The sequence below is a fragment of the Podarcis cretensis genome, assembly GCF_951804945.1.
Source record: "Podarcis cretensis genome assembly, chromosome: 4".
NCBI lineage: Eukaryota > Metazoa > Chordata > Lepidosauria > Squamata > Lacertidae > Podarcis > Podarcis cretensis.
In genome coordinates, this window is record NC_137173.1 from 44,601,885 (window position 1) to 44,746,063 (window position 144,179).

The following is a 144,179-nucleotide window of genomic DNA, read 5'->3' on the forward strand; positions in this document are numbered from 1 at the left end:
GTTGGCTAAGAGGTTACATTGCATTTCTCAGGGTGATATGGTTACTAATTTGAAAGACACTTAAGGACTGATCTTCTGAACTGGTAAAATAAATGTTTTGGTCTGGCATAAATGTTCTGGTTTAGCCACAGCAGTTGAGGCAGTGTGATGTTGTGACCTATCATGTCCTGGTGTTCTCCATTGTCACAAGTGAGTAATATCGAGTGATCAATGAATTGAAGCTGCTGGTGGATAGCTGTGTTGGCTAGGGTTGTGCAAGGAAACATCATTTGTCTCCCCACTAATTTTAATTTCAAAAGTGTGTTCATTTTGATTTACACTTTGTTCAATTGCATTAGTTCCTTAGTTGGTTCCCCCCCCCCCAGGAAGATCCAGCCAGTTTTTCTGCTCCTGTAACCCTGATATCATATTGGGTTGCATCCTACATTGCACAGAAGGCAGCTTGCACAATGTCTCTTTCCTTTCTTCCCAGCAGTCCTCTGTACCCCCAAGCCAGAGGGAATTAGAAAAATTATACCTTAATTAGTTCAACATCAAGATTTCACAGTGTCACTTCCCTAAAAATTAATGAACCAATGGGTGAATGTTCCTATCCCAACTTTCTTTTGCTCAAATTCCCACTCCTTTCTGATGTTAAAATGACAAATGGGGATTTGTTTTCAATTTGTTTTTAAAACAAATTCAGGCGCTGACTATCACCCTGTTTAATGAGCAATTTCCTATGTTGTCCATTGGCACCAGCATAATGTCATGTATAACAAGCTTAACCTAACTTTGTGTCAGTTTGTAGCCATGGACTCTATATTATAAAGAAAGTCAACTTTCTTTAATATGTTTAAACAAGTGAAGCTGTTAAGATGAATTAAGACTTGGCATGACCAAACTCACAAACCAGTATGTATCTCATATTATAAAGTTATATGATATGAAATAAATGCACTATTTCAAAGCAACTGATGAAATAAAACATTCATTCTTTAAAATGTGTGTTGCAAATGTGGGTTTGACATTGTGTTCACTTCCGTTGTCAAGTTTGTTGATTTTTCTGCAACATTGTGATTCTGGGGAGAAGGGGGGGGGGGACATACTAGTCTAATGTGTTTGATCTGTACAAGTGCATAACTGAATTTTAATGATGAATTATCATACCTGCTTACCAGCAGGTAAATGAGACCACAATGCAGATTTCTTTCTTTTTGCCTAAAATAATCTTCTCTGCTGGGCGGAGTTCATTATTGCCAGGTAATTTAATATATTGAGATGAGGAGGAGGGGGGGGGTTATGTTTACATGTAGGAAATATATTCATTAACCCCTCTATAATTGCCAACACTGCTTTGAAGTTGTAAACATAAATATACCATTTGGATTTCTGCATGTGGCTGATTCAAGCACACCTTGTCTCTCTTCTAATAAGCAGGAATACATTCCTAAAGCAAATTGTTCTCACTATTAAATCGTGTGTTGACTACGTGCTGCCTCCCACAGTCACTGACATATCAGTTGCTGACCTTTCTTCTTACAGCTCTGTCCTTTTACAACCCCCCCCCCCCACATTTAACAGCTGTGGAAACAAACAGCACATATTTGGCAAAAGTAAGAGCCAGATGCCAAAGTCTGAAATGCTTTTTTCCAGCAGCAGCAGCAACAGCATCTGGGTCTGTTGCTAACTCTTCAGTGTCATCTCAGTTGGCTCCTTGACTACTTCCTTTCTGGCTGGCAACAGAGATGCATCTGGACTTGTTTTTAGGGCCATGCAGCTGCTATGGGGCTGTCTTGGCTCTTTCTCCCTCATAGCCACCATTCTTCTCCAATTTTTATTATTTATTATTTTTATGCTATTTTATTTTGAAAAAAGGTCTTTGCAAATAATAAAATGTGTTGTTAGGCCAAATTTACCATTTGCTTATTTAAAGGTAAAACAGACTGACCATACTGGGTTATCATATGTCACCTTACTAAGCCAACGTAGGGATGAGGAAGAAATTCAATTTTGTTTGTATTTTAAAGAGGAACCACTAAATTCATACTGCTGAAACTAATACACAGTCTGAAACACAGCTAACTTTTGAAAGCTAAACCAAGCATAGGAAATGTATTCTATGTGAGGAAACTGATTGCAAAAATGTGTATATAATTCAAAACTGCATATATAATTTGTTTGGAGAAATCAGCACTAAAACAATGATGAAGAGTGTGTGGCAGAGTCACCGGACCAGTGATTTACGGAGTGTCACACCACTCGCAAGGCAGAAGACAGGGGAGCGGGCAGCCCAAGGAGGAGGAAGGTATGCAGGACGTAGTGGAAGAAGAAGGATGGTTGAGGCGAGGGATGGGTCAGTAGATTCCCCACATTTCCCCACCCACTGTCTCCTAGAACCAGGAGGGGCTTTAAAAGGGAAAAGGAGTGACAGCTTCTGTGCAGGAGAAGTTTCAGGTTGCGTTCATGCAACCCTTCAGAGGAGGGTATACAGTCATACCTCATGTTACGTTTGCTTCAGGTTACGTGTTTTCGGGTTGTGGACCGCAGGAAACCTGGAAGTGCTGGAACGGGTTACTTCCAGGTTCCATCGATTGTGCATGCACAGAAGCGCCAAATCGCACCGGCGCCTGCGCAGACGCGGCACTTCAGCTTGCGAACGCTGAGGGTTGTGGACGTGCCTCCGTCACGGATTACGTCCACAACCCAAGGTTCCACTGGATAAGCCAGAAGAGGGGAGGGCCCCACTGTTGCTGCAACTGATCCATATGGCTCAGACCTGTGGACCACGCGTGTGTATCCGGAACATTGTGGGGGCTGCTGAAATCGTTTCTCTTGTCAACAAAGATTTAACCATCTGATGTGTGCTTCTTTATCTGGGACAGGCCATGGCGGTGTGGGTGTGTGTGTGTGTGTGTGTGTGTAAGAAATTGCTGCAGAAATGTGGAAAACTGAATTTAAGATTGAAGAAAATAAGAAACGGAGGGAAGTCAAAGTTGTCATATTCCTTCACCCCTATGATATACATAAGCCTTTTTGCTTGCACATGTAGTCCCCTTCAGGGTTATTAACCATGGTTTCAACCTGGAAAGTTATGGCTGCCACTTTGTATGTTGGCCTGAAATATGAGCTGGTCTGGAAGCCCTGCTTGCAGCATATTGATGGTCAAGATGACCCCTGCCTAATTAGTAGCAGCTGTAGTGCTGAATTCATGTCTGTTTGAGGGAGCTGTTGGACCTTTGCTGTAAGTTTGCACCCTTCTTTAATGAATTGTTAGACCTGATCACTCTGGTCTGGTGGTTTGGGCATATTTCCTTGGAATTCTCTAGAATTCCTGCATATCTAAACTCCCCTGAGCTCTGGCTCTGCAGGGTGTTTCACTTTGGAAAAAGTCAGGCTCGTAAACCAACTTCAAGCAGTTCTGAGCAAAGGGGATTTATGGTAAATTAGAGACTTCCTAGTATAAACTCAGCAGACATAAATAGAAGTGTGGACGAGCAAAAAGCTTGTACGTATCATGGCTTATTAAGATATGATCATCTGAACTAGGCCAAGGTGGCTTGTTTCTTGGACATTTTTTTGGTTAAAGTATTTCTCAGTGGAGGTAGATGCACTCTGGATGATTTCCAAAACCTGGAAACAACTGATTTATTAAACACAAAACAGAAATCATGAAGTGTCTGCAATGAAACACCAGGACTACAGCAATTATAAAAATACAATTCCACAAAAAACTAAAAGCCAGACAGATTCAATTAAAAAGGAGGGGAAAGGAAAAGGAAAATTAAAAACATGCAGTGGAATTTATTAGCATCATCACATTTAATGAATTGCTTATAGACTTCCATAGACTGTGCCTAATCAGTTACAAAACCAAATGGGATCTTTGTTTTCTCTTTTAAAAGAGGTCAGTCTGAAATCAAGAGTTGGAAGAGAACTACATGCAGACTTAGAGGGTTGTATGTAGAGATAAAGAAATTAATAGTATCTGCATATGAAGCAGACTTCACTTTCTCCATGGGATAATGGGATATTTGACCATCTTCCTTATTATGCTGATCAAATATGCTTCATATGTAGGGATACTGGGTTGGCTCCAGACTTAATCATGCTTAGAATAGTCCAACTGGAATCAATGGGATATAAGTTGGTAATGAAATCCCATTGATTTCAGTGGGTCTACTTGAAGAATGACTAAATCTGCAATCCTAACCCCTATTATCTGTGAGTAAGCACCACTGGAGTCAATAAGGCTTAGTTCCAAGTTGACATAGTGAGGATTGTGCTGTAACTAAGTAATCCAAAACTCATGGTGGGCAACAGTGGGGCTTAACAGAGTGGTGGAGTGACCACCACATCTGAAGCCCTACATCTGAAGATGTGGGAGGCAGGAAGATCCTGCGCCCCACTTTGGCACCTCAAGGCAGGTGCAGTAGAGAGGGCTGGATAGGTCTTGTTGAGTAGTTGGACTGGCTTACAGGATCCATGAATTACCCAGTTCCACCCTCACTGCCTTGTTTCGAGGGCATATACCGACTCCTTCTGCCTGCCCATGGTTTAGGCAAAGGTGGTAAGCAGCTCCATGCTGGGGACAGCTGGGCAGAGGACCTCTGCCTCATCAAAACCCTCTCCAGCATGACTGATCAGGGGGTTGGATTGCTATGCTCTCTAGATTCCACCCATTATAAAACTATTCGTTCACGGATCTCGACCTCACAAGTCAAACTGGTGCTCATGCCGAGCCTGTTCTGAGCTCCCACTAATCTCTCCAGCACATGCAGACAGACACATACCTAGGCTGCCTTGCATCCCTTGTGCCCTTGCTAAAGGAGCCTGCATACCTCACCCAACCACCCAGAGCAGTGGAGGAGCAGCCTAGGGAGCATGAAGATGGGCAGGCAGGCTCCTAACCATTCTGAGCCAGAGCGGAGAGACACAATTTTTGCACACATACACACATGGGTGTCTACCCTTGGTGGGGGCTAACCTGGCCAAACCCTAGGTATGCCCCTGTATGCAAACGCATATTGTTCTTTTTGCACTCTGTTCCTTTAAAGAGCATTAAAGGGAGGAAAGTCAGCTCTCCATCCTATATTCCTATATTGTGGGCAGTTCTTTGACATTCTCATCCAAGATGGTACTTCTCCAACTTCCTTTGTCAAACCATCATGTTAAGCTGTTCAAACTTTCTTTGGAGTATGGCCAGGGTTTTTTTGCTTGAGAAAAACGCTGCTTCTTTCTGTCCTGTGAAAAGCATCAGTTTAATAAATACTCCATTAAAATTGATTAAATGATACAACACTTTATGGCATGCTGGAAAGCTTACAAGCAGGTACTAAAGCTATGCATAAATTTTCTTAACAATATCTACATCTTATAGAACAACAAGGGATATTAACTTCCCTTGTATTTCTATTTGTCAGAGGTAAACAATAGCAGCTAGAGCCAGTCACCAATACTGTCGCAATATATCCCATATTATTAAATCCATTCTTATTAGTAGTTTTACTGGCCTATTATTTCAAAGCTCAAGGTTGGAGCTGTTTAAACACCTGATGCTAACAGGATAAAAACCAGACAGAGTTATAGAAATATATTCAAATCCCCTATGGTTTGCAATAGCTTTTCTTTAGCTGTTGTTCAATGTGCACAGTGGGGTGGTGGTGGATGTTTAATAATATATAGATAGATCAATATTCTCTTCTGCCCAGTTTAATGGGGGGGCTCATTACAAAATGGCATTAAACTATTTGTTATTTTTAAAAAGAAAACTTTTGTGCTTTGGGCATCCCTAATTTTGCAGCTGATTATTCATGGCTACTTGAAACCCATTTAGTTCAGCATAGATGCACAAATGTACACTTGCCTGGGGATCAGCTCCATTTAACTCAATGGGGTTGCTGCTGAGTAGAGATGAATAGGATCACTCTGTTAAGTTGCATTCTTCATATACTTTGCATGGGAGTAGGCCTCTTCAACTCAGTGGAATTTACTTCTGAGTAAACAGGTTTAAGGTTGGGCCACTGGAAGCAATATGGTGACAGCTGGCAGTGTTTGCAAACCAGTGAGAGAGGCCTGTGCTAGAGCTGGCAGAAGGCAAGACAAACTTCAAGAGGCACAGCAGTCAGTCTGACAGACTGCTGTGCAGTCTGCTGTCAATCATAGCTTCTGCTGCCTCTAGCACAGAACTCTGAATTCAGCTACCAGTGTCTGCAGGTGGAAGAAAGGGATGTTGGTTAGTGGCCTAACTACTCTTTATGTTAATGACATGGCTAGTAATATGGTTTTAATAAAGTAAGTGCCAGGCATGGCGGGGGTGGTGGTGGTGGATGTTGACTATCTTCAGGAAAACATTTGAAGGAGTCTCCCCTTCTCACTCCAGACTGCACAGAGCAATTTGTATTGAAATAAGGCCTTCCTTTGGAACCAATTGAGTTTTCTGGCTGCTAATTGCCACAGGATTGCAGGGATTCTTTTCTTCTTCTTCCTTTTAACCAATATCACATATGAGGAAGAAATGCTCAAATCCCCCTTTTGCATGCACTCAGTTCCTGAGTCCCCTCCTTCCTCTGAAGCTGCTATGTTGTGTATGTGTTTAGTATCACTATCATAACCTGCCCTTCAGAACCTACATCACATAAAACATAACTAAATATAACGATAGCAATATAAAATGCCATATTGACAAGTTGCGACATCCACAACGTACTGAGAAGGTGGGGTTTTCTTGTTTTGTTTTGTTTTGCTTTTAAATTGATTGGTTCAAAAGCCTCAGCCCTTCCAAAAGTCTGGGTAATAGGTATGCCTTCAGGTGCTGCTGAAAGGGGAACAATGTTGGTGCTCAGAGGGAAGGTCTTTTCAGAGGCAGGGAGCTGCCACCTAGAAGGCCCGCAAAGTGCCATTCCACCCCCATGCTCCCAAGTGGCATAATCACCAGTAGGTTTTAATTCATAGGCAGTGAATTTGGAAGGAGACATTCCTTCAGATCTATGGATTCCTATTTGTTTAGGGCTTTACATGTCAACATAAACACTTTGAATTGGACTCTGAAGTGGACTGGCTACTAGTGCAGGCCACTTTTTGTAGGCAGCACCCACCAGACCAGCCACTGCAATTTGCAGCCATTGCAACTTTTGGACTGTCTTCCAGGACCTTCCTGAGTAGAGCACATTGTAGCTTGGAGTTTACCAAAGCATGGATTAGGGCTTGTCCACACTTCCACCAGGACACTTGCTTTCTAGGTACAGGTCTGAGCAGTTTTCCCTTTACCCCATCATTTCCCCCTAGAAAACCCGCTCTTCAGTGCAAAATCAGAACAAACAGCAATCCACAGAAAACCTATTTGCTGTTAGTTCTGATTCAGCACTCAACTGTGGGGTTTTCTGAGGGGAAGCAGAGTGTGGATCTGCCCTTACTGTGGCCAGGCTTCCCTATCCAAGAATGACTGTAGCTGGCAACAATGTATTTGCACTCTGCCTTGGAATCTAGTGCTCATTTAGCATCATTATGTAAGCCCTTAAAAGGTCTTTTGGCATCTCAGGTGAGGTGAACATGATGTATTTGGCAACAGACTAGGCTTTTTCCTTAGGCTGGCAACCTGGGTGCTGGAGCACACTTGATTCCTGACAGTCTAGCCCTCTCTGTACTAAAGTTCAGCACTGGCATCCTTCTGTGACTCTCTGCTTATCCTCCAGTTAAGGACTACGGATATGATAGCATCCTTCTCCAAGCTGGTGTATGGGCTATAGGTTAGGCCCATGGAAACAAACCTTACATAACCTTTCTGATACCTATGCTAGATCAGCTGTCCCTGTGACATTCCACCACAAAAGTGATACAGAAAAGGAAGGTGGCAAGTGAAGACAGAAAATGTTGTACCTCTTACCAATAGCAAACTTTACCTGAGAGCAAACACCACTGAACAGAATGGGACCAACTTCTGAGTAGATGTGCATAGAGTTATGCTGTAAGCCTAAGAGGTACTTAATATGTTTGCTGTGGACACCCAAGTTTAAGTTTTCCCAAATAAATATTGGAAAAGTTTCTGAAAGTCATTCAAACAGATAAGTAAACAACAACAAAATGATCAGCTCTTGTAGTATATAACTTATAGGTTACCATACCCACAATTGCACACTGAGAAAGTTTGCGATTGGCTTTTTATGGGGCAGGGCAGAGTTTTAACAGCTAAACAGAGAAAAAAGTATAATAATAAAGACCACAATTACCGTATTTTTCGCTCTATAACACGCACCTGACCATAACACGCACATCGTTTTTAGAGGAGGAAAACAAGGGAAAAAACATTCTGAATGAAACAGTGGATGTATCATTTTTGTGCTTCATGCTGTGGCCACAGACATGTGATCTGATGGTGAATTTGGGGTGACCCAATGCAAAAATCCTGAGAATCCCTGTGGATCCATGCTTTGTAACCATGTTTTTGCACCATTGCTGCCCCAGGCAACAGTGGGTGCGTGATTTTTGGGGGGCAGGCTGTAGCCATGGACATGCTATGTGCTCTGATGGTGAATTTGGGCTGACCCAATGCAAAGATCCTAAGGATCCATGTGGATCCATGTTTTGTAACCACGTTTTTGCACCATTGCAGCCCCAGGCAACAGTGGGTGCGTGATTTTTGGGGGGCAGGCTGTAACCATGGACATGCTATGTGATCTGATGGTGAATTTGGGCTGACCCAATGCAAAGATCCTGAGGATCCATGTAGATCCATGCTTTTTAACCACGTTTTTGCACAATTGCAGCCCCAGGCAACAGTGGGTGCGTGATTTTTGGAGGGCAGGCTGTAGCCATGGACATGCTATGTGATCTGATGGTGAATTTGGGCTGACCCAATGCAAAGATCCTTAGGATCCATGTGGATCCATGCTTTTTAGCCACATTTTTGCACCATTGCAGCCCCAGGCAACAGTGGGTGCGTGATTTTTGGGGGGGGGGGCAGGCTGTAGCCATGGACATGCTATGTGATCTGATGGTGAATTTGGGCTGACCCAATGCAAAGATCCTGAGGATCCATGTGGATCCATGCTTTTTAACCACATTTTAAGTGGGGAGGGAAGGGAAAACACAGAAGGGACAAGGAGGAGGAGAGGGGTGTGCAGAGAAGCAGCTGGCTAAGAATGCAGGAGAGGGGTATAGGGAGGAAAGGAAGGCAAAAGTTTTCCCTCACCTACCCACCCAAGCCAGCCAGCTCGCGCGCTCTCTCTCTCTCTCTCCCTCTTGCATGTTTTCAGCTTTCCCCTCTGCTTGCCTGGAGGGGAGGGGCTTTCCCTGCTCTTTGTTCTGTTTGAGCAAACACAGCAAGGAAACAGAGGTGGGTGGGCAGTAAGACCCTGAGGCAGAATGCCGGAAAGCAGCCGCTTCCTCTTTCAGGTTTCCCTTCTAGGAGTCGCGAGATTTGATTTTTGCCTGCTTTTTTTTTGCCTCCCCTTGCACTATTTGGCTCCAGGGACCACACATTCGCTCAATAACACACACAGACATTTCTCCTTCCTTTTTAGGAGAAAAAATCTGCGTGTTATAGAAGGAAAAATACGGTACATAAATTATTAGAACGTGATGAAACTGAATATTTGCAGCTAGTAATGATATAGCTATCTTAAAATAGAAGTAATTCAAATTTGCAGATTAAATGGTTAAGAAACAAACACTAAGGAACACAAACAAGCTGAGCAGATGGGGAGGATGTGAAGCCAATCATATTTAAGTAGCTGAGACCAATTAGAAAGGTATCAGTGAAAGTGTAAAACTGCAGCCCTAAAATGGAAAGCAAAAATTCAAATACAATGTCATGGTTGACAGCATCTAAGGCCTATAGAATGTCAAGAAGCAGCGAGAGTGTAATGTTACATCCTTAATAAGCAATTTATTAGCAATTCAGGCCAGGAGTATTCTGGTTTGGAAACCAGATTGAAATCTATGTGGAATGGAAAACAGTTGGACATTCCCATTAATTTCTGCAGATACCACATGCTCAGGTAGCTTCTGCACAAATAATAATTGGCAACAGACTACAAATGATGCATCATTACATCCTTAGGTTTTAGAAAAGTAAAGTGACATTATGCACTTAAAGTCAAACGATACCTGGAGGACAGGGAATATTCAAATCAATTCATATACTGACTACACCACAGTAACTTAAAAGTGAACATCAGTCTGTAGACCAATCATACATAATACTGAATAATTTTGTAAAATAAAAAGGGAGAAGAATCCTGAAACACTAAGCACAACTGTTACTGTTATTTTTAGCTATCCAAGGGCAATTGCAAACAGGCAAGAATGTTTGATGCAGGTAATACATAAGCAACACAGGACTCAACATTTAATGAAATTATTCCTGTTACGGCAGGAACTGGGAGCCTTTTTAAACCTGTGGATTGCATTCCCACATAGGGAATCTTGTGGGGGTCACATGCCAGTAGTGAGTAAGGTGAGGGGCAAAAGTGGATGGAGCAATGGAGGCAACTCTTACCTTACATTCCAGTCACGTAGCCATTAGAAATTTTGTGTTGCCCAACTCTAGCTTGGAGTCAGACACTGGCTCCTTCAGAGTGAAATGGCAGTCTGCTGACAGCATGGCTGGGGGACCTGCATCTCTCCATCATCAATGACCATTGGCCATGCTGGCTGATAGAAATTGTAATCGGACAGCTTCTTGAGGGCCCCATGTAGACTGTCCCTGATCTAGCATATAATGAGGAATAAGTTGGAACCCGTGTCCCTGGCATAGTAAGGGAGATGTTAAGAGATTTTATTTTAACCAAATGGAAGAACATTTGATTCACAATCTCCCCTCTGTAGCCTGAATTGGAACAGTCAATAAAGACTATCTCTTGTGATGCTTGGATGGCCAGATCCATGTTTGTTCCATGTTTTATGGAGCCCTTAAACCATAGGAAACACAGCAAGAGACATCATAGTCAAAGAGAGTCCTGCCTCATCATATATCTGAGAAATCTGTTGAGGCAATTCTGCTTTATAACACAGCAAGATTAAGCCTTAGCCATCCAATGTATCAAGAAAAATGAGAGCAAATGATGCTCCCATTTGTTTTCCCATTGCCATTTTCATGTCTCTTCACAGATTGACCTCCTAGTTTAAGGCCCATCATTTGAATGTATTCCTGCATCCCTTTGACTCAGGTCTCTGCTTGACTTTCAAGTACCTGAAATTCCCCATTAGCTTTCTTCTGGCAAAGAACTCATGTGCTCCATTGAGCTATATCTGTTGTTGTTTCTGCTGCTGCTCACACCGGTTCTCAAGACTTCTCAAGACCAAGAAAACAAGGCTATACAGATACAAGCATCCTCAATTTCAGTGGCTGAAATTGCTTCGGGGGCATAGAACAAATCTAATCCCCATAGCAATACTGCACGCAGGTCTGCCTCTTCTATGTGGGTACCTTTCTTTTTTTCTAATGTAAGTGAATGGCTGCGATTCACTAGGAAAAAGTAAAGGACTGTACTTGAGGACACAGTTACAGCGAAGGAAGAAACTTCATTCTAATAGTGGGTGATCCAGCCCTCATTTAAAAAGATCCTGAAAGATGCACTGCAGGGTACCAGTTGTCCTTCGAAGGAGGAATACCATGCATCTCCAAAGAGCCTTTGCAACTCCTCACTCCATTCATACACTGCCCCCCCCCCAATATTAATGCATGTTTTCTTGGCAATTAATAAAATTTATACAAAGCTGCAGGGTAATAAACTGACATTCCAGCCATTCTAGTCCTTAAAAAAAAAAAAGCTTCACAAAGTTATAAAAATTGTTAGCTCAAGATGACCTTGTATTCAAAAAGCCTTTCAGAATATTAAGCACAGAGACCCAAATGGTTTGAGAAATAATGAGCTAGACATTGCTCTTACATTACTTTAAAGGTGATTAGTGCAAGTGGGTATGTTTCAAACTAATGGATCAGGCTAGGCCTGTAATACCAGCAATGATGGACTGCTTAGCATTGCGCTCAGGTATGTAAATAGCAGTTAAATCATTCAGGAGTAGTTGGCTGGTATCCAGAAATTGGCAAAGACATATCCTGAGACCTTGATTAGAATTCTGTCTGCATTATGGATGCTACTTTTGGATAAACCAGACATGCTTGCTGAATATTGCCCAATGTTGGGTATATCAAGTATGAAAAATTCATTGTTTAAAATGATAATGGATGAACTGTTAGTTTTATTTAGATCATGGGATTGGATAAAAATTGTCAAGGGCCCCTCGGTTCCATCAGGATCTGGCATGGTTTGGCAGCTCCACAGGACGAGGAATGAAACAAGGAGGAAGGGAGGGAGGAAGGGAGAAGGAGAAGGAGCAAAGTGGGATTGGAAGGTTAGAACCCAGAGATGTAGGGTGAATGTGACTCTAGGTGACTCTAGGTGGCTCATTCATTGCCCTTCCCACAGTGCATAGAGCCTTATTAGGGAGGGTGGAGGACTTTGAACACCCAAAGATAATACCTGAAGAGGAGGAGCTGGAGAGCTGGAGTAAGAAGAGGAGAATGCATTCTTGTCACCAAGAACCAGGTGCTACCTTTGTATGTGGAAGCACGTGTGTGTTTTCATGGCAGACCCATAGAGCAAGAGAGTCTTGTGAGCGAATTCACTCCATCTCATCTTTAGAAACGTGGCAGGTGGGATGTGTCAATGATTGGAACATCTTAGTAGCTTCCATTCAGTTATGGACCTCTTGCCTTACACATGTATTTTGGAATATTTCCTTCTGGACCTTATGCTTGCTAATGAGCCTGTGCCACTAATAGCCTGAATAAAGATCTCTTCCCTGCTCACCACTATCATTGTGTTTGGGGATGGGAGCCTGACAAGAGCAGGCCTTACATTCACCAACCCATCTGCACCAACAGTAGACTTGCTGCCACTGCCACCGCAGCCGCTGTGGCTACCAACACAGCCTCTGACACCACCACAGTCTCCTCCTCCTTTGCTGATGCTGGTGTGTTACATATTTATTTCAGTTGACTTTGACATAAGGAACCCAATCTAATTATCTCTGACCCTGAAGGGATCCCATTAATTCCTTTTTACCTTTCTATAAGAGAGTCAATACAACTTAACACAAGTCCTAAAACAGTTCTGCAGGAATCAGCGGCCTGTCGGTTGTTCCAGATGCCAAACCAAATGAGTCTTCCAGCCAGCCAGCCAATTAGTCTGGCACTCACAACACTTGCTGCTACCATGCCACTCATCAAACAGCCATTCAAGCACAGCAACCTCAGCTCCAGATTAATGCCACCAGTCCCTGGAGAGACTTCAGTAGAAATGAAACTCCTGAAGTTGGTGTGCATGTTCAGGGACCTACTTTGGACTATACATTTCAGAAGATACCGAGATTTTTTTCAAGTGGCTTTTATGAATAGTGGGGTCAAACATGCTCTCCCATGATCTGGAATTCATGCAAGAGCTATGAATATGTTCCATCACGTATTTGATGATGTGGCCAGTGAAAACAATAGATTTCATCAGGATAATGATGAGATGCTCAACTTTAGATCTGTTCTTAGATGAGAAAATCCATAAAACAATGACAATGAAAAATGAAAACTTCTCTCTTTATAGAGAGAAATAGCTAGACCGTGGAAGAGATATGAGACAATGCTAGGATAAACTCAGAAGAAAAATAACAGAAACTTAGTAGAAGAAAAAGAAAAATGTCATAGAAAAAAGAAGGCAATCAGAAGACCACTGGATTGATTTATACATTTTCTTCCTCATGACTGAGATACTCAACTCATTGACCTACATGCCAATGTTAAGTTATCAGTGTGTTCCAGAGGAATATAGCAAACCAAACAAGCTCAGAATGCCAAACAGGTGCATTAAACCAAAGGCCTTTGTTCACTCAGCTAGTAAATATACTTACTGGCATATATGTTCAGGAAAATATTAAACAACTTGTCCCCAAAGGTGGGGGGGGGAGCCATTTTGCTTCTAACATTTGTTTTGCTGTTCACCCAATATAGAAATAAATTGCACTTTTTGGTACTGAACATGTTCTAAAAGAACACATTTTATACATCAACATTAATTATGCCCAAAGTAGATTTATTATTGTGTTTTACATAAAGGTACTCCCCAAAGAGCTGTTTGCTTATGCAGTATAAAAGGCTTCTTAATAGTCTGGGAGCTATCATAATTGGAGTCACTGTGGGAGTCCTTGAAAATAAGTGTCTACAACAAAACATTCCTTGTTAAATGTTTAGCAAATATGGTACTGAAATTCTTCCTAAGATTATGATAATTTGGACAGTGTCCTTGTTAGAGTTTCATTACTTCTTGTTCTAATGGATGTAGCAAACACATGGCACTCCAAAAATGTTTTATTTGCATTTCAATAACATCTTTGTATTTTCTCTGTTACTTAATTTTTTTCCAGGTGGGAAGCTATTCTACTAACTTGATGACAGGAGATTAAAGATATTTTTTATCTAATGTGCCATGTAGCTTCTGGTCAAAGACACAGATATCAGATGAGATAAAGCAAGTGGCTGGTTCCAAGAACTGTTATCCAAAACTTTAAATCCCTTCTTTGGCACATTTGTCATATTTCCAAAGCCATGCATGTAACAGATGTGGAAGGAGATTTGATGGAAATTATGGAGATTTGTCCTCTTGTCTTTGCTTTTTTTTCTGGTTTGATCTGTGCTATTTTCCTCTCCTCTTGAATTCTGGTTTAACTAGGAGAATTTTATAAAACAAGTTAGGGAGTTGGAAAATGCATTGTTTTAAAAATTCATTTCAATTTTACCCTCTGTCTTACTGATGTGCATGGCTTTATTGATAAGCCATGCCAAAAAAGAAGAAAAAAGTTTTTAAAAAAGTTTAACTGCAGGGTCAGCAAGGTCACATGACCATGGAGCTAAATATTTAGACTGGCCCCTTACTGTCACCGTGTAGATAATAGCATTTGCAGTGGGACATTTCATTTTTGTTTCCTGCATTTAAACACTGAAATCCCAACTACGCGATGTTCTGGAACCAAGACTGATATATTTTTGGAAATGGATCTTTAGGTCCTAGGTGGCAGCTGTGAATTCCATGCTAGGAAACATTGGGAAAGGGGTAAAAACGAGAGCCTCTGTTCACTGACTCAAAGATTTGTACCCCAAAATTAATTATCTGAAACTCAGTAAAGTTGGGAAGCAAGAAGAAAAAAACTGCCAGAAATTATTTTTGGGAGGTAGGGTAAAATTGAAGTAACTTTCAGGGATTAGGGCTTTCGGGAGGAATGCTAGTGGGAAAGCTTCTTATTCCCATTTTTCATCTTTGTTTTGCCAGCATTGCAAACAGTAGTGGTGCCACTATGCAGCATCCCTCCCCACCAAACAGGGTGCTATTAGAACAATGCTAAAACATGATGCCAGGGGCATTGTTTGGTGGGAAAAGTGGTACATTAGAGAATCACTGTCTCTGCTTCTGGCAGCAGCAAGACAAGCTTAGAGAGGGGGGAAGGAAGGAAGGAAGGAAGGAAGGAAGGAAGGAAGGAAGGAAGGAAGGAAGGAAGGAAGGAATGGAAAGGTGCTCTTATCATAGCTCCCTGTTAAGTCATTGCCCCCAAAAGTCAGTAAGGATTTTGCCTTACTGGAAACATTGCCTATATGCGGCCCCCACCTACAGAGACTTCATATATGACTTTGAAAGTGGTGTGGCTGTCTTCACTAAGTTATAAGTGCTTTACGTAGATCTAGTGGTGCCAATGGATGCAAGTCAACAGATAGCTGGACTAGTCACAAGCACAGCAGAGAGGATGAATCAGTTTTCCCCCACTTCAGCTTCAACTTTGAAGCACTCTCAGATTTACTAAGCCAGCACAATAAGATACTGCAGAAGGGCATAAAAGAATATGTGTTTTCATTGTCTTTTTCTATGACACAATCAAGCCATCTTTGTCTCCAGTCTTACATTGCATGCAAGTGGCTTGAGCATTGAACACCCTATTCCCAAGAATGAGTGTGTGTATGTGTGTGTTTTATCTTTTATGCTAACATTTACCCCCTGCAAAGATAGGTGATACAGCCAGTGGCTATATGCATGACAGGAAGTTACATCTCCTTCTGGGAAAGTGCCAGTGGTTTTATACTCTTTCTTTAACCCGATCCTTACAAACATTCCCAATAATTTTACCAGCTGCAAAAACAGGCTTCAATTAATTCTACCAAAAGCTTAAAATATAGATGCAATATTCACTTTTGCCCTGAACTGAAAGTAAAATGATAAAAGGTTCTGGCTTCAAGCCAAAACACCAATCCATTATTTACAGCCAAGATCCATGATACAGCCGCATATGTATACACAGCACAAAGAATTTACATCAGGCACACCTTAGACTACCATAACCACCTAACAAAGTTAAACAAATCAACTAGGCCTCTTCTACAGAACAAACCTGAAAGAAAAAAATGGCAGAACACAACTTGTTGTCACTTAGTGTTATATCAAAGGGGAACCCTTTTCAGTCGAAGGCCCAGAGGCAAAAGCAACAGACATGACTCTTAGCTTTGCACAGTAGGCTACATTCCAGTCATGCAGATGTGAGAGGGGTCTACACTCACGAACCTCTGAATCAAAATAAAGAGTAGACATTACAGTTTGAGGCCACATTTCAGCCTGGCAAATATATTCAATGGGGTTTCAGAGCAGGGTAGGTGAGGGGTTTGGCCTGGTGATAGGACATGACTTGAACACAGTCCCAAGGGCAGGCTATGAAAGCCTAGAGGGTCACATTCACCCCGCAAGCCTGAGATTCCCCACCCCTGCATTCTATAATACAACATGTGACATGTATGTACTGTGTTTCCCCAACCACATTACATAATTGTCTGGTGGCAGTGGAGGGAATAGGAGGTGAATGACGTGGTGATGATATGCCATGTGCAATGTATTTCATTTTTTATTTATTCCATACAATTATTTATATCTCTCTTTTCTGGATCCTGCTGAGGCAGCACACCATTAGCATTCAATTATATATCCACATGTATTATTACACAAATTGTGTATTGTATTGCAAATTACCAAGAAGAGTGGAGGAAGAAACTTGGAGTAGGAGCTGCACTGCCTTTCTTGTGGCATCTGGTTCTGCCATATGATAAGCTGAACAATTAGAAGTATTTAGTGCTGAGGGAACTTGTGTCAGTGCTTCAAGGACTGTCACATCATAGAAGAAATCTTTTTGCATTTGCTCTTCTTCAAAAACTCTACTGTAGATTCATTCCTTTTTTATCATTTCAAGTTCTCATTTCTAGTCCTGATATGCCACATGAGTTCAGTTGTGAACTTGTCACAGGTGCAGGAGTAAATGTGCTTGTTCTGGGCTGTAAGCCAGTGTAAATTTCATGTTGGGTGGGAAGAAAAACCCACATTTAGTTGAGTTTTTGTTTGCTCATTCATTTGATTAAATGGCGAGCATCCCAAGTTCCTTAGACAATTCCTGTCACAGGAATAAATTCCAGAGGAGCTTGAGTGAAGCCACCAAAAACACAGTTTCATGTGATATATCCCTTGGAACTACAACTAGGGTAGATGATGTTGATGGATTTTGTTTGTGCAAAGGGGGTTTGAGCTCCTGGGAGGTCTATGTAAGACATCATAGATCTTAAACTGGGTGTTTGCCAACAATGTTCTGCTCCTTATTCTATCTGCACCAAGGTCACTGGTCAAAATCAGGCCCATCATAAAAACTCTCTGGACTGAGGACTAAGTTGTTGCATGTTCACACATCCATTGGACAGTTCAGTCGATTGTCTGAGTTCTAAAGATCATTTTCATGCCTTGTTCCACTCCTTATGGATTGCTCTCCTGACCTTAACCCATTGCCTCTTTTCTTGAATTTGCCCTGGCTACTGCCACTTAAAATTGTTTTAACCCTCCATGAGCTCTGATTTTGTAGAGACTTTGGAGCTAACTATGTGTTAAATGCCAATCGCCCTAATGCACTCTATTAAAAAGAAAAGCAATTTGGGAGGCTGTGATTTTGAGTAGAGAAGTGCTTAACCTTTTGTCTGATTTTTCCACTAAAAACTGCCTTATCTCCTACCCCACATGGTCTCTTTTTCAAGCATGAAACTGAAACGTGACATCTAGGCAATTGGGAAAGGTCCTCTCAGGAGGGAGAAGGAAGGAGTAACATCTTAGAAGCTATCTGTATCTTTTCATAGCATTGCAGTTGATACCTTGTCTCTTTCGCTTTCTGCTAAAATAGAGTCTTATTTCATGAGACAAGTACGCAAAATCCCAATGACCTTGTTGGATTTACTTCTTCTAAAGGAATGTGTTACAAACTACTCATTTTTGTTTGGCATCATTTTATGGAAGTATTTGGATTTCCCCCTTTTCTACAATGTAACAAGAAATCAAATACATGAAACCAATTCCACTGTGTGTCCACCCCCTACTACTCTCGTTCCTTGGAAGTCGATCGGAATCCGTTCCAGAAGTCCATTCAACTTCCAAAGCATTCAAAAACCAAAGCGTGGCTTCCGATTGGCTGCAGGAAGCTCTATATATTTTCTATAATAGAAAATGACAAGATAAGGGGAAGAAATTCACATGGATCTTTCATCTTGTAAACTCATCTGTTTCAGATAGGAAATATGGACTAGCTGTTGGAGAACTGACTAATACAGTGGGAGGGTTTCTTCCCTATGGAAATGGCTCACAGCATAATTTTCCAACAAAATGGAATGGGTCAGAATCATGAAATCCACAATAATGGAATTGTTCAGTCCATCCCTAGTCAGTGAGTAAGACAGAGCACTGATAGCAAGGTTGGATCAAAGCTAAGGACAAACAGGGAAAGAAAAAGCATATGGGCAGATTGAGGAAACTGAAGAATAATTCAAAAGCTGGGAGGACTTGCTTAGCCTGCCAGCAGCCTGTACCTGATTCTTCTTATAACAGCTACTTGGAGGTTGAAGCCAAGGAAAGAAACTCTAGTCATCTCATTGTGGCTAACATTCCAAGATAGACGAGAAGCAGTTGAAGTTAGGGCTCAATAATAGAATCTGAGTTGGACGGAATACTCAATTAAAGATGGAATTGATATACAGTGGTGCCTCGCAAGACGAAATTAATCCGTTCCGCGAGTCTCTTCGTCTAGCGGTTTTTTCGTCTTGCGAAGCAAGCCCATTGACGGTTTAGCGGATTAGCGCTATTAGTGGCTTAGCGGCTTTTAGGGGCTTTTAGGGGCTTTTAGCGGCTTAGCGGCTTAGCGGATCAGCTGATAAGCGGCTTAGCGGCTTAGAAAAAGGGGGGGAAGGAAAAAAAACCCCGCAGGAACTCGCAATACATTTTCGTCTTGCGAAGCAAGCCCATAGGGAAATTTGTTTTGCGAAATGCCTCCAAAACGAAAAACCCTTTCGTCTAGCGGGTTTTCCGTCTTGCGAGGCGTTCATCTTGCGGGGCACCACTGTAGTTGTAGCTGTTATCACAAACAGATAGCATAAGGAGGGGTTAGAGGAGAGAGGAATCAGTCTATCTAGCAAGCCAAATGGTTGCCCAGGTGGAACAGTTGCCTTACTGTGATGTTAATTTCCTCCCAGTTATCTGAATTATTATTAATATGTTTTTAAAAAGGGGGGTTTGCATTAGACTTATATGTGGCTTTAACCCATACCATCCTAGTATGAATGAAAGTATGTACAAAAAAGCCTCATTTAAATCACACTTTCAAAATGCACACTTTCTGAACATAAAATATGTATTTTCAATTTTTTGGGGGGTCTATACGTCTGAAAAATGCATATCTTTGCTATCTATTTGTATACATTTTTAATTAAAATGCCATTTTTTGGTTGTATCTTTTGCACACCAAAACTTCATTGCAAAATCCAGAGACCTGCATAATCGGACTGGAAATTTTGTTTAAAACAGGCTTCCTCAACCTCGGCCCTCCAGATGTTTTGGGACTACAATTCCCATCATCCCTGACCACTGGTCCTGCTAGCTAGGGATCATGGGAGTTTTAGGCCAAAAACATCTGGATGGCCGAGGTTGAGGAAGCCTGGTTTAAACCTTCAAGCAGGTTCAGGAGCATCTGAATGGATCAGCCCACTGTAAAGGCAAACCTTACAAATCTCTATACCTGATGTGCAGAAACACTGATATGTTAACCTCTGATATTTCTGGTCTTGATTTCAGTTCTGCAAAGTGTAGCCCCCTCATACTGCTCCATTTCTCATATACGTGACAATATGTACATTGTTCAAACTAATTTCCTATGCCACGTTGGTAGGAATGAAAAATAGGGTTTGACAATGAAATCTTTAATGTCTCCTCCCTACCATTTTGGTTGCCAAGTTGTGTGGGCAATACACTAAGCTATTTTGTTCCTATGTGTTAAATAAACTTTCTCACTTGGAACCACAACAGGATTTCCCCCCCTTTGTGATGGAAAATTTCACCTTCTCCCATAGCAACAGCATGCATACAATACATACTACACTTGATCCTTGATTTTACAAAATGGTCCATTTTTTTTTTACCATGTTTTTTTTTTTTTAAAAAAAAAAAACAAACTCTCTTTAAACATTCTCATTTCACACATCAAGTAAGTGAAATTAATAGAACTCCTTTGTCTGTTAAACCTCGTCTTTGGCCTGGATTCTAATATCTCAGGATATTCACAGACTGAAATCTTCTTATCTTTCTGATCCTTCCAGTATTCAAAACAATATTTCACACCCAAATAACATCTCAGTTAGAGAACTCCTGGCCTTCGGGCACTAGAAATCTCAACATTTTTGTAACATGTACAGTTGACACCAAAGAAGCTTTCAGGTTGGCTCAGTCTGTTTCTGTTATTCAGATGCATGTCATTTGCATTTGGCTTGCTAAATTTCCCCCATAGTTAATATTTAATTGTTAGTAGTACTTGTTCTCACACTACCTCCCCAATTCTGCTGTCAGGCTCCCAACTTAGTGAAGCCTTTGATGTTGATATATTTTGGTTCTCATTTCACGTTAGAGAATTCTGCTTGCTCCCTTGAGGTCATTCTCAGGGAAATGTTCCACTCAGTCAGCATGGAAGATAATCAGAGTTCTTGTAATTCACATTTCAAACATTTTGTTTAGATAATGTCCTGAGGTATCTGCCACTACTTAATCTTCTGATGTGCGCTCTCTCTCTCTCTCTCTCTCTCTCTCTCTCTCTCTCTCTCTCTCTCACACACACACACACACACACACACAGGATTCATATGGTAATATCTGTCCCCTTAACTGGATATTTTTAATTCAAAGACACTGGGAAGCCTTGGCCCAATGGAGCTAAGGTTAAAAGGACCTAAATATTTTATTACCATGTTAAAGAACATGTGTGGCCTTGTACAAATTGTGATCCACTGCATACGGTGGTCCAAAAATATCTTTATAAGCTTGTTTTTTTCTGCCGGTCTGGGACTGCCAAAGCAGGGGTCTTGTCAGTCAGCAAACAGGCCACAATACATAGTTGGCTGTGTTTGGCTTGGCAAGTCCAGCTTGGCTGAACTGATTCACTGAGATGAGAGGGCTTGTCAGAGAGACCAAATGTACATGGCCATTCTTCCAATTATTTTTTGATAAGTATAGACTTTCTTTTGTTAGAAGAATCAGGATAAACTCATGTATATTCATACTGCTCATCTGTACACATGTGACTAATCAGTCCTCGTGATGGGAAGTTGGAAGCCTACGCAGTTGAAGACAGTCTGAACAAACCTGTGGAACAATTTCAATATACTTAGTGGCCATTTCATTGTACTCTGATTCAAGCCAAGTTGACAAAAGCAGATGTTCTTTTTCTATTGTTCTCTACCTAGACATGCATAGGGAAGAGAACCTGCTTGGATGATCAAGGGACTGTTGTTGTTGTTGTTGTTGTTGTTGTTGTTGTTGTTGTAGCTGTTGCTGTTGCTGTTGCTGTTGTTGTTACATGCCTTTCACTAGCAGACCCCAGGATGAGTCATAATGATTTAAAATTCAGAATAGAAAACAGTTAAAACAAATTACAGTTGTAGGAATAGGGTGGGCCCTATTTTCGTTACTTCTGAATTGTCCCAGGCATTTTCAGTGATTACTTCCCACCCCTTCAAAACAAAGATGCAAATACAGCATATTTAAATTCAAAGGCACTTTTAAGAGCTCCTGTGTCTTTAATTTGAATCTTCCTGTTGGCAGGTTCAGCTCACTTGTAAGTCAAAGCAGTGTACACAGGATAATTCTTAGGCCCTCTTTTGTCAAGGCACATATAGGCATTTGTATTGCTGAGGATCTACATTTTTATATACTTATTACTTTTTTAATCTCACTCTTCCTCCAAAAGAACAAAGTGCAGGTCTCTCTACCCCATTTTATAATCACAACTTTCCCTGGCCCAAGGTCATGGCTCAAAAGGGATCTGAGCTTCAATTTCTCCACTTACTCTAACTGTTACATCATGCCTGCTCTCTGATGCATATGCACTTGTTACAGAATAGTTTTCACTGACTGGTATTTGGTACAACAACCCATATTTGGGCATATAGTTCCTCCTCCCATATTTACTAAAAGGGCACATGAACTGACATGTTTCAATTTAAGATGATGGCTTTATGTAGGATTATTTTTTTATATGGGACACGGGTGGCACTGTGGGTTAACCACAGAGCCTAGAACTTGTCGATCAGAAGGTCGGTGGTTCGAATCCCCGCGCCGGGGTGAGCTCCCGTTGCTCGGTCTCTGCTCCTGTCAACCTAGCAGTTCGAAAGCACGTCAAAGTGCAAGTATATAAATAGGTACCGCTCCGGTGGGAAGGTAAACGGCGTTTCCGTGCGATTCTCTGATTTGCCAGAAGCGGCTTAGTCATGCTGGCCACATGACTTGGAAGCTGTACGCTGGCTCCCTCAGCCAATAAAGCAAGATGAGCGCCGCAACCCCAGAGTCGGCCATGACTGGACCTAATGGTCAGGGGTCCCTTTACCTTTACCAATTTTTTTATATAGTAGGCTGAAGAGAGGCATGAAGTACCTTCCTCTGAAAGGCTCAGTGGAATAGTGAAGCAGGGATGGTGGACAATACAGCTCTGGTACTCACACACCCCCCCCCCACACACACACCAGGACATCATATGTCAGAGCAGTATTTGCCAGTCATTGTAAATTGGAAGGTTTGGAGCTTCTTGTGTGTAGGATTGCTCCCTTGGGATTGCTCCAAATGGGAGTCAGCACATGTTGTGCATGATAATAAAATCTATAATTGGAGAACCTCTTATTATTTGTACAGCCATATGTCTGGCTTAGTACATGATCCTTGTGCTAGTACAGTCACTGATTAAGGTCACCTAGTGGACATGATGCTTGATCAGGGCTGTGAATCCAGGTCTATGCACCCCAAGTCCAACATGCTATCACACTACCCTCTGCCAGTTCACTATAATTGCCAGATGATACTCATAGATTGGATATTATGCTACCTATCACAGCTCTTGGGGGGCTATTGAGATTGACACACATCTGCCTGCATTTCTCATTTCTCTTTAGGGGTGTGCCTATGTAATCTCTTTGGGTGATTATGAGATTAGATCTGCTTCAACATTCACTACTACACCACTGGAAAGGCTGGAATATTTGTGCAAAAGGAAACTTTTAGTTTGTTGCTTTCCCACATTCCATATCTTTTCATTCCTCATCCAATATTTGGCGCTCTGCTGTAGTTCATAATGGAGCTATCATTAACATCAACAGAATCAAGAAGGTATCCTAGGATTTTGCTAGCCATAAGGTTTTGTCTCCCCCCCTTTTTTTCTTTTTAATCAGCAGCAATTCTTCATGAGAACACCTAATCTGCACCTCCCCCAATAGGAGCTCCTTATTGGTAGAGAGCTCTAGCGCGTACGAAGGGTTTGTCTCTGTGTCGTATTCCCAGAAGACTCCTCATTTTTTTTTATTCTGTAAATTATCATAATTGTACGTCTTACAGTTGTAATATTTTCATGCTAATGTTGTAATTTTACCTTTCCCTCTTTGGCTGGTTAACTGAATTGGCTTTAAGGTCTTTTGAAGCCTTCCCTTTTAAGTATGCCTGGGAAACATTTCCCCCTCTAGGTGCCAAACGCAGGTGTCAGTTAAAGCACTTTTCATGACAAATCTTGATACACTTGTCACACTTGGTAGGTGCTCTAAGTGGAAACCTAAAGTTTAAAGGCCACTCAGTGGTAAGAATAAAAGATTAAGACTTTCTTCATTTATACATCTAAGGTAAGCTGTTCCCCCATAAAATCCACAATTAATACAAATGTAGCTCTCGATTTTATTGACTCTTTGGCTATAGCTTAAGGGAATTTATTTAGTGGATTTGTCAAAATCGTGTTCTGCGATGTAGCTTCCTGCATGGAACGTGAGGTAAATTAATGGTGCTGAATTAATATCAGCAAGAGAAATGAAGAGATTTTTTTTTTTTTGTCCAAAGAGCATTGGAAATAACTGTCTGAAGGGATGGGGGAGATGTGATTCAAATTAAGCCATGTCGAATCTCTCAGCATCATGCCTTACTTAATAGGATTATACTTTTGAAGGCAACTGGATGGACCTCTAGGATTAAATCTGACCTCAGGTCAAAGAAACCTGTACCGAGTTTGATAGTCTCAACATAATTATAAATGCATGTTTGTTTATATTGTCGGTACAATCTGGAACAGGGATATGCAGCTGGCAGCAAGTTAAGCAAAGGTCTGGGATTCAGTTCACTATTTTGGAAGGCAATATACTGGATGGAAATTGGCACAGCTGTTGGGAGAACCTGATACAGCTCGTAGTAGATGGAGAACTCCTGTCTTCAATAGCCAATGTTGTATATTCCATTAAAAAAATATTTTATGATGGCCTATACTTGTAATGCTTAATAAAGGTTTGGCAAAGAAGAAGTATATTTCACATGTCTTGCTCATTACACTGTGTCCCACAGCAAACCTTGTTAAGAGAGATTGTGGCAATGGGGCCATCAAGAGGCAATTCATTTTTCTAAAGAAAGAAAGAAAGAAAGAAAGAAAGAAAGAAAGAAAGAAAGAAAGAAAGAAAAACACCCAGAATCCACTCTGATTTAACTGTTTATTTGTCTGTGTCAATACATCACAAAATGATTTCTCTATGCATCATTCAAAATCAATTAAAATAAACAAAACAATACAGTAAAAATAATCCACAATGAATCTTAAAAAAATCTAACCCAGGCAGTGTAAATACAGTACAAAGTATAAACACAATACAAATCAAATAAGCTACATAGCAATAGGACATACAGGAGCTAAAGCGACTAACCTTACCACAGGAATGAAAATAAGATATTTAAAAGTATGGGAGAATAAAAAAGTATTAGCCTAGCAGCAAAAGGACAATAATTCTGGGTGCCAGGATATCTTCCCTAGAAAGATCATTCCACAAATAGGAGGCCACCACCAAAAAAGGTCTCTCTCTCATATGACACCCTTTAGTCTTTAGGTTAAGGGGACTCAGAGAAGGACTTCCCTTAGATGACATTAAAACATGGGTTGTTACATACTTGTTGGTGTCTATGCAATACTGTATTGAAGGCCACTCTGTACTCCCATGGAGAGGAAGGGTGGGGTATAAGTGTGAGAAAATAAACTATGGGAGGCTTTCCATCAAGTTCCAAGGTCACCAATTTAAATATTTATTTGACTTACATTGATAATTTTTTTCAAGCAGTTCACAATTAATATACAATCAATAAAAGAAATAACTTCCCCATTAGCTCCCCAAATGAATATGCCAAAGATTAAAACAGCAGTTATTCCATTTACAACAAACAGAGGGTTTTTCTTTTCTTCACAATGAATGATAGAACACATTTTTTTTATTTGTCTTTTCTATATTTTATTATTTAAATAAACACAATGGCCCTTTCCCCATTGTGTGGGGAAATAAATTTTTTATTCATCAACATTTCAGTAGCAAGTTGGCAGTTTTGGTATTCAATAGCCCGGACTGTTTAAACACAACAGCATGTGAATTCCCAATCGTATGCATTCATTTCTGAGTCCTATGTCCATCCAAAGAGATTCTAGACCAACTTTCTCCAGCCTATTGCTAAGGGTTCATCCACGCTTTGGCCTGTCCTGTGCCTAGAAAGCAGAGGTCCTAAGGACTGAAAGGCATTGTGATCCAAAACATCTGGAGGGCACGAGGTTGAGAAGGGACACCTTAGATCATTCCTCTCACCAGAACTGCCAGTTGTGTGACACAAATTCACTATGAAAACCTACAAAGTGGCATAAGAACTGAATTCATTTATCAGGTCTTGGTCATTTAGTAGTTTAGTAAGTATTCTGAAGTTCAGAAGAGGCTATGGGACCTTTCTTTTCCTGGGCTCAGTAGCATTAAGGCATCATTCATCAGATGGTGCCAGATTACTCTTGGTGCAACAGTTCTCTTGCTATCCAACTGACTGCTCTGCCGTCCAATTGACTATATGAACTTTGGCAGCAGATAACCTGCTTTGCTATACTGGCAGCCAAGCATTTACTTTTATGTGTCTGGGAGCAATTTTGGCTCCTAGCTACCTTTGTCTGCTGGTGGCCTTATACAATGCATTAGCTTAAACTGCATTTCTGCAAACCTCTTTGTGTCCCTGTGGACTTCAGCTTTTAGATAATTGAGGCCAATAATTTGGACATATATTTGGCCAGCCTAGGCTCCTCTATCTGTTCTTAGAGGACTTACAATGTTCTGCTGTTGGAATGCTGAGGTGTTATGAGTTTTAAGGTGGCCCTATGGCTTTTGCTAGGCAACTTGTTTGCTTCTAGCTGGATCAGTTTAGCTGCCCTTGTTTTGCTTTTAGTTTGGTTACAGCTCATTTTACTGGTTATGTTTTGAAGACTGAAACATTCACTACACATATTTGGAGGTAAGCCTCACTGAACTGAGTACTTTATAAAGAGAGAGAGAGAGATTACAGATGTGGTGATGGCCAACAAATTAGATGCAGGATATGGCTGTTGCTTGCTGTCAGGGACTCAGCGGGAGCGCAGGGAGGAGAAGAGATGGAGAGCGAGGGGGAGCAATCCGAGGGCAGCGTAGGAGAATATGACAGCAGCCCGAGAGATTCCATGAGCCTCTCCAGCGAATCGGAAGATTCACAGAAGGGGGCGCCGATGGGCAGGGCAAGGGGCGAGCCAAGGGGGACACCCCAGAAGCAAGGGGCCAGCGGGGACTCCCAGAGCAGCAGTTGGAAATCAGGACCAGCTTCCCCACCAGAGCGCAGTGGGGGGGAGGAGTTCCAGGTGTCAGAGCCCACATATGCACCACCAGCGAGAGAAGATGAGTCAGGGTTGACCACGCCTCCATCGGAGAGCAAGTTAACGGTCAAGAGGAAAGTTGCAGGCTGGGCGCGCGCGCCAAGTTCAAAGGTACAGGCGAGCGGCACAGAAGGTAGCCCGGATAGGGAACCAGGTCCTAAAGCCCGCCGGAAGGAGGGGCAAGAATCGTCAGGGTCAGCGTCAGAGGAGTCCAGGAAAGATGAGACCCTAGCGGGCAGGAGGGCCCAGAGGAGAAAGGAACTTAGGAAGAGGTGGAGCAAGGCGAGGGTCTTAAACTGGTGTGGAAGGGGAGGAGACTCAGACGGGACTTCGCCGGTCTAAGGTCGGGACGTAGAGCTGCACGCTGTGGCTTTAAAATGGAAACTGAATCTCAATAAAGACTTTTGTACATAACTACAGCCTAGCGTTGGTCCTCTGTGAGCTGGGACCTGGAGGCAGCTTTGACACTTGCTATTAGCAGAGGCAGTTTTATGGTTCGGCCAGACTGGGCACCACACAGCAGAATGTGCCACAAGAATGCTGTGGAATGGAGGGCAAGAGGTGGGGGCAGGTTCTGAATTTTCTCATTATACAGGGCCCCTCTGAAATTTTAGAGCCCAAAGTCTGCTCCTGCTATTAGTAAGGATGGCTATACTACCTCCAGGATCAGAAATGTCACATTGCTGAATTCCAGTTGATAGGGGTGAATTATTGGGAGAGCACTGCTAGTTTATGTCCTGCTTGTAGGTTTCCCATAAGCATCTGGCTGGTCAAGGTGAGAATAGGATGCTGGACTAGATAGGTTTTTGGTCTGATTCAGCAGGGCTCTTCTTATGTTCTTTAGAAAAATGATCATGAACTGCCCCAAAGAAAAACAAATGAGAACCTGAATATTGGCTGATTTGTTTTTATTTAACTAACTGGAAAAAATGCCGCATTATGACATTTTCCAACCTACCTTATATATCTTACCTAGTTTTTCTTCCTGTAACCTTTGTGTGTGAAAGAAAATCAAAACCATTCAACTAAATCAGATTTACATTCAAAATTAAAAAGTGACAAAGCCAATAAGGGAGAAAAAAGAAGCTAAACTTATAGGAAGCCTAAAAAATTGTGTTTATCTATATATGCACAGCCAAGGCAAAGCATACACACACACACCACTGTCCTACCCATGTATCCATTGTCTCCACATGTATGAAGGAAGATTGTGTAAAGTTGGGGCAGAGCAATTCCATACTCATATTGTACCAAGATTGAATTTATGTTGCCACTATCAATATAGGTTCAACCTAGGAGATAACATGCAACTTCAAAAAAGAAAAATGATACTAAAATTAAATGCATCCCCAAAACCCCTAGAAGCACCACCAAGGGCAACCAATCAGGGACTTATTGTAGTGATGTCCACAAGTTGCTTGCTGCAACCAATCAATTCACAACAGCAGGGACAGATCCTAACATGATTCCTGAATCACCACACACAGACTATGCAAGACAATGCCATAGCAACCCACTCCATCAACCTCTGCCAGCAATGATTCAGCTACAATTATTGCCCAGGGATTCTTGTAGGCAAGAGCTTGAATCCACTGACGTCTATCGTAACCTTGGCTTTCTGAACACCACATACATGACATGACAGGAGAGGTGGTTTGGTTCAAATCTCTGTCCATCTGCAAAGCTCATTGGCTTAGGCACCTCAGTATCTCTCAGTGTATCTCACATCTCAAAGTTGTGATAATAAAATGATATAGGGAGGTACTATAACATGTCACTGAGCTGGGTGGCAAAGATAAAATTGAAGCCTTAAGGCCTATTGCGCCCAACTGAATGTGCATGGAACTAGAGCCTAAATAATTGTTGAAACTCATAACAAATGGAGTGAGGTGTAAGGAAATAAAGGCTATTCAAATGAATGATATAAGTTTAGAAAGTTCAGAAAAGTATCATTTCAAAAAGATCCCCCTTCCAAAACACCCCCCCCCCACTCATACACAACCTAGTTTTTATCCAAATGAAAGTGTGGAGTGATGAACACTGAGGCAAAAATTCCTAACTTCATGTAATGCATACAGGTCTGAACTGGTACTGAGTGATCGGGTAGTGCATGTTGGAGTCATGGTGAATATCTAGATGAAGCTGACCCAGTATGTTGCAGCTGTTAAAAAGTGAATTCCATGTTAGGACACATAAGAAAAGAGACTGGAAATGAAACTACTACCAATATAACAATGCTGTTATCCAAACATATGGTGCTCTTGAAATACTGTTTACGATTCTGGTTACCCCATATCAGAAAGGATATTGTAGAGCTGAGACAGCTTTTTAAATGACCAAAAGGCTGGAGAAACACCCGTATGAAGGAAGGTTATAACATTTGGGGCACTTTAGTTATAGAAAAAATGGCAAGGAAAGGGGGTCATGATAGAGGTGTGTAAAATTATGTACGATTTGAAAGGAGTGATTAGAGAGGGGCTTTTCTTCTTTATGATACTAGAACACAGAGCCATATATGAAGCTGATATTGGGAGACAGACAAAAAGAATTACCTACCGGTACTTCTTCACATAGTGCATAATAAACTATGGAATGTGCTCTCACAAGAAGTAGTGATGGCCACCAAGTTGCATGACTTTAGAAGTGATTTAGACAAACCCATGGAGAAGGAGAAGACTTAGCAATGGCTACTAGCCTGATGGCTGTGATTATTTCAGTGCTACAGGTAACATGCCTCTGAATACCAGGGTCTGGGGAGCACAAGTGGGGAGAATGATGGTGTCCTTAGGTCCTGCTTGCAGGCTTCCCATAGGCATCTGACTGGCCACTGTGAGAACAGGATGCTGGACTAAATGGCCGCCCGGTCTGATCCAGCAGCCTATTCTTATGCACTCACTTCCTCTAAATCACCAAGGAAGTCTGCAATCTGAGGAAGTGTGTACTTGTGCTACAGTTCTAAGAATTTCTTTGGAAGGGCCAGTAAATCATAGTTATGACATGCTCATTTTCAGGTTTGTGAATGTAAACTCTTGCAGGACAGGATGTTTTGAAAACCTCAGGTTTGTTACCTCTCGCTATAAATTGTTCCAAATTGTGTGTGTGTGTATGATCTCTAACAGCATTATTTTCTTCTTATTGTTTGCATGCTGCAACTCACTGACACTTTCTATGTTTGTAGCACAATCGTCTTCCCAATGTTGAGAGGATAAAAGCAGAGAGGTACAGTCATGTGTGGATGTTTGAACTAGTTTATTTTAACTCATCTCTTGGGGGATATGATTTTTATTTTGAATGAAGGCACAGTTCACTGTCTCTCTCCCTCCCCCCTGGAATATTCTTGTTTTATAATTTAGCCATTCTTGTTGACAGACCCCATGTAACCCCCCAGTTTAAATTTTCTCTTTGTGATCCTGTCCATTAATTTGTTTAAATACTTACTTATTTACAGTTCCCGTCCTGCCAGAATTAAGTCTTCCCTCTGGCAAAGCCCTCACTGCCTACCACCTGCTCTCTTAACTGGCCACAGCTGCTAAGCAGCTGCCTTTACAGATCATATTTTGTCTCTATAGTAACCATGCAAAGGCACCCATTGGCTAACAGGGAAGCATGCATCAGCATGACACCTTCTCTCCTCCCTGCCATTTCCATTGCTGTTGATGGACTCACTTCACCTCTGAAATAGATGATAAATCTGTTGAATGTTGCTTGGTTTGACTTTTCACATAGCTGCATGGCAATATGGATATATATCTATATCTATCTCCATATATAGGTGGAATCTCTGGGTCAGCCTTCCCCAACTTCATGTTCTCCAAATGCTTTGGATTCCAGCTCCCATCAGTGCCAGCAAATATAGTCCTGTTCCCATCAGCCCCTGGATTGTATAGCTGTGCTGGTTGGACCTAATGGGGGTTGGACTCCAGAACATTTGGGGTGCAGCAGTTTGGGGAAGACTGACGTGGGTCTAGGAAGAGAGTGTACTATAGTTAGAGATAGGTAGCCTATTGAAGCCCTGAATTAACACCCTATCATGCTACCTGCAGACAGGTCAATAGCATTTAATATAGAAAGTTAACCACCATCTGCCTTCCTGTTTAAATGTGAGCTATCTACTTCCTGCCTATTTATCTACTTGCACTTAGGGGTGCTTTCGAACTGCTAGGTGGGCAGGGGCTGGGACTGAAAGACGGGAGCTCACCCCGCCGCAGGGATTCGAACCACTGACCATGCAATCGGCAAGTCCTAGGCACTGAGGTTTTACCCACAGCGCCACCCGTGTCCCTTTTCCATTATAAGGATTTCACAAATCTGCACAGTCCCCTGAAGGCATCCATAATGAACATATGTTGGGAAGACCAGGGCCTCACATGCAATTCATAATCATTTCTATCACTTCAGGAAGAAACCTCAGACCTCCTTCCATTAAGCACTGAATTCTGAAGTGACATTCTAAATGTGTTCAGCTGAATGGCTCATACGACTCTCCATAACTGGAAACCCTGCTTTGTCTGGGTTCCCAATTCTGGGGAAGAGTCGTAAGAAGGTTCAGCTGAATGTGCTTAGAATCCCAATTCATGCTCAATGTAACAAAGTCAGAAATGGAACCAAGCATATGATGGGGGAAATTATTGTGTGTTTCCCCTGTTGTCCTCCCCAACTTATTCATGTACTCAGGGACTAGAATGACTTCCACAGCCATAAAATGTAGTGATAGCAGAAAGAAATTTTAGTAGCAATTCCACAGAAAAGCCCATGTTGGCCTGAGCTCCTTTAGTTCACTATATACATAGAACCGTAGTATTTGCCTCACTATATATTTTATTCAGTGGTTTAGTCATGCTGGTCACATGACCCAGAAAGCTGTTTGTGGACAAAGGCTGGCTTCCTCGGCCTGAAACGAGATGGGTGCCGCACCCCATAGTCATAGTCACCTTTGATTGGACTTAACCATCCAGGGGTCCTTTACCTTTCTTACCTTTTACCTGTGGCTGTTGTCTGAGACAATAAAGGGCCTTGCTTAGCTTCCTGCCCACCGAGCCTTCCATAGCAGTTGTTGCTGGCATCCATCTTTCTTGAAAGACAATGGAGTGCATCTCCAGGGATTAAGTCAAACCACTGTTAAGAGCCCCCAAGTGACTTCCCAGGGCTGCAAGGCTGTGGCAGTGTGTATAGAGGTCCAACTGCCCAGAAGACAAGACCCCCCTCTCAGCCTTGCTTGTGTAGTCCAGAGGAAAGCAGTGCAATATGTGTGGCACCAGCTTGGTTGCAGGAATTGCTGGACAGTAACTGAAAATAGCTAAATTTTGTCCAGTATAAGAAATGGAGCTTACATAACATTACATTGAATACATACATGCATGTTTAAAATATGAAAATCTATTAAATGCATAAATGGAACAAAGAAAGAAAAGAAACCTGCAATTTTCAGATGTTTTCAGAAATGAGATGAGTAAAGGTGGATTTTTGTAACAATATCAGGAAAAAAGTCAAATGAGATATCCTGTCATGAAGATATAAAATAAATAGAATTAGTTCTCCTGATTGATTTTAAGTTATCAAAAAATGTCCAGCTTTAGACAGATGGCATTTAGCTATAAAAGAGATTAATATTTTGTAATATCCTACTGAGACCAAAAGAAAGAGGGTTTTTTTGCGTTTTGTTTTTCTAGAAACTTCAAAACATGGTATTGAAAATGTTTCTTTTGTTGGGAGTCAAAATGTATTATTCTCATTTTGCCAAATAGGATAGAAACATAACTATCAAGGGATGTTCTGTACTGACAGGCTTTGAGGTGGAAGATTAGTTTTGAATGAGTAAAACTTCAAGTAATTTGCCAGTTCTTTCAATCAAAAGTGGGACAGATGTTTTATAAATAGTGTGCTCCATGGCATAATAAGTTATTTTAAAGGTTTGCAATAAGGTCAAATCAAAACCCATTCCAGTGGCAACTGGCAGGTGGCAACAATTAAAGTATAAATTAAATCTCAAAGTTGCTTTCCCCCCCTTTCCAAGACAAAGACGACTCTGATTTAAATTTAGTTGATGAATGGACTAACTCACAATGGCTGCTTGGTTACAAAAAGAAGCAAGTACAAGTTCTCATCAAAAGCAAATGCAACATGTATTTCCATCCTTTTATTCTGTGCCTGGTGAATGACAAAGTGTGCTTCAATGACTTGTCAACAGGTATTGGGATAGAAAGAAGCAAAGCATATATATGATGATAATGGGCAAGGTCCAAAGAACCAAAATGCTAGCTGTGCGAATTCAAGGGGCTTTGGGCATTCCTAGATAACAACATCTCCACCACCACCGTCACTCACACTATTTTTGGTGCCTGGGAAGGGAATTGGGAGGATTCATAAGTAATTTGTAAAAAAAGCATGGGGATCAACAAGTCAGAGAAAAAAGTAAAAAACAATCCACTGTGCTAGCAGAAACTGCTTGGAGGATCGTGACTTTTTTTTGCTGAATCTGTCCATAGTAATATTTTGCAATAGCAATTATAACAGAAGCCAGCATGAGCCAGTGAATGTTGGACCTTATATTAAATTCCTGGACAATCACATACCATCTGGATGGCACTGAGCATGCCATAACAACCCAGCTTCTAATGACCTATCTCACAGAGTTGATGACAGGGTAAAAATATCTGGTGCAGATATGTACATGTGGTTTCTGATGCATTTATATAGCTCCACACAAGCAAAAGCTGTTCACTTCCGTATTGCTTGATGTTCTCATGCACACAGCTGAGAGCTGCATGGGGACCACTTCCAAACACTGAAGAGAATGGGAAGTCTCTGCTTATGTAAGCCTCATTGGAACTCTGGAGAACTTTGGATCACAGCAATCTACATATTTAGAGTCCTGTATGGACACTGACCAACCCAAACATGCATTTTTAAGTCGTGTTGGTTTCAAAGGGAGAGTTAAGCATATGCTTGACTGCCTCCCTTTGAAATCAGTATGACTAAAAAGTGGTCAACTGGATTGTTCACAGTGTACAGCATCATTAAAAGGGATGAATATTCAATATGGGCGAAAAGCTGCAATACTTCAGGATTGTGAGACCCCTCAGGCTATGCTGAATGCTGCCATAGTTCATGCTGCTTTGCCACTCCAGCTGAGTGCTATAGCTAAACTGTAAGGCCCCAGTTCAGTAAACACAAATACTCTAATTCACTCTTGAAACTCTACAGCACAAATAGCAGGGGAGGATAAAAACAATAAAAGTTGGAGGGGGGCAAGAGCACACAATGGAAAAAAACAAAATACAGAACAGAGCAAAAAAAAAGAAAAAAGAATACGAGCACAAAATGAAGGCTCAAAAGGAAAATAGAAAAGTGATTGACAAGGCAGTACAGAAGGCAGAGAATAAAAGAACAGAATAAGGAGTAGGGAAAGTTGTAAATAAAGAATTTGAAAAAGCAAACAATCCCAAAATCCAAGATAGAAAAACATTTTGTTAAATGCATGAAACAGAGAGTCATTAGAACAGAGAAACACTGTGTTTTGACAGGATGGCTCAGTTGGTTAGAGTGTGGTGCTGATAATGCCAAGGTTGCAGGTTCGATCCCTGTATGGGACATCTTCGTATTCCTGCATTGCAGGGGTTGGACTAGATGATCCTCAGGGTCCCTTCCAATTCTATGATTCTATGACTGGATGTAACATAAAACCATGGCTGGGTGCTACATGAATGAGTTTGGGGTTTGTGTCTGTGGGGAGAGTTTGTTATTATGTCCCAATTGGTTACAAACTGGTTAGTTTCAACAGTGAATTTTCTGAACAAGTCAGCTTCAAAAGCATAGTTTACCATCCCAGCTTGTTTTGACAAACCCCCGTTAAATCCAACCACAGTTCCAAGTCTGAGCACTTGAAAATGAAAATGGACATTTCCAATTTTCTCATGGCCATGATGGCAGCTTAGCATTATATCTGAACCAGAACACTGTGTGGTATAACATACAGTGGTACCTCAGGTTAAGAACTTAATTCGTTCTGGAGGTCCATTCTTAACCTGAAACTGTTCTTAACCCGAGGTATCACACTTTAGTTAATGGGGCCTCCTGCTGCTGCTGCGCCACCACACAATTTCTGTTCTCATCCTGAAGCAAAGTTCTTAACCCTTGGTACTATTTCTAGGTTTGCAGAGTCTGTAACCTGAAGCGTCTGTAACCCGAGGTACCACAGTATTGGACTGTCTAATCCTAATCCTATCTATGGATTCTTTGAAATAATATTCACCCATTTCAAATGGGACTTACTCACAAGTAACAGTCACAGGAATTTGGCTATTAGATTAGGAGACTGTGTAATCCCTGGTGGGTCCTGGAGATCAACAGTGACCTTGAGCAAACCATTTTCTCCCAGATTACAGTAGCGTATGTTTATATATGCATCCAGAGATTCTTGTAGTGGAGTAGGATATGATGAGATTTTATTGCTTTTTGTTTTATTTCATTCTAAATTAATAATATTCTATTCTATTCATTTCTATTCTATTCTATTCATTTCTATTCTATTCTAAATAAAATCTTATTTTATTCTAAATTAATAACATATAGGAAGCTTATGGAGGGAACATCACAGACAGGGATGTATCAGTTAGTTTTACCAGCACAGGAGTTGGTAGAAAGCAGCAGTTTGTAGTTACTTATGTTCTTTTCTATTTCTGGCATATCTAGATACTACTGGGAATGTCCTCTGCCTGAAACCCTGGAGAACTGCTGTCAGTCAGTGTAGAAAAATATTGAACCAATGATCTGACACAGTATAAAGCTGCTTCCCATGTTCCTATGGAGTAAATTATGAGATTGGGCCTTAAATTTGATGATTATTATTTCGTTTTTGTTATGCAGTGCATTTCTAATTTGATTTTTACTCCTGAATTTGAGCTAAGTGACTGCAGTCAGCCAATTATGAAGCAATTGCATTCTCAACTTCGTATTAAAATAATATCAGTTTATTCAACCTCGTTGAAAGCAAACATTAATGATTGTCAAAATGGCTGCAGAAAAATAGTGTGAATGCTTTAGGTAATTAGAAACAGACCTGGAACTTGAAGACTAAGCAGCAACAAAAGCGATCTCTTTTCCAAAAGCTGTCATATATATCATGCTTCAGAATCTCAGCTTTCACTTCCAGGAGTCCCTAGCTGTTAGACCTGTGAAAGAAGCCTTGGGAATGTGAATGTAAGTCAAGTGTAGCTGAAATTGTAAGCTATGGATCTTGAGAAGAATCTGATTTTTCACGAAGGGCATGAGAAGCACATTCATATATAAGGGAATAACATGGATAGTTCCAAGGGCGTGAGTTTAGCAGTTGATTGCCAGCTTATTTGCATGCAGGCATGCCCCATATAAATGTATAGGATATACAAGTATATGCAAATACTTGTAATATGCAAATACTTGTAATTGCATGCAGCTCCAATGCTATTATAATTGGCCCTGGTTCCCAAATAAAATGAAGTTGCAGACACAGAGCTTGGAATTTAAATTGGGGTCATTGTTTCATTGATAAGGACCAAGTAGTTAATTCCAAAGTCACATCAGGCAGCTGTTTTTTGTTTTGTTTTTTGAAATAGCTTGCAATGACCATTGAGGGATGCTCAATCAAGGGGAAGGGGTGGGTAGAAAAGTTCTGATAATTTGACTATAGAAGCAAGGAATATAGGCTGAAATATTTAGTCTCACGTTTGCTTGTTTCTCCAGCACAAGAAGTATGCCGAGATTCCCTCAACTCCATTCTTTTCACATCATCTCACACTGACTTACTATTTGCCAGTTCTACTCCTTCTCTTTTCTCTGCTGTTTCAGCAGACTGGCTATTTGACTCAGTTGTCTTTTCTCTCACTCACTCTGCAACTATATATTTTTTTCTAATGTAACAGTCTCTAAACAAAGACTCTAAACATACAGCAGGTAAGGGGAACCTTCCATTCTCCAAATGTTGTAGAACTACAATACCCATCATCCTTGGTCATTAGCTATGCTTGCTTGGACTGATGGGAGTTGTAGTTCAGCAACATCTGGAGGGATGTAGTTCCCCTACAAATGTTACAAGGTGACATTTTCTATAATCTCCCTGGGAACATTGAGCAGCTCATTTTACACCAGTGAGCTGCATGCTTTTGTATGCCCTTGCTTTTCCCAGGAGCCAATGAAATGAGAACCATGGGGGCTAATACTAGCATCTGGAGTCACCAAATGAAGCTGATGCAGAACTGGAAAAAAGGAAACATTTCTTCTTCAGTGTGCAATTAACTTGGGGCCCCTAATTTAGATGGTTTTCAATCATTAGACATTAGTGGAGGATACATCCATAAATAGCTACTGTAAAAGGTAAAGGGACCCCTGACCATTAGGTCCAGTCGTGACCGACTCTGGGGTTGTGGCGCTCATCTCGCTTTATTGGCCGAGGGAGCCGGCGTACAGCTTCCGGGTCATGTGGCCAGCATGACTAAACCGCTTCTGGCGAACCAGAGCAGCGCACGGAAACGCCGTTTACCTTCCCGCCAGAGCAGTACCTATTTATCTACTTGCCCTTTGAGGTGCTTTCAAACTGCTAGGTTGGCAGGAGCAGGGACCGAGCAATGGGAGCTCACCCCATCACGGGGATTCGAACCACCGACCTTCTGATCAGCAAGTCCTAGGCTCTGTGGTTTAACCCACAGCACCACCTGAGTGCCTAATAGCTATTGTACATGATAGCTAAACAGAACCTCCATGTACCCAGGCAGCATAACCCTAAATGGAAGATGCTAGGGAAACAGAAGAGAGGAGAGCCTTCATATTCCTGCCCTCCTTGTGAGTACACAGAAGGATTTGGTTAGCAATTGATAGGAAGAACATGCTGGATTAGATACAGGTGTGTGTGTGTGTGTGTGTGTGTGTGTGTGCAAAAATCACCCCAGAAATCTGCCTCCAGCTATCACACAGCATCACAGTCCCTCATCTTTCTCTCTTCTCCCCCCCACCCACCAGCCGACTCCAAAGTGGGATTTTCACTGCTCAGCCCCAGGAGAAAATCCTGCCCAAATCCCACCCCCTCCACATCCACTTCTGACCCAATGCAGCATCATTGGTTGCCAGACAGGGAAGTCCAGGAAATGAAATCATGAATGCTCTCCCTGCTTGGAATAGATTTGTAGACTTTGGTTTGGCTTTAGAGCTTCTTCTGATGTCTCCATTGTTGTGTCGTGTGTGAAGAGCCCCCACCCCCTTAGGCAGTTCCAGCTCTGTTGGACTGCGTAAGGTCTCAAGTTTGGACAGCAGTTGAGAGCTGAGTGGTAGGAGAAATGGCAAGGTAATATGAAGGTTGACTGCTGCAGACTATGGAGCATAGATGCCATAGTAGATTAATTTGCTTCAGCAAAGGCAAGAAAAGTGAAATTGTAACTTTTTCACAAATACAAATTTAGAAGTAATGAAATACTGTTTAAACACATTAAATCAGATGCTATTTTTAAAAACCTGCATCTCCATATTATACCACAGTAGATCAGTTTTGTGTTTTTTTTTTTAAAAAAATAAAAGTGAATATCTATTTATCTATCTATCTATCTATCTATCTATTTAGTCACGCAAGCAGTAAACAATACTGTTAGTAGCAATGTAAGTTTTATTCAGGGTTAGTAATCCAAGGTTAAGTTAATACATTGAATCCATGTATTATTGTGCATTACAGAATCATAGAATCATAGAACTGGAGAGTTGGAAGGGACCCAGAGAATCATCTAGTCCCCTGCATGCTTCTTACTTCATTTTACCTCCTATTTGCATGTCAGTAGAATGAAGAGGAAGGCAATTTTCAATGTTTCCTTCGCCTCCTACATTCTTCCCTCTGGAGCAGATCTAAAGCAGAGCAAGAATCAACTATAGAAGCCTCCTGCTGAATGCCTTCTCTAAGCAGATTGATACCCAGTGAATTCCACCCATTGCTTAATAGACTTGCCATGAAAGAGGTATCAGTAGGTATTAAACAGAAATGATAATGGTGCTTTACTATGAACTTCTAACAGCAGTTGTTTCACTTTGCTGCTATTAAGCACTCTGCCTATTAAGAGCTACCACCCTCTTGAACTTTGTCCAATAAAGCTAAAAAGTGGGAGCCCTTAAAATCATGCTTTAACTAAATCAGGTGGGGAGGACCTTTGGCCTTCCAGATGTTGTTGAAACACAGATCTCACCATTCCTGGTCACTGGGCATGCTTGGTGGGGCTGATGAGAGTTAAATTGCAGCAATATCTGGAGGGCCAAAGGTTTCCCATCCCTAAACTAAATTCACTATGCTAACATGATAGTAGGATTGCATCTGACAAGTGCCAGACTTAGATGGAATCCAATCACTTACTGGGCACATTATGGTGCTGTGGCTCATTCCCACAGTTGTTCAAAGATATATGTACTCAAGAGCCTTTCTCCTTTCTCTCTCCACTAAAGAACCCCAACCCATTTTGCTTCACTTTGAAAAAAATATAGAAAATATTTGTGTGTGTGCGCGCGCGCGTGTGCAGACACTCCAGGACAATAAAATGAATATAATTTGAACATCTATATTTCTGGTGCTCTTGAGCTGTGGAAGTGACACTCTTTCCCCAGAGTTTCACAAAGGAGAGAATTGTGTAAAAATAAGACTGAAACTCCGGGGCCTTGAGAAATACTGTCTCCATAAAATTCTTCTGGCCAGGGATAAGCGCTGAAAGTGACAGATACTCTAGCAGAGCAGAACAGGTTTTTTCCCCTCCTCGTGCCCTTGGCACTGATTGCTTGAATCCACAGTTTGGAGTTTAGGAGGTAATGACTCTCTAGAAAATTGGTACCAACCAGCAGTATATGTGTGGAGCTGGGCAGAGCAGAGTCCTAGGAGATCTGTCTCTCAATAAAAGATAGCAAGATGCTTCTGTTCATAAGCCATTATTTTTGCTCATTGTTTTCCTTCCACTTAATGCAGGCACTGAATGTATAAGATGTATCCTTTGACATTCACTCAGCTATGGAGTGTTTTGCTTTCCCCAATGAGTGAGAAATGCAACGTATTATTTTAAAAGAAAGGGGGGAATCTATTGAAAGCATCAAATTACTTTGGAAAGCATTTAAGATGAATGCAGACTTACTGTATTCAGCCACACATTTTTTTTATGATACTTGCCTCCCAAGCTTCATCCAAGCTTGGGAGAGGAGTATACAGTGGTACCTTGGGTTACATACGCTTCAGGTTACAGACTCCGCTAACCCAGAAATAGTGCTTCAGGTTAAGAACTTTGCTTCAGGATGAGAACAGAAATTGTGCAGCGGTGGAGCAGCAGCAGCGGGAAGCCCATTAGCTAAAGTGGTGCTTCAGGTTAAGAACAGTTTCAGGTTAAGTACGGACCTCTGGAACGAATTAAGTACTTAACCCGAGGTACCACTGTATAGGGTAGGAGGATTATTCCACTTCATCCACACAAGCAACAAAGAATGTGGTATCCCCAGTCCACATCCAATATATTTTGTGCCAATAAACATACTATGAAGATGACAGCAGAAGTTCCTATTTGGGCAACCTACTAATATGTAAGCAAGAGCTTTCCAAACTTTTCATATTGGTGACACACTTGTTAGACATGCATCATTTTGTGACACAGTAATTCGGTTTTACTAGCAAACCAGAGGTTAAAACTAACCCCTTTCCAGCCCCGGGAGCATTCGTGTGACACACCTACACACTGTAGCCGACACAGTAATGTGTCACGGCATGCAGTTTAGAAAGCTGTGGTGTAAGCCAATGCCAGGAACGATGAGGAGCTTTAGTTTCTTGCTGGTGATTATAGCACTATAGGTCTAGAGCATTCCTTGGCAGAGAAGCAAGCTTCACCAGGGCCTGTAGGGTACATATCCCCACTTTTGCTGCCACAGCCTCCTGCCCCTATCCTAAAACACAAGTGCTTGGGGTAGGATAAGTGGAAAGCATAGGTAGTGGGTACTTTCTGAGTGCCTGTAAGCCTGTTGCACACACTCAAAGCTTTGTACTGGAGAGGTGAAATGTTCATTCATCCCTAGTTGGTTACATTGTTTCTTTTTTCTTTTTTCAATACGATTTCAATTGAACTGATGTTTCTTAGAGCTCAGTATTATCCAAAAATAACAAGACAGGAATATATGGAAATTTTGACAAGCATTTTTTTAAAAAATAAATAAATGGAAGGGTTTGATCCAGATAAAAACCACTTATCAAAGACAAAGTTCAAAAGAAATGAATTGCTTTCCTGTTGTTTTTTGAAATGACACACAAAAAGGTGTTGTATGCAATCCCTGGATGTTACTTTCATTTTGGCTACCTTGCACTTGGGAGTTTACGACTCCTGACATATCACAGGTACAAATGTAATGTTTTCTTTAGGCTCAGTAGTCATACTGTGTCCAGCTCAATTATTCATATTTGTGCTGAAACTTGCTAGACAAGTGACTGAAACTGTACAAATTGCCCATGCAAACCAACATGTGAAACAGTTTGTTTTGCCTCTGGGGCACATAATTTATTGATTTTATCTAACATCCCCCACACCCCAGAAATTATCTCTTGAGACAATTGTCTCATTTTCTTGAGGTCTCTCAGAAGGCAATTATACCAAACAGGGTCACTTAAATATATTGCCTGCAAGTAGGTCAAAAGGGGTTTTATCTACAATGCAAGTGGCTTGGGTTTCTAAAGATGCAGGAGGAGAGACAGGTCAAGTGAGATGAGCTTCCCCCTAGTTGTACTTGCAGCAGAATATCTGAAGAACTTGCACAATCTGTTTGCATTACCAGATGTTGCCCATTCTCATCACCCATGACTCTTTTTGAACCACTATACAGTGGTACCTCGGATTACAGACACTTCAGGTTACAGACTCTGCTAACCCAGAATAAGTACCTTGGGTTAAGAACTTTGCTTCAGGATGTGAACAGAAATTGCGTGGCGGCGGCGCAGTGGCAGTAGGAGGCCCCATTAGCTAAAGTGGTGCTTCAGTTTAAGAACAGTTTCAGGTTAAGAACAGACCTCCAGAATGAATTAAGTTCTTAACCAGTGGTACCACTGTATTGGAAGCATGGTCCTCAGCATCATATTACAATAGATTCTGAATAGGGGCACGCCATATATCATTCAGAGTCATTAACACACTGTTACATGAAATCTAAGTTATCCTCCCTCAGGCAGAAACTGTAGGTACACGCAATATGATCTTCACAGTTGCCTAGGTAGGAAAGCAACAGTGGGTGTAGATAGTTGTTCAACCAGTTGCATGTTTGTGGTTTGGCAGTACTGTTGATGAAACAGTAATATATATGTTGTAGCTAAAATGAGTTCACTGAGGAACGTACATAACTGCTGATGATGTGCATACGCATGGACAATGTGCACAAACTGATAGCATAGCCATGAGGTTTCACAGGTATCCCTGCCAACTGGCATAGACCATAAGTGTTGATGGAGAATATGCACAGTGGTATAATGTCAATTAGTGGGACGCGGGTGGCGCTGTGGGTAAAACCTCAGTGCCTAGGACTTGCCGATCGTATGGTCAGCGGTTCGAATCCCCGCGGCGGGGTGCGCTCCCGTCGTTCGGTCCCAGCGCCTGCCAACCTAGCAGTTCTGCGCTGGCTCGCCAGATGCAGCTTGTCACGCTGGCCATGTGACCCGGAAGTGTCTGCGGACAGCGCTGGCTCCCGGCCTCTAGAGTGAGATGAGCGCACAACCCTAGAGTCTGGCAAGATTGGCCCGTATGGGCAGGGGTACCTTTACTTTTTATAATGTCAATTGGCAACTACTCAAAGTACTTATTCTCTACTTGGCAACTATGGGATGAATCCAAAAGAACATGAAGCACTAGCAGTTTGCTCATAGCTTTGTAGTATGGAACTTTTTGCACTTCAGCCATTAAAGGTGGTTTTGTGAATGTGTGGAGAATTTAAACTGCAAAGTTATTGAGAATATTAGGTAACAATGTACAGTGGTTATGCAAGAACTTTTGTCTCTGGCCTTGCACACTTGGCGCTTGGAAGCTTGGCCAGATACAAATGCGGCCCTCAGTCTGAAAGAGGATCTCCACTTTCGGCTTCTGCTAACTGCAGAGAACATCAATGAATCTCTAGCAATGCTGTCCCACTAAATCAAAACATTTTTACATAAGCAGAAGCGGCTTCCACTTACAGAAGTGTACCTTTTGATCCAAGCCTGCACACACTGTCTGACAATATCCCCATCCCCTCATACTACGGTTTGCTGTGTTATTCAATATGGTAAGTTCAGGATGAAGGGGCAACAGCTCCATGTGGACTCTCTGGGTGGAAGAAGTAAACACCTGTAAGCTTATCATATTTAAAATGTACCGGAGCTACAGCTACGACGAACATAGTCGTGACCAAGTTTTCAAAGAAAAGAAAAGTTGGGCAAAGAAGATTAGAGATTAACAGCCAGCATGGTTATAGAATTGAGATATTACAAACACTTGCAGATTTCTCTTTCCAGTTCAGATGTTTAGGGTAGCGGAAATGCTTCTAATGCTCAGTTAAATAGAATTCTGCGTTTGAAAAATTCTTTGTATAGTACTTGGATTTAAATCACAGGGCATTTCAGACCTGCTACTATGTTCAAAGGAGCTACTGTGAAAGGATTTAAGAAAGATATTGCTACTGAGAAGTAAATATAGCAAGCATTCTTGTGACTGGATTTGAAATGAAAGAGACTTTTCCTGCTTAAGCAGGAATCTCATCAGCTGAAACACGAAAAGATACTTATTGTCTGTAATATGGCTTGTTTTGTAGATGGTATAATTTATATGCTGGATGTGCAATTAAGGTTTCTCTAGTAAAAGCACATTCAAGTTCAAATAAAATAGTTAACTAGTGCAAAACGTTATTTATAGCTACTATCCCATTGATTAAAAATCTAAAAACCAAATTTTACTTCAGTGCCTGATATTCATGACTTGCATTACCATTGTTCAGTGAGTGCACCCCATCCATAAGGATGAAAGAACAATTGGGAATTTCTAAACAAAAAACAAAACAAAAAACCTGATGCCATCTTAAAACAAAGAGACAACGATACATTCCTACATTGCTTCATCTATGCAACAGATGGACAAATGTATCAAATCAGTTAAATGCAAATGAGTGCTTTGGAGAATTAGGCAAGGACCAAATAAAGGATAGAATGATTCTCTCTCTCTCATACGCACACAGAGAAATTGGGAGGGGGGGTAATCCATCATAGGGGATGTACAGTTTTCTAGTGAGGTATCTTTAAGCCTATATTGTTATCATTAACAAGGCACAGAAACACGAAAGAGAGCACCAGCTGGCCTCCATTGTGGGTCCCACACTATAGTATTGGCTCAAAGGTCTGACTTTTCATTTCTAATCTTTGTATATCGTAGTGTTGTTTTATTGCTATGGCTGATGGTTGACACAAATAAAGATTCATTCATTCATTCTCTGGAAATGTTACAGTGACCAGCCATATGCCCGTGGAAATCCTCTGAGCAGCACCTGAGTGCAATAGCACTAGCACTGCTTGTGGTTCCCAGCAGATGGTATGCAGACGCACACTGTCCCCAACACTGGAGGGAAAGCATAGCTTATCCTCCATGATCTAAATGGCCTTGAGGTGTCATTACTTTGAAATTTGTGTAGTTGTGTATTTTGCAGATTTTTGAAATTGTGCACAAGATACAAATTGTTGGTACCTTATTATTGCATGGTCTGTGCTTGACTCCTTTTACGACAAATAATAAAATAGTGCAATAACTTATTTCAAGCCACAGTTCAAAAAGAACAGAAACCCTTGGCCAATTCACACATTTTTCTGTCAGTGACCAGCCCTAGGAAACCCTGGACATGCATACGTGTAGTAGACCAACAGGAACTCTCCATGTTGGCTGGGGTTGATGAAAGTTGTAGTTCAGAACATCTAGAGGGCACCAACTGGTGAAGGCTGATGTAGGTCAGCATTAACATGTGAAACAAACAATTGTGCATATGGCTGCTGGAAATTCCTGCCTTTGCAGCAGACAGGAAAAAAGGAATCAAAAAGCTGTAATCATGTTAATTGCTGCCGTCCATTTCCATGATTTCCTGGTTTGCATTGTCCATGGCAAAGAATGGCCAAGGAAGACTGACACTGATTGGAGACAATATTATGGCATCGGCCCTGAGCTTGTTGTTAAAGTGCATTCCTTTTTGGGCACCAAAGGCTTAATGTAATCCACTCAGACAGAATAGCTAATCATGGAATATGTCTTGCAACCTGTTTTTAAAGCTACAAAATAATATTCAGCATTGCTCAGATATAGAACTTTACTGCTGTGCTTCTCCAGAGCTCCTTTAGACCTGTAAATGCTCAATTACCGGATGCATTTTTAAAAAGGTGAATTGCAGGGGAAATAGTACCCAGAATCATAAAGTTGGAAGGGAACCTGAGGATCATCTAGTTAAACACCCTGAAATTCAGGAATATGAAGCAGGATCAAACCTGCAAACTTGGCATTATCAGCACCACACTCTAACCAACTGAGCTATCCAGACTATGCCTCTAAGAAACAGAATACTGTGATTAATTAACAAGTGAAGAGGTCACCTTCCGGTAGCCAGCCAGACCTGTGGAGATCTGAAGGAAACCAGCACAAATATTTTCAGCAATTACAGTTGTGGGCAGAAATGTTACTAAGGAGCAGCCTACAACTAGCTGTCGTAGGCGAGAAACTAACAGAAACAGGAAGGAAGGGAAAACAGGAATATCCAAATAAATTAATCTTCATGAGATGCTGTCGCTGTCCAAGGTAAGATTGAAAAATAAACAACTGCAAGAGAAAAAGTGAGATTCATATTGGTAATTTCTGAGGTGCTAATATTCGTAAGAAGGGTGGGAGAAGCTGGCAGAATCAATCAGAATAAGTCTCAGCACATATGCAGGAGGAGGAATCGTTCAGTTTGAAGCAAGTAAGCAGACAGAGGAAAGTTCATCTGGAGGGGAGATGGATTGCAGGGGAGAGGGGCAAACTGCATGTGATGGACATTACTGAGATACTTCATTTCATTGTAAAACTTAATAAAATGGAATTGTAGGAAGCAGAACTTGAGATCAGACCAGGGACTGCTTAAACCTTTTCCTTTCTGCCATTTGCTCCAAATCACACCTACTCATAGTCTACAAGATTTCCTTTTTACAACACTGAGGGGAAAGAAGGTGACTTAAATAGATAGCTACTTCTCATTCCAACAGAATTTGCTATGGGCTGTATTCAGCCCATTGCCTGTATAAGTCAGGGCCCTGGAGTCTGCTACAATTGTGTGTTGGAAGCACCCAAACAATGTTATACAATGTTATTATATACATCTGGAGACACAGGTGGTGCTATGGTCTAAACCAGTGTTCCCCAACCTTGGGCCTCCAGCTGTTTTTGGACTACAACTCCCATCATCCCTCGCTAGCAAGACCAGTGGAATTGGTCCAAAAACAATTTTGGAATTGTAGTCCAAAAACAGCTGGAGGCCCAAGGTTGGGGAACACTGGTCTAAACTATTGAGCCTCTTGGGCTTGCTGGTCAGCAGTTTGAATTCGCATGAAAGAGTGAGCTCCCATTGCTCTGTCCCATCTTCTGCCAACCTAGCAGTTTGATAGCACACCAGTGCAAGTAGATAAATAGATACCACTGCAGCAGGAAGATAAACAGCATTTCTGTGTGCTCTGACACTTGTCACAATGTTCCATTGCACCAGAAGTGGTTTAGTCATGCTGGTCATATGACCCAGAAAGCTGTCTGTGGACAAACACTGGCTCCCTCGGCCTGAAGCGAGATGAACGCCGCACCCCATAGTCGCCTTTGACTGAACTGAACCATCCAAAGGTCATTTACTTTTACCTTTACATCTGGAGAGAGATACATTGCTTGTACTTCCATTAAAATCTTGGACCCTAGGCTACCATTTCTGCCAACCTAAGAATCCTATATTTTGTGCTGTAGTTCACCTGAATTTAAATGACAAAATATGAACAATGATTTGGTTGAGAAACTATACCTGTACACCCTAATAAACCTACTGATCTTGAGGTCTGTGAGCCTTGGCAGCTCTGGAAAGAGGAGAGAAAACCTGTTTTGGGCTACTGACCAACTTTCTGCCAGAGATCACTGCTTAAGGGACATTATGACAGAGTGAGAGTCTGTTGGCACAGAATGGAGACCGCTTTGTGTGAGAGACAGAGAATGAGAAGTGGGGATGGGGAATGCTGCTAAAGCTGTTTGGTTGCTTCAGTCTCTTAGATGTCCTGTTTTTCTTACCCAGGTATTTGGTTCAACATTCTGATTGTCATCTCTAATGGAGTTTAGTTTTGCTTCTTTTATGATTAAGTTGTGAAGTTGTTTGTGTTATTTATTGGACTTGGGCTTTTTATGGATTCTGTAATTTTTGTATATTCTTGTTCTTTTTCTGTGTAATTTTAAATATTGTTTCATTACATTGTCCCCCAGTGAAGAGCTGGTTATTAATACTTAGAAACAAGCAAGTAAGCAAGCAAACAAACAAAACATTGTTCAAGATCTGTATTAAAATACTAGGATTTCACCAAGTATCTTTCTGGGTTTTAAATCAAATAGCACCATCAGTAACTAATGTGAATAAGAAGAAAAATCATGTGTGGCAGTGCTGTGACATTAAGGCAACCAGTCTGTCAAACAGGCACATTTATTAAGACGAGCTCGGTTATCTGTTGCAGCACAGCCACAGTGATCTACTGGGTAGCCGTAGTTGTCAGTTGGTGACAGTGAGATCATAAAGTAACTTGATCAAATGTTGCTAAGTCTAAGATCACATTTACAAAAGAATAATATATGCAAAGCTTTTGTTCCTTCCTAAGCTGGTGACACATTCCTGGAATCAAACTTTACATTTTGTTAAAAGAATAGTATATTGGTTGAACATATTCTTGCATGAATATACAAAATAATTGCTAGTGCTGTGTGCTGGATTCACCTGAGTCCGGAGCCAGAAAAATTGGCATATTCAGAGGGACTTGGGTGCGGGCTCAGTTGAGTTGGGTGCGGACAGCCACAGGTGCTACAGGTCAGGATTGTATGGCCCAGAGTGATCCTTCACTGTCTGGTAGTGGAACATCAGACAGGAAAGAGAAGCAGACACCTGGCAGCGAAGCTCTGCTAAAAGAGCTACCCTCAATGCTCGATGGGTTATCCAGAACAAGGTAGGAGCCTCTTTTCAGACTCTCCTGTGTGGTGCAGGCTGTCCAGCTGCAAGTGCCTTCGCTGCAGAAAAGCTGCTTTGAAACAAGCACTATGCATGAGGCTGGAACGGCACCTCCAAGTTAATTTGGGATGGGATACCAGGGAGGAGAGATTGAGGCCATGGGGCAGACTGGGGTCTGTGCACAGCCCTGATAAATATTTGGCACTAACGGGCAAAACGTGATGAGTCAAACTACACTCAAGTCCCCTCTTTGTGTTACTTATGTGAAAGGGAGGCCATACACCCCCCGTGGAACTGGACACATTGCCCAGCCCTTCCTGGACATATTTGCATTAGTGTGGCAAAGGATGGACGCATGATCATTCCGGTGTCCCATCTGCACTGAGCCAGCAGCTGCTCACTGTAAAATGGTGCTGTGGTGAAAACTTTTTCTCGTCTCGAAGGGATAAAATTTGCTCGCTTTAAGTGGGTGAAAAGTTTCCTAGCAACCCAGATAGTGATGGAGGCGTTGTGGGATGGTTTTTGCTGTTCATAAGCTAGCTTTTGAAATTAAGAAAGAAATAAAACTTTGTTAGAGAATACCTTCATTTAAAAGGTCAGAGCTCAGGAAATGCCAGCCATTGCTTGCCTGCCCTCTCCATCTCTATTTTTCCTCCCAAACAGCAATAGACAAACGGTTTAATTGAATACCTGGGCAATTTAATGAGAACACTTATGTGCCGACAAGCTGGTTAATAAGAGTGGGCAGTCAGAATTGAATATGTTTAGAGAACAAATGGTAGTTTTTAACCCTGCCTGTTCAATTCCAAATTCCAGGCTACTCCCCTCAGGGTTTTCCAATCAACTGGGAAAGAATCCAATAACATATGTGAAATCGTTCCCTTCCACTTAACACTGTTTACCCATCCCATCACCTGCTTATTGAATACGGCTAATATATATCCTATCTGGATTTTGCAGTCAGTCACTTTTTCTGAGTTACTGATCTGCCCCCTCCCCATTCTTCCGCAGCACTGATTTTTTTTTTTAACATTTTTTTTTTTTACTTCTTTGTCATTGAGAAGGTCAACTTCTTTCCTGCAGCACGGCTCATGTTCAGTTATGTACAGTTTTAAGCATTTCTGTCTTGTACTTTTCACCCCCTGGAGGAATATTGCATAAGTTTTCATGAGTGCTTTCTGACCAAAAAAAAAAGCACCCAGACTCAAAAATACTGATATAAGAGGTTTTGGGGATCTTGGTGAGTAATACTCATAACCTCTGAAGTCAGAGTTGCACGGCTTAACTTCGGCTCTTGGGTGTAACTGGAAAGAGACTTACGGCTTTAGTGGCATTTCTAGTACATAATATTAGAGAACAAAGAAAAGAATGTCACAAGAAAAGTTCCGAACAACAGCATGAGATGTTTTATTTCCCTCAAAAAGTCCCCACCACCACCACCTTCATAGCAACTACAGCACTACCTAAGTTCTCCATCAGATGTTTTCTGCTTTGCTGATGTATTTGGAACCACAACGGAATCCTATAATTGAAGATAAGAGTTTGCAGTGTGCTTTTCTTCCATTTGTAAATCCTTAAATCGTGTTGCAAAATGAAATAATGCATAGGAGAATGAAATAATAGATGTGTGCACAAATCTTGTTTTAATTATAATCTTTGGGTGGAATTCAGTGTTGAGTGAGTGGCCTTTGACTTGTGCAACACGATTTCACCTTCCTATCCATACACCCCAGTCCTTGCATGCCCCCCAAATCGGCTCCCGAGATCCCTAAAGTTTCTGGGGCAGATTTTCTGAGCATGCCGGGGGGGGGGGAGCAAATTAAAGTTTCATTGTGCCTAGTTCACCATTGGGTGTTTTTTTTAAAAAAAGATATGAACTATTTGGCAGTGAAGCATATATGAGCCAACTAGTGAAGAACGCAGTCAGTGGATTTGTGACCATTTTCTCAGTTCAATAGGTTTAAAGGTTGAGAGAAGTGTGGATATAGTAAAATATTGGATGTTGGGTTCTGATCAAATTTTTGAAAATGCTTGTTTACATGCACTAGTTGTCAGATATAATATTCTCCCAGATATAACAACTGAAGGTTGTGTATATTCTGTGATTGTACCCCAGTTGTGGGATGCTCTTGCTAGAGATGTTTGCTTTGTCAGTAACTCTGCTAAGTGAAAACAATTCTTGTTGTTTCTGCTTTTACTGAGCAGTGATGACAACTATATTGCTGCAATTGAATTTGATTTCTGTGAGGGTTTTTAGTGCTGTTTTACTCTGATTTTATGCTGCTCTCTTATGGTTTTGAATTAGTGTATTGTGTTGTTTATGATGTTTTCTACTCAGTTACATTTTATTTTGGAAGATGCCTTGTGAATTTGCTTGTAACTCTGAAATTTACAGGGTATATAGATATTTTGAATAAATAAGAAAAATGCAATATTCTCATTAAGTTATTAACTGTTTTATATATTCCTTTTAATGGCGCAGTTGTCCTCCCAAGGCAGCACAGTAATAATAGACCATAAAAATATAGGGCTGTAGCCATATTCTATGCCTACTTAAGAGTAGACCCATGGAAGTTAATAAACATAACTAAATTAGCGTCATTTAATGGATCTCCTTTGAAGAGAAGTGAGTTGGCTACAACCCATTAAACGTCTAGTTAAAAACCACATTATACCCCTTAAATATACAATTTATTATTAAAGCAATTAATTCATATAGAAACAGCAGTTATTTTTAAAAGTAATTAATCAGCAGGAGGCTAAAATAAAAATGTTATTTTTTTCTTTAATATTTAATATTAATGATGGGACCATGGGCATTTTGATCAGTGATCAAAACATGTCAGGTATAAAATATTGATAATCAAAAATCAAAAATTTCCAAATATAAACTATCAGCTGTCAAATAATAATATTGGAAGTTGAATACTGCTGGAGTAGAGTGATAGAGATGCTGAACTGCAAATTCATTTCAGTTGTTATACATTTGGTATCTTAAAATTGTGCCATCTTGGAAAATGCTGAATTGCAACACTGAAAATTAGACACAGCTTTCATTCTCAAAATTATATACAGCAGCATATATGGATTTCTGTAAGATTTTTTTTTATCAGTTTGGATACAGCTAATCACATGAACAAGAGCATGAAGTTAAGACCTAATTGCTGCATTTGTAAGACATTAGCCTATAGTTTATTTCTATTATTCCAGTTTTCGGTGCTTATCTTTCTGTACAGCAAAGCACAACTTCTTAAATAGAGAGCTAAGGATCTTAGTGAACAGTTAAAAAGGTGATGTTGTTATTAGCCATATTTTGCACAGTTGTGTCACAACGAAGCAAAACCTTTTCAATGGTATCACGCAGCCCTAATATGAATTGCATTAACACAAGCAGCAGCTATAAAAATGGCAACAAAGATTATTTTTGATGACTAAGCACTTCCTCAAAAATCCCAATTGAGCAGAGGGTTTCAGAATAACTTAAAATGATTTTTAGAGGCTTTAACATGCATAGAAAGCATTACAGTTAATAATGTCACAGATTAAGTAAAAGTAGCATAATGTGAGTAAATTATACTCTATTGTAGCTAAGAAATCATTAGAAATGGACCAGAATATATAAAGAAGTTTAACATGTAGAATTCTATCAGCAAACACAGAAGCTCTTCTGAAGACAGAGGATGGATATATTGAAAATGATTTTTTGGGGAGATGGCAATATCCAAAACAAAGAAGGCATACTCTGTGGTTTGTCCCAAGATTCCATTTCCTCCAAACCATGCCCACTTGTCTCACATCTAATATTAATTATTATGCCTGGTGTACAGCACTTACATGGGAATATGTACCTGTGCAGGACAGGTAAAGTCATGGATGCAAAGGAACAATCAGGATATTAAAGTGTGCTCTCAATTTTCTCTTGTTAAGTGGGGCTTTCCATATTGAAACCATGCCTTCACATACAGCTTTGCGAAGTTGAAGCTTTGATAACCTTTAGCCAGGACCGGCCCAGCCATTAGGTGTGATGAAACCACCGCTTCACGTGGCAGAAACCCCCGCGGGTGCCCCGTTGCCTCCAACAGTGGCAGAGAAGTGGCACTGATGCAGATTTTGGGCCAGATCTCACTAAAATCTCACGAGATCTTGTGAAACACACAAGATCTCGCATGATTTGGGTGAGATCTTACCTGAAATTGGTGCCAGTGCCAGTGCTGCTTCTCTGCATCTCTGCTTCTCTCTGGTGTAGGTGGTGGTGGCGGCGGGCATAGTGGTGCTGGCAAGGTGGCAATTGAAGTGCGGCACTACCTGTTTTGCCTCAAGGGGCAAAATGGGATGTGCCACCCCTGCCTTTAGAATTACATCTGAATGTAACCACACTTTGCTCTTGTACAGGTCTAGCAATCAGCACAGGTTGATTTTGTTATCCATTCATGATATTCAGCCTACCGTTGGTCTCTGTGCTGAAGCAATCATTTTTTTGCCTAGCGAGTAGGATAATTTCATGAAACGCCTCCACATAACATTGTCAGTTACTGTACTTTATTTCCTTAATCCATCTCTCATAAACAATACTTGATTTTATTTTAGAGGACAAAAGCAGGGAAGGCTGAGAGAGCTGGATTTTCTGGTGTTTCTCTCTTTTTATGAGGATGACTTTCTTGCATTGAGGCGGTACTTACACATTTTTATCGAACTGCATGCGAAGCGCCCTGCTGTTCCCCAGAAACATTGCTCACTCCTTAGCTAATGGCATCATGTACTGTAGTGAGCAAATCCTATTAAATTTACTTTGGAATTGCTAGCAACTTCAGTTGCATTTAAGATTGTCTTCTCATCAAAGAATCTCCTCACTTTTTGGTAATTATTGCACTGTTTCCAAATGCATGATTAAAAATCTTAATTGCTATCCAGAAGGAAAGTAGCTTCTGTGGGCTCTTGGCCAGGGAAGACTCTGCAGTTTTCCTCAGCTTTGCATCTATTCTTGAATCTGGAAGAGACACCTCCCTCTCCATAGCAGACACGGAATAGTGAGGACATTTGTGCAGTTGGTAAAATGCCACAAGAACAACACAGTTATCTATTTTTCTCCCCCTTCCAAGGTTTATTTCTACACTGTCCACAGTATGTGTCAAATATGGGTGTTTTTTACAATTTTGATATTGTGGTGTGTGGTTTTGGTGGACTTCCCCCAACCTATGCGTGAGGTCTTTAGCACAGGCCCTTTTATTCTTCTCTGTCTCTTCACTTAAGACTTTAAATTGTCACAAGAAATTAGAACCTCCTCTGATCCAGGCAGCCCATCTAGGAGAAGGAAAACTCTGATCCTAAACCTTTGCTGCCTTGTGCAATCTCTACGGGAGAAGAAAAGCCTAGGGAGTAAACCCTACACAAATCTGAAGTGGAATCCCTAAGATGGTTGGATGGTGCCATGTAGGCCTTCATCTGACAACTTGTGCAGCCAAGCTGGTGCCAAACGTATTGCTTTGCTTTCCTTTGGACCACAGCAGTGAGGCTGAGAGGAGGCTCTTGTCGTTTGGGTAGCCCAGGACCTCCATACACACTGCCTAGGCTCGCACCCCAAGAAGGTCACTTCAGTGCTGCTAACACAGTTGTTTGATGTCACCCCCAGATGTGCACTCCATTGTGTCCTGAGATGGACGGATGCCAAAAACAAGAACACCAGATAAGAGACACCTGTGACCATTCCACAATTTGGATCTCCTCCTGCGTGAATTCTGTCTCCAAAAACTTTTCAGCAAGTACAGTGTACATTTTTCAAAGCCATGGCATTAGATTTTGCAGTATTATTTTCCCCACCTGTGCTGTAAGTTAGAAAATACACCAAGAGTATAGTCCTCTACTTTGGTAAGTCTCATTGAATACAGTGAGACTTACTTGTGAGGAAACATACATATTAGAGGGTAATATACTACACAACAGCACTCTGCCCTGCCACAGTTTGCAACAAGTGGCAGAACTTGACACACTGGTCAGCATGACCCACAAACAGAGAAAGAGAGCAAGTTTTGCCCTATACTACGTGAACCACATGAAGCAACCAGAACTCTCTGTTCATCATCTGAGGTACTTCTCTATGTGCCCTCTCCAAAGGAGTTACAGAGAATAGCAACAAGAGAATGGGACTTCTGCCCAAGGAAGTATGGCTGGCACCTTCATTATCTGTTTTTAAATGCCAGGCAAAAACATTTCTTTTACCCATGCTTTCGGCCCTTAGTTAAGACGATTTGAAGTATATGTGGCCTCTTCTTTGCCAGTTTGTAGTGGAGTGGGTTGTATTAGAAGAGCATTTTAGACATGTTTAGGTGGGGTTTTTTAGGCTTTTATCCCATTCTGGTTTTTTATATTTGATTTTAATGTTGTGCTAAGTTGTTTTGGGTTACTTTTTGTAAAACTGAAAATGACTAAAATGAAATGATGATGATGATGATGATAATAGTTGAAAAAATATATAAATAGGTCTATTCAAAATGTTGAGTGGTGCCACATGCTTGACCTGGCAACTGTTTGCTGGGGTAGTTGAAGAGCTTCAATGGCGATTTTGTCTGCCTGCCCGCCTGCTACTTCTTCTTCCCATTCATATTAGTAAATGCAAACTTAAAAGATTGGTATTGCATGCTGAATGTCATGAAGACGAGAAAGATGTGGAACACTCTGCCTCATCACCCATGGCACTTTTCTCAGCTCCCTAGTGCAAAAACAGCCAGTCAGCTGGGTCTGATGCTGAACCCTCCCTGCTCAAGTGTGTCTGTCTGTCCAATTGTTCCCTCTTCTCACCCCATATTCCAGCATTCTCCCCAAACCCTCCCAAGCTTATCTGACTCCTACCTCTGATTTACTAAGGTCAATAACAAGCTTACTTTTTAGGCAAAGCAAGGAGCTCTTTAGATTTTGCTCTCACCACTTGGGAGCTCCCCCCCCCCCATGAGTAAATCATGCCTCAGATAAGATTTAAAGAACAAAACTAATTGTTTTGCTCACAGGGTTGGCAGCCCTCTCAGTGCTGATGTCATGGGAAAGACCTGTGTTACTGTACCACTGCCCCCTTTTTGTTACTACACATTACTGGAACCGTAAAGGAGTTCCCCCACAACTAATGAAAGATTTAAAACCCATTTCCCTCATCCATTGGTGAATCCCTGCTGACTTCCTTTTGCTCTTCATCTTAAGCTATTTCTTTCCTTTAATCAAGAATGCGATATAACATATATCTATTTACAGCTGGCATGGAAAACTGGAAATCCAAATAAAACTGTTTTTCAAGAGAGCAATTAGCAATGTAGGTGAAAAGGCTCTTATTAACAGCCTATTTCATTGGCGAATAGGGCATTTGGTAAAATACTTGCTGCTAATGATTTTCTTCGCCCCAAAGGTCAGAAAATGCATTCAAAAACTTCATTAGTGCAAACAGAAATGAACGTGGTCCCCTATATTATGACAACTGTAAGTAACAAACTTGAGTCTGATTTAAAAATAAAATGATAATTTGTCAGCCAAATTGGGTTTATCAGGGTCTAAATCAAAAGTAATTGCTCAGAATAGCAACACTACAAATGAAGGAGTAAATTACAGCATCAGTTTGTTACTTTTGAATGACGTATAAAGTCATATCATGTAGGGCAGAAGTAGGCAATATGATATTATCTGTGTTGCCTTGTGTTGGAAGGGAATGCTGTTTCGAGCTTGCTCAGTGAAACTGTGGAGTGCTCTTGTCCATTGTGCTGCTTTTTGCATCGGAAATGTGTTGCTGCAGTGTTAAACACTGTGCTCTCCTGTTCTGATTTTTCACAGATGAATATGCAAAATGCAGTGTAGGTAAAACAGAGTTCGATGTTTGATTTCCAAAGGAAAGTCTTTTGGAACAGTATGCACTTAACCCTCAGAAACATCCAGTCTATTATACCCTCAGGGTCTGCCCTTTGTTCATCAGGTCCTCTCTTAAAGAGGGCACGTGTTGCGTTGAGACCTGGCAACCAAACCCTGTGTTGTGGGTGGGTATGTTTGGATAGCCACAACATCCAATTGGCAGGCCCCTTGATGCAGGGTTTAATCAGACCAATGGGATGCAAGCTAAATGGATCAAGGGACCTATATATGCACGTGACCCAGAGCTTCCTCTTTCAGTATGTGCATTGGAACACCCGCCCACCTCTCCCTATATTTAGGGCTTGCGCGCTTGACCTTGCTATGCCATTGTGTGTCGTCTGTCGTTGGGACGGGGCACAGCAGGAATTTTCCCCACTTGGCTGATTGGCTGGTGCCATTTGGGTTTCGCCTGCACTGGTTCAGGTGATAGGGATAGGGGAACGCTCTTGCCATCCCTATGTGAAGGGTATTCCGTTAAAGGAATCCAGGGACTCAAATGCTTTGATCAACCCTGTGAGGGGGGTTGTGTCCGTGCCAGAGTCCAGGGGGACATCTGGGTGGTAGACATAGCCTGTTGCCGGCTTTCTGCCTATCCGGGTGTTCTAGGCTGACCTATGCTGATGCCCTGGGTCAGCGCTACCTGCAACGGTGCAGAGAGCTAGTTGAACCAGAGCCTATTCAACCACTCACGTGCTGTAATCAATAAAGTTGTGGCCTAAATTCTTCCAAAAACCAAACCAAAATTTTTTGTCTTGTCTGAATTTATTTAAGGGGATGGTTCAAAGGTCTGAACACACACTGGAAAGTATTGCTGAAAAGAGCAGCCATTTTTTACTTTAAAAAAGCAGTTACAGATACTTTTCTATTCATGTTTTTATTTTTATCATATAGAAAAAAGTTTTTCACTCAGGTATTGCTGGTTTTTAAAATAAAAATGAACCCTACCTCCCCAACCCCTGCACCTCTTTATACTTAAAATGGCTGACAGTCTGTGTAGGGCAACCCTATGCACGATTGCTCGGGGGGGGGGGATCCCACTGTGAGGCTTAGGAACATAGGAACTTTCTTATACTGTCAAACCATTGGCGATCTAGTTCAGTATTGTCCACAGAGGCTGGCAGTGGCTTTCCAAGATTTCAGAGAGAAATTTCTCCCAACCCAACTTGAGAATGCCAGGGACTGAACCTGGAGCTTTCTTCATGTAAGTTAGATGATCTACCACTGAGCTTAGGCTCTTCCTCTGAAGTGTGTTTAGAACTATAAGCTAAAAGTAGCCCATTCTATGTGTGTATTTAGGGTGTGATATATTCATTTACAAGAGTTTGAATCTCAGAAGCAACCTAAAGTTTATCAAGTAACAAGAAAAGACACCGGACAAGTTCATACATGCACTTTTGACACTCATTAACTATAGTATCAAGTGATATGTTGCATGTGGGGATGAGATGTCAAAAATTTATCACCACGGACAAACATTTCATATCATCTAGGGATAACTGAAACTCGGTATTTTGCAGTGCAGAATACGTATGTTAAATGTTGAATAATCAAATCACAACTGAGTGAAGGGAAACATACTTATTTAGTTATTCCATTTAGTTATTCTACATAGGCAAATCTGCCTTTTAATGTATGTTTGCAGAGTTCACAGAGCCAGTCACAGTTTTTTATTACCTCAAAACTGCAATCTTATTCTCAAAAGAATATAAGAACCCGCCTCAATCAGGCCAAAGGCCTATTCAGTCCAGTAATCTGTTCCCACAGGCGCCATCCAAATGCCCAAAGCAAAACCTGAGTGCAACCGCATTCTCCTCATCTGTGATTTCTAGCAGCTGGTACTGAGAAACATATTAAGAGGTGGAACATAGTCACCATGGCTAGTAGCAATTGATATTGATAGCCTTATCCTTCATGATTTTGTCTAATCCTCTTTTAACTTGACAGTAACTTTCACTGATCCAGTAAGGCTAACTTCTCAGTAGATATATATAGGATTGCAATCTATACAGCTGCAATCTATACATACATTCTGGGATGTGGATGGCGCTGTGGTCTAAACCACTGAGCCTCTTGGGCTTGCCAGTCAGAAGGTCAGCAGTTTGAATCCCCGCGATAGGGTGAGATCCCATTGCTCTGTCCCAACTCCAGCCAACCAAGCACTTTGATGGCACACCAGTGCAAGTAGATAAATAGGTACCGCTGCAGCAGGAAGGTAAATGGCATTTCTGTGTGCTCTGGTTTCCATCACGGTGTCCTGTTGCACCAGAAGCGGTTTAGTCATGCTGGCCCCATGGGCCGGAAAGCTGTTTGTGGACAAACGCCAGCTCCCTCAGCCTGAAAGCTAGATGAGCGCCGCAACCCCAGAGTCGCCTTTGACTGGACTTAACTGTCCAGGGGTCCTTTACCTTTACCTTTATATTCTGGGTAAGCCTGACAGAACATGGAGGGACTGTGCCTAAGATGGTGCTGAAAATATGACATGTGCGAAGTTCTAACCAAATCAAATGTAATGCAGCTAAGTATAGTTGCCAGACCTTTTAACCTATGTGCAACAAGCAGGATCTCGACAGAGTCTGGCGATCAGGCTAGGATTTTCATAGATTAATAAAAATCTGCCTTTTCCTCTGATAAAATTTCAGGATGGAAATTTCCTTGTCCACTGTAACATTTAATGTCTCAGAACTGCACTCTGCCAGGACAGAAACTCTAAACCCTGAAATAAATTGATATCATTATAAACACTATTCAGCAACCTTATTTCCTAGCACATGGCTTATGGTTTAATTTGCCAAATATGATTCTTGTTTTAGCTTTCTAAACATCTGCAGATTCAGATCTAATGAAATAGAAGATCCATCGAAGATGCAAAAGAAATAAATGCCATGCCATTGATTGCTTTATGAAAACAACTTCGTGAGGGGGTGGGTGGAAATGGGGGTTCTCTATGATAATATGAATCCAAGGAAATAAATATTACCATGTTTTTCCGTCTATAAGACACCCTCGTCTATAAGACGCGCCTTATTTTGGGGGCCTCAAAATTTAGAAAATAGGGGGGATTGAGCTTTGGGGAAGGGTTATTTGGGGGGAATGCCAAAAATTGCTCACCCAGCAGAACATTGGGGCAGCTGTCTATTGGCTGCCGCAGTGGCAAGCAGGAGGGCTAAGGGCGGCGATCAGGCAGCTGCGATGCAAGCAGCTGTGTGTGTTCCGGCAGGCGAGTGATTTTCGGGATTCCGCCCCCCCCCAACAACAATCAAGCGGCCAATGCTGAAAATCACTCACCCGCCAGAACAAAGCGCAAGCCTGAGTTTTTAAGTGGTGATTGGCCACTTGATTGTTGGGGGGGAGATGCCAAAAATTGCTCACCTGTCGGAACGAAGTGTGAGCCCGAGATTTTAAGCAGCAATTGTAAGTGATGTGAGCGGTTGTGTGCTGCGTTCTGGCGGGTGAGTGATTTTCTGCATCCCCCCCCCCCCAACAATCCAGCAGCCAATCGCTGCTTACAATATCGGGCTCGCAACAACAACAACAAAAAAACATTTGTGTGACCCCCATTAGTTACCTGTGTATAAGCTGAGCCTAAATTTTGAACCTAATTTTTGGGTCAAAAAAAGCTCGTCTTATACATGGAAAAATACGGTAACTTCTTGAAAATAAAAGTCACATATCATGAAATAAATGTCTTACCCTACTATACCCCAACAGCATTTGCTGCACCCTGCTGGGTTTTGACCCCAGGCATGAAAGGATGCTGACAAAAATGGTGGGAACACTTCATACAACATGACATCGAAGTTTTTAAACGCTAGGTTCATATATAATGGAAGAGAGAGATTTTGATTTGGAAAGGCGACCTATAAATATTTTAAATAAAATAAATAAATATTAAATAAAACCACATTGAAAACTAGCAATATCTAATTTATATTTTGTTTCCCTCAAATAGTTCCAGTTTAAGCTTTCCAGGAAGCCTTGCATTATGACCTTCATCTCTGAGAGAAAAGCACTTCATTGTTTAGTTAAAGGAAAACCATACTTCTCCCCTTCCCTTATTAATGCTGTGTAAAGGTAGTGAAGACAAGCCACAACATTCTGTCCACTGGAAATAGCATTTTATACCTGTTCTTGTGCACTAATTGGAGACTCTACAGAGAGATTCATTGCATTGCCACCGTGTAATTGCCACTGTATGCCAATTAAACAGCCACCCCCTCCCTTGTAATGGTCAGAAAGCCTTTTAAAAACATTAGGCCTGGCTTGCTTTCCCATTTTACTTCAACCAGAAAATACTAATGTAGCTGTCAGAATGAGACCTACAAAAGCAAATAGCAATGCCAAAAAGCTACGGGGGGACAGCAGCAACAGGCCCTTCAGTACTTTTTTCTAAAAAAAACACACACCAAAGTCTTACATTTTCATTTTTATTTTATTTCAGCGGTAGAATAGGTTATTAGTACGTATACAAGTGTTAAAGAAAACAAGTGATTATATCTCAGTGCAGTCTACTGAGAATTATAGTATTAGTGCCAGGTTCTTGCTCCTGTAGAATTAAATGAAAATCTTATATCCACAAATTCAATTGCTTTGATTGCGGAACAGAAAGTATTTCAGGTCATGTTTTGCATTTGTGCCTTTCTTTGTAGCAAATAGGAGGTATTCATGGCCATAGAATTTAAATACATGTTTTAATATTTATTTCTCTAAGAACAGGCATTTCTAAATGGGATTTTTTAATCTGCATTTTAAAATGTATTTTGATACCTTTGTTTTTTAGTGAGAAGAAGAGGAGGAGGAGGAGGAGTTTGGATTTGATATCCTGCTTTATCACTACCCTAAGGAGTCTCAAAGCGGCTAACTATCTCCTTTCCCTTCCTCCCCGACAACAAACACTCTGTGAGGTGAGTGGGGCTGTGAGACTTCAAAGAAGTGTGACTAGCCCAAGGTCACCCAGCAGCTGCATGTGGAAGAGCAGGGAAGTGAACCCGGTTTACCAAATTATGAGTCCACCGCTCTTAACAACTACACCACACTGCATCAGGACATTAAGGAAGTGTGAAAGAGAGCAGCTAACTTACAGTACAGTTCTAACCATGACTGTTCAGAGGTGTCCTTAACCCTCTTGTTTGCTGCACCAGATGGGCACTTCTGGGTGAGACCAGCTCCACCCAGCTCACCCATCCTTGACTCAGTGATACAGACCAGATCAGCCTCCTCATTTTACATTAAGCTGCTATAAGTTACCAACTTGTACCACACACACACACACACACACACACACTGCCAGGGACCTGGAAGAGGATTCCTCTTCTTCAATGACATGTAGGGCCAGCCCCCAATGCATCGCTACTAGAGAACTATTTTATCAATCTACTGTAACTTCTTTAAGAAAAGCATTCACCACTTTATGTGTCTGATGTGTGTCCTCTGATTTATTTATTTTAGATGAGAGGGTGAAAAACATTCCAACCCACCATAAACTTTGTATTTTTAAGCCTAGTGAGGTTGAGGTTGTATCCCACTACTTACTGAGTTGTCCTTTATAATTCCTTGTGTCCTTCGGTCCAAGCAGACCCCTCCTGGAACAGATATGCAAACTGCTTGCAAGCAAAAGGTGTATTCACTACTACCCAGTCCTTTTTTCTAAAAGAAATGTTTAGGGGCACTCTCATTTTGACTCAAGAAAATCACCATTTTATAGTTCAGGAAAAATAAGTACAGTAAATGGACAAAAGTACAAAGATTCACAAAATGTTTAGGGGTATGCGTACCCCTGTGTCCTCCCCAAGAAAAATCACTGCTACTACCCAAGTAGCAAAGTTTGCTCTGGCAGCCATGAAAATATGAACCAGGCTCCAAAAAACTTAGTGGTGTGGATGGGATGGGATTTTGTTCTACTGCATTTTTAATGCCTATATAGTTTGCTGTAGATGTGTTATTTAAATGGAGTGGAGTATCATATCATTTTTTGTTTCTTTTTGTATACCACTTTGCTTCTAAATAATATTGCTGGTTGGTGATATTTATATTGTAGTAGCCTTTGGCTTTAAGAAATAAAGTTAATTCATTCATTATTCAAGGGAATCTACTTGAATTCAGTAGGATTTACTTTCAAGTAAGTGTGTATAGGATTGCAGGTTGAAACTCTAAGGAAATAACCTGCCAGATGAGGCACAGCCAAGATTTGGCTCTTTTTGTGCTCAGATTTTAGAAGGTAGTTTTTTATTTTGATTTACTCAGAACGATGTGTTCTGTTTTTCCTTTTTTCTTTATCCGTCTTCCCTCATTTGCAGTTTCTTTTGCTGTTTTTCTTCTCCAGAAGCAATCTGTGCATTGTTCCACAATAATTCATACTCCTTCTGACAAGCTATTAATATTTTTTTTCTTAATATTTCTAAACTCATTTCCTATTATTCTTTCCCAACAACCTGAATTATTCCTCATTGAAAATCAAATTAATTTAGGGTAGCAATGCACATGACCTGCATTTTTGTGAGTAATTTCTGGCTTGGATTATCTATTGGAGGCAGATATTTTCTTCCGACCCACAGGCATTTTTGACCAGGTAATTTTACCTGTTACTCCAAAGGTGTTCCCATTTGAGCATATGTTGATTCAGTGGACTGGTTTGCCTAGTGATAAATGCAGTCTTGTGATAAGCTAGTGTGCTATTATAATCAAACATTGCTTGCATTTTAAATTACCATGATTTCTCATGCAAAGTATAATGAAGGATAATGCACGTACCTTTAGAGCTCATTCTGAGTTTCAAAACAAGTTACAATGCAATCACCTGTTAACCTTTTCATCCCATGGGTTTTTCTACAAAAAAGCTAATATCCCTGACAGCCCCTTGTTTATTTTCAGATCCATGCGCTGCTTGCCACTTACGACCTTGCAAGCAGATTCACACCTTGCAAAGTCCCTGACCTTGTAGTCATTAAAATCCAATCACACACTGGGCAGGTTTCCATATTCATTAGGACAGCAAGAAGATAGATTTGAACATGCCTCTGAAGTGACCAATACATTCATCAGCCAATTTCCATCTTCTTCAACAATTCCAGCTTGCTTAGGGATATTACGAGATTAATTGACACTGAAAATCTTTTGCACCCAAACACTAGCAATGTTAAGCAGATGCAATATGTTCCTAATTAAAAGGGCTGTGATCAAACATAAGTTGTCAATTATACTTTGTCCTGCAAATACCTGCACAAAGTTATAAGAACAATCACTTTTGCTTATCCCTTTGATGTAGCAGCCAGGAGTGTCTTGAAATAAGAAAAGACTTGCCATAATAATTTATAACTGTCTAATACTTCCAATAGAAAATCAATGCAAAGCTCTGACATTTGAGGAAGGTGTTTGGTGTTCATTCTCATTGTCTTTGCCTTCTTTAGATCATGCCACAATTGGTGGCATTTTGGCAGCAGTCATTCGTAACCGGAGAAATTGGTGCTGGAGTGCTGTGTCCTTGCCCACCCCACAAGTGGTGATAGGTAAGGACACTAGCATTGTCTTTCTACTTCCACTTAAACGTTTAAATCTGACCCATAGTTTGATATTAATGGATGGTTATTATTCTGTTGTTGTTTTTTAAAAATCTATTTTTATTGTGCCCTACTTGGGATTTGTTGTCTAGGAAAGGCAGGCTAGAAATTGCTTAAAACAAATGTAATTAACCTGGTGCAAGTATGCCCCCAGGTTGCCTTCAGAAGCATTTAATTATTTAGAATGCATTTATTATGAGCATCATTCAAATTCCCAGGGGGACTTTTCTGAGGGGGGGAATCAACAAAACATTTAAAGTAATTGTGCTTTTTTAAAAGGCCAGGCAGTAGCCATGATAACATAGCATATAATCCATCAGCAAAAGGAAATCAAGTCTAAACGTCTTGGGGAGATATAAAGGTCTTTGCCTCGTGCCAATAATGCAATGTAGGCACCAGGTGATCTTTGCTGGGGAAAGAATTCCACAGCTGAGATGCTGTCCCTGAGTAGGACCCCTCTCTGATAGCTGCCCCCTCACCTCAGATGGCAGAAGAGTCCATAGAAGGCCCTCTACTTTAGACAGGCAGCTATTCTAATCAGTACGTGGGTGGCAGGAAGGGGAGAAGATAATAATAATAATAATAATAATAATAATAATAATAATAATAATAATAATTTATTATTTATACCCCGCCCATCTGGCTGGGCCTCCCCAGCCACTCTGGGCGGCTTCCAAAAGAATATTAAAATACTATGATACATCAAACATTAAAAGCATCCCTGAACAGGGCTGCCTTCAGATGTCTTCTAAAAGTCTGGTAGTTGTTGTTCTCTTTGACATCTGGTGGGAGGGCATTCCACAAGGAGGGCGCCACTACCGAGAAGGCCCTCTGCCTGGTTCCCTGTAACTTGGCTTCTCGCAGTGAGGGAACCGCCAGAAGGCCCTTGGTGCTGGACCTCAGTGTCCGGGTAGAACGATGGGGGTGGAGACGCTCCTTCAGGTATACTGGACCGAGGCCGTTTAGGGCTTTAAAGGTCAGCACCAACACTTTGAATTGTGCTCGGAAACGTACTGGGAGCCAATGTAGGTCTTTCAAGACCGGTGTTATATGGTCTCGGTGGCCGCTCCCTGTCACCAGTCTGGCTGCTGCGTTCTGGATTAGTTGTAGTTTCCGGGTCACCTTCAAAGGTAGCCCCACGTAGAGTGCATTGCAGTAATCCAAGCGGGAGATAACCAGAGCATGCACCACTCTGGCGAGGCAGTCCACAGGCAGATAGGGTCTCAGCCTGCGTACCAGATGGAGCTGGTACACAGCTGCCCTGGACACGGATTTAACCTGTGCCTCCATGGACAGCTGTGAGTCCAAAATGACTCCCAGGCTGCGCACCTGGTCCTTCAGGGGCACAGTTACCCCATTCAGGACCAGGGAGTCCTCCACACCTGCCCGCCTCCTGTCCCCCAGAAACAGTACTTCTGTCTTGTCAGGATTCAATCTCAATCTGTTAGCCGCCATCCATCCTCCAACCGCCTCCAGACACTCACACAGGACCTTCACCGCCTTCACTGGTTCTGATTTGAAAGAGAGGTAGAGCTGGGTATCATCCACATACTGATGAACACCCAGCCCAAACCCGCTGATGATCTCTCCCAGCGGCTGCATGTAAATGTTGAAAAGCATGGGGGAGAGGACAGAACCCTGAGGCACCCCACAAGTGAGAGCCCAGGGCTCTGAACACTCATCCCCCACCACCACTTTCTGAACACGGCCCAGGAGGAAGGAGCGGAACCACTGTATGACAGTGCCCCCAGCTCCCAGCCCCTCAAGACGGTCCAGAAGGATCTTCTAACTGCCCCCCAACCTGAAACCCCTCTGTAGCTCGGGGCGACTGGAGCCTTTTTGGTGCCTGAGGCAAAGCGTCTCACCACCACCCACCCACATGCCACCGGGGATGGGGAGGACTCTGCAAAGACTTCTGGAATGCTTCCCTCTTGCCAGAGAGCTTTGCCACTGGTCACTTTCTGCCACTAGGGATGAGGAAGACCAGCAGCAAACCCATGGGGAAGAACACTGTGCCACTGCCACTGCCTCCCTTACCTGGGTTGCTTCTCCAGCAGCAATGGAAGCTGTGAGGCAGACAGGATGCCCATGGGGGCACCGCCTCTTGCATTTCTGTTGCCTGAGGTGGCTTCTCCACTCCACCTAATATGTATGTGGGCTGGCTCTGTATGTAGCTATGAGGTGCAAGCTGGAGTTTGTGCCACTATAATTACAAGTTCCTATAGAGACTGAAATGTAGGAAACACCATCTTCTGTTTGATTATTTTCCACATGGAGGCTGGTACTTCACAAAGGTAGAGCTACACAAAGCACTGTTTGCTATGGTAACGTTTAATGATAGATAAAAGTCACTGTACTTTTTCAAAATAAACTATAATTACATAAATTGTTTTTACAGCTTTTTCTGCTTTTTTCTTCTCACTTTTTACGTAGCCAAAGTCACCCACATCTGAGCCACAAAGAGAAATGGCCTGATTTTGTTTTCATGCTCCATGTGTTCTGTAAACAGATGCCAAGATGGCAGTTTGGTAGTGAGCAGATGCAGGCTATTATTACACAAAAACCCAGGGCAAACTTTGCCATTGTTCTACTGCCCAGTCACTATCTATGTGTTTACAGAAGATAAACAAAAAATAGTCCTGGAATGCAGCTAGACATCAACAGTGTTTATCATTGAACAACCCTTCTGTTAACTAAAATAATAATAGTCTTCATTTTCTTAACAGTCTTTCTTTCTTTCACAATAACCAATGTACTTCTTCTTCCATCATCCTTTTTTTCTTTAATTTATTTAATATAGAAAATCTCAAATTATTCACATAAACCTGTACCAAAACTTTTATATTTGATTGACTGTAAATAAATCCACTTGCATGGCCATGTAGCAGAGATTATATTGATCCTATACCTAGCATCTAAAAGTCTTTGGGTCCATAATCCACATATAACCTGACACACCCATGTCATAATACATGGGCAGCACATTTTAGCCATGTAGCAGAGAAAATTTACAGAAGAACAAGGCAGTAATCTGAAAGACAAGGAACATAATAAGCAGAGGGAAAGAGGGGATTCTTGGGGTACGGCATCATCATAACCATGTGGGTATGTGGAACTGAGATGTCATTGTGCTTGCTATATGGTCCTGGCTGATAAAGACCACGCCACTCAGATCTACTTAGAAGTCATTTTAAGTAGAAATAATTGTGTATTTTATTTGTTATATTAATATATAGTATTAGTATGATAAAATACAATTCTTCAAAGCAGCTGAAAAATAGGCATAGAGAATGTGGGTGGGGGGGGACCATAAGTTACAAAACTGAAATACAAGAAGCAACAAAATACAATTAAAATCAATATACATTCTGCAGACCAACTGTATAAAGCTTGTGGACCACTTGATTTATTTCATTATTGTCTACATTGGAAACAGACAGGATTCTTTCCCAGGCCTACCTGGAGATGCCAGGAACTAAACCTGAGATTCGCTGCATGAAAAATGCAGTGATTTACCACTGAGATGCAGCCCTTTGCCAGTGAGAAAGGCCATGCCAAGTAAAATGGTTATGTCTACATATTAAAAAATGGAGAAGCATAATGAGCAAAGCTTATAGAACTCTGTGGGCTTTGATAGGTCATATAGTTGTGCAATCACTTCCTTCATATCGAGTGTGAGGTGGAGTCACCTGAACTGGAAAGTGGAGATAGCTAACCAGGGATGTATAATTAAAGCTATGAAGAGTTTCTGAAAGACTTGTCTTGTTCTGGGATACGGATGGTAGGATTCAATGATTTGGAACAGAGGTGTGGGATATAGCTACTAATGACAAATTAACATGTGCCATTAAGGTAAGGTGTGGAATATGCAGGAGAAATGATTCTGAGACATGAAAGGTGCTTGTAGAATTTGTACTGTTAAAACAGAAAGAGGGCAAACCATCGCAAGAGGTGTTGAAATTTTGGGAGATTGGATAGTTAACAATGGAATGGTCTCGAGGGTGGGGTGCACATTTTTATTCTCATTAATTTATGATTATTACTTTGTCAAAATAAAAATAAAAAGCATTCAAAAAAACCATATCTCCCTTCACATTTAAAAGGTCCTCCTGACGTCAAAGATGCTGGATTTAAGCCACTCAACAGATAATAAGCTTGTGTTCATCATTTCCCTGATAACTGAGAAAGTCTCTCATTAATCATTAAATGTGTGTATATTTATTTTTGTACTCATAGAGGTGGGGGGTTCATCTTTAATTGCTCAGGTACCAAGTAATGACAGTTCTTTTTGTCCCCTTGCTGTGGGCTAATTAGCTATTGGAATAAGATATAGGAATGATTGATTTGTGAGATTCTTTTTTTAAAAAAAATTGTCATTGTGAGCAGGCATTCTCAATTCTTCAGACTTAACAACATACTATTTACTTTTTATACTTTCTTGGGAGCACTAGCAAAATGCTAGGTGAGGATATTCCTTTCTTACAAAAGGAAGAGGTGCTAAAAGCAACAGTTGGCAACATAATGCAGTAAAATCTGTTAATAGAGTACAATTCTTTGGGGGAAATGCTACATTTAATTCCTAGGATCTTTATCGCAGATACTGTCTATTCGCAAGTTTTATTGACAGCCATCTGATACATTTATTACTTGTGGCATATTAATAGTGTTATGAGCATAGCTCCCTAGGTTTATATATTCTAAGAAACTCATATTGGAATGATGTGACTGAAAGGATTTTCTTCTGAGATAACCCTTATAGTAATTCTTCAATATATTGTTTCCAGATTTTAACTTGAAAGCATCAGACATCACATGCTTGTGTCAAAATGTTGAAGAGTTATCAGTGTTCTGTTTTTCTCTAAAAATCTGAGGTGGGCTCTAGGAATAAACACTAGGAACAAGTCAACAATAACATTAAAGCACATCCAAAGCACATTTTTCACCCTCAAAGAATTCTGGGCACTGTATTTACCCCTCAAAGAGTTATAATTCCCAGCAGCACTTAACAAACAGCAGCACCTATAATTATTTGACGGTGTAAAATATATAGTGTTTATGTGACCTAAGATTACAATAAATGTAAAGTAACAATGCAATGTTAGAATTATAGGTAAAAGGTAAAGGTAAAGGACCCCTGGATGGTTAAATCCAGTCAAAGGCAACTATGGGTGTGGCAGTCATCTCGCTTTTCAGGCCAAGGGAGCCAGCGTTTGTCCACAGACAGCTTTCCGGGTCATTTGGTCACCATGACTAAACCGCTTCTGGCGCAACAGGAAACCAGAGCACACGGAAATGCCATTTACCTTCCCGCTGCAGTGGTACCTATTTATCCACTTGCACTGGCGTGCTTTCAGATTGCTAGGTTGGCAGGAGCTGGAACAGAGCAACGGGAGCTCACCCCATCACGGGGAATTGAACTGCCGACCTGCCTATCAGCAAGCCCAAGAGGCTCAGTGGTTTAGACCACAGCGCCACCCGTTTTGTTAGAATTAAATAACTACATAGGCATATCTACATAGATGTATGCACCATTGAACTTAATTGAACTTACTTCACACAAACAGGTATAGAGTTCTGTTGTAGAGTTAATAAAAATAGGAAGTTTACCTGAGAGGCAAGAGCATAGAATGAAACCTAGGATTGCATAGAGACAGAGGAGGCCTGACAGAAGAAGGAAGCAATTGAACATATTTTATTCATTTATTTATTTAGAAGCAATCGAACATATCACAGTCAGCTTTTGCATTGAAAGATGCATGAGTAACCAGCAACAAAATGCAGCCATTTATCCTCATCTTTTAGGAGGAGTACTCCTGTTCAGGGAGTCAGCCAAACAGTCAAGCCCTCCTCAAGGATGCCACAGTTTGTAAGGGCCTGAAGCAGAACATTATATTCCAACTAGAGATGGACAAATCTATCATTTTCAGTTTCTCTAAAGTTTTCATTTTTCCAATCTTAAGTTCCATTTCCCACATTTTTGGCATCCGTTTGCATTCAAAAAACTCCTCCTGAAAATTTTTCCTAATATAAAACATGTCTGAATGTTGTTTTCACCAATGTACACCTATTTCTGCAGACATTTTCTAGCAGACATTCTTTTTGTACATATTATTTTGGCTGGAGAGCTGCATCACAAAATTCAGAGAGGTGCAGATCTTGACGAACAGCTGGATTTTTGTCAATGCATTGTTTTGAGACATGCAAATTAGGTAGGCTCATGTTAAAATGAAGATCCCCAAAACAGCACATGGGGGTCAGGGGGGTCATTCCATGTGGCAAGTTGAAATGCTTGTGCAGACAGAACAATATGAAAAACACGTTAAATTAGACCTTATATGTTTCAAACCTTTTAAAGAGGTAGCATATCAAATATTTTTCATTTGTGATTATTGGATCAGTTACACAATCTGCTTAATGATGTGCATAACCAATGGATCAAAACTAATTGATCTGAGTATAACCTACATTTGTGGAGCAGATTATTCTTTCCTGGAGTCATAGTGCCTCCTTCCTTTTAAACAAAACAAGTAGCTTTTCAACATTCCTGTCCAAATCTGAATGGACATTTCAGTGCTCCACAGAGCTTACGCTAGGATTTATTAAACCAGCAACAATCAGTCTAGGATTGTGTTTTTGTGTTTTCAATTCCCCGATACTGAAGTGCTTGTCCTCTGTCTTGTTCCTGTCAGAGCTGATTGCTTATCTATTGTGAGACTTTAAAATTATATGCTTGTTAATGAGTCCAAATGTGGTGAACCTGTTTTTAAAGAAAGGATGGACAATCACAAATATGCCGAATGGGCAAGCTGCAGCCCAGAGCCTTACTGTATGCTGTTTATGTGAGAAAATGAAGCAACAGATAATTTGTTCATATTTTCATGCATTTATTTTTTTGTAAAAACAAACGAATATTACACAGACTCAACAGCTTCTTATCTATTGCTAACACTTGGGATGCTTAACCTTTCCTTGCCAGCCCATTTTCTTCTGAAATTAACCCAGCTGCTGTAGCACCCTGCTTGTGGTTAACGCTTAGCTGGAATGAAATATTCAACGCAGCAATAGAGAAATTAAAATAATAATTTATTTGTCAGACAAATAAATATGAGGCACAGTGGTATATGGTTACCAAGCTCTGGCCTGGCCTCCTGCCATTCTGGCCAGCACTTATATTTCCTTAATCCAGCCCCCTTGCTCCTCCTGTGGCTGCCTCTGTCCAATCAGCCTGGTTGAAATTCCTATTGGCTGTTTGCTAGAACCAATCACAAAAGATACACCCATTTCCTCTTGTCCTTTTATGGGAAACAAAAAGCTATATATTCTTCTATCTATAAATGACAAATAAGTAGTAATATATCTTACATGTGTCTCAGCAAGGAACCTTAATTACCAGCTCACCTCGCCCTATTGCCCTCCAAAACAGATGGTTAATCTTAAATTTTTATCTTAAACAGATGTCAAGGATCATCATTGAAAGATCTCCTTCTCTTGAAGGTCTTTTAAACAAAGGCCTGACAACTATATGTGTGCTCTAATGATGTTTCCTGCTTGGCAAGGGGGGCTAGGCTGGTGGCTGATGGCCCCTGTGATCTCTTCCAACTATATGAAATAAGAATCTAGCATAAGGATTTAACATTTCTTAGCTTCTAATTCCTTTGCATAATTACATTTAAGCCAATATATTTAATACATAACATAGATAGCTTTTTAAAAGGAAAAGAAATCTTAAAAGGATCTCAATTTAAGAAAGAAACAACTTTAGAAAAAGACTTCCCAAAATACTCTCTTCCTTTCTGCCAGCTAGATGCTTTTCCATTGCTCTTGACCTTTGAACCTTAGGAAAATATGGCTCAAGTTGAATGGGAGGCACATGATTTTATTTTACTATTTACCCACTCTTAATTATGTTTTTCTCTGCTTTTTTATCTTCTGTAATATGTAGGGTCAGTGTAACCTTGGCTGTCAGCCTGTAATTCCCTTTGACTTTGAGAATTGTTTTCTGCTATAAATCAGGGGGGCCCCTTATCCAGGAGAATAAACATCTTGCCAAGGTTCTTAGGCAGCTGCTCTTCTGCCTGGCATGAACATTTGAAGATCTTTAAGCTCATTTTAAAATACAGGCCCTGATCAAGCCTTAATAAAAATGCAGGCTATGATTAGATGCCTCACTGCCTCACTACCACAGGATTTCAAACAAGGGAAAATAACCACAGGTGTAGGAAATTACTGGCTGGAAAAAAGCTCTGGATAACGTATGAAGAAGAAGATGGCAGAAAGAGGAAGGGTTAAGTACTCCCTTTCTGTCTCCTCTAGTATAGGTTGACCTTCTCCAAAGGGCACTTTGTAGTAGAGCAACCAGGGCTGTCTTCAGATATGGCTGTTGTGTCATGTGTCTCAAATTCACAGTGAAATCCTTTGGTGGGAATTATTTTGGTGATGGGTCCAAAGCAATGTCAACAGACAATATTTGGATTTTTAAAAGGTCACAGTTTTAGTTTTGAGTTCCCAACAAATCATCAAGAAAGGCATGACATCAGCCAACATAACAGAGTTAACATTGCAAACTTGTCCAGTTTCATTGATAACAATATGGCATAGGACGTGGTTCCACTGAGAATGAAGAATTGACTTTGGCCATTTTGTTGTTAGGAGTTTGTGGGTGCCAGACCTTTTAACCTCTGGACCCAGCAGATTTTAAATTTAAACCATGTAAAATATAAGCCAGGCTGGCTTCCTGATGAAGTAGGCACCTGTGGAGATTGCCCATTAAAAGGGGGGAAAGGGAAGGGTGATGACCCATTAAGAAAGCTATTAAGAAGGCAAATACTCTGTGCCAGATGAAAAATGGGAGGAGCTCAGCCTGCAGCTCTGAGCAGAAGACAAAAAGAGACTTTCTGAAGCAGACTGGAGAGTTTAGGATGTGGTGTTGCAAGCTGTAAAATGCAGCAAGATGCAGAGGCAGAGCCAGATTTCAGAAACAAATTGAATTCAAGGCTGCAGATATCGGAGAAGCACAAACATCTTGAGGTGTGAATGCTGTGCACCTTTCCATGGTGGGCTCAGGTTGCATATATGTGTAAATAAGCCATATATCATAAAGACACCATAGTGTCTGTTGTGTCTCATTTCCAAAAGGAAACATCGACCCTAGGCAAGTGTTCCTGGACTGTAACACCACTCAGAGATTCTGACACCAATACTGGTGTTAGAAGTGGGATCTGTGTTTCCTGGAGAAAAGACTCCTGAGCAAGATGTGCCCGAGTCAAGGAACAGCAACATTTCTGAAGCAGGTCAGGTTGATGCTTTAGCAGCAGAAGCAGCAGAAACAAATGAAGCAACTAGAGCAAATGATCCAATGCCTGAGCCAGTGGTTTGATAAAACAGACCACCTGCTGACAGAGTGTGAGAGAAACCTTCATGGAGAGGGAAGTTTGACTCTACGCCAATTGAGAGCCCTCTTTGATGAGATGTTACAAGGGGTTAAGAGTGACCCAGGTGCCCTGCCAGAGATCCAGAACATGGATGGTCACTCCAAAGCATTGCAGTCAGTAGCTGAAGGCAAGGAGGCAAGTGGCTCTGAAAAGGGCTAGCTGGTTGGAAATGTGAAGCTGCTGCTAATTGATTTCTCCACTGCCTAGGTGCCTGCTGTGGAAAAGGAAGAGTGTTGTGGAGAAGGACTGACTGGCTGGAAATGAACCTCTTCTGATAGATTTATTGGCTCCCTGGGAGCCTTCCAGAAAAGGGGTGCAGCAGGAAGAATTGGAGATGTGTGAGAACAAGCATGAAAAGCTCAATGGGTTGGGAGTGTGATATGCTAGGAGAACAGCAGCAGCAGCAGCCAGCGCCAGAGAGAAAGGTGATACTTCCCCGTGTGGCTGAGGAAAAGGCAGTGTTTTCCTGTACCAGAGGAGCAGCTAGAGGAACAGTGGCCTCCTGCTGAATTGGGTCAGATACCTCATATACATTTTGCCCCTTGGATGCCCTAATATGCTCTTGGGGGGGGGACCTGTCCCTATACAAGGTGCAGCCCTTAAGCAGGCTCCAGCAGCCATAGACCCTACAAGTGTCCCTATTTTCTAGGGACAGTCCAGGATTTACAGAAGCCATCCTGGCTTCTGATCAGATCCCAGAATGTCCCGCTTTTCCTTAGGATGTCGCCATCGTCACTGGAGAAATATTGGGGGGTATGGTAGGCTGTCCCTATTTTCATGTGAGAAATGTTGGAGGGTATAAAGATTTGTGACTCCCAAGCCAAGGAGATAAGTAGCTAGACAAGTTTTAGAAAACATCTGAAGACAGCCCTGAATAGGAAAGGTTTTTTTTAAAAAATAAGTTAAATGCTTTATTATGTTTTTATAAATGTTGGAAGCTGCCCCGAGTGGCTGGGGCATCCCAGTCAGATGGTGGGGTATAATAATAATAATAATAATAATAATAATAATAATAATAATAATAATATTGAATTAATTTATATCCTGCCATATACTTGGAGGTCTCAGGGCAGCTCACAGAACAAAACGAGAACACAACACCACAAAATACATAATCACAATAAAAGCAACAACCCAATAACCCCCTTAAAAATGCATTTTAAAAGGGCATAGGATGTCAATCAAATCCACCAAATGCTTGGTTAAAAAGGAACATTTTTGCCTGGTGCCTAAAGGTGTATAATGAAGGTGCCAAGCAAACTTCCTTGGGGAGAGCATTTCACAGACAGAGAGCCACTGCAGAGAAGGCCCGTTCTTGTGTTGGCACCCTCCGGACATCTCAAGGAAGGAGGCACATGAAGGAGGGCCTCAGAAGATGACCTCAGGGTTTGGGTAGGTTCATATTGAAAGAGGAGGTCCTTGAGGTATTGGGGTCCTGAGCCATTTAATGCTTTATAGGTCAAAACCAGCACTTTGAATTGGGCCCGGAAACTAATTGGCAGCCAGTGCAGTCGGACCAGGTTCGGTGTAATATGCTCAAAGCTATTATGCAATAGGATGTCCCAACTTTCATCAGAAAATGTTGCTCAGGGTCACTCAAGGACCCCTGAGCTTTGGCATCAAGAGCAACTGGGAGGCTACCTGCCTTTGTCTGTGTCCATGAGGCATTCCAGAGATGTTGGAAGCAAGCAGAGAGGGGAATTCCTGGCCACCAGCTGAACAACAATCCTAACAAAATGGTGGGTGCAGGATAGTGCTAAAGCAGCACCATTCAGATCAGGTTGTTCATACAGGTGCCCACCCTCCAAATTAGAGTTAGAGGGATTTCACTCCACTCACAAGCAATATTTAACCCTGAAAACATTCAGTAGAAAATAATAAAAAAGTAAGGGCGGGGGGAGGAACAGTCTGAGCACTTAAACGAAATCGCTCAGAGAATGTTTGAATAGCCTATGAAACATAAAGTCATAACGTTATAACATAATATTTCTAGGGAAGAATGTGAGAATAGGATAGTTACTGATTCCCCTGTATTAAGAATGCTTATGTTTGCAATGTCAATATGAAACAATACATTTTCATTCAGACGTTGACATGGTTCTTATTTTAATGGAAAAGGGGATCCCTCCAGCTATATGAAAGGGTTTGCTGACTGCTCGTGATAGATTTACTACTACTGTATTATTGAATACATGGACTATATATTTTAAAGGTGTAATCGTGATATCATTGTTGTAAAAAAGAATGGATTTCGATTGAATCTTCTTAGATATTTTATTATCATCAATGAGATGTGAAAGTGCGTTTTAATGCGCCAGCATATTATTTATGACAACGGAAAGTTTCTACAGCTGCATTGCTTCCTATAAGAAGCAATATCTTATACAGTAATACTTTGGAAAGAGTTAAAGTAGGACATGTCACATAAATCATGTGGGGTTTTTTTAATCTTTAAAAAATAAACTCACAGGCCATGCAGCTGGGAAATTCAAAGAAAGAATTCAGTTCAATACCTTGGTTCAGACGATAATTCAAAGCTTCATAAACCATGATCAGAGCTTGGCTCACTATTCTGGGTTGTTAACTGACAATCCCCAGTTCTGACATAATAGGAAACTCTGGCTTAATACAACCTAGGAGGCTCTGGAGTGGTATATGTAGGGAGAAGAGGAGGGGCTATACAGAAATGCTCAGCCCCAATGCTCATTCCCTGCTTCATAAATCATCATTTATCTCGTCCAGATCTGCTGGACCATTATTCACAGCCAGAATACTGGAGAAAACAGCACCAAAAATAACTGTAGTGAAATTTTCTAGATGTCCTGAAAATGTATTCTAGATTGACTGGGTATACTTATATAGGCATTCAGAAGACACATTGTAAAAATGAGAAAATGAAATTAATGGATTCATCCATCCCTAATTTTCTGCACATGCACACAAGTCCCTTCCATCTAGGCAAGCAAGATAAATTATCACAGTTCAATGACACATTCTTAGTAGGCAAAAGTTCTCAGGGAGGGTGTGGATCAGTGTATGTGAGGGTTGTGGCCCAGGGAGGGGTGAGGACTGAGGAGGGTCCTGAGGTCTGGATAGAGAGGCCACATCCAGCCCTGGTATACACATTTAACAAGGAGTCTCATTGAACTCAGTGGGCCTTACATGAGTAGACATGCATATGATTTCTCTGTAAGTCTTAAAGCACTATAGAACTGCAGCATGAAATTGCAAAACTAAGGCAAGACAATCAGTAGAATTACTCAGTCCCAATTGCTTTTTAAAAAGAAAATCCTTACTGTGTATACTATGGACAAAGTGACCTTTAGATTAAAATGCTGGTGTTTAAAAGTGATTTACATAGGAATAATAGGACTCAGTACATTTTCTGAAGGCAGTTCTTATAAGCTTGCTGCCAAAATCATCACTAGACTTCTAAAACCAGATTTCTTCTTCTTTTCAAATGGGGTGATTTGTTAAAGAGAATGTCTGGGAGGATCAGGGCAGCCTTTTCACTGGTTATTTCCTCACATGTTTGCTCATTGCTCCAAGAATTGATGTATTCTAAGATTATTATTTTTTTAAAAAAATAAACCCACCCTCAAAGTAAATTTATAGAGCTAATACATCTACTGATTTTAAAGATGAATAATATTTTTGCCGCAGTCTTATAGGAAGCACTCACACCTAAATGATATTTGTGCAATCTGTTCTTAAATTGACAACCCAACCTTGAACATATTTACCAAGAAGTAAATCCTATTAAACTCCATGGAACATACTTGCTAGTAAGCATCTTAGGATTTTTGCTAGGAGCCTTTAATTCAGAAAAGTTCTCCTTACTAAGGTATATGTAGCCTTTATCAAGTGGTCTATGGAGGAAATTAAGTTGCACTGGAATACAGTGCTTGCTGATCGCTATCCCTTAAGTATAACTGCGCACTTGCAATTTCAACAGAAATGCATCTGTTATTACATGGTAAAATGTGTTTTTAAAATGAGTTGTACAGTACTTCCAAACATATACCGGTAAGTGTTTGCTATAATATGAGGAACATAGTGACAAGATATATTTGTGATTTAACTAAAACTGAATAAAGTAATGATATTTAATGTATCCAATTACGTTTTGGTTAAAAAAAAATGGTACCTGTAGTCAAGCGTCCTTCAACCAAATTAAATGCTTAATGTGATGTGCGCTGCCTCATCTTTTTCCTTGCTGGGTTTACTCTGCTATATATTGACTTGCATAGGAGTTATCACTCAGTCTTGGTGTCTCTAGCAATAAAAGTGGTTTATAATCTTATGCCTACTTACTTGGGAGTAGCAGCACAATCCTATATGTATCTACTCAGAAGAAAAGTTCATTGACTTTCTAGTAAAATGTGGGCTGGATGAGATAACTTTTAGGTGGAATTGTAGCTGGTTGACTTACTGAACCCAAAGGGTGCTCACCAATGGTTCCTCATCATCCTGGAAAAATATTGACACAAAAACATTGCACATAGCTAAAAGAATGAAAGTTTACTACATCCCCTCCCTCCACGTGGTCTCTCTCTCTCTCCCCACCTCTCTTCTCCCCCAACCTTATACTGTATCAAAATATTAAAGTCTCATATCAAATATAACTGATCTGTAGAAATGATTTTATGATCTGAAAATAGAGATGGTGTATGTACTTTTCAACCCTGGATTTTTTTTTAATAAAAACTTTTTTTAAAAAAAGAATTAGGTTGAACTACCTGATAGAGTTCTTGTAAGGATGAATACAACATACCAAACTAATTTATTTGTACATTAAAAGTGCTGCTGCTGTTACTACTACTACTGGAGAAATAAAAATAATCGGTCATTAAAAGCAATTTGGAAATACAGTGAATTGTGTGCAAAACATATAGCCTGTCCATGTGTATGAACAATCAAGTTGGTTTTGAAAACATTATAAACAGTCTGCTTTGTTCCCTTCTAAAATATGTGGGAACATTCCTCTACTGTATCTGAAAAATAACAGATTTTTTTTTCCTGTTATAAAAAGTTTAGAACAAGTCAGCTGAGGGCCAAGATACTCCATCTGTCTTATGATAATACCATTCTTAGGATGCTCACTTGCATTATAATATGAAACGATGCTCTTCTGATACAGTTATCGTTGGATAGATTGGCCGTCAGATTTCAGATCTCATTTGACAGGGTGTGATCAAAAGAAATAGTTAGCATGGGAAATGGAAAATAAGAGGCAATTTGGGGTGATTTCAGCATGTTGGGACCCCAGCCAAATAAAAGGTAGTAGAGGCAGAGAGAAATCCTACAGGGGAGGGGACTTTAAAATGGAGAAACTGCCATATTCAGAGCCCCACTTCATTGGTTCCAACAGGGGAAAAGATGGTGGAGTGCTATTGTTCCCTTTTATCTCCTTGCCACGTCTGCTTCCTTTTAAAAACAATGCATATCTCCACTGGATAGCAGGAAGTATGCTAGCAGAGGGTTGGCATACTTATTCACCACTCCACCATCTGGTTCTAAGGCATGCTAGGGGAACAGCAGGGTTTGGAGTCCAACCTGCCCCCAGAACACCACCCTTTTGCCCTCTCCGCCAGCAGAACACTGACAGTGTAGAAGCAACACCAACATGCCTTTCTGCAGCGGCGCTCTCACTGCCTGTGGAGAGGGAGAGCCACAAAATCCTATACCCTCCAAGATGCCCTCCCAGGGACCATAGAATTGTGTTCTAAAGATCATACTGAAATGGTTTCATTTATCTCAAAATGTCATTCCACTTATTGAAGGTAAACCATATCTATATTCCTGGAATTAATCCATTATGCCCATGGTCAACTACTTAAACACTTACAGATAGGTAGCCGTGTTGGTCTGCCATAGTCAAAACAAAAAAAATTCCTTCCAGTAGCACCTTAAAGACCAACTAAGTTAGTTCTTGGTATGAGCTTTCGTATCTGAAGAAGTGTGCATGCACACGAAAGCTCATACCAAGAACTAACTTAGTTGGTCTTTAAGGTGCTACTGGAAGGAATTTTTTTTTGTTTTTACTTAAACACTTAAAATTTAAAATCCATTTCATGAGTAATGAAATGAGCATGTCCTAGGAATGTCACAAGAGCTTGGCCAGCTGTGAGAAGTTAGGGCTGCGACCCTATATAGCTACTTACTTTGGGGGAAAGTCTTCTTTAATGTAATGGAACTGCCTTCTGAGTAGACATGCATAGGGTTTCATTTTAATTTTATCATGGATTATTATCATCTCGGCTGATCTTATAAATTTGCCCTTGTTTTTCTTCCTGTGTATTTAAAGGTAAAAGGTAAAGGTACCCCTGCCCGTACGGGCCAGTCTTGACAGACTCTGGGGTTGTGCGCCCATCTCACTTAAGAGGCCAGGGGCCAGCGCTGTCCGGAGACACTTCCAGGTCACGTGGCCAGCGTGACAAAGCTGCATCTGGCGAGCCAGAGCTGCACACGGAAACGCCGTTTACCTTCCCGCTGGTAAGCGGTCCCTATTTATCTACTTGCACCCGGAGGTGCTTTCGAACTGCTAGGTTGGCAGGCGCTGGGACCGAGCAGCGGGAGCGCACCCCGCCGCAGGGATTCGAACCGCCGACCTTTCGATCGGCAAGCCCTAGGCGCTGAGGCTTTAACCCACAGTGCCACCTGCGTCCCCTGTGTATTTACTTCCTTTTAAATACCTGGCAATGGTCAGACAAAGAAGAAAAACTCAGTATTCACATAAGGTTCTTAACTCTTTCCCGCCATTAATTCTCTGTTCTATAGGTCCCTTAAATCTTTAGCATCTTTCTATTAGTAAGCAGTGCACTCCCACTGATTAAATGTGCCCATGTAAATAATTTAATCCTTTGATGAACTGCACTTTTATTTATATATATAAAAAACATTTTCATTGGTTCCTAGACAGAGTTATAGTGAGGACATTTCACTTCTAACATACCTTTTGTAATTATCCATGTTCCACATATAGTTATTTATTGTTTAATTAAAATGTATACTAGGGATATAAAGGCCATTAGGATAAAACATCATGTCAAATCCAAAAAGTTGCAATAAAATTTGAATACAAGACTGCCTATGCCTTGCTTCTGTGTGTTTATGGCCAATGTCTTGCAATAAGCCTTGGTGGGGTGGGTGTGTTGTTATATGGTTTACTGACAAAAACAAAGGTTAGGTGGTCAGCTCTTGAATTACTAATTCAACCAGTCTGACCAAAATAATGTGCTTTAATTGGTTTATATAATTATCTCCCTGTTTAGTGATAGCAGGGAGATAAATGCTTATTTGAAAACTGTTCAGGTGGCCTTAAAAGGAAAAGCAAACCTTTTGGATAGACATCAGTTTAGACACTTTTCTTATCAATTAATCCAGATAGATATCTTTGTGTAAACATTTGTAGCTGTGTTTGATTCAAACACCCGCTCTTCAAATTTGAAGAGCCTTACATTTCCTGAAGTGTATCCCCTATACTTGCTTAATATGATTATTGACACTGTTAAGATGTTACATATCAGCTCAAGATGAAAATCAGTTCTTATTGATGGATGTATTTTCATTTATACTGTTAATGTTAAGTAGATTCACATATTTTTTGTAAAGTGGCAGTTTTTAATCTGTTATGAAATTTTAGCTTTAATTGAAAATCCCACTTTCTTAAATCATGTTGTCTTAAATTCTTCATATGTTGTTGCTGTTTAGTCATTTAGTCGTGTCCAAGTCTTTGTGACGCCATGGACCATAGCACGCCATACACTCCTGTCTTCTACTGCCTCTTGCAGTTTGATCAAACTCATGCTGGTAGCTTCAAGAACACTGTCCAACCATCTCGTCCTCTGCGATCAGCCTTCTTTATGGTCCAGCTCTCACTTCCATACATCACTACTGGGAAAACAATAGCTTTAACTATACAGACCTTTGTCGGCAAGGTGATGTCTCTGCTTTTTAAAATGCTGTCTAGGTTTCTTCATATAGGTGTTTGTTTTCCAAATTTTATGCATACCTGAAACATGATGCTACTCTTATGCATTTTTAAATACAACTTTATTCCCTAAAATGTTGGTATTATCTATTACTTCCTCTTCTGTTTCCATAAAGAGATACTTTTCTTTCAATTGTGGTTTGTATCTTTACCAGTTCACATAACTTGCATGTGCTCCTTAGGTTGGATTGTCTTTTCAACTGTTAAAGGTAAAGGTAAAGGTACCCCTGCCCGTACGGGCCAGTCTTGACAGACTCTGGGGTTGTGCGCCCATCTCACTTAAGAGGCCAGGGGCCAGCGCTGTCCGGAGACACTTCCAGGTCACGTGGCCAGCGTGACATCGCTGCTCTGGCCAGAGCCAGAGCCAGAGCCAGAGCCACACACGGAAACGCCGTTTACCTTCCCGCTGGTAAGCGGTCCCTATTTATCTACTTGCACCTGGAGGTGCTTTCGAACTGCTAGGTTGGCAGGCGCTGGGACCGAGCAGCGGGAGCGCACCCCGCCGCAGGGATTCGAACCGCCGACCTTTCGATCGGCAAGCCCTAGGAGCTGAGGCTTTAACCCACAGCGCCACCTGCTTTTTTATTACATACGTTCAGTGAAAACCTACATTGTATAAAAAATAAGCAGGACCAATAGTAATAACAGTAGCAGTAGCAGGTTTTATTTCTTCAGATTGTAGGTCATAACAAAATAATAATAAAGAAATAAAAAGGAAGCACTAATAATAAAATGAATCATATAGAGAGCCCAACACTTATGAAACACACTAAGAAGAGAAGCCATTTTAAAAATAACATTTTTAACCACAACTTGCTAATAGAAATGTAATTTAATTTAATATTGTATTACATTGATAGTCCTTTCCAAGCAACAGATGGTGTGAAATGTGAGCTAGATTATGCTACTGTTAGGTGGATTTCAAGGTGGTTGATGGACTGTACTCAAAGAGTGCAAATCAATGGTTCCTCATCAACCTGAAGAGAAGTGATAAGTGGAGTGCCACAGGGCTTTGTCTGGGGCCTGTTGTTATTAAATATCTTTAAAATACTTTTGGAAAAAGAATGGAGGTGATACACATCAAAGTGCCTGGGCTAGCTAGTACTTTATAATAACAGAAAAGGGATTCAATACGATCTTGAGGGGATGGAAAACAGGTGAAGATAAGTGACATGATTATAAGCAGAAATAAATGTAGTGCTAGACAGGAATAATCAGATGCACAAACGCAGGCTGGATATATCTGACTTGAAGGTTTACAAACATGAATCAGTCAGTTCCGACATTCATCCATCCGTATTTTCATTTGGTATTTTCCGTTCAACAGCTAATGGTTTATTTTGCTGTCTTCCATTTCATTGTAGACTGACATTCAACTGCATGTTTTAGTGTACATCCTAGCACAAAACAGACTTATATTTCTGCCATCAACTTCTTGTTGACATCTGTCTGTCTTGAGTAAGGTTACCAGGCGTCCCTGTTTCCCGGGGACAGTCCTCGGATTTACAAATCAGGCCCCTGACAAAATCCACTGAATTTGACTGAAGTTGAAAAGTGTCCCCAGATTAATTGAAAAAAATCTGGTAACCTTACAATGGAGTGCACCTCAAACTGCTAAATTAGCAGCACTGAAGCAAACTCCCAGGCATGCAAGCCTAGGCAGTGTGTATGGGGTCCTGGGTTGCCCAGATGACAAGACATCTCTCCCCCCCCCCCCCGACTCACTGATGTGATCCAAAGAAAAGCAGAGCAATACGTTTGGCACCAGCTTGGATGCAGGAATTGCAAGAAGAAGGCGTACAATACATCATCCATCTATTTTAGGGACTCCACTCAGGATTTGTGTAGGGTTTCTTCCTTAGCCTTTCCCCCCCTCCTAGATGGGCTACCTTCTCGGGTTAACAAGCCCCATCTACCCCTCAGTTACCACTACAGTACATGCAGAAACAGTCTTCTTGACCACTGAACCCAATATTAGTCTCATTTGTGCCATCTGCTAGAGCCTGTCTTTGCATGCAGGGGAAGTCCCTAATTCATGGCGCGTTTAAGACTCATCAGTTATCCTCACCTGGTTTTGCCGGCCAGCTGAAGCTGTTCCTGGGGTGTGACCATTGTTGCATGCTGGCAGCTTCTAGGAGCCACAAGTGAGAGCTGAGTGTAAGGTGGGAACCAAAGATAAGCTAACCATCGCAAAAGGAGCACAATGTGTCCCCCCACCAAAGGTGCTACCCCTTCCATAACACCCCACACACCCTATCAATGGATATTTATAAATCACTTACCCTTCATATGTGTTTCCTTTCAAACTTAATCAATTTCCAGAGGGGTCGCCCTTTTAGTCTTTTGCAGCAAAACAAAGAGTCTTGTAGTACCTCAAATACAAACTTAATGATGTGGCTAAAGGCCTAACACAAAGCTATCTATGGCTATGATTCTAACCATTTCTCCTCAGAAGTATGTCCCATTGAATTCAATGGGGCTTATTCTCAGGTAAGTGAGGCTAGGATTTCAGCTGATCTTGCTAGCTCGATTTCACAATTCTGTATATAAATGTCATCCTGTCTTGTTTAGCGTACCATTGATAGCTTGCTTTTTGTGTCTTGAATTCTTTGAATTATTCCTTCAGTCAGTGTAATGCCATTTAACCACGAATAAGTCATGCTTTATTGTAACATTTTATTTATATCATAAATGTATATTTCAATAAGAAAATGGTTTTGTGTGTGTGCTGAAACATAATGCCCGAGCCAACTTATGTTATAAATATTTGTAGTAAACATGATTTTGTGTCTGACAGCATTAAAACTCTTTTTGACCCAATGTGAAAGAAACAAAAAATCACAGTGAGAAGCAGATTAAGGCTGCAATCCTAACACTACATACTTGGGAGTAAACCCAGTTTTAAAGAAAATACACTATAAAATTACGGTAGATATAAAAGGCTACAGTTCTTGTTCATTAAAAAAAAAATGGTGGGGGACCTACCTTGTGTTTTCCTACAATTGTCAGAATTTTTTGTTTTGTTTTTTGCTTTCCTGGCACAATGTTTAAAGTGGCTATTTGAAAAAGACAGAACACACAGTGGAATCTGTGAAAAAAAGTATTGAAGGCATCTGCTTAATTTGCATTTGTACTTTTCCATACCAGCTAATGTTCAAAAACAAAACAAAACATTTTTCTCACTCGCTGTCAAACATAAAAAAAAACCATTAGTTTTTAATTCCATTGTGTTTGTCTTCTGATTACAAGGAAACAATGCTTAAATCAAGAGCTCTCAGCACTCCTGTTTCTAATGCATGAAGTCTTACAAAGCCACGGTTTCATGGAGTATAGATGCTTAGAACAGATAACTTTCCCCAAGGAGTCATTATACTTTTTCCCTCTTTCACTTTTAAGAAGCAAAGGAAATATCATACTGCATAACTAACTACTGATCACATTCATACTGTTTACATAATTAAAAATGACTGTCATTTACCTTGCTTAATATGGATTTCTAAACAGTTATGACTACATTATATAGCACTGACATAAACCCATGCTGAATTTTTTAAAACCTTTAAAGTTTAAAGGAATGAGCATTCAAAGTAATCAACACTTCCACTTTCTCAAAACTAATTTTAACATGCCAGCTTGTATGGCTCCAATCTCTTATTTTTGTACCATGCTATAAGTACAGTGGATACAATAAAGGCACATACCTTGAAAAAGAAGGAAAAAAATACATGTTTCTTCTGTGCAACCTGCATTCCTTAAGGTGGTTCCATAATTGCCCACTCCTTATTGCATGCAAAGATGGATGAAGGTTTGGTCACAGATAACTAGACTTTTTGCCAAAACTTATCAACCAAGGAATTCAAACTGAATTGCAGTTCCGGCTGTTTTGATCCCTGCTTTGAAAGTTCTGGACATCACCAAGTCACTTACACTTTTGAAAGATCAGAGAGTTTTATAGCCGCTGCTGTTAATTAGCATGGTGGATACTTGACCATTTTCACATGTCTCCTGTGTCATCAGATTCCATGATATTTGGTGACATGATTCAGCAATCTAGAATAAAATACACAGATGAAAGAAACAAAGAAAATCCAATTTAAGAATAAAAAGCCAATGAGATTAGTAATAGTAATAGTAATAATAAGATTGTGTAACCTAGGTTGTAGCTGACAGATTCCTTGGTCTCTGTCATGCAATCATGAGGGTACCTGCAGCAGGATTCTCACATGCCCTGGTCAGATGATCTGCAGAAGCATTATGAACAGTAGAATTAAGGCTTTGAACATCTTGACCTCTTGGTGATCAGGAGGGACTAGTGGCAAAGATTAACATTGCCCTAAACTTTCACAAGGGACATGAGTGGTGCTGTGGGTTAAACCACAGAGCCTAGAAGGTCGGTGGTTCGAATCCCTGCAACGGGGTGAGCTCCTGTTGATCGGTCCCTGCTCATGCCAACCTAGCAGTTCGAAAGCACGTCAAAGTGCAAGTAGATAAATAGGTACTGCTCCGGCGGGAAGGTAAACAGCATTTCCATGCACTGCTCTGGTTCGCCAGAAGCAGCTTAGTCATGCTGGCCACATGACCCGGAAGCTGTACGCCAGCTCCCTCGACCAATAAAGCGATATGAGCGCCGCAACCCCAGAGTCAGTCACGACTGGACCTAATGGTCAGGGGTCCCTTTACCTTTTAAACTTTCACATCCTGCTGCTTAGACAGAAGCTTTGGAATAGAGATAAATTTCCCTAAACACTGTGTGGTGAACCTAGGAATAGCCTTCCAGCTGCTTTGGAATACAGCTCCCAAAACAACCTCAGCCAGCATGACCAGTGGTTAGGTTGATGGAAGCTGTAGTCCAAAACACCCTGGAAGTCCAAATATCTCAAGGATTGCTTCTCCCCATATGAACCAATCCATACCCCGTGATGATCATCTTGAGGTCCTAAGGGTGGCAACACAAGAACAGGCCTTTTCTGTGGTGGCTCCCCATTTGAATGTGCTCCCCAAGGAGGCTTGTTCACATCATCTGACATCTGCACAAGATGCAACCTATGAGCAACTGCATGACTGCTACTTGCGTACCTATGTTCCTTCACTTTTCCTTGGTGTGGTGGCAGACCTTCTGGCTGCATCTATATGAGATGGCTAATAGTACCTTTGCACCAGTAAAAGTAATTTGGTTATTATTCTCAGTCATTTATTTCTTGATACTCAGTAAGACTGGGCCAAAAATATTTATGTATCACACTCCCCATAATGGTGATTACCGCTTCCACCTCTAGTAAGTCTTACGGGCCTACACACTTATGCCAATCCGACCTCATACTGTGTTTTTGAAGTAGTCTCAGTCTCTGCACAACAAGGATGAGTTCCTGTGTTCTTCCTGAGATGAGGATAATGCACAATATCTCACCTCACAGTCCAAACGTGTTACATCAAAGAATATATCCCACCAAGTTCAGAGAGGGTCTGGGCCATGGTGGCCACAATTTTTGGCAGACAAGCTATGCCAGCCAAATCATGCAGTCCATAATGGCAGACTCTCTGCATGAGATCCAGTATAGTGTAGTGGTTGGGGAGACCCAGGTTCAAATTTGCACTCAGCCAGGAAGCTCATTGGGCAGCCTTGGGCCAGTCACATTGCAGCATAATCTACATCATAGGGTTATTATGTAGGTAAAGCCCAGGGGTAACATGTAGGGAGGGTAGAATTTCATGAAGAGAAGGTGGGATATAAATGTTATACATAAAATAAACCTAAGGAACATTAACCTGCAAAAGCAATATGTGGAAAAATCCATTTGGATCTTTAACTGAAGAATTGATATTTGAGGAATGATGGAGCAAACAGATTTGCAGAAATTCAAATAGGCAATAAGGCTTGAAAATAGAATTCTTCCTCCAGGTTTCACAATCACTAGAGCTGACCTAATCTGAAGGACATTCTGTCAGTCTGAATAAACCAGCACTTTATGAAGCAAGACAACAATATTCAGGGAGTTCATTAATAGGCAATTCTGACTATAATTTAGCATCTTTTGGTATGTTCGTTTTCCTGGTAGCTGTGATGATGAGCTCATTGAAAAAGGTCAGACCAAGAAATGGGAAAGTGAGAAGATGTGGAATGGCAGCAATTATAAATAAATTGCATGATGCATTATTGTGGGAATTTGAGCATGCTGGAAGTCAGGAGGATAACCCTGTGTACTTCGGATAAAGTTCAAGATAAATGTATGAACCCGAAGTAGAAACTGGTTTGATTACATTTGGGGCAATATGGAGATTTGCAGCATATTGTTCTTTTAAGGCAAGAAAATGACTTTCAGAATTATTTATTTATTTATTTATTTATTTATTTATTTATTGTTTTGAAATGCACAGTATGAGTCTGCTTGCAGCTGACCTCTTTCTTAAGCATTCAGCCTGACTTATATGCCCAAAATATGTGAGGGGGTTAGACGATGAGGGCTATTTATTTAACATTCATTTTTATTTGTTTGCATGGAGTTTAAATGACATTGTGTCAAGTACTACCTTCTAGTCCAGGCATCCCCAACCTTTGGCCCTCCAGATGTTTTGAACTACAGTTCCCATCATCCCTGACCACTGGTCCTGTTAGCTAGGGATCGTGGGAGTTGTAGGCCAAAACATCTGGAGGGCCGCATGTTGGGGGTGCCTGTTCTAGTCCATTTTACCATCACTTTCCTTAACACAAAAAGTTCAGTTTAGAGTGGGAAATGCATTTGTTATTCCATCTGAACAGTGGTTGAACATGGTTCAGCTGGTCCTAAGGGTGTCAAGTCAACTTTAATAGCACAACCTGAATCTGCTGGTATGTGATTGAATCCCAACCCCAAATGATGAATATCTGGAAGCTCCCGGCATAATTTGTAACCATTTTAGATGCCAAATCTGTGACCTGCTAATGACATAACCTACATCTATTTTAAGAATCCAATTGGTCAGTTTCAACATTTTTCTGTACTTGGTCACCAGTCTATATTCTACAATATGATGCATTCACCACTGAGATAACACACACACACACACACACACACACACACACACACACACACCAAGTGCACATTTAGTGAAGTATTTCTTGGTGTTTGAGGAAAATAATTCCCTGGTTCCTTCCCCAGGAACCAAGAAGAGAAGTTTCAAAGGAAGCTCCTTTGAAAAGATTGACCCTGGTTTGTACTTCTAACTAATTAGCAGAAAGCTCACAATGTTCATTCAGACCAGATGCTGGGTAAAGAAGGCCATTAGGCACATAAATCAAAGAGATGATGATTAGGGTGACAAGGCAGGTCATCTGCTTGGTCTATAGCAGAAATATCTTTCCTTGAAATGCTCTTTCCATGTGCCCAAATTCCCACGCGGGCTCCCATCTCCGACAACCCCAACTCATTAACATGAAATTCCATGACTCTTGTGCCTCGTTACGCATACCACATTCTCTCCAGCAACAGTTTTCCATTTATTTAAAATTTATTTTGCCCTTCTTTGTCCCACACAGCAATATCCCCGTTTTGACAATTATCGGTAAGAAGGAAAGAGGCTGAGGCTCTATCTCTCTTACAGAAGAAGGTTCTGACAGTTTCGATTTCAAGTTTCATCCACATTTTAAGATACAACAGTTGCTATCCACTGTTTGGTATGTAGAAGATAATCTCACTTAATGCTTGTCAGACTCCCTTAACCTTGCTGTACTGTTTCTGATGCATATTGAGGCTATTAGGAGGAGAATTATAGCTTTCCATTGTGAACAGGTTTTTAAGATTCTCATAAAGGTAGAGGCTATGAAGCTGAGAAATATTTTATTCTTTTCAGTAGGCAGCTTAGACACATTTTAATCTTCATTTTACTCCACTTGATCACATTAATGCTTTCTAAATATTAGGCCCTCGGCTGAAGATGCTCCATAAGAGAGAAAGAGAGGTTTGGTTTTTTCCCCCATCTAACCAGTTACAGTAGCATGAAACTTAGTACAGCTAATATTTCTTAAGGAGTTTGGATATTACATTAATTACTTAGGCTTATACTCCTCATCTTTAATAACTCCCCAGCTCTGGATGTGGGTTGTTGCTTTGTGTGCTTTTGTTAGCTGGTTGTTATTCTACTGCTTTTAATCTTGTAACCTGCTCTGAGGTCTTCTGACAAAGAGGATATAAATTCAGGGTGGATAAATTCAATGTCACAGTAATATGATCATTCCATTAGTGCAACCATTTCTACTTGCTGGACGGAACCAGCTCACCACCCCCTCCTGCCATTGTACTGTTCTGGGAGTTTTCCCAACCTCCCAGAGAAGTTTTTGGGGAGTTGCAGGGGGCATTGAGAGGGGGTGGGGGGAAAGCTCTATGTGCTAGTAGGAGTCCTTTCATTGCCTTCTGCTAGCACACTGGTTTAGTTGAACCAGACCCCTAAAGAATAAATAAGCTGCTGTGCTCCTTATGCCAGGTATGATAGGTATTACACAGAAAGGTGCTTTCCCATGCCCACATAAAGAGAATTCCTTTGCGTACAAAGATATATGTTATAAGAGTGGCCTCTGCAGTCCAAACCATTGCTACCATGCTTGTTTGGGACAGGTGTCTGCATTCAAAAAATAAGCCCTTCTAGAATAAGAATGCCTGGATACAACCTGTGGTTCGCAGTGAGTTCATTTTTCCTTTGCTACCTGCCCTAGAAAAACCTGTAATAAAATGTGGGTAATAGATATATTTTACAGATCTTAGAAAACAAGTAGAATTGTTTTTTTAAAAAAACCAGAACTGATAAAACACACCACATTTAAAATATGTGTGTTCCAGACAGACAGCTGGATGAGAAAATTGGAAATAAATGCTTGTCATTGGTCTAGGCATTTCAACTGGTTACATAACAAGAGATTTTATTGCAGCTCTGCTGCACAGAATATGCATATAATGTTTGATAATATAGGGTAGCCATATTCCAAAAGACCCTGAACTGAGATTCCCAGTGCTGAAGCTGTGAAATATTGCCAGACATACGTACCATTCCCCTCCAATTACTTGCTGCTGTGCAACTCTAGTGTTTAGGGTGGTGCACACAGAATGAGTGGCTGCCACCACATAAACAGTGCTTTTCAGCACAAACCTAAACTTGTCTACTCAGAAATAAGTCCCATTGAGCTCAGTGTGCTTAATGACATGTGAGTTGTTATAGGATTGCAGCCTTAAATGATTTCCCATGGCCGTCATCTTGTGACAAACCAGGTGCACCCACTATACAATAGGGGGATGTTTTGATTTTTATGCAGTTCTTTCTTATAATTCCCATGGTGCCATTGTTTTGTCAAAGCCTTCTGCTCATTGGTCATGACCCCAGATGCCAAGGATCCCCCCACCAGCTGTGCATTGTCAGAAAGCCCTATACACAGATGCATGTGCATAAGTATTTTCATGAAAATGAATCCTGGACAATCATGGCTCTACTCTCCTATCAAAACACACCAAGATCACCACACTCCTGCCAAATTGTAGGGGCCTGGCTGGATGTAACAAGGTAAGAAACCTGACTAGCAGGCATAAATCCTTCTGTAACGGGTGAAGGGGTCATCTGAATGATCCCAAACCCAGGCAGTGCAACAAATATGGGTCTGGAGACCTAGAAGAGGAGTGTCTTAGAGGGACATTAGAAGAGGACTTGTTTGTTCCATAATCAAATGGCCTACTATCTAGTTTTATTTTACATACAGAGTGAGTGAATGACACATTCATTCATTATCTCCTGAGTTTTCAGGCTATAGCTCTTCTGCACACAGTGGTAAATCAATTCAGCAGCAGCAGGAGGAGAAAGACCACAGCAATTGAGACATGTGGAAAAGTCACAGTGTATGGTCTGAATGTACCTGAGGTGACCACCTTACTGAACTTAAGCGTGTCTTGGTCTGGTCAATGCCTGGATGAGTGACTGCCTCGGAACCATATGTTCTGCCTTGGGTTTCTTGATGGGAGAGAGGAGGGATATAAATGTAAGAAAATACATAAATACATAAATAGGGATGCTTGAGGAATTTGATCTTTGCAAATTCTGATATGAACTGACCCGATCCACAGGTTTCAGACTGATGTGCAGATCAAACTTATTTGTCTCTCAGCTTTTACATTTCCCAAATGTTCCAAGCTGAAAAAAGCATAAAAGTACATTTTAAAATGTGTGTTGTGATGAAAATTGTATTTTTAAAAAAACACTGTTTAGTTTCAAATACCCAAGCATAGTTTTTATTTTGTTCAAATCTGTGCAGAAATGAAGAGAATGGGTTTATGGGTGAAAACATATGAAAGAAACATGAAGTAGTAGCCCAGCCTTAACAATTACAGAGCACACGTGTCCTGCCTTTGCAATAGCTAGTGGGAAAGCTCAAACATCACTAGCAGCAGCCAACCCAGGATTCAGGACTTTTGCCTAGATCTGCCTATTTTGCATGCATTCATCTCTGTCTCATCACTTTCTATGTTAATTACAGCAATTATCATGGGTATATTGAAGCAGTGGGTGCTGTTGCCCAGTGGCAACTCTCACGATGGTGGCCTGTTCGCTAATATTTTGAAAAAGTCAGCTATTATTTTTTTTTGCCCTGAAAGTTTAAAAGTCATTTTCCCTCATGTAATTTTCTTATCCTGTCGGAAGAAAATGTAGCGAAGAGGAACTAGATGACAACTGCCAGCAATTTTTAGGAAATCATCCTTGAATCAGTGAGTCAAGTAAAGTTGCCAGCACATAATTATCCCCTTCATATGTCCCACTGATTTTAGAGTCAGAGAGCAATTCTACATGTTTAGTCTTGATTTTGATTTTCTACAAGTTTAACAGCAGCAATATTTCTTCATTAACGGGTAAAAAAAAAAGCATCATTCAAATAGTAGGAAACCTGTATTCTGGCTTTCTTCAGGTGATTCCCCCTTGCTTCATTTTTACCGTGTGCCTCCATCCTCAGGCACTCTATTTTTATGCTGTCATGTTGCCTCTTCCTGCTCCCCCCACCCCCGTTTCTATAGACAATTTAACACCAGCCACAGCCAGGTAGTTGCCGTGCTTCTATTAAATAATGCTTGTGCAGCAGATGGCAGGAATGACTAAGCATGCATTTGCTACAATAATATAAGGAACAACAGCAACAATAACAAATCTGCCAGCTGGCTTTCTTCATTGCTATTACATAGTGTTGTGCTGCTTAAGAATAACGTTTCAAGACTGGCTTTCTGGAGGAAAGAGGAAGAATGACAAATTAGGAATGCATCACAAATGTCCATCTATATGGGATGGGATCAGAGACAAAGTTAGTGAAATCATAGCTATGGAATGGGGGGAATAGCACAAACCTAAGGGTGAACTGGACGGGACTGTAGGTTGGGAACTACAGAACAAGAACTTCGTAATATAGTTAAGTTGACATAGGTTTAAGTCACAGGAGAGAGACTGATTCTTGACCTGGAATGGCCCCATTAGGTTTTCCAATGACAGGGGGCTCAAGGGCAGGTCTGCCCAGGCAGACTGGTAAAAGTGATGACAAAATGTGATAAATATTGTTGGAACTCATATTCTCTGTTCTGAAAATAAATGTGATAAAATGCAGTGGCTATGGGTTCAAAGAGCTTCCATCATATAAGATGCAAGATACAGTGGCTAAGTTGAGAATCTTGTCACAAGCCCTTCAAGTATTTCCCCAACCTGGTGTCCTTGTTGGACTATAAATTCCATCATCTCTTATCATTGACCATGGTGAGAGTTGGAGTCAAGCAACACCCGGAAGGCACCATATTGGAAAGAAAAAAACCCTGGCTTATATAATATGTATCACTATAGATGATGGCTGAGAATAGGGTTCAAGCACTGGATGGCGTGAATTCAAAATATACAGTGAAAATTTGTATGGAAGTGAGTTCTGTTTTCATTTAGATTTTAATTCAGTTTAGATGAACAGTATGAAATACCTCATGGTTGAAGGATGTTTTTGACTATAACTCCCATTAGTCATATCCATAAAGGGATGATGGGAACATTGTGTTGGGGAAAACTAGACTAGATATTAGAAGTAAAAAATTCAGGAGTATGAAGTCTTTGTTTACACACCCATTCTGATTATTCAGGCATTGCTATATTCAAAGCATCTTCCTGTGCACTGTCTCCTGTCCCTGTTTTTGCATCATTCTGAGATTTTTCAGTCTCTAATGGGCCTCTTTTATTTAATAGTTGGTTGGAGCAGGACAAAAGCTGGCGGTGTGACAGTTGGGAGCTCCATGTGCAACAGGAGTAAGGTCTTTTTAGCATGTGTTATCTAAGCAGCAGGTTTTGGTCTTTTCTGAGTTTATTTTGTGATGGCAGGTTACAAAGAAGGAGAAATAATCCCTGGGTGCTGTTTAATTAGAATGAGTGATGTTTGTTCTGAGGTTTGCAGACAGCACTGACACTCCAGTATGCTTTTGCTAGGTGATAGCCCAGTGACAATTGACAGAACAACAGCATCTGCAAAACTAGGGGATAATAACATTTCTGTTTTTCAAGCACTTCTGGGAGAACAGATAAGCCCTGCTAAAGGATCTCAAGGTCATAAAGCCAGGCTCAGTTGCAACAGAGAAGAAGCAAGTTCTAGATTTGACGCCTCCTCTGAGCTATAACTTTATGGCTTACATTTTCACTCCCCCCACCCCAAGTTATATTAAAAAATACTTTTCAGACTTGGGTCTCCTAATTAGTGAAAGTCAAAGAAGCACTCAGCAAAGGTAAAGCAAAGGTAAATGTGGTCATGCAAAACAAGGAGAAGTCAGAGGAAGAAATCCAAGTCTTCTTGTTGCATGGACAAAAGGGCAAACCTGATTCAGCTTTATAGGGACCTTGCTTGTCATTTGAGTTACTCTGGCCTATCAGTGTTTCAAGAGGCTTTTTGAAGGCTGAGCTGGTCATCCTGAGGTCATCCAGAAACATTATGTTGCTTCCTGCATTGGTCAATGCCCAGTGGCTGCCCAGTTTCTACCCACCATGTTCTTTGTTCAGGATGCTGGCAAGGGGAAATACTGTGGTCCTCCAGAACTATTTTCTCCAGAATGAGAGAAAACAGGTGGAGGGGAATGTGTTGGTGATAGTAGTGCTACTGATGCCACTCAGATCTGCCACTCCAGGGAACGAACCTGAGTTGCCCTCTCATAAATATGTCTCTGCGTGTGGATCATGTTTAGGTAATAGGTTAGGGGCAAAGATTGTCACCCTCTCATGCATGTGCTTTGAATGGGGGAGGCGAAGCAACAAAATTACTAGAAATAGCTTTAGTAGAGAAGCTGTAGCCACTCATTAGATTTCTGTGCTAATGTGGGAAATTACACAAAGCTGTAATGAGGTCACAATGTCAGTACCATCCTGGTGAGTCACTGTGCTGGTCCGCAATAGAAAATATCCCCTCTCCTCTCTCTTTGATGTGCTTATCTCCAACTCCCAATCTCACACCTTGGCAAAGTGGTTGGTTTGGCTGGAGGAAATAATGGATGTCGGTGATGGTTATGTTGATGACAACAATTATGATGATTACACTATCCGTCAGTTAAAAAAAAAAGTACATGGATGATTTTCATAAAAGAAAATAGAAAAACAATTAAATTATAAATATTACAGCTGGATAATAAAAGACACAAGAACTAAAAGGCAGCAGGATCTTAAAAGCCAGATAACAGTAAGGGCTAAAATTAGGGGATGGATGAATCTGTCCCATTCTCTTGCACACTTTTTTTTCCACATGTGGCTTTCTTAAAGTACTCCTGTCCTGTTTCTGTGCAATATTTTTAGGATAAATGAAGGAAATCATTTTTTAAAAAAGAAAAACCAACCTTCGCACAGAGACACAAAATGAGATATGGTTATGAGGGATACTGAGGGCTGTTCTTTCTTTCCTGCCTCTTAATAGGGTGCAATTGCTTGGAGCAGCTTTTAATGCCCTTTAAAATGTAGTGTGCTGTCACTTCATGTGTAATTCTATGCATAAAGGGCTAGTGTACGTACAAATAAATGGCCAGTGTTACATCTCTTTAAGAGGCTTGTTATGTTTTAGAGAGACACACCCTCCGGGTGCTTTAAGTAGGAGGGTGGAGCCCCAGCCAGAGGGAGACTGCAGGTGGGAGTTGTGGAGAGGTTGCTATCTTGGAACAGGACCATGTTAAAGTAAAGTAAAGACCTTTGGGTATAGGGCAGTATAGAAATAAAACAAATAAAATATGAAAACTGTGTTGAAGAAATCTGACACCCGTCTTTACTGGTGCATATGAAAACATTACAGATGCCCTTATGTTGAACTGATGGGGCAGACAGCTTTTGCATGTAATTTTCACAGGAATATATTACACAGGAGGTTATGTGTAGCCCATGCTCAGTTCCAAGAACTCATGTGACAGGACAAAAAATGGGGGCAGGGGGAGGTTCAAAGCAAATTGGGGACTGGATCCTCTAACAGCCCTAGCTAAAATGATGTCAAAAGGCATGGGAAGAGTAGAAAGGTCTTGCCTGTGTCAAGAGGCTGAGCAAATAAGGCACTAGGTGGACCTCTCGGAGGAAGGTATTCCCCAACTGGGATGTCAACAGTAAAAAGGCTCTCTTCCTTGTAGCAAGGGCACCCTCAGATGTTAAGATCTTAGCATACAGAAAGACACAGAGGGACCTTTGAGTCTGTCATTCCTAAGCCAAGAAGGGCTTTGAATTGGATCCAGAAATGGACTTGCAGCCAGTGCAATTGGCATAGCATCAGCATGATGCCCAGTCCCAGTCAGGAATGTAGTTACCACTTTCAGAAGTACCTGCAATTTCTGAGTTGTCTTCAGTAGCTCAGGGGGGCATCTTTATAGGGCGCTTCACTTAGAGTTCATTGCATTGGTCTAACCTGGAAGTTCCCACAGCATGGATCACTTAGAGTTATGTTACCTTCAAGGAAGGAAAGAAAGAGACGGCAATGACAGTGACAGTAGCGCAAGTGGAGCGTTAGTCCCAGGAATTCCAAAAGTAGATCAGATCCAGGTGATGTCAGAGGAAGTAACAGGGCTACATGTGTAGCAGATACCATGGACAGCTCAAAAGGAAGAGAAGTCATGTCACAGGATTAGGAATTGGGGTACTTTAATAGTCTGTATAGGTATTATTCCCTGACTCCTTCCTCCAAGAAATGGGATTTGAATATAAAATAAAAACCACTTACTATGTCACATCTTCTATGCCTAGACTGTCTTTTTAAAGGAGCATATAAATTTTAAAATAATAATTTACATTTTATTTGAATGTGGGAAAGTTCCTTTCTGTTGGGAAACAGTGCCTCACTGAGCTCATACACATATTGGCAGAGATTTTTATATGCTCCTGTAAATAAAGCAAGGCTAATATGCTCACCATTAGCTCTTTTAAGAGCTAGCAAATAGGCTAAATGGCCCTTTCTCAATTGTAACATTTTACATTGTTTAGGCATCATGGGCTTTAAGCCGACATCCTGGTTTTTGTTTATGTTTTTAAGATGATAGTGGCTGCAGATGATTCTGCTTGGAAGAAAACCGAGTCTCTTAACACTTTCATATACCCCCAGTGAGCAATCAAGAGGTTGAGTGCAGCACTGTAAGGTTTAATGTGAGACCACCCCTTGCCCCCTTTTCCCTAGGGAAATTAGAAAACAATCTCTTTCTAATGGTGCAAATTTGGGAGCCCAATCTCCTTTAGCCTTCATAAAAATCTAGGTCTCACATGTATTCTTTTATCTTTAAAAATCAGCTGTATGGATGAAGTGTTCCACTAAAAAAAGAAAACAGTGTACTCTCAGATAGCCATTTGTTTATTTTGTTTTCTCAAATATGAACTTCGAGTTCATTATTTATCTAGTAGCTGTCAGACATTCCAAACAGATGGTTAATTTTCACTCTTCCCCCACCTATTCTGTTGAGAACAGGCTGTTTCTTTTTCTTTCGTTCTTTAAAAAAACCCAAACACTACAAAGATTGCCCATTAGACAATACCTGTAATCAGAAGAAAAGCATGTTCAGAGATGACAAAGTATGCAGTTTATCTCCAGGGCCTACGCATCAAAACAAGAATGCACTAGAGAACCTCTTGGTTTTTTTAAAAGAGAAAAGTTGCATTCCATCTACATATGGATGGATCAAGCTCAGTGTGTACTGAAAATAATTCAGGAAAACTGAATTATTTTATTGAACGTCTGCTGGAGGCAAACGAGCGAACTTTAAGCCAAGTCCATGATAAACTGGGGCTTCAGACCTTTTGCAGTAGTTCCAAACTTCCTCAAATTTATTGTGGTCTAGAGGACTTCGGGGAATTGCTTTGAATACTCATGGGCCCATAAACACCACTGTAGATTTTCGTGGCAGCATTAAAAAGCTGGCAGGAGTAATGGGAAATGTTGCTCTTGTGGGTCCCAGCATCCATGGACCCTGTTGCAGTAGTGGCTGGTGGGGTGCAGAGGGGTGGGACACTGCCGTTTACCTGCATTCCAAATGTGAAGATTGCTTGAGATAACCAAGAGGGGGAGAGTAGGAGTGAGGTGGCAGAGCAATCAGGGTGGTGTAGCTGCAGTGGTGAGAGAACTGGATTGGCTCCACTGCCACACCAGCATCATTCCACCTCACCCCTCTCCTTTGTTACTGGCAGCAACCTTTGTGTTAGGAAGCCACATAAGAAACACTGCCCCACCCTGTGCCACCAGCCACTGTTCCTTATGCTTGTATGATTCCCAGCATCCCACAGCTTAGCTATGAGCATATGTAGCCATTTCCAGGAGATATATTCCATTTGCATTGCGCTCTCTCTCTCTCTCTCTCTCTCTCTCTCTCTCTCTCTCTCTCTCTCCCCTCGTAACTCCATCCTCCATCTCCACACACACATATCTTCCAGGGATACACTGGTTGCGTGGTGAGTTCCCACCCCCACCCCCAGTGGAAATAAAGACACATGACACAATTATTAAGGTTAACGGGCAAAATAAGGCCACAACTTTATTGGTTACAGGTGATGAGCGGTATTGGCTTAGGCATTGGTCCTAAGTGACTATATCCGGCTTCAGCCCATCCGCTTGAAGTCCGGGAAGGGTTAACCACCAGTAGGGGAGTCCTGCTGATGCACATCAACTAGGAACTCCCCCGGGGTCACCGCTCGGGGGCATGCCTTGGGCCCTCACCTCCATAGGCTTTGGGCAGGGCCACGCCCCCCCCCCCCGAATCCTTTATCGGACTACCCTTCAATATGTGGGGCAGGTGATGGTGTTTCCTCCCCTCTTCCATCTACATAACAATACCAATACCAATGCTTAACCGCCACCCGAGCAAAGGCTCACCGTCAATACCTTCAAACCTGCAACCAATTGGCTGGCCAGAGAGTGACGCGGCTGGGGATTCCCCAAACCATGCGGGGGATGGGCTCCAGCCACCGCACACGTGGTAGGAGTGTGAAGCCCGCAACCCCACCTCCTCTGTAGGGCGGAAGTGGCTATATCACACAAACCCCTCCAGTATGTCAGGCTCTTTCAGGAAGGGGGAAGAATGTGGAGGGTGAAATTATGTTCTCCCCCCTGATTTTCCCCTCTCCCTGAAAGACCTTGATATACTTGGGACAGAGAAGGGGGGTGCCAGATCCATTCTAACCCCTGGACTCAGCAAGTGTTAAAATATGTTACACACCACCCCCAATCTCTTCCAAGAGATGACATGACTCCAGGGGGTTCCAGACACTCACCAAAGGTTGTGTTTTCATCTAGAAAATTAGACATGGCGGAAGCTGTAGTGTTTTTAAGATGCATGGCTTTATTTACACACATATATACACATAGAGAGGGTTCTTAAGAGAAGCCAGCTCCAATCTGCAAGGAGCTGAATCAGCAGTGGATGCTTCCTGCACCTCGTGCTGTTGGCTTCTTCTCCTCAGCCCCCACATGACGTCCCCCTACTTCTGACTTCTTCCAAGAACACCTTGCCAAACACAACCCCCTTTTTTTGTTACATCTTCACCCACCATAACCCTGGCAACCTCCATTTCATACACACAAAGGGTTTTTCCTCCAGCTGCATTCTCCACCAAGCCTCTGGCAAAGGGATGCTTTCCCCCTCTTCCTTACCTCAGGAAACAACAATTGCCCACACCATCCAAACTTTGTTCCCTGTTAATGGTCCTTATATAACAGCTATGCCAAGCTGGCCTCAGCTTTTATCATAAGCATAACCCAGGGATTTTCGCACTTGGCACAGTTTTAACCAAACCTTGATTAATTATACCTTTTACTAACTCCAAAACTTATGGGAAGCCTGCCCTCTTTGAAACTCATAACAAATATAAGGCAGGCTAGCTTCCCGTGTTCAGGTAATTGCCTGGGTGATGGACCATGAAGAAAACAAAGGAAAGGTGATGGGCCATTAAAAGAGAACAAAGATAAAATAATGGTCCATTAAGAGAGCAATGGAAAGGGGGCCCTGTACCAGATTGCAAATGGGTGGGGCCCCTCTTCCGGCTCTTAGGTCCAAAGCTAGAGCAACATGTAATGTGACCTACAAGTAAAGCTTCAGGCTGGAAAGGCAGGGGGGAAGCCACAGCTGATTTCTGCTTGAATCCAAGGCTGTGGCTATGGAAGAAACAGGACCCTCTTTGTGATATTAATGCCATGAACCCCTCCATCATAGACTCAGGTTGTACATATGTGTAAATAAACCATATATTCTAAAGACACTGCAGTCTCCACCATGCCTCATTTCCAAAAGGAAACACAAATCCTGAGTAAATGCCTGGAACTCCTGGAATCTTGCACCGCTCAGAGATTGAGGTGGCACACAACATGCCTCTGAATACCTGCTGCTGGAGAAAACTAGTAGGGAGAGTGATGTTGTACTCAGGTCATGCTTGTGGGCTTCCTAAAAGCGTGTGGCTTGCCTGTTCCATTGTGAGAACAGAATGCTGGACTACATGGGCCTTTGTCTGATTCAGCAAGTCTCATAATGTTCCCAATGTGCTCCATGGATAGACAATTCCTGCTCCCAGGGTCTTTCATGTGCCATAGCCTGGAGATCGTCCTGATGTTGAACCAGTTGTTTATACCATTGTGACACATTTCACGAGTAACTGAACTGCTGATGAATCAAAGACCTATTTAGGCCACCACAGTCTTACAGCACAGAAGGCAGATTTGCCTGTTTGCTAGAGATGAACAAACCTGCCCAACCGGCTGAAGCAATGTATAGTCTGTCACATAACTTTATAAGTGTCTCTCCCTGCTGGCCAACAACAATTAATCTACTGGCTCAAGCCTGATCCCATTAAAATCTGTCAAAACAGCAACAAAAACATTGCCTATTGACCCCAGTGGGGACAGGATGGAATCTCAGGTTTTATTTCTGATAACAGTGTTTTAGCATGGCAATTTCAATGCTTGTGAAGGAGAAACTTGCCACTAGCAAGTGGGGCTATTTTCGGCATGGCAGGGAGCTGCTCAACTCTTTTCACTCTCCCGTGAGCATTCTTACTATACAGTGTTTCTTACATGCCAACATTTTCTAATGCAGCAACCCTGATGGGATCATAAATGAGAGTTTGAAAATGACACACCTCAGGGGTTAACGAGACGTTACATGCAAATGCATGTAACAAAGCTCCCCTTGACTTTTCTTATTTAAAAGAAAAGTAGCTTCAGGATAAGAGAATTTAGAGCAGAAAAAAGCCTTTCCCTGCCTGCCTTTTCTGCACTATACATTTTCCCACATCAGAGGAAGCAAATATGGATTTGAAGGGCGAAAGTGCTTGCAATCCTTACAGTTCCTACAAGCAACTATATCCAAAGCGTTGCATTGCTGGTAGTGGGCAGGGTGATCTGAGAACATGGACTGAAAAAGCAGAAGATACCTTTGCAGCAGCCTTTGCCAACCTTAGTGCCCTTCAGATTTTTTGGACAACAATTTTATCTGTAAATCACACAATTAAAACAATAGACCAATTTATACAGTGAAAAACTAGAGATTCATTGGTTCAACTTGCTGAGCATGGAGAAGTTGAAACAATCAATGTCAACAAGTGGAGCATTTTATAATATAAAACAGCTGCAAATATGAAGAGGCCCAAAGATAGAAACGGCAACTAATCCCTCTTCAAAACTAAAGCAGATATGGGAATCTTCAGTTCATCTTTGTCATAAAACACTTTCTTACCTGCTCTCGATTGAGGTTTTGGTGTTCCATTCTATAATAAAGTGGTGCTTTTGTCAGTTGCTGCATAGGAAAATGAATCTCTCCCCCTTCTTTCTTTTGCATTGACATTGGATGGTTTAATTTCCCACAAACTGCTCTAGACATCTCTATGTATAAAAGTATAAAGCAAAAATAGGCAGCCTACTATTATTCAGGAATTGTTATAAATTGTCTTAAATGTTGAATTACCCCCAAACCCTTTCTCCAGCACTGCTAAAATTGAGTGAGATTAATAGTTGCTAGACATGAAGGGTCACTCTTTTTGAAAATCTAAGTCATCTAAGTCATAAACTCAATGTGATGAAGGCAAAGTTTGCTTTATGGGTGGTATGTCAATCACTTAATTCATTAGGTTCAAACCCCTTAAGCCTATTGTAAATCAGGATTAAAATCTTACAGAGTCTGAGGATGTGTACTCCCATTTGTAGTAGGAAAAAATGTAGTTTTTCTCAATCTGGAATCGTTAATTCACAACCCTAATAAACTGCTTTCAATCTTGATTGGTTCTAGGCCCTGCCATCCACAAGGGTGGGTATCATTGGTTGATGTACATTTGAAAACCCTCCCTTTGATTTGGTTATCAGTACCTTTTTTATCCTGCACATGCCCAAGGTGAATGAAAAAGGAAGCGGTGATTGAAATCTTGAAATATGCTCACGTACAATGTCATTAGACTGGTGTGGGTATTGAGAAATTGCAGCTGGGCCTGCCAAATTAGGTGAATTTGCCCTGTGATGCCCTGAAGACCACCTAACTCTGCCTTGGATGTGTCCCAATACATTTTGAGTGGATAAGGCTAATGATTTTTGCAAAACTTATTTTCGCAGAAAAGTTAAAACAGGAATTAAAAATGATGGTTGAGAGGGGCACTGAACAGGATCAGATCTTCCAGCTTTCCAGCTGGTGAACTGGAGAATCCAATCTTGCATGGTAATTCTCCTTCCAGAGTGGCTTCCCTGCATGCAAGGAAAGCAAGCTGCTCATGAAGGAGCAGCACCCAGCAGGATCCTACCACTTATCAACTGCTTGCAAAGCACCACCCACACCCCACAGGATTGATGCCGTCTCCACAGCTGTTGAGTGGAAGCATTCATCCTGTGGAGCACTGGAAGGAGAGCCAAAGCATTGGGTCCTACCTTTTCCTGGGAAGGTGCAGCTACCAGTATGGTAGGCCTTGGCCTTTTCACATGGCTTTATCACCCTGTTTGCCTTTCCTTTTTGCTCTGGCCCTTGACAGCCATCCAACCTGCCTCAAAATGATCCATGGATCTCTGTACCCAATTTGTCTGACACTCAACTTCCTCCAAATATGTCCAATTTGGCTTGGGATTCTAGCCTTGGTCAAATCTGGTGTACAGCCTTGGTTCCTACTGGGAGTGGTTGCTAGAACTACCAGAAGACAAAAAAGGACAAAGAGAGGAAGCAGGCGCGGAAAGAGGAGGATAAAAAAGTTTTCTCTCACATACCCCAAAACCCTGCAGCAGTGAGTCTGGCTGTCTGATAACAGCAGTTTGAGGCAGGATTACTTTCTCTTTTCAGATAGGGAAATCCAAATTTAATGCTCAAAAAAAATTGGCATCAGGAATCATGTGGATGATGGCCAAAAATATTGGGGATAAGGTCTTCAAACACACATTAAACACTGGTGTGGACAAGCCCAACGTCTGACAAAGGTTTAAACCAGGTGGATGTTGCTTTGATGCAAAAGCTCTCATCTGCTGCACTGTCTTTATTTTCGTACATCAAAACGAGACACACTGAAGCAATTAATCATGTTCTTGTTTATTGTTTTGTACTAAATGCATTTTACACACTTTTTGTTGTGGCATTTAATTTAATTACAAATCATCCCTACATGATTCTGTCATTATATTAGTACACTTGCAGAGGAGGACGGATGAGAGAGAAACAAATGAGGTTTGCTATTGTGATATGGGTTATTTTGGAATCAAAGAAAACATAAGACACGTTATTTATCCTTCCAACTTTTAAAATGATTTAAAGAGCTGAAAATGATTTAGAAATGTGTTTGGCAATGAGCAAAAGCAATTAAATCATAAATGCTTATTGTTTGGTGTTCATGAAAGCTTGTGGACCTTCACTATGGCAAATAACCAATTACCAGAGCAGTGAGTTCAGTATAGCGATACCTCTGGTTACGAACTTAATTTGTTCCAGAGGTCCGTTAATTAACCTGAAACTGTTCTTAATCTGAGGTACCACTTTAGCTAATGGGGCCTCCCACTGCCGCCACACCGCCAGCGCGCAATTTCTGTTCTCATCCTGAAGCAAAGTTCTTAACCCGAGGTACTATTTCTGGGTTAGCAGAGTCTGTAACCTGAAGCCTCTGTAACCTAAAGTGTCTGTAACCCGAGGTACCACTGTATCTAGAATATATCTAGAATATATCAGTGTGCTGAGGGAATATGCAAAAAACAATCTTATTCTTGCCCTGACCAAGCAGAAGCCTGTGAGAAGCCTGCAAGCAAGACGCAAGCACGAGAGCACTCTCTTCTCCGACAGTTTACAAACCAAAGTTCACTCCATAAATTCCTGTGTTGTTCAGTAAGCTACATTATTTAGAGTCTAACTGGAAGCATAAAATGCTGCTTAACAGGAATAAAGATTTTTATCAGTTATCGATTCGTAAATATCCCTGACTTCATAAATGTCATTATATATTTCTTCTCTTTCCAAATAATGGAACATACTTATGCCATTAAACACATTATCCGTAATATTTATTGCATTGATCCCCAGTGTTTGGGAGGCTGATACATTACTTCCAGCATGATAATTTAAGATTTTACTTGACAGTGCATGTTTGCCTCTAACAAAACAAATTCCATTCCAATACAGAGGAGCTTTAACATATCCTTTGTGCTCAACAATTTTTGTTCTAAACTTTAAACAGACAGAATAACCATAGGTGCATACAGCACATTTCATTAGTATGTGCACATGTATGTAGGTATTTCAACAAAAGGAGGAGTGGGGAAAATGGTAAGACAAACAGAAGGTGACAAGGAAGAGGGACAGATGCAAAACGCTAACCAAACAACTGTTACAAGAGTGGTCAAATAGCCAAAGCATGAGATTTTTCCTGCAGAGAACATTCTGTATTTAAAGTATTTTAATACAGTCACTGATTAAAATAATATCAAGGCACCATCCTATTGAGCAATTCAATACAAAACAACAATTCACAATTAAAAAATAATCCAATAAAATCCATATCCCTTTTACTGCAACCATATTTACAGTTCAACTCATGACCAGAGGCCGAGGAATACTTCAGTAAACAGATACATTTTTAATTCCATTCCTACTCTGACACAGTGTTCCTGCATGCAAGTTGACTCTACCTCAGATGAATGCTTGTGTGAACTTGCCCTTTCAGGTTTGTCGGGGGAATATGTTAAAGATTGTGAGTGAAATAGAAATTCCAGCTTGCAAATCTAGTTTCATATTCCAAGGTATCTGGAAGTATAATATTCTGCCACTGAAAAGATACCACAACAATGTTTTAATCCTCGTTTTGGATGGGGAAGAAATTTACTTTGGTTCACATTTCAATGTGAACCTACCTAATTCATGCTTCCGAAAACAGTAAGTTAAATGCAACACAATTATTATTCAAAAGGTGCACTTCTCTTAATTTTGTGGTGCAGTTTTATTTTATTTATTTATGTAAATATTTGTGTACTACTGTCCCGTTAAATATCTGTTGAAGCAGTTTGCAGCAATAGAAACCTAAAACCATACAATAAAAACCATAAAAAGTTAAAATCAGACATCAATTAACCATTGTGGAAGGCTGTATTTGTAATTCCCTGCACAGGCCTGGTAGAATTGAAACGTTTTCAGCAGGTTTTTAGAAGTAGGCACAAAAGGTTTTAGTTCACCAACTGAAAACAGTGTACAGAAAGAACATAGAAAAATGTGTTATTTTGGGGGAAATCACTTGCAAAAAAAACTGTGTTAAAAAAAATTCCATTAGGAAAACCCTATACTAAATGCTAATAAATTTGTGAGACTACAAATGAATAAATAAATCACAACCTGATGCAGAAATGTAGCAATCTGAACTTAAGGTGTTTTGGGGTAGGGGTGGGAGGATTAGAACCAGAGAGACTGGCATCAATAGACGTGTCCACCCCCAATCCTCAGTAATATTTTCCTTCTGTAGATACTTGTCCCTGCTCTATCTCCAGCTTTCAGTCCTTGTCTGTGCACTATCACCAACCCTTTCCCACGATTTGTGTTGCTTTTATTCACAATAAATATTCCAATTAGATCCTTTCAGAAGAAAAGATCTGAGAGCCCTGAAGCAATATCTGTACCAAATGTACCTGAAAATATGGCCTTATGAGCTTAACACCTAACTGTGATGTTTAGACATTTTCTCTCTGTCCAGAAGTGCATTCTCCTAATGACCTAATTTTGCTGAAAAGTACCCCTTCCCATTTTCATACTTGTGTGGGGATGCCTGGGGCTAAGAAGGCAGCAGTGCTAGTTCAACCCCTTCCTGGTACATAACTAAGGATGAAGCACATTTTGCTCTTTGGCTATAAAGATTATGCCTAGTGGCACTCAAATGTCTAATATGTAAATGACTGAATTTCCAACTCAAAGCATGAAGAATTAGGTGTGAAGGTGCTATTAATACTAATGAGAAGGCAATATTTAATTCACTGCATTGATAATGTGCCCCCCCCCCGAAAGAATGAGGCAAAAGAACTGTTTGACAGTCCCATACAAAGTTAAAAGACTGTTTTCACAGTTCCTACCCCCTCCTTTATCCTTGTCAGTATGTCATTCGCGCACACACTTTTAATATTCTTGTTGCCTAAATTGTATATTAATTTTTTTAGTCTCAGTAGCTGAAAGGCATGATTCCAATAATGAGGAGAAATAAGCAGAATGCTTGATGAAGCGGTGGCTCAGCTACATAACAACAAGCAGACTGTTTTATCAACTGTGCTTTAAAAATTGCTCGGTAAAGCTGCCACGGTTTGTCATCTCCTCCCCAAGACATTATTATTATTTTATTTCAACCTACTAGAGTGCTAGAGTTCAAATCAACCCAAATGTTGTGAAATTATAATGTGCATCAGAAATGGTAAGTTAGCCAAGAAGAAAACTGCAAAAGCAACAATAACCTGCAATGGCTACAAAATGATTTCACACAGTGATGCTGTTCCCCACCCACCCGCAACAAGAACTCCAGAACAACCAGTAAATCACATGGAAACAGCTAGGATCAACACTTACGTCTAGGTAAGCAAGACAATCGTCTAACACTAAATCCTCTGTTTTGTGTCTTACTTTGACAGTATTTTACCGTGCAGAGGAATAAGAAAGCTAAATCTGAAAGCTTTTGTTCCTGAAACAAAAGTATTCTCCTTTACGCAAGACATTTGCTCTTATTTTAACTGAACCATCTGGATTCAGTGGAAGGCAATAGTAAATAACCAAATGAAATAATGATTTCTCCTCTCTTCAGATCATTGCTTTTAAGTTACCAAAAGGCCATTTGAATCCTGATCCCCTTTGATTCAAAAACAATTACTTTTTATGGTCCTGGTTGTTGTTGTTGTAAATTGCTATAATGACCTTCGTCTGAGGATCGCAGGGCAGTTTACAATATAAAAACACAAAAATACATACAATGATAACAAGCAAAAACAATATCCCTCCCCACACAGTTGAGAGTTACCCCACAGAAAAGGGCACTGATCGTCAACAGATCAGCATTCAATAGCAGATAACCATTTGTGTGTATTGGTAGAGGCAGCACCTCTTGCTGGGTAACCAATTTCCCTATAATGGCAATGGTATATAGCCAATGTACACTAGCCCTTTCCTTTTTTAATATTGTTTTGTGAACACATTAAAGCTATTCTACACATGGAAAGGATCTGTCATGTGAACATAAGAACAGCCTGCTGGTGCATCTAGTCACCGAATTATAGAAACATAGAACTGGACAGTTGGAAGGGATCTCAAGTGTCATCTACTCCCAACCCCTACAATGCAGGAAAGTCAAGTAGATAATGTATGATAGCTGGCCATATGGCTTCTGCATAGAAACCTCAAAGGAAGGACAGTCCACCACCTTCTGAGGGAGCCCAGTCCACTGTCAAATAGCTCTTGCTGTCAGAAAGTTCTTCCTGATGTTTCATCAGTATTTCATTGGATCAGGTCCTACACTCTGGAGCAGGAGAAAGCAAACTTGCTCCACCCTCCATGTGACAGCCCTTGAGACATTTGGCTATCATATCTCCTCTTAGTTTGCTCTTTATACTTAAATACATCTTTATACTGGGAAAAGCAGTGATGTTTTTCACAGTGGATTTGTTGTGAGGGTAAAGTGACTCTAAAATGCTTCGCACATTAAAAGTGCCACAAACAATAATAATAACGAACTCACTACATATTGATTGCAAGATTGGTCATCTGAAGTCTCCCAAGTCAAAAATGTGATTACATAAACAATTAAATGTTAGCACACCATAGAAGGTTATAGCAGTGAAATGTAGATTGTTAGCAAAAAGTGCCTTTCAGTTAATTGCTCTCTGCTTCATCCACTAATTACTCCTGATGGTTTGTGGGTTCAAAGAGATCAAAAATTGATATCTGTCTCATAACCTTAGTGACTGAACCTTGGGCAAATAATATACTTTCATATTAAACAAGTATGGAGTTTTTGTGAATATCTCTGGACACACTGCTCATTTATTTGTACTTTTAATGTATTATTTAAGCATTTTTATTGGGAGACAGCAGCACCCTGGGAAAGGTCAGGATCTTTAATGGCGTATTGGCTCCATCAAACTGATAGTGCCACCAGATTAGATGCATTAAGAGGAACATCAAAATAAAGACAATCTCTTTGCTATAACTGTGCTGAATCTTTTGCCTTCCTTGGTGCTTTTGGGGCCCATTATAGAAATGTATTTTTATATTGGCCATATGTGTAGATGGGCAATTGGCCTGGTTAAGACAGATATTTATCAGTAGAATTCTAAACCCCACTTTCATTCCAAAATCAGTTCATAATATTTGTTCTTCCATGAACCAAATCTCCCTGCTCAGTTTGAAAGACCCTTCTGAGATACTGATCCTAATGCCCCCACAGATGTTGAGAGAGGGCCTTTTCAGTGGTGGTGTCCTGGCTTGGAATTTCTTCCCCACACAGATGTGTCTGGTGCCGATGTTTTTGCTATTTCAGCAGTAGATGAAGACTTTCAAAATCTGCCCCAGATGCATAGTCTTTCAGTTTTTAAAATGCATTGTTATTTTTGATATCCCTAAACTACTGCTGTCCACTTATGTTGATTTAACATTGGTGTTATTCTGTAGGTGATTTAACTGGTTTTAATTTTTTGATTTTGTAAGACTGTGTGTATGTCATGGGAAAGACAGGGAGAGTAGAACTCTACAGCTGCTGTGTTGGATCTCTCAGCATCTTTTGATACCATTGACCATGGTATCCTCCTGGACCATCTGCTTGGGATAGGAGTTGGAGGCACTGTTTTATGTTCAATTGACAACAGATAAATTCCTTCCTTATACTTTCCTCCAAAAAACCTGTTGTGATTGGAAGCAACGGAGAGCCTTGGAAAAGTTATTCCCTGGTTGGAAGCTAGAGTTGTCAGTCAGAAAACACCAGTTCCCTCTCCCTTTCCCTCCTTTTACACTGTCCTTATATAGAGAGCTTCGGAAAATGTAATGCCTTAGAAAAGGTAGACAACATGAATCTGTCTGAGTTGTCTGAAGCTCTAGGGCAGCCTTGAAGCTTTGGAGCATCCCAAGTTGGTTAAGGACACCCCAGAAAACATCTGAATTTCCTTGAATTTCCTTTGAATCTTGCCCATTTTGGCTCAGGATTCAAGATTTATCTGAACCAAATGCACACCTCTGCAATAAATCATTAGTGACCTTGTCAAGAGAAATCATTAAATGCAGAAGATACTTTCTGAAGGTCAAGGTGGGTCATCCAGACTTTCCATCAAATTTCATATGATGAAACTTTTCAAATAAATATGAAAGAAAAAATGCCCTTCCATGTATAGCTTCTAGACCAAACTGAACATCCTCAACTTCAATGCAAGTCCAGTGTTCTATGATGAGGAAAGAAGTACAGCTATATCTATGCTCACTCAGATTATTTTAAAATAGAACTTTGTGTGACTTCTAGAGATTCGTCACACAAAAAGGTTAATTCAAACTTAATTGTCCACCATTAAGAAACAGTGGTCACCAAAAAACATATTCACCTGATTTAGACTCCAATTTTCCATCTTATAATCTCAGTATTATTTAATTTTATTTATTTATTTACTTACTTAAATTTCACCCAGTCATACACCAATGTATGCAGCAAGCATCATGCTTAGATAGCATTCATGCTGAACAAGATGCTTGTAGAGGCATGCCCCAAAGTTCGTTATTGATAACCCCCTATTTTAGAAGAAACACTCATTAATCACTGTGATATTTTGTGAGAAATCAACCTGACCAAGGAGCACTTTGCTTAGTAAGTAAGCAAAGTGCTCCTTTCTTTTTTCCTTTTTTGTGGGGTGAGGGATCAATTTTGTAGATTGTTTATTGTTATCCCCTATCCTCATTTAAGACCCTAACTTGTTTTTGTTTTAGGATGCCTAAGTGAGAACTGCATACTATAGTTTCCCAAAGGCAGCATGGTAAGATACACGTGAACATTATTATTTATGTGTATGTGCCAGGGTTATAAAGTAGAAGAAAACTATTGAAAAATAGCTCCTTCCCCCAGAATGGTAAATTCTGAGTATTCAAACTGAGATTAGCTCATTACTTGCAAATGACATGGTAACAGTGCCATGTGAACCCAGTCCAATTGCTGCACTTTTCACGTAGGTTTTCAGCTCCAATGACTGACACTGTTTTAATTGTGTGGCAAAAGTATAGATAGGTGGCATAAAATTTCATTCTAACCAACCGCATCAAACTTGCAACCTCCTCGATAGGATTTAATTTAAATCCTAGCTTTAAAACTATATTATTTGCATACAAATAAATAATTTGATTCAAAATGATATTAAGGGTATCTTCTCAAATGCATATCAAACGAAAGGAAAAAGAACAGTGGTTTGCAAGTGCTGGCCTGACTATTGATAAGTTTCTAAATTAAACTGCATAATGATTTTGTTTTAAAGAAGCAGAAGATTTCTTTTTAAATATATTTGATACTGAGGACTCCAGGTGAGCAATGCTAGCAGCATTAAAAGAGGTTGTAAGTATTCTTTGATCTCTTAAATGTATGACAGCTCTAAACAATAATTAGATATATATTAAATAGCTTAGCACAAGCTCCACTGGAAAAGTATATTGCTTTCAATTATAAAGCCATATGTTTCAATGAAATAAAATACTATATATGTGTGTGTATCTATCTATTCATTTTATATTTCCCAAGTCATGCACTTCCATTTTTTTGTTACCGTTACAGCTGTGTGTATGGCCTTGAGGGGCATTACTAGATGTAGAAATTGCTATGACTTTTAATACAGGCATACAATTGAGTTGGGAAGTCTTGACAGGCAGCACATTCACTGATCTATTTGTTGATGTTGCTGTGATTGAAAGCACCAGCGTACTTAATACTGCCCCCACACTTATGCTACCCACTCGCTTCACTTTATCCAGTTCAGCTTTTTTTAATGTGGCAGAAAGTACACTTAGATCTTGGTTGAATGATAGCACAGTGGCTCCACATTCGACTTTAATTCTCTTTTCAGCTGTCCCTGATGGCTAAACCGTTGCACATTGGTGTGGAAAAGAAGTAATTATGTTCTGTGCCCAAGACAAGTTGGTTCACAAAAATGCTTGCATGTTGTAACATTTTGAGAGAGAGGGGGGGTGAAGGTGTGTACAAAATGGTGGGAGGAAAAGTAGAAATACTGGGGAGGGGGAGTTGCATCTAATTTAACCAGAGTTTAAAATACTCCAATAAAATTTGTCAGAGGAATTTAAGAAGCTGTCTAAAATCGAATCAGACCCTTGGTCCCTGCATCAGGGTAAGAAACCTCAGGACTGAGGGCAAAATTCAACTGTCCCACCAAGCCTCTCTATCTGTCCCTTTCCCCATACCACACACCTCCCTGGTCCTGCTTTAAAGGTAAAGGTAAAGGTACCCCTGCCCGTACGGGCCAGTCTTGACAGACTCTGGGGTTGTGCGCCCATCTCACTTAAGAGGCCAGGGGCCAGCGCTGTCCGGAGACACTTCCGGGTCACGTGGCCAGCGTGACATCGCTGCTCTGGCGAGCCAGAGCCGCACACGGAAACGCCGTTTACCTTCCCGCTGGTAAGCGGTCCCTATTTATCTACTTGCACCCGGAGGTGCTTTCGAACTGCTAGGTTGGCAGGCGCTGGGACCGAGCAGCGGGAGCGCACCCCGCCGCAGGGATTCGAACCGCCGACCTTTCGATCGGCAAGCCCTAGGCGCTGAGGCTTTAACCCACAGCGCCACCTGCGTCCCCTGGGTCCTGCTTTACAAACCCAATAATTTTTACCTGGGTGGACTGTGTCCTTTAACTCCAACAATGACCCTTCCCTGAATAGAGCAGTGTGTGGAGAAACTAGCCTATTTTACAAAGGTGAATATTGGCCCCTAGAAGGCTACCCTAAAGAAAAGTATGGCCCTTTGGCTGAAAAGGTTCCCCATCCCTGTTCTGTATGATTGGTTGTAGCTTTGCAGGCACTCAAGTAGAGATCTCTCTCAGTCCTCCCTGGAGATGCTGGGGATTGAAACAGGAACCATCTTTATGCAAAAGATGCACCCTCTCACTGTCCTATGGCCCTGCCCAAAGAGACAAACAGTAGGAGAGAAGGTGCTTTGTCGGTTGTCCTACTCTTTGGTAACACAGAATAGGACCTTCTCCATTGTGGCATCCGAATATAGAATTTTCTCCACATAGATAAGTTGCCTCATTTTTGATGGTTCAGTGTCAATGGAAGAAGCATCTGTTTGCTTAGAAAGACGACCTGATGCTCAGCAATATTTCATGTCTGCTGCATTATGTATTTAGTTTTACCTGTTCTTGTTTGTGGCATATTGTTTTATTACACTATGCTGTAAACCACCCTGGGCTCCTATGGAAGGAAGGTCAGTTTAGAAATATAGTGCTTTCTAACTTATTTTCTAAAGTTCTAACTTACATGATACATCTGCTAAATACTGTGTCTTCCCGTCTATAAGACACCCCCATGTATACGATGCCCCTACTTTGGGGGGCTCCAATTTAAGAAAATGGGGAAAGATCTATCAAAATTTTGGACATTCTTTTTTAGGAAAAAACCTAGTCTTATACACCGAAAAATACGGTAACATTCAGCATCCCACTTACTCCCAATTATTTTGCTCCCCCAGTTTCTAATCAGAACAAATGCAGTTTTCACACACCGTTGCATGCACACACATATACAGGGGCATGCACTACCCCCCATTGAGTTTTTTTCTAATATAAAAAGGTCCTGTACAAACTAGCTCATCATAGTCTTTTCTTTGCCCTTTCACTACACCTCATTGTCCTAGCCATCCTATTCTTTAACACATTCTGTAGAAAATGTATTCCTAACAACATCTACCAGGCAATTATCAGTTATATTGAATTATGTTTGCTCAATACTCCTCTAGCACATATGGTTCACTAAGGTTCAAAGTTCCATGAATGAAAAAGAGATTTTGTTTCTCAAGAATTTTCTGAGGGAGAGATGAAGTGTGGGTTGGAGGAATAAAAGCATTGGAAACACAATGCTCCAAGAATGTGGTTGGGAGAAATAATAATCAAGATATCTATTAACATTTTTCTCCTTTTGACAAGATGATATTTCAAAGGGAAACATTTAATAATGCATCTGGGTAGAAATCTCATTGTAGTTTACTAGATTGTTAAAAAGGTAAAGGTAAAGGTACCCCTGCCCGTACGGGCCAGTCTTGACAGACTCTGGGGTTGTGCGCCCATCTCACTTAAGAGGCCAGGGGCCAGCGCTGTCCGGAGACACTTCCGGGTCACGTGGCCAGCGTGACATCGCTGCTCTGGCGAGCCAGAGCCGCACACGGAAACGCCGTTTACCTTCCCGCTGGTAAGCGGTCCCTATTTATCTACTTGCACCCGGAGGTGCTTTCGAACTGCTAGGTTGGCAGGCGCTGGGACCGAGCAGCGGGAGCGCACCCCGCCGCAGGGATTCGAACCGCCGACCTTTCGATCGGCAAGCCCTAGGCGCTGAGGCTTTAACCCACAGCGCCACCTGCGTCCCCTACTAGATTGCTATCTGCATGAAAATGGCAATTGTGTGTATGATGATGTTATAGAAAACCTTTCAGAGTGTAGCAGATCAGTCCTAAACATATTTACTTGAAAGTAACTTCCAAGTAACTTGAAAGGAAAATTACTAACTGTAATAAAGATACTAAAGTATCCCATCAGAAAGTGACTGGGAATTATAGACTTTTATCCAGTTCCCAAACAGACTGGGCACAGTATGACTGTGTGCTTCTCTAGGGACCAAGGAAAATGCAAAGAGGATCCATAGTCAAAGTATCATTTGTATTGCAACAACCTTAATATCTAAACAAGTACTTCCCAGGATGTGGTCTGAAGGTACACCCCACAGGAGGAAATAACAGAATGGATTTCTAAACATTCCAATGACTGACCCTTCAATTGCTTTCAGTAAGACTTAACTATGACTAAATAATACTAATTAAGGCAGACTGAACTACTTCACTCATTTTGTGTGTCCACTTATTGATCCCGAAACTGTCATGTCTGTTCTTGTAGGAAAACACTTCAACGATCCTTCAAGCCTTGTAGAAGAGTCAACCTGGCCTGCAAATTTCATTTAATAAATATTTTTTTTTGGGGGGGGGAGAGATATCTTGGAGGGGGGCTTCCTAAGGTGAAGTGAGGTGACTAAAGGGTTGCTTTGTGGTTGCTTTAAACTTTAAAAAGCATTCTTGAGCCATCCACATGTAATCCACAATCCACAATATGAAGCAGTTCCTCAAAAACCACATGATGTGATTCTCTTTTTTTTTAAAAAAAGATATTTATTGAAGTTTCCATTAAAACACAAAAACACACAAACATACGCAAACAAAATACAAGTATAATTTCAATCCTTTTTCCCCCTTAAACCTTATTTCCCCGACCTCCTCACACCTCCCCCTTCTGTATTATAATTTCATTACTATCCGCTCAACAAGTGCTTATCTTATTTCTCAACCTTAACTTAATAATTTTATTAAATCATGCTATTATTTTCCTTTTCTTCTTTCTTTCATTCCTCAATTTATTTTTAAAACCTTATATCTATTTAATTTAAAAAACCCAATTTTAACTTAATCTTAAACCTTTTTCCTAAAGTCGACCCAAATTTCCCTTCCATGATTTTTCCACATTCCATAAAAGTTGCAAAAAAAGAAAAAAATAAACGTATAAACAAGATATAAACAGATTATATTTTAACAGCCTTTGGGGATCAAAACCGGGAAAGGGAGGGTGGGATTTGGGAATCCACATGATGTGATTCTCTTGAGTACAGAGAGAAGCTGTTAAGTACAGTGGTACCTCGGGATGCGAACGGGATGCGTTCCAGAGCCCTGTTCACATCTTGAACAGAACGCAAGATGCGACTGCGCGTCTGCGCATCCACGGATCACATTTTGCCTCTTCCGCGCATTTTGACCGTCTGCACATGCGCAAGCGGCGAACCCCAGAAGTAACATGCTCTGTTACTTCCAGGTCACCGCGGAGTGCAACCCGAAAATACTTATCCTGAAGTGTATTTATCCTGAGGTATGACTGTAATGTGTTCAAAGTATCAGATGGAGCCCATCCCAGTAATGATTTTATTCCGCACGTTTTTATTCCAAAGTTAGTTTAGTTGTGTTCAGTGGGGCTTACAGTGTCATAAATATATTTAGGATTAAAGTTGCAATTTACTTATACATGATGTTGGTACAATGGTCCTTTACCACTTAGCAAGATGGTGCAGATAATCAATTTACCCCATGGGTAAGAGAATTCACCCTGAGGCAGTTACATTGTCTATCTAACTTCATCACTATAGTGTTTGAAAACACTTTTAGTGGGTGTTTCTGCTAATAATTTGCTCTTTGAATCATTTATGCAAAATGGCCCAAAGCAAGCCCCAAAAGCAAGCTGCTCTCTGGCATAGCCATATGGCAATCATCCTTCTTCCTGCATCCTGATTTGATTGTGTTTTAGACACCCGTATTGATTCACTTGCAAGCCAGTGGCTTTGCCTTGCAGCAGTTTGCATTCCTCAGTCTAGCATGTTATCTGTTGTATTCTCTACCCTCTTGAAATACAGAACTTAAATTGCTCTGTGGGTGATCTTATTGTTTTATCAGTTTATATATCTTAGTTTCTCTCTACATCACATTAGAACCTAATGACAAAAAATAGCTATTGAAAATGCTCATAACAATGTTGGCTCCTTTGGGGCTTTGGGGCTTTTGCCATTACTGTTCCCTGGTTTGTTTGTTTCAATGGCCCATGCATCTAATAATAAATTTGATTAAACTTACATGATCAAAGCAGCACAGTAATGATATGGAACTGAATGAATCTGAGATGGTTTGGCATTTGATGAAGGCACTAGGCTTGTGACTGCAACCATCATTCACTACACATTTTACAGCCAGGCATCTGAGGTACAGGATTATGTATCCATTCAATCTAACTACAATACTCCTTGGGAGCCCTCATCCCAGTGCCTGCACTATCTGAGATGAGAGAGATGGTGAGCAGAGAAACCACCTTCTTGGTTAAATGTGGGACTACTGAGCTATATTTCCCACTGGAATTCAGGCAGGCTTGGTTTACTCTGCCTAAATCCAAAACTATTTTTAAATCTCCCAACAGAACAACAGTGAAAATAATAACTGAAGCTTTTCTCTGTTAGCTTACATTTTCCTTTATCTCACCAAGCCAACACAAAACAAAAGAATCCAGGCAGAACAAACTGAAGAATGTTTGGTATTTACAAAAATGCTAGGAGTACTGTATAGATTGTATCCATTTAAAAAGTTTGGTGTTACCATATTTTTCCTCCCTTGAGGGCCGTGGGATGGCACTGCATCATAATATAGCGTGAATATGACTCACGAACAAAAGGACCATTGATTGCAGCTCCATCACAGTTTGGGTTCTGTAGAGCAACTCAGTTTTTAAAAAAGAAGAGAGCAAAATTCTAACATTTCCATTGCTGCTTGTCCTAGTATGCAGCTTGCCATCCACCTTTGTTTTCAGATTTCCTTCCCTCCCCAACAAATGTGTGTGTGTGGGGGTTATAATGAAAAAATCCCCCCTTTTGCTTTTCTGTTTTTCTAAAGAAAAAGCTGAAAGGTTCAGCTCCATTAATTAGGAAGGAGAAGAGGAGGAGAACTAGGTTCTAATGTCAAGTGGAAGCTTAGGGCATCTGCGTTTGTTTCCAAAGATTAATTTTAGCTAGATTTTGTTTGCATAAAGGATTTGTATAAGAGCCTGGGGGCAAGTCAAATGCCTTAAAAAATAAAAATAAAACACAAATAACAACTGCTGTCTTTCAAAGAGCAGATGTTGTATCAACAGTAATTATTTCCAAGAACTTGCAAACCAATAGTGGGCTTTAGAGGAGCTCACTGCAAAGCAGCAATTTACTGCCTGCAAAACATCTCAATTAAGGCCACATACAAGGCTTCTTACCCCCAGGATGAGTCAAAGCCCTGCTTCCTAGGACTCTTATTCCCACATGCTTAGCAGGGGCATGCCACTTCAGATCTGCTGACTTCAAAGAGCCTAAGCCAGTTTATACCACTTGAGAATATTGTGTACAGAAAATGTTAAAGGATATGCCTACTTCATTATCTTATAATACAGTGAGTAAGTCACCTAAGGATCATAGTATTATAGGATTTTAGACTTGGATGCTTGATGCCATCTATTCCTACCCCATGAACTATGATGAAACCTTGAAAGGACAGTACATCATCCCTGGCAGATGACTCATAGGTTTCTGCTAAAATTTCTCCAGCAAAGGAGATTTGCATTAATGAATTCACATTCATTTTTTAAAAAATGTGTGTTATGGATCTCCAGGATGATGCTTACTTATTTCTAAACACTGTGTGAAATGCTATAATGCCTTTGTGGGATTGTCTTCCAATGATATGACATAACTGTAAGGGGGGGGAAAATGAATATATAGCACCACCAATAGTTGAGTCAGGAAATGTCAAACAGAAAATGCAGATCATGTATCTATAGAAAGATATTGGTATAGATATAGTGGAATTGCGAAATTATAAGAAGCAATCAAAACATGTCAGAAAATTAGCTACCAAGATGAGATCAAGTGATTCTTATTTTACACATCCAAAACCTGTAATGGCTGCCATTGTCGATTTTTGTCTAAAGGAAAGAAGTTACTGCTTTTCATTATTATTTCCAAATAATAATGGGATTAGTTGATCCCGAAACTGTCATGTCTGTCCTTGCAGGAAAACACTTCAACGATTCTTCAAGCCTTTTAGAAGAGTCAACCTGGCCTGCAAATTTCATTGAATAAATATTTGTGCCATATTTATACCATAAAAATTTATCAAAGTTTCTTTTTTAAAAAAGTCAAACTTGAATAGTGTCCAGCACAAAAATTCCTGGACCTATTTGCCTGTAACTTGACATGTTTTATCCACTCTTAAAGTGCATGTCTGCAAATTTTATCCTGTTCTGTCCTAAGGCGAGAAGAACATTATAACCACTTGTTAATTTTCTAATATTGAAGCAGGTGGGGAGGGTAAAGTGGATTCAAACAAACCTGGAGCTTATGAAGCTCCTCAGAATGAGAAGGACTGATTCCTGAAGGGAAGGAGGTCTAAATGAATTGTTGTGGCTGGTGCACAGCTTTGAGTCCTTATATTAATGATGTAATAAAATGTGAAAAAAGAAAATGAGTGGGGAATATGCTATCAGCAGCTAAAATGCTTGCAGCAAAGAAGTGAAACTACAGTAACGACTCATCCATTGATGAGTGACAATTGGAAGTTATTGTGCCTACATTACTTGGTCAGCTGATGGAAATTATAGCAATGCATTCAGATAGGAAAATGTCCATGTGTGTTTTTTAAGCAACATTTTGTAGGAGGGTGGTTTTTTAAAAAATGAACATAATTCTACAGAAGGAATATGCACATTGATCATTATTTTAGTTATAAAAACAAACTTAGGGTTCTTCCAGATGACCTGTTTATTGAGCTTTCACTGTGACTTGTTTGCACAAAATTTGTGCAGAGGTTATATGATGTTGCTGTTAATTGAACATTCATTATTATTTGTTTGCTCAAAGATTATGTTGCCATTATTACTCACTTTCCAGTACATTTCCCCATCTCATCATTACCACAACAAAATCATGTTATTGTTGTTGTTTGAGATGAAGGGTTATTATGGAAGAGTGTCAAATCTACTTTTATGAAACCTCTGTTATGGATTGATTTTATAGTTGTAAATCACTTAAAAGCTATTTTGGCCTATAAGCAGTTTATAAATTAATCTCCTCCTCTTCCTCCTTCATACCAACTACATAAGTACCTTTCCAAGAAAATTGTGCCTGGTTTTCTGTGGAGTTTTTCAATACTGATTTGTAACGTGTTAAAATTTTTAAAGATTTACAAAGGGATTGTTTTTGGTTCTGTCTCGCCTGCTTGCACAGGATGACAATTTGGCTCATAGTTAATTGTTCTCATACTTGTCAGTGACTAAGGAAAAGGCTTAGCCATCATCCCGCAATATAAGAACAATTTCAACAGGTCCTGAAAAGCCAAGAATTTTACAATTAAGGGTGGAATTGCTGCTCTCTAGACATAATATGGTGATAGTTCACCAGGGGGACTAGAAATTGATTTTTTGATCTTTTGTGAATTGCTTTTATGAGTTTGTGTGATAGGAAGGCTACCCAGTAATTTATCTGTTGGGATAAATGAGGTGAATTCATCCATTAAACTACCAATTTCTCTACTAACAACCAGACAGGCTTGTATTTGTCCTTTGTACATTATTCTTTGGTTTGCTTATTTGTCTTCTCCTGTTAGACTCTGGGAAATAAAGACATTACAACTCCTAAAAGGTTGGGGCACTAGGTGTAAGTTCTAATCAACTTCTTGCCTTTCTTAGGACCAATTACCCACCCCCTTTGCACTTGAAATGTCTCATATCTCCCATTAGGATATTATGAAGTTAGATTCATCTTCCTTTCCAGTTATGTCATCTCACTGTAGAATTACTCCAGCATCTTCAGTTGAATTATTTTGGATTTACTAGATAGGGTGGGGGGGGGCACACAGGGTAAAACAAATGTTTGCAGGTAACCTAGGGCTACAATCCAAACACTCTGGTGGGGCAGAGGGCTGTTAGGATGCAGCTTCTGCCAGAGAATAGGAGCACTGCCACTGTGCGCGCGCTGTGGTATAAATCTAACCACTTATGAAGTGAGAGCTAAGGGCAGACAGTGAGGAACATTTTGGAGTTGGGTGATGGAACCTTTGGAACCATATTTTCATTGGAGATTTGTTTCAGCTCAGCTATAGCAACAGATCTCTGACTGGTTTGAGGCTGGCACAAAGAACATAGAGCCTATTATCATTGCAAAGCACAAGGCTCTTGTGAACTACAAGCATGCAACCTGGGAAAAGGCACTTGAGAGGTGGTTCAGTGGCTGAAACTGAATCATAGTGGGAAGGTCATCACCACTCTTATCTCTTGGCCCATGAGGTGGTGCTACTGCTGTCAGCCCTATGCAAGTGCCTTGTTGCTAAATGAGTGGTGGCCTCTTCGCATGCAACTGACACCACCAGTGGTTACTATTCAATTGGCAACTGTGCACTTGTATGGAGATGTCAGAGATCATGGGAGCTGTAGTCCAAAACATCTAGAGAGCACTTGGTTGGGAAAGTTTGTCTTAAAACAATTTTTATTTTAAAAATCATCTTCTTAGATCATAGAATTGTAGAGTTGGAAACGACCACAAGGCTCATCTAGTCCAATTTCCTGAAATGCAGGAATATGCAGCTGGGATCAAACCCACGACCTTGATGTTATCATCACCATGCTCAACCAACTGGGCTAACAGCCTGCAGAGTATAGTTGCATATCTTTAAAAAGTCTTCAAAAAATTAAAACCTGCATACTATGTAACCCAAGTTAAAGAGTATTTGGTTCTATTGGCTGAATGCCACTCTGTAGCTTATTAAAATTTAGTTTGATCTCCATCACTTGGTAGAATCATAGCAGCTTGCTGCTGCTCATAGCAAAAGCACCCCAGGAAGTGGCACCTGTTATCTTGAATGACATTTTTTTCTTTCTACATAATTACATGTATTCAAAATATTTGCATAAGTATCTTGATGACGTCTTCTATAATTACAGGGTTCAGAATATTGTCATGTTAATTTTAAGCAGAGTTTGGAGAATATGACAAAGGAAGTTTGTCCCTTCTTGAAACTTGATGTCACTAACCCTCTAACAGACAATCTAACAAATACTAAACATTTTTGGAAAAATATAGCAGAAATACAATGAAAAGTCAGCTCTTTTCTGTTTTTTTTATAATACATGCACCATTTCTGGAGGTAGCTAGGGCTAGTGTTCAGCTAACTGGAAAATGTGAATTTAAATATAGATATCTAGAATCAGTACTATAATTTGCTCTACTTTCTATGAAAAAAACCAATTCCAAATATATATCATAATACCAAACATCCCACCACTGCCATGAACAAAATATGTTAAGGTATCTACTGCTGCCAAAGATCTCTCATTTACTACTTGAATTACAGATGGCAAAATATAGTTATATATATCTGCAGAAATGTTCATCATGGGGATGATCTTACCCACTCAGACAGAGCATCTGCACACAGAGTGGTTTCCATATGGCATAAAAACCCTTATATTGCATCTTTCTTCCCCTTGGTGGTGCATTACAGGGAAATGGTCTACACAGTCCTCTAACATCCTGTCCCACCCTCCTTGATTAAGAAACAGAAGGATATGAGAGAAGAGCACAGGTCTTATTAGTGTGGTGCCCACATGCATGCCCCTATTCAGTCACCAAGAGAGGATGAGGAGAAACAGGGCTCTGTTATACATTATGGCAGGAATGCAGAAGTAGTCCTCCAGATGTTGCCAGACTACAACTCCCATTGTCCCTGGCCATTGGGTAAGCTTGCTGGGGCTGATAAGAGTACTAGTTCAGCAACATCTGGAGAGACAAAGTTCCACACACTTGCCTTATGGAAAGATTCCTCTATATAATAGTGCTTCCCTCACACAGGGAAGGATTTTCCCCAGAAAGCAGCTGCAGGCCTGATCCTAAATAACATCATCATTTTCGAATTTATATACTGTTTACATGTGAAAATGCCTTCTTAGCAGTTTACAGGTATAAAATCAATTATAAAATATCCACACTTAATTAAAATGTGCAATAAAAGAATTCCATCAAAACAACAAACAAGAAGAACATACATTTAAAGAAGATTGGAAAATGTTTATTGAATATATGGAGGAAAAATGTGTTTATTTGAAAACGTGGGCAGCATTAAGATAAATTCAACAGTGTAAATAAGTTTTGATGGATGTAATAATGGAATACTGAATGGTTAAGTTTATATAAAATATGCAGGTATTTATGTTGTGCTAAATGAACCATGGAAAGAGAGGAAGGGAAGTCATTGATATTTTAAGATTGTTTAAGTGAATATTCTAAAATGTAAAGCAGAAATTTAATAAAAATTATATAAAAAATAAAACATTCATAAATATATACAATGAAACACACCATTAAAAAAGCTCAGTTAAAAGAACAATTCAATCAAGAGATTAAAGTTCAGGGCCTGAACAGGTGTGCCAGCAAAATATCAGTTCTGATGAGGCTTCTCATGTTTCAGCAGGGGGGGCCTTCCACAGCACTGCTGCATGTACCGTAGTTGACTGGGGACATCATGGTGGTATGGATCATGTTCCAATTACATCAGCAGGCAACTTTCGTTCCCTGTAAAATTTTTCAGCTGGGCGCAGTCAGCAGAATCAAATACCTTGAACCAAGAGTAACGAATGGCAAACATGAGTTCTGGGATTCAATCAGGCAGGGAATTTGAATGTTGGAAGTTCAAAGGGCAGAAAGTCCTGGTACATGGAAGGAGGCATTTTTCTGGGTGACAGAAAGTAGAACTAGGACGACTTCCGGGTTGGCGCCTCCGTCAATGGCTGAGCTCCTCCGATCGGGAGGAACTTACTCCGTGAAAAACAGGGTCTGACCGGCACGGCGAAGGAGACCTATTGAAATCACAGGTGGAAGAAACCTGTGAACCTGGGATTCGGCCGGCACCTTTTGCGCCTCCCCTACTCGTGGGGAAACCCTGTTTAGGGGATCCGGAGCGACGTGGGATGAGTGGCACGGTGCTTTGAATCGACCGCTTCTTTCACGGAGTGAAGCCGCATTGCTGTTGCTGGAGAGCGCTGACTTTTTCCTGTGGACAATTGGATTTTAAACAACTACCCGTGAGTAGAACGAAAAATTGGATTTTTAAGTATCTTAATTCGGCGCCGAAGCAGGAAGGTCATAAACAGGAAGTCCGCCTTCTGCTTTTGTAAATAGACTGAAGCAAAGACGTTACAAGCTAAAGCCTTTGAAAGCCTTTGATAAAAGATTAAATTTCCATTGGTTAAAAATACAGAACCCCCCTTGGAGGCAGGTGAAGAGGGGGGAAGCTTTGAATTGAACTTAGTAAGCCTGCAGGAGTGAGGGGAAAATCAAATCACCTCAGCTCTGAAACTGGGAACGGGTTGCCAGATAACGTTTGGGGAAAGTTCGTTGACAGAACGGATTTGACAGCTAGTTGACAGCTAGCAAGATACTGTTTCCATTGTCCTCTTCTGCATTCAAAATGGAGGAAAAGTAACCGAAAATTGAAACTTTGTTTATTGCTTGAGCTGTGCTTGAAAGAACTCATACAAGTGGAGACTGTTTCCCTCTAGAGGGAGCTTTTGAAACTGTTACAGGAGTGTAACTGGGGGATCTCCAGCTGCAAGATAAGGATTCTGAGAACCAGTGATTGACCTTGGACTATTCAAAATGTTAATAGGAGAAGATATTGTGACTCTATTATGTAAAATAAGTCATTCGCTGGAAGAGCTTAATAAAAAGACGGATGCCACGACTTTTAAAGTTGATAACTTGGAAAAGAAAGTGACTAATTTGATACGAGAAGAGAGCACCAATACAGAAATAATTCAGGACTTGGCACAGGAACCTACTTTGGCAGAATAAATGGTGGAGGAAAAGGAGAAAGTTGTTGTTTTTGAACCTAAAATAACACAAGTGGGACTCTTAGTTTTACAGAAGCAAATTGAGGACTATAAATTGAGGCCTTCTATGATTGAATATAGAAAAAGTCAGATTTCGAGGATTGGTTCCCGGTTTGGACTGAAGAAGGAAAGTCAGAATGATCCCTCTATCCAGGGATTAATTGATTTTTGGGACATGGACTTGGACTTGGAGGAGATTGAAGGTTTGGGGGCCTTTGGATTTGGAAGAATCTTGAAATACGACCTGAAATACTTTATTGACCCTAGTCTCAACTATGGAAATCTGGCTGAACTGCCCAGAAGGAATAAAAATATTGTTAAGATGGAGTTTTCTCGAGATTTGCTCTCTAGCATCAAAGAATATGAAGGAGATCGGCAGAAGGGACCTGGAAAAGAGTTAAGAGCCTCGGACATAAGATCTCCAGGTTGATGGACTATATGGAATTGACGGAAAGGACTGGCAGAATCCGAAACCAGGGAGAGGAGTTGATGGAAGAAGATTGAAAAATGTAAAGTTTATATATAGAAATATGGCAAAATTAATGAGTGATAGATAATTGGTGGATTGATATTTTATGGATTTAGCAGAAATTTTATTTGGAGGAAAGAAACTTTGTAAAATTAATATCTGTTAGAAGGATGTTGGAATAATATTATATCATTTTAGCAGGAATGATATAAAGGATTTGGGAATAACTGACTGTTAATTGGTGAAAGGAGGAAAAGTAAAGTTACATTATATTAAGACAATTTACAGGACAAAATTTTTAAAAGAGGGAAAGGATTTGCTGAAATGGATAATTGACCTAGAATACAAAAAAGGGAGGTGGGAGGAGGTCAAGGAAATAAGCTAATGAAAGATTAGTAATGAGGAGATTTGATGCATTTCTCTTTGTGTTTTTGTTTTTGTTTAACGGGTTCTATTTCTCTGGTTTTCCCCCCGTTTTTTTAATATTGGGATGTGTTGTTTTGCTTTTGTTTAATGTGGCATTTTTTACTTTTTCTTTCTGTAATTTTTGAAACTTTAATAAATATTATTTTTAAAAAAGAAAGTAGAACTAGGACTTTCAGCAGGATCACAGCTGATTAATCTCTTCTCTACTCTTCTGCAGAAGGAAAATTGGAGAAGGGAAAGCTGGAGCTAAACTCAGATCCTGCTGGGAATGGGAGCTAAAAGGATCAAAGCTCAGCAGCCAAACACAATGGAAAGCCACCACTAATGCATGCTGGCCCAAATCATTAACAACCCTTCTTGGATTAGCTGTATAGTTAAGACAAATTAAATACACAACACAAAGCCTAAGCAGAAGCACTTACAATGAACCTAGGAAAGGAAAATGTATATTCATCTAAGTGCTTTCAGGCTTGCCGTACAGGTTTGTCTTTAACTACAACCATAGAATTGAGCTCCATTTGCAACTGAGCCCTAGAAGTTAACCAGCTGAGTGAATTTGGCACCAGGATGAGGAGGCCAGGACAAACTATTACACTCCTCCTGTTTTTGATGCTAACAAATCCTATACTTCCAGATGACTGTGAAGCAAAAACAGGTATGCAGGTAGAAAGCTAGCAGGATCATGGGGCTACCCAGCATATTGTGCAGTATGCCAAATGTAGTGCTGGGGCTTGCAAATTCGTCATCTGCTTTAGCAGTGCAGTCTTGGCCTATGACAGGTATATTGACAGCGAGCTCTGCTCTGCTGTCATGCTATAGCCCGTCAAGCAAAAAATGTCCATCTCTGTCTCAAAAATGTCATGGTTGATTTTGACTCTAATGCAAATCATCTGCCCTCAGGGTACACAAGATCTAAACTAACAAGGGTGGTGCTGGGGCTTCAGTGTTGCGCTGTGAGAAACGTTCCATTGGGACAACCATTGCGGTTTACCAGATGGATTGATCCCCACTCTCCTCCCTTTGTGAGATGTTCTGGCATTCCCCTGATCACCTGGAGCCAATTTCAGGGGGAGGAGCATGTGGTGGGAAGGAGAAGAGGAAAAGCCCCACTGCATAAGCAGAGGTCCTTGTGCACTTCATTAAGTGAATTCCACCCACTGTTCTTCGAGTTAGTGTTTCCTTTGATAGGATTACTTGAAGTACGTACCTCATTCACCCTGCTCAGAGACAGCTGCATTTGCCTGTGTTCTGCAGGCCCAGTTAATCAAGATTATATTTTTCCTTTCTACGGCAAAGTCCAGCAGTAGATACATTTACATCCCAATAAACATTTATTGGCTTACACATTCATTTCTACTTCTTCAAATTTATAACCCACCCTTTCTTCCCAAAGGGAACACTAGGTGATTCATACTACTAATAAAAATTTCTATGAGCAATTGAAAATGTTATTCCAATCATTCTGTCTGTACAATCCCTTCCTACCCCCCCCTTTGTTTTGAACCAGCATTGGGGACATGGGGGCAGGGAGAGAAAGCGGAGCCCCATTGAGCAATTGGAAGTTCTTGCATGGGTCTTGCTTCCACTGATGCCGTTGGTTAGGCAAATTGACCCAAAACATATTGCAGACAACAGTTTTAAAAAGCAGTATAGAAACTTCATATAACTATTGGCTAAAAGCCTAGTTTTTTAAATAAATAAAATTTTTTACATATTTCTTGAATGCAGGTAAAGATTTATTTAGTCCCCTCTTTTCTGCTTTTGGCAATGCATACTGCCAATAACTGACAGGAGTGGAGAGAATCCCTGTGAGGGGTGCAGTTGGGAGTGGGTCATGCAGGAGCAAACTGGAGATGGGGAAGGAGAGGTTGGTGTAGGTAGTACTGATGAGGTGACAGAGTATGACAAGGGGCCAGGGGCTGGTGCACAGGAAGCTGAGCAGTGGAACTCCTTGCCAGAGCCAGAGAGGTCCTGTCCCTATGGTGGGTCGTGAGACATAGGGAACAGTGAGTAGGTCACTCCAGGAAGCAGAGGCTGCCGAAGTGGGGAAGGAGACATGCAATTCCTCAGCTGAGAACAGGTGATGGTCACATGGCTCATCAAGCCCAGATGCTGCAATCAGCAGGCACAGTATAAGAGGGCAGCATAGCTGAGGTGCTGTGTCTGCTCAGCTGCTCATGTTGAGGGACCTTGCCTGGGATTCTCCTTGGACCTTCATGGGTTTCTACTTTGGGATTGACTCCAGACTGTATCCTGACTACTGAATTTCTGTCTTGACTTACTTGGACTGACCCTGGACTTTGCTTGTGCTGATTGGCCTCTGGAACTGGAACTTCATCTTGGCACACTGTTTGTCTGCCATGTAGGCCAGGGGATCAGGATATTCATGAATACCGCTAGTCAGGCTGGCTGTGTTCTACCTCTACTGTGAGAGACAGTATATACAAGTTGCTGGGAATTGTAAGTGGGGAGAACATTGTTGCAATCAGGACCTGCTTATAGGTTTCCTAAAGGCATCTGGTTGGTCAGATGCCTATAGCATCTGGTTGGATGATCTAGCTTGTGTATTCTAATGTTGTATACAAATTTACTTATTAGTAAATCCTATTAAGTTTAATGGAGTTTTTCCAGGTATGCACATCAATGTTGGTTTACAGACTTAAGCATGTATATTTGAAAGCCACATTAGCTCTGGGTATGCCTGTCTTCCATGCAGCAGATTTGGGAAGGTAAGGGTAAAGAAGAATGAAAATGAGTGTATTAGCTATTTCTTAATATTGTGACAGTATCCGTAAAGAATGTTGAGTAACGGATTGTCAAATATGACACAAGAGAATAATAGGCAACTGTGCTAACCAGCATTATCTCTTTGGGATTGTTAGGAACCACAATTACTGAACGGTTTGAGAAGTTATTATATTTGTGGGTTGATTCCATACCCTGTACCATACTAAACAAAGAGAACTTCGTATTCAAATAAGTTTGACTGGTATGACAAGCATGGTACTGCACTGAGAAGAAAACACTGTTGCTAACCCTGGATATGGGAAACATCTACTCTTCATATGGTTTTCATTATATTGACCAACATCTCTGGGGGTGCTCAGATGGAAGAAAATACGTTATTTTGAAGTAACCTTTAAAGACCAAGCACAGAACTTCTGAGAGGGGGAGAGAGGTGAACCTATTAATAACCAGGGCCACACGGCACCCTGCCTCTGAGTGCTCTTGTCCTCTTTTTTGAAGTATGCTGCCCTCGTAGAATGAGTGCTACAAAGCAAAATATGCAGGCACTATTCCCATCAATTGCTTTGTGAGAAAGGAGCTTGTTTCTACCTGCCATTGTTTTAGCCAATGAGTGAAGTCACTGATGTAACAAATGAGAGATATGAGAATAGTAAAAGTACCAGGGAAGAAGTGCTGCACCTATAAGAGACTGGATCAAGGCAATTGAGTTTTTTTGAAGTAGTTGAAATATACAGGACATAAGTTTTCCATTCTGTGTTGATATAAATGCTTCAAGAGAGTTTGAAAGTTCAAATGGATGTTAAATGCCTATTTCCTATTGAAAATCAATAGGTGTTAGATGCCTAAGAGCAATTTTTGCTGTCAGAAGGACTTTGGGAAGGAAGACAATGAGACATATTAAGGAATTATATAGGCTCTTTTTATTTATTAACAAGAAACCTATGGCCAGAAACTATAGCCAGGAATAGCATATACGTGAAAGCCCCATGCAGGCACTGATCCAAGCTTCTCTGCCAGCAACCTTTTAAAGTGGCAGCGATAATATATGGTTAGTTTTCTCACATGCTTGGATTATACCTAGAGGAGCAAAAAAATGTTTCTTCCCGAGGATCTATTATGCCTCTGTTTTAGTGTCATCATCTATACCAGTAACTGGAAATCACAGGTGATTAAAGTGCTGTTGCATTGATGTCCAGGATACAGGTTTGCCACAGGCATCTTGTCAACTGCTATGGAAATGGGATGCTGGACTAGATGAGCCATTTGCCTGATCCAGCAGGCTCATCTTATCTTCTGATCTAACCTCTCCTTAACATTTGGGTGTCCCTGCTCCCCACTCCAATATCTGGAAGCATAATTCTGACACCCATTGTCATATTTATATGTAGGAGACCAATTGTTTTATCTCTAGGATAAACTACTACAGTATATATTAGAAGACACAAGAAGTCCATTTGGTAGATTGTATCCAAATGTTTATGCCCATTCTAATATTTTCCCCTGTACCTATGAAATCTCATTCACATGTTTCCTTTGCCACCAATATGGAATTCAATTTCTCTTTATTTGACTGAAAAAAGGGGGTGTTGTGTACTGTATGAAGAACAAGTTGTTTTGTTTTATAAATTACTATATTCAAATTAAAGGATATTTTTAGTACAGGCAGGAAGATGATCAGGTTGTTTCCAGTCTATTTGACCTCCAAGGTTAACTCAGTATGCACCCCAGAATATACCTCTTAGTATTTGGTACAGTCTTATTGGATAGGTTCTGTCACAATTGTTGATTCAGTCAGGAAATGACTCATCCATCCCTTAAGCTGTGTATAGCAAAAGCAGAAGTAGGTCCAAGTAAAGAAGAGTTGAGGAGGATCTTCATTGCTTATTCATAGTGGATAGAGTGGGGAAGAAGTAACCCCACCCCCTTTCACAATACTATAACTTGAGGTCATCCAGTAAACCTGAATGTTGGGAGATTCAAGGCAAGAGGAAGTACTTTTTCCACACTGTGTCTCAGTCCACTTTCTATAAGCAAACAGACCACTTCTGCAGTTCTGACTTGTATGCAGATGGAAGCACAATTAACAGACAGACTGCAATGAAGTTTCAATTCAAAAAATGACCACAGAAGTGCATATTTTATGTGGAAAATACATGTAAAATACATACTTTAGGGAAAATGCCCAGAAATGCATACAAAAATGCCTATTGTGGAGATGAAATGAGTACAATATTTTAGGGAAGAGTGCTAACAGAAATGCATACAATTTAAATGTACCTTATTCCTGTGTTTAAAAACAAAGGACTACAGAAAATGGACTGATAATTGAATGCATATGAAACTGACACAAAGAGAAATAGGCTGATGCATCCATCCCTAGTTCAGCTATGGAATTTGCTAGTGGATGATAGCTGGCTTGATGACTGCTAGCTTGGATAGCTTTAAAAGTGGATTAGACAAATTCCCAGAGGATAATGCTATCAGTGGCCAATCAATGGATGATTGACATAAACAGGAGCATGCTGTTACTCTCACATCATACTTGTGGGCTGCCCATAGGCATCTGGGTGACTACTGTGGGAGCAGAATGTAGGAATAGATTCTCCCCAGACTATCCAGTCCTTGCATGGATTCTAGGCTCATACTTAACTAATTCTGACAGCTTTGAAATACAGTTGCCATCAGTGTGCAGTTTGCAGTTGGTCATATAAGAATGGTTTTTTTCTTTTCATTTTGGAAAGCAAAGGTTCAAAAACTCATTCAAGCATTGAAAAAGGGAGGAGGGAGAAAAGAAAATGCAAAGCTAAGCATGTATAGTATTTGACTCTGACAAAGCAATATCAGTTATAGTAGTTCTAAGCTTCCCCTAATTTAAGGTGATTTTAGTAACAATGTCCAAGAACTTGGGGAGTGCTTTATTTTGCTGTGTTTTGGTCACTGTGAGTTGTTAGATGGAAACAGTTTGTCATGTAAGCTGTCCACATCCCACTTGCCTCTCTATAGTCCCAAACAGCATGGCTCATTTTAAACTAGGTCATTGGTTTTTCTGGTAGGTCAGACTTTCTGCTAAATAGCTTGGCTTCCCATAGAGACAGAATCTGTGTCCTTTAGTAGATTGACTTCTATATAAGAGCTAATTATGGTGTATATCATGGTGTTATAACAGCTGCAATTCTGGATTGTAGACAGAGATGCAAATGGGCTTTTAGAACTTTGAAAGTATTGCAACTGTTGGAGGAAATACTGGGAAGTAGGACAGAGGTATAAATGACAACTTTGATTTCATTCTGTTTCTAATTTTTCCAGTGTTAAGTTCTGCTTACCCCATTTCTGCACCAGTCTGAGAACTTCTTTTTTTAAAGACTTATGAAAATTCATCAGCATTAATATGCATCTCTGCATGTTGTTTTCACTAATCTATACATTTACAAACTACCTTTTCAGAATATATACATTTTGGATGGATTTCTTTTTCTCTTAGAGAACTGCATTGCAAAATTTGGAAAGGTGCGAATTTTGAAGTAGATATGTATTTCAGTTCGCGTATTGTTTTGGGAAGTCCAAATTAGGTAGATTTGCTTTGAAATATGCAACAAAATGAATCTCTCCCCCTTCTCCTCATCCGCAGGGAAGAGGCAGGAGAGGTAGCTGCCATACAGCAGCATGAAGTAGTGGTACAGCAGACCAGAGAAATATGGAGTGAGTCATTTCACTCACACGCATAGCAAGGGTGGGTTTTTTCCGGGTTTTTTTGAATTGAAATTTGCTATTTTCTTCAAGAGATCAGGTTTGACTAACATATCATGATCAAGGCAGCGGGTTGTATCCAATGAGCTGTGCTTGTAGTTCCATTGGTGCAATGGAACTTTCATTTCCTCTCCTCCTGGGCACTCCTCCAATCTGCTTGGAGGCCCCCCAGCTCACCAAAGCTTATTTTGAGGGTGCATAGGGGGTTGGAGGAGACAGGGCATGAGAATGGAGCTTGGCAGCTTGTGCAGAAGTTTGTGAATCCAGCAGTGCTGGATTTGACTCAGAATTTTAATTCCTTCCTCTCTTTCCCATCCATCTGTTTCCCTGGCTTCTGCTGTGGCTCTTGCTCTTCATTACTCCACCCAATCTAATATGATCTACCTTTCCCATCTCGTCTCCCTCGCTTCTCATAAACTATGTTTCCCAGTACCCCTGGCACTGTAGTTGCATTTCAAGCACTAGGGAACAGAAAGAGAAAAAGGCCCATCTTCATTCTAGTGGAGACTGGTACGCATTGAGACTTGTAGGGTGGAAGGCAGGGAGACAAACAGCAGGTGGAGCCAGACGCAACTAATTCTGGTTTTATCCCTGTTCTCCCCTCTGCTGAGTTCTACAAAGGCAACACTGAGAAGAAGGAAACTGACAGAAGTACCACCGCCTGCACTGGTTATAAGTAAAAAGGCTTCCTGCCATCACCACAGCTTCAGACATGCAAATGCTTAGGGATAGGAATCTCTGCTTACTACAGAACTTAAATGCCCTCATTTTTCTCCACTACTGAGCCTTGCCATCCCTTTATATAAGCGTAAAGGTAAAGGGACCCCTGACTGTTAGGTCCAGTCATGGACGACTCTGGGTTTGTGGCGCTTATCTCACTTTATTGGTCAAGGGAGCCGGCGTACAGCTTCCGGGTCATGTGGCCAGCATGACTAAGCCGCTTCTGGTGAACCAGAGCAGCGCACGGAAATGCCGTTTACCTTCCTGTCAGATGGTACCTATTTATCTACTTGCACTTTGACATGCTTTCGAACTGCTAGGTGGGCAGGAGCAGGGACCGAGCAATGGGAGCTCACCCTGTCACGGGGATTCGAACCACCAACCTTCTGATCAGCAATCCCTAGGCTCAGTGGTTTAGAGCACAGCACCACCCGCGTCCCTTTATATAAGTGTACTTTGTCCCTAATTAAATATTCTCTGTCTTGCTCATGCTCACATATAACACTTCTAATCACCATGTTGTTTCCACCGAAGGCAATGGCAATATATCAATGGCAATGGCAATATATCAAAGTGCTTTGGTTAAAGTATTTTTTAAAATCATCATACATTTGAGAATGCATCTTTTGACAGAAAATACATTCTTAAATGTGAATTTTCATGCAGTTCTTTTAAGTCTATAATTAAAGAACAGGTTAATGCAGAAATAGCCTGAAATGGATTTATGAGTGAACACAGGTGAAGGTGACCTGAACTAGAAATAAAAGGATTTGTCCGAAGGTAGGAGGTGAGCAGGAAGAATGGCTTTAACACAATTTGAGCTGGAGAAGAGACGTGGGTGGGGGACAAAATAGCCTGGTTTGGAATACTGGTGTGCTTTTTGGAGCACAAAACATTGGTATTCCAAGCCATTCCAATTCTTCAACACACCAACTCAGCACTGTGCAAGAGTGGATGATACTTCAAAAGTGATCTGCTATCTTAAAAATCCATTTTAAGTGACTTCTTTTTCTTTTTTCCTTCATTGCTGATATATGAACAGAAATTAGAAGTTGTTCTAGTGAAGTTAATTTTGGTCTGTGGGAAATAGGCCTTGAGTCTCCTCAGTGATTGTTGCATTTACATAATACATTTGTTCCCATTAAAATGTGTCTGTGGAAATATTCAACTTGAAAATTACCTGCCAATGATTCCAGACACAGAAAACCTGGCTTCTGATTACTGGTTGCCAAATGTTCTGTTCCACCCTTATAGTCTGCTAATTTCCCCAGCTATACAGATCCCCAGATGGACTGAATCTGTGTGCAATGATGGAAGGGTGATTGGTTTCAAGTAAGATGAGAATATCTCTTGAGCAGCAACACTATGGCAACTGTGCAAGCAAGTTCCCACTGAGCAGCTGGCAAGGAACACCATGATTTAAAATGATCTTCATTTGACAGGATAGATAGATGAAGTCTGTGTTTGCTGTAATGCAGTACATGCTTAAGTTTATATTGATTTCAGTGAGAGACGTTGACATGTGGACTCAGTAGTCCCACTGAGTTCAACGGGGCTTATTCCTGGGTAAGTGTGTAGTAAAGTCTCCAAATCTGGTGGCCTCCAGATGGCTTGGATTATAATTCCCATGAGCACCAGCTAGCATGTCCAATGGTAAGGAATGATGAGACTTTAAAAATGTAATACAAAAATTGCATTGAAGGACTAGTAGAAGGTTAGCATAATAGACAATACCAATAATATCTGATTACAGTGGTACCTCAGGTTACAGACGCTTCAGGTTACAGATGCTTCAGGTTATAGGCTCCGCTAACCCAGAAATAGTACCTCGACTTAAGAACTTTACTTCAGGATGAGAACAGAAATTGTGCGGCGGTGGCGCGGTGGCAGCGGGAGGCCCCATTAGCTAAAGTGGTACCTCGGGTTAAGAACAGTTTCAGGTTATGAATGGAACTCCAGAATGAACTAAGTTCTTAACCCGAGGTACCACTGTACCAGTAAATCACAGGATATTTTACAAATAACAAGAAGCTAGAAGCACATACAAAACTGTTCCAGCTTCTAACCACCTTTAATTTCTAAGACATGTTCTTATGGTAAAATGTGTTTCAGGAAGGAAATAGTTAAATCCACAATTTAGAAGAATATTATTATTATTATTATTATTATTATTATTATTATTATTTTATTTATTAGCCTCACTGAGTGCCATAGTCCATTGGGGGAAAATTCTGGCCATGATCTTACATATGGGAACTGGAGAAATAAGAAACCTACTTCCTGGAAACTAGGGCAGGTTCTGAAAGTATGATATTGACTTCCTCAAAGATTTGCTTTAAAAATAAATTGACTTCATGAACAGAAAGCAAAGTGCACAATGCACCATCATGTATCTTAATGGGAGCCCATGGGGCCCATTAGATAATGTTTTGAACTGGGCTTGGAGAAATTTTCCTGCTGCAAGTGGGGATCGGAGCAGTTTGGCTACTCAAAACAGTACTTTGTATGTATAGGCTTGTGTCAATGCTGAAATGAATATTTGGAAGGATTCAAATACAACCTATGTTTCAAAGTTGTTCTTATAATGTGGATTTCAAAAAACTGAACAAATCATATTTGTATTTAGAATGTGACATGTTTGACACCCTAATCTGAACATTTTAGACAGTTTAATGTAAAAAATGGTGACATCAATTCTAGCAAACTACAAACATGAACATCAAATATCTAATACTAACTTTCTACCATTCCATGCTATGTGTTAAATGTTGTCAGATACCAGGAGGCAGGGTGGGAGAACATTGCATATCTTCACATCAAAGGTTGTAGATAGGATAGAATGCACGAGGACCATCAAATACTGCCAAATACAGTTCAACTTCATTTATTTGCACAAAACAATATCAAAATGATATCTCTTAAATATCACAGCATACATATTGTGCCCCCTTTTGGGGCCTTATCTATCTTGGAAGATTGTGGTTGCAAGCACATGGATCCAGTATTTGATCTTCCTCTCTGACTGCAGGATCAATTAGATCAAAGTGCACTCCACAACACTCGTGCTGCAGCCATGATAAGACCGCATCCTCTATTCTAGATTCAAACAATACCTGACTTCTGGTTCCATTAGGCTGCAATTCTATACCCACTTACCTAGGAATAAGCTTCAGTGAATTCAGTGGGGCTTACTTCTGAGTAAATAATAAGTTATAAATAATAATCAAGCAAAGAATTACACTTTTAGGCCACACACACACACACACATCTCCTGGGATGTAAGTCAGACCTGTCCATGGGAAAACAATACAGGAATCTACCATAACAGTGATTGTGCAACAGTGTGCTAACCTTCCCAAACAGAAAGATAGCAGCACAGACGGCAACCCAGAAATTATTCTAAAAAGAAACTTCCTATCCCCCTCCCTGCCTGATCAACACCTGGAATGCTGTTACATCATGAGGCAGGGTTGTTTTCACAATAAGCTTTTAGCAAAATCCAGCCTTGTCTGAAAGAAGTGGGAAAACTCCACTTGAATTCTATCAAGCAAAATACAAATCTTATAGTGTGTGCACACTTTTTAAAATGTGAACTTAGTACTTGAATACTTACTGCTATGGTATGGAAGCTCTTCTGAGATGTGACTGGTCAGCTCTTTTGAATAATAATCTCCATATTTAAGTGATTATCTGTAGAACAGCAAGTTTGAAAAGCATGACCTTAATACTTGGCAATGAATACTGATCATTGGTTAATATGATGACCTCCTTGACAACCAAATTCTAATTCAGGAAAATAAATTGATTTAATGAGCATAAAGTGCAAGTGATACATTCAGAATGTATGTTGCACTTGTGATATTATGACTACCACATTGATATTAATGTGTGTTGAACTAACAGAGCCTATTTGGCACCAAGATAGCTAGGGACAGAAGACAACGAAAGAAATGGAGTGAGCCCATGAAATATGTTTAGAACAATAAGATTAGTGCTGTATTTCCTGTTTCCAAAAAAACAAAACCGAAACCATGTGCTGAGAATTTACAATTTCTTTAATTTTTAAATTTTTTTATTATGTCTAAGCTGGTAACAATTTTACATACACCTTTGAACAGAGGAGAGCAGCCTTCTCTTTCTTTTTCTTCTCAGGTTTGCGCAAAACCAGAAAACTATAAAAGTGTGTGCTAAGACAGTGTGCTTTTGTGCCCTTCCGGGGAGGGTTTTTTTATTTATTTTGTATGCAAGATGTGAGTGCAGCTATATGTGAGCATGCCTTGTCAGTACCTAATCAACATAACAAAACCAACAAATTAGAAGGCAGGAACAAACACAGAACGGGACATCTTCCGATAGGAATGGAAAGAAGTTGTTCCACTTATACAAATTCAAGTACGTGCAGGCATGGACTACTCTGGTCTAATTTAGAGTTGCCATACATCTGGAATTTCCCAGACTTAGCTGGACTACAGCAGTCAGAAGCAGTGTTTGGGCAGAAATTGCTTTAACGTCTGGGAAAATGCGTCTGTTAAAGCTCAACAACTTTATATGGCAACCCCAGTCTAACTCAAATGAGGAAAAAGTGAGTTAACAGCTAAATCATGCTTGGATGTGGACAAACCCTGTGTACTGTGTGAAGTTCTTTTCCTCCCCTTATTTTGCCTGTCCTGAATCTTCCAACATTCAGCTTCCTTGAAATCCCCAAGTTCGAGTTTTATGAGAGGGAGGAAATTTTTTCTTTCTCTACTTCCTTCACACAAATATACACCTCTATCATGTCTTCTCTTGTGTATGGAAAAATCAGCATATACCTTATGTTTTCTTAAATTGTTGGGCCTGAGAGGGAAAGCTGGATGGGGATATGTGAGGTATATATACCACTTCCTAATGCTTGGTTGTTGTGATTATTGTTTATAGCTTTTTCATATTTTAAAACCAGTTCAGAGGTTTTTCAAATAAATAACACAATAAAACATACACAAAATCATGCAATCTAAATGGTAATTGTCCTCTGTAGTACATTGTGGGAACACTGTATTTATACGGAGAGAGAAAAAGAAGAATCTATTCTCCCTCCAATCATGGGGAATTGATTATTTAGACCAGGTATGGCCAAACTTGGCCCTCCAGCTGTTTTGGGACTACAATTCCCATCATCCCTGACCACTGGTCCTGTTAGCGAGGGGTGATAGGAGTTGTAGTCCCAAAACATCTGTAGGGCCAAGTTTGGCCATGCCTGATTTAGAAAAATTATAAAATGCTTTCCCTCCAGTAGTTAAAATGCAAAGATGTAAAAAGAAAACTCAAGTAAGAAAGAGATTGTGATGAAATTAAATTAATTATTAGCATCTGTCTAAGCACTGAGGTTGGATAGAAACCTTCACCTGGAGCTAATGTAGGGGAGGCACTGTGTGAAACAGAGGTGACAAGGATGAGTTTTTAAAACTAATTGCTAAACTAAATACTAACAAGTCACCAGATGGCATTAAGCAGAGTTGTTAATCAATCCAAAGGTGCAACTGCAAAACAGAAACAGCAAAACAAAACAAAACAAATTCATTGCAATGACTATTGGAATAGTTCATTAGTTGGCTGGAAGACAGCCAATGTACCACTTTTTTAAAAAATAATTCCTAGAGCAAGAATGAGAAACTTTTGGTAGTCCAGATGTTGCTGCACTATAACTCCCATCAGCTCTGACCATAGGACATAATGGCAAGGGTTGATGGGAGCTAGAGTCCAACAATATCTCTGGCCTATAGGATGTTGTGAACCGTACATCTCTCCTCTTGTTATCCTTCTATGGTAAAATGGCAGGATGCATTATTAAGGCTAAAATGATTAGACACTGAGGAACATTACCTGAAATAGGACATTATCCAGTCCACATAATATATTTGGAGTTCCCTCTCAATTTTTCGATCTATGCATCAAGCCCACATGACATGGACACACAAGGCTTTCTTTGTGATTGCCCACAAGTCCTAGCGCTTTGCCAAAGTTAACAACTTTGAAAACAATCTTATGTGGCTTGCTTTTAGTGGCCATTATGAGGTAATTTTAATTTGACCATATATTATACACTTAGGTGAAACCTTAGAGTGCAATCCAATGCATGCCTACCCAGAAGTAAGTTCTTGTTCTGTGTGGCTTACTCTCAAATGATGTATCATACTATTTGTTGTTTGTTGTGCTTACTTATATGAACTCTCAGATGTACCTGCTTAGCAAAGATTCTTCACATTTGTTACTGCTCTTCCCAAAGGGGTAGTCATGTCAGGCAACAATCTGAACTGCTCAATAGGAGCAGTGGGGCAGAATAGGAAGGACAGCAGCAACGTGCATGCAGAAGGTCCCGGGTTCAATACCTGATAAGGCTGGGAGAGACGTCTGTTCAAAATCCTGGAGAGCCACTACCAGGCAGCTTCTTAAATTCCTATGCTCAAGCCAGCCAGGGTGGAAGGTAGGGTGGAGCTAGATTATTATTTTTTGTCATTTTTGCTCTGCCAGCTCATAAAAACATAAGAGCCAATACCCCATCTAGCTCAACATCCTGTACTCACAGTGGCCAAGCAGATGCCCGTGGGAAGCATCCAAGCAGGATCTGAGCACAACAGCACTTTCCCCTCCTGCGGTTTCCATCAATTGATATTCAGAAGTATAGTGCTGCCAACAGTGGAGGTGGAACACAGTCAGCACAGTTAGTGGCCACTGATAGCCGTATCTTCCATGAATTTGTCTAATTTGTCTAGTCAGTCTGACATCAATACCAGGGAAGATTCTGGAGCAGATCATTAAGCAAACAGTCTGTGAGCACCTAGAAAGGAATGCTGTGATCACCAATAGTCAGCATGGATTTCTGAAAAATAAGTCATGTCAGACTAACCTGATCTCGTTTTTTGACAGAATTGCAAGCCTGGTAGATGAAGGGAATGCAGTGGATGTAGCCTACCTTGATTTCAGCAAGGCATTTGACAAGGTGCCCCATGATATTCTTGTAAAGAAGCTGGTAAAATGCGGACTTGACTATGCTACCACTCAGTGGATTTGTAACTGGCTGACTGACCAAACCCAAAGGGTGCTCATCAATGGTTCCTCTTCATCCTGGAGAAGAGTGACTAGTGGGGTGCCACAGGGTTCTGTCTTGGGCCCGGTCTTATTCAACATCTTTATCAACGACTTGGATGATGGACTCAAGGGCATCCTGATCAAATTTGCAGATGACACCAAACTGGGAGGGGTGGCTAACACCCCAGAGGACAGGATCACACTTCAAAACGACCTTGACAGATTAGAGAACTGGGCCAAAACAAACAAGATGAATTTTAACAGGGAGAAATGTAAAGTATTGCACTTGGGCAAAAAAATGAGAGGCACAAATACAAGATGGGTGACACCTGGCTTGAGAGCAGTACATGTGAAAAAGATCTAGGAGTCTTGGTTGACCACAAACTTGACATGAGCCAACAGTGTGACGCGGCAGCTAAAAAAGCCAATGCAATTCTGAGCTGCATCAATAGGAGTATAGCATCTAGATCAAGGGAAGTAATAGTGCCACTGTATTCTGCTCTGGTTGGCAGCGCCACGTGACCTGGAAGTGTCTGCGGACAGCGCTGGCTCCCGGCCTATAGAGTGAGATGAGCGCACAACCCTAGAGTCTGGCAAGACTGGCCCGTACGGGCAGGGGTACCTTTACCTTTACCTTTATTCTGCTCTGGTCAGACCTCACCTGGAGTACTGTGTCCAGTTCTGGGCACCACAGTTCAAGAAGGACACTGACAAACTGGAACGTGTCCAGAGGAAGGCAACCAAAATGGTCAAAGGCCTGGAAACGATGCCTTATGAGGAACGGCTAAGGGAGCTGGGCATGTTTAGCCTGGAGAAGAGGAGGTTAAGGGGTGATATGATAGCCATGTTCAAATATATAAAAGGATGTCACATAGAGGAGGGAGAAAGGTTGTTTTCTACTGCTCCAGAGAAGCGGACACGGAGTAATGGCTCCAAACTACAAGAAAGAAGATTCCACCTAAACATTAGGAAGAACTTCCTGACAGTAAGAGCTGTTCGACAGTGGAATTTGCTACCAAGGAGTGTGGTGGAGTCTCCTTCTTTGGAGGTCTTTAAGCAGAGGCTTGACAACCATATGTCAGGAGTGCTCTGATGGTGTTTCCTGCTTGGCAGGGGGTTGGACTCGATGGCCCTTGTGGTCTTTTCCAACTCTATGATTCTATGATTCTATAAACCTCTTCTAAAGCCAGCCAAGTTGGTGGCCGTCACTACATCTTATGGGAGTGAATTTGGTAGTTTAAATATGTACTGTGAAGTAATTTCTTTTGTCTGCTGTGCATCTTCCTACATTTAGCTTCATTGACCCGCTCAATCCACCTTCTCCACACCATGAATAATATTGTAGCAGATTTGTGGTTTTATTAGTAGAATATAACTTCAAAGTGATTATCAGATTGAGTTCTATATTTACTATTGTGTCTAGAGCAGTGTTTCCCAACCTTGTGCCTCCAGCTGTTTTTGGACTACAATTCCCATCATCCCTTGCCACTGGTCTTGCTAGTCAGGGATGATGGGAGTTGTAATTCAAAAACAGCTGGAGGCACAAGGTTGGGAAACACTGATCTAGAGATATGTTTTCTATTATTTCAACATTTCATCAACATAGGATTATGAGATCCTTTAACAGATATATTAATTGCTGCCATGCCAGTCAAGAGCATTTCCCCCATTGCATCTTTTAAAAGCAGACTTAATGCAATGCACAGTTGCACAGTGATAGCTCTATCCCCTGGTGTAACCACAGTCTAGAGAGTGGCAAAGCTCTGTCTCAATACATAAGTTTTGGCAAGTTGTGAACATCAGAGTTATTTGAAAAAGGGAAGTGAACTCCTGGCGGCTCCATGCACGGACTTCTTAGTGCTGTGTGAGTATGGTACCAGTGCAACAGATGAAGCATTCGTAAAGGACAGTGAAGCAGAACATGGTATTGGTGTTCTGTTACTGTCACATAAGATGCTGTTTTGGACCATATCAGCCCCACTTGCACTGGAATGAAGACTGGGCAGCCTGTAGGCCATGGTATATTTTCGAAGCTCAGTTTATGCTATGTTCTCTTGATTAAATTCTGCATCCTCAGTTCTTGTATATCTATTTATGAAGCAGCTGCTTCGCAACGATTTGCATGGATCTTTAATTTGCAGTTTACTAATCATTTCCTTCTATATTAAAAAAAAGACAACCTAAGCTAATTATAAGATGATCTCAAATCACAGGAATTATGGCTTGGCTCATAATTAGCTGGGATCAATACCAGCTCACCCTCCTGCTTACTGTTTCCATGTTCCACTGCAACTTACCAGTTCATTTTTCCATCTTGACTTAGAAGCAATAACATACTTGTTTCAATCCATCTACATTGGATTGATTCATTGTTTGCACACTACTTTTGACTTGTTGTTATCATTTATGGTACTCACTTATTTTAAAATTCTGCTCAGTTCAGTAGCTGCACCCTTTACGGACTTGCCTTACACAGCAATGCAAAAGTACATTAGATACAGTTTTGGGTGCTGTACCTTCATTACAAATATGCTGAAAACTGAAGTACCTACATTTCAGAAAGTTGTTTGTTCATTATGTATTTGGAAACCTTTTTAAGATGCCATACCCGAATTTTGCATGGTAGTTCATGAAATCAAGAACGAAGTTTTCAACTGTGTTTGCGTAGAACTGGATGACATTCTGAATCATGATGGTGGACTGAACCTTTCAAAACTGCAATGATTTTAACCATGTTTTGTATCATAGCTGCTGAGATCAAGGAGCTGGTTGGATACAGTTAGACACCAATTTGAATCAAGATGGCAGAATAAGCCTTTCAAAACTGCATCGATTTTGTGGGGTTCCTAGAATTCCTGAGCAGATATAAAGCTGCTAGTTTAAAATAAAGCAGAGGTGAGTAACCCATGACCCTCCAAATGTTGTTGAACTAAAGCTCCCATCACCAATGATCATTGGCTTTTCTGGAGTTGAAGTTCCACAACAGCTGGAGGGTCACAAGTTTCCCTCTGCTGCTCTAGAAAATCTTCTGAATTTTATACCAAGGGGTTGTATGTTTTGCCTATTCCAATTTCTGAAACAAACCCTTAAAACATTTCTGTTGTGCATATGCATAATGTAAGTAGACTGATAAGAATAAATCATGTTGTATAATACTGACACCATACATTTCTATTGGACTCTGCTCTAAACAATATCAATGATTTTTAAATTTATTTGGGGTTTTTTTGTTTCTTCAAAAAACAATTTTCATTTCTCTCTCTCTCTCTCTCTCTCTCTCTCTCTCTGGTGTATAGGTTTAGGAGAAAGTGAATTATCCCAATCATATTTATGGGAACTGAGTGTATTTCACCAACAACCATTATTTCCCACCTTTGACAAAGCTGGTGTAAAATTCCGATGCAAAATAACTCCATTTAATATACCAGAAAGCCTCTTAAAAGACACATTTAATTTCAATTTCTCAGTAGATGTGAACTCCCCCTGCCCTGCTTCACCCCTACTTTTCAGTTTCAACCCCACAGCTACTGGCCATTTCTTTCTTTTTGGCCAGCTTCTCAAATTTTACAGGAGGAGAAACAGGGTTAGACAAAGCAACAAGTAGTGTGGGAAGGCATATTCGAAGTCACAAGTGTTTCCCCAAGTTGGTAAATATTAAGGGATTAATTTCCAGGAGGCTACAGTCAGCTTATTGAAAGGACATGGTCAGTGCAAATCAATTACACGGATTGCAAGTAAAAGATGATAGAACTGTTTCTGAAAGAACTCATTGCAATGACAGAATGTGGTAGCATGCAGAAAGTGCTATGCATGTTAGTCTCTCTTATTAAGGCATAGAAACAATATAGCAACACAGGGTGACGCAATAATGGTTTCCAGCTTATAGCTCAGTAGGGTTACTTAGCAACTGCTAGCTAACCTGTACCTTAAAAAAAAACCACATTTCTATATAGAGCTTTAGATAGATATCTAAAACTCATTTCCGGTTCTTCTTCTTTTTACTTCATAAACCAGTGCAGAATTGACATGCATTATTTTCGTGAGAGCCTGTACATTTCCATATATAAATGAGGGGGTGGGGAGGGATTTTAGACTTGTCATAGGCAATGCTGATTAACTCAAGAACATGGCACCACAGCCTTGATGGCAGCCTGAGGGCTTCATGCAAAGCTGAGTGAAAAATCCCAGGGATTTCATTGAGCCCCATAGCAACAAATGCATCCTGGCTCAGCACACTGAAATCTTCTAAGGGGGTGGAGTGGGTGGGGAGAAGCACATGATAAAAAAGACCTCGGTCAGAATGAACAGTCGTGGTTTGTTTGCAAGCTGCAAAATGGGCAAAGAACATAGTCTGAGAGTTTTCTGTATATCCTAACTCTGCATCTGCATGCACAGAGCTTAGTCTTCTACCATTGCATGAGAACTGTATTCTGTAAAGCAGGACTGGACAGACTTCAAGCTTGTCAATCTAATAGGTTTCTCCCTAGAAACCTGAAATATATCAGCAGGAATCAAATGTGAAACAGTGACTTAGAAAGTTGAATGGCCATGGAATTAGAGCATGGCACCATATACTGGTACATACCAGTTGCCTCTTACAGGAGCCTGGCAAATATGACCAAGGTGGCTTTATGGGTGAGATCCCAGAATCATGAAACTATTTTCAAGAGCCCATGGGGGCTTTAGATTTTGTCCCCACTCGAGTATCACCTCCCAATACTATAAAGCAAATTGATTTTGAAACCCAGAATGATTTCGAAACTAGTTTATAAAATGGCATAATATTAGTTGTTCTGTTTTTTTATTCAACGCGGCAATTTGTATTCATTGGGAGCAGCAATTCATCTTAATACCAGTTGCTGGAGGCCACAGGAGGGGAGAGTGGTATTGTGCTTCAGTGCAAGTTTTCCACAGGTATGTGGCTGGCCACTATGAGAATAGGATGCTGGACTAGATGGTCCATTGACCTGACCCAGCAGGCTCC